This window comes from Onychomys torridus, chromosome 14, assembly GCF_903995425.1.
Source record: "Onychomys torridus chromosome 14, mOncTor1.1, whole genome shotgun sequence".
NCBI classification, from domain to species: domain Eukaryota; kingdom Metazoa; phylum Chordata; class Mammalia; order Rodentia; family Cricetidae; genus Onychomys; species Onychomys torridus.
Window position 1 is genome coordinate 81,125,032 of NC_050456.1, and position 128,156 is coordinate 81,253,187.

At 42.8% G+C, this 128,156-nt stretch overlaps 1 protein-coding gene and 1 long non-coding RNA gene across 8 annotated transcripts; both read right to left on the bottom strand.

The window, feature by feature from the left end:
• Positions 1 to 18,360: 18,360 nt before the first annotated feature.
• LOC118595414 lies at positions 18,361 to 51,741 on the bottom strand. Of its 3 annotated transcripts, XR_004946525.1 has the most exons (5): positions 49,234 to 51,741; positions 47,338 to 47,479; positions 20,920 to 21,090; positions 19,259 to 19,357; positions 18,361 to 19,174 (listed from the first exon to the last, which is right to left on the bottom strand). It is a non-coding gene; the product is annotated as an uncharacterized LOC118595414 (long non-coding RNA). The 3 variants fall into 3 exon arrangements; XR_004946523.1 differs by lacking the exon at positions 49,234 to 51,741 and having other exon boundaries at positions 47,338 to 47,779; XR_004946524.1 differs by lacking the exon at positions 49,234 to 51,741 and having other exon boundaries at positions 19,259 to 19,403; positions 47,338 to 47,779.
• A 1,129-nt stretch (positions 51,742 to 52,870) lies between these two features.
• On the bottom strand, positions 52,871 to 119,936 carry Dync2i1 (dynein 2 intermediate chain 1). Of its 5 annotated transcripts, none has more exons than XM_036205920.1 (25): positions 119,785 to 119,936; positions 115,558 to 115,611; positions 114,191 to 114,629; positions 112,944 to 113,035; positions 110,080 to 110,388; positions 108,629 to 108,706; positions 107,715 to 107,931; positions 101,781 to 101,883; positions 93,660 to 93,789; positions 92,876 to 92,987; positions 91,921 to 92,009; positions 89,538 to 89,667; positions 86,937 to 87,109; positions 85,653 to 85,815; positions 80,949 to 81,062; positions 80,785 to 80,846; positions 80,308 to 80,359; positions 78,680 to 78,740; positions 75,157 to 75,256; positions 74,844 to 74,975; positions 73,385 to 73,608; positions 67,780 to 68,834; positions 67,627 to 67,690; positions 53,569 to 53,692; positions 52,871 to 53,220 (listed from the first exon to the last, which is right to left on the bottom strand). In XM_036205920.1, exons 1-22 carry the CDS (start codon positions 119,797 to 119,799, stop codon positions 68,666 to 68,668), a joined length of 3,018 nt encoding a protein of 1,005 aa, XP_036061813.1. In that variant the 5' UTR covers positions 119,800 to 119,936; the 3' UTR covers positions 52,871 to 53,220; positions 53,569 to 53,692; positions 67,627 to 67,690; positions 67,780 to 68,665. The 5 variants fall into 5 exon arrangements, with proteins under 5 accessions (XP_036061813.1, XP_036061812.1, XP_036061811.1 ...); XM_036205919.1 differs by having other exon boundaries at positions 67,627 to 67,686; positions 101,781 to 101,925; XM_036205918.1 differs by having other exon boundaries at positions 52,871 to 53,217; positions 101,781 to 101,925.
• Between the last annotated feature and the right edge of the window lie 8,220 nt (positions 119,937 to 128,156).

A 128,156-nucleotide genomic window follows, 5' to 3' on the forward strand; every position in this document is an offset into this window, starting at 1 on the left:
GAGCAGGTCATGGGTAGCAAATGGCCTCGGCCACGCACCCCAAAAACAGATGTTGGCAGTGGCGGTAGGTGGGTGCTACAAGCCCTGGTATGAGCCTTGCCTTTCTTCACCCAGAGTTATCACTGCTTAATACAGCAGTTCTAGGGAAACAAAGTTCTTTCATATCTGAAAGTGTCCTATCCACAACCAGGTATGGTCACCCTGACATGACCCCAAAGAGACACGTAGGACCTGTGAACACAAGCAGCCATCATCCAATAAGCAGTCACTGGTCACACATGGAGCATTCCAATGTGCAGGGACACCATCACCTCAGCCCAGCATGTGCTAACACTAGGCAGAGCTGGGCCTAGGTCTTCTCCCTAGTGAAGAGATGTGCTGGTCACAGACTAGCCACTGCTGGAACTGATCAGTAGCAGAGGTATAGGAACCACATGGTCAGCATGTGATCTTACGTGTTATATGTGGAGTATCTACAAACTGCACCACAGAGTGGAACTCAGCTGTATATATACTGCAATAAACATGATTTCATTCTGTGTGAGTTTGCTATGAACGATGGTGAGGCCCTAGAACCTAGCTGTGTGCTACTACACCTCTTGAGTACCCTGACTCTGGACTATCCTGCCTTACATCCTCATGTAAGAAGGTGGATCTGAAGTACGAAAGGTGTGTAAGTGGCAGCCATGAGGATGTGCCCAGCATACCTGGCTATTCCTACCCTGCAGCCCTAATCCCCTCCCTCAGCCCTACAGAACCTGAGCCTCGTCAACAGAGCAGGCTGAAGTGTGTGTGTGTGTGTGTGTGTGTGTGTGTGTGTGTGTTAGATATGCACACAGTTATTTATATATGTGCTTAGTGTACCTAAAGAACATGTTGTACATGCAAGTGTGTATGCTCATTTGTAGGTGGGTATTCATGAATGTACATGGGGTTCACATATGTGTGCATGTGGATGTGCTCAGGTATATGTCTGTGCATGTGTGTGCTTGTCTGTGGGTACTTGTGTATTCTGACCTTTAGCCCCTAGGCAGATAAAATGTTTCTGCTCCACATTCAGCATGCTGCTGAGTGTGTAGTCACGAACATTATACACTGCTATCAAATTCTCAAGAGCATGAAGACAGAAGTGACCCAGAGAGCTTCTGAGGAATTTCCTCAGAGAAAGCAGCAGGAAGAGAGAAGAGAGCTCTGCAGAGCCCTCTAGGATCACAGTTGTCCTGTCTGATTAGGGATGCTCAGAATGAGATGCCCAAAGCAGGGCATCTCTGTGGATAGCCCCAAGGGAGTCAGCCCACTGGGGCAGCTGGGAAACACAGTGAGAAGCTTCTCTATCTGTGAGAAAACATGAGCTTTCCTTTCTCACCGAATACCAGCCAATTTCAATCAGCTGCTTCAGATTATAGGAACTTTACAAAAGAGATAGGAAACTCCAGCTCTGTGGGCAACTGTTATACAGAAAATGGAATGCTCTGAGACTGGCCTCCAACCCCAGAGGTAGCCCTTGTGAACTGGATGCTGGTCCCAGGCCTTTTTGTGCCACACAGACAATTCCTTTCCTCCCTCCTTCCCCCCTTTCACTCATGGAAAGTAGGTCAAGCTGCATACAGGTTCTCAGCCAGCTTTGTTCAGGCAAGCCAGAGTGGAGGTCTTTCCCTTGCGAACATAGGAAACTTCATTTTTCCTTTATAGGGACAAATCTCATTATGTAGTCCAGGCTGGTTTTCAAGTCTCCATTCTCCTGCCTCAGCCTCCAGAGTATCTGAGATGTGTCCTCCACTGCTGACTCAGAGCTACAGTATTTCAACAACTGTATTTATGTTTCCCTGAGTATTTGTCCACTATGAGTTACAGGTGGAACACAGAATTGAGGACACTCATCTCTGGTCAACTTGAGCCTGGGGCCTGGGGTCTGGGACCTGGGGCCTGGGGCCTGGGATCTAGAACCTGGGGCCTGGACCTAGGGTCTGGGGTCTGGGGCCTGGGACCTAAGGCCTGGGGTCTGGAGCCTGGGGCCTGGGGCTTAGAGCCTGGGGTCTGGGGTCTGGGGCCTGGGGCCTGGAACCTGGGGCCTGGGGCTTGGAGCCTGGGGCCTGGGATCTGGAGCCTGGGTCCTGGGATCTGAAGCTTGGAGCCTGGGGCCTGAGGCCTGGAGCCTGGAGCCTGGGGCCTGGAGCCTGGGGTCTGGAACCTGGAGCCTGGGACCTGGGACCTGGAGTCTGGGGCCTGGGGCCTGGAGTCTGGGGCCTGGGGCCTGGGATCTGGAGCTTGGAGCCTGGGGTCTGGGGTCTGGAGCCTGGAGCCTGGGGTCTGGAGCCTGGGGTCTGGAGCCTGGAGCCTGGGGTCTGGAGCCTGGGGCCTGGGGCCTGGGGTGTGGAGCCTGGGGCCTAGGATCTGGAGCCTGGGTTGGCAGAAGGCTGCCGCCTGCCACACTTAGAGGTAAAGTCAGCCCTGTTGGTATTTCCTTCCTCCCTAGGGCTGCTTGGACAATGTTCACTACAACATTCATGTCTCCAGTAGAAAGAGTCACTGAGTGTTCTCTACAGACTTCTCCTCCAACTCTGATTTAAAGTAGAACCTTAGCCTGCTTGAGTGGGCAGCCTCCCTCTACTCCAGCTATTTACAGACGACAAATTAACTCTTCTATTATGGGGCAATAGGGACAAGGACAGGCGAGGCAACAGGGGGGAGGTCACAGCTCTTCACGCTGTCACTGTCCCTGCCAGCAGTGTGCTACGTGGGGACTCAGACCACACAAAGGATTTGGGACATCTTTTATGTAGAAGTGTGTTCTTTTTGGATGAAAAGAGGCACACCCTTCCTTTGTGTTCTCTGGAGAATTAGCAAGGGAGCCGAGCAAGCGGCCATGTCAGCAGGTGGTCACCTGGCTGCTGAAGACAATCTCTCTTGGGGGCCTGCAGCGGGGACACTTGCCCCGCAAGGCTGTTTCGGACCTTTTCAAAGGCTGCTTCTATTGAACAGCTGGAGCTGAAGATGGCTCACTGGAGGATAATTACAAAGCAGGGGCCAGACAGCTCTCCATTTAAAAGTCAAGGTTTTCATCATCCTCACATGTGATGTTTTATGTAAAATCTTAAAAAGGCACAGAAATGCAATGCCCCTTCAAAATCCTAGCTATTGTGGTTCAAATAATGTAGTTATAAGTAAAATACGTAAACTGTGAATTTTTTAATCATAAAAAAATTATTACCCTCCTTTCAGCTTTAAAGACACAGTATGATAAAGCCCCCGTGCTGCGGCTTGTTATGTGCTGATTTTTCTATTGCAGGAGTAGGACACCATAGTAAGTGTTCTTACATCTACAGGAGCTGAAGGTTCATCTAGGTCCAGTGTATGAGAGTTGCTACATGTAGATTCTGAACTCATGTACCTGACTCCTGGTGAGGCCTGTTCATCCTAGAGCCTTCAATTCATTATCCCCTGGCCCTCACCCCTGCATCTGCCTCTTCCCTCTCTCCACAGCTCTGCTTTGTCAGGGAGATGCATGAGCTGTGGGAGTGAGAGTCCTGCAGGGAGGGAGCAGCAGAAATGGGCAGGGCTGGAGGGCAGCAGTCCTGGTGACACTGAGTGGTTAGAGCTGATGGTCCATGTGGGGCTGTGAGGAAGAGGCAATAAGGAGAGCGACCCGAAAGGTTAAGTCATTGCCAGAAGGGCCGAGCAATAGTGAAGCATACCACAAGATACCGGCAGTCAAGGGATTAAGGGCCCAAGGGCAAAAGAGAAAGTAGACACAGTCCCAAACAGCAAACAGGACCTCTACAGCACAGCACCAAGCATGGGGTGGTGGGTGTGTCAGGAGTTCAATCTCAAACCAGCCCTGGTTTCAAGGCTCCATCCAGGTTCAACATGAGACCCTTGTGGCTGCAATAACCCTGGAGCAAAGCAGCCACACAAGAATGTGGAAGCAGCTAGATTTCGGGGAGCCCACAGTGAGTCAGGGCTGCCCTTGCAGGACAGTATGGCAGCTAGACAAGTCACTGGAGCCAATGAAGGTCATCAGGAATGGCACAGACTCCACAAGATGCTCCAGTAACAGAGACTCCCCGGCCTCCCTACGGGAGCTCATTCTGATAACTCCTGCACAGAGGCAAAGGTGACTTACATTTCAGAACAGATGAGAAACCTTCACCCAGGCATTTGGAAATGCACCCTACACTTGGTCACTGTGAGGACCTGTCTGGCTGATCTAGAGCCACCATGTGTCCTAGAATGGAGTTGCTGATAACCATTTTACCAAAAACTGGAAAGGGAAGGAAGAATAAGGAAAATGATGCACACTCCAAATAAGTAAAAGAAAATTAAACCTAGATGCTCTGATAGCATATAGAAATGATGTGTACACAGTGGCAGTGACATTAAGTTCAAGTATGATGAAAAACAACTTGGTGATTTTTGTACAATGAATTATCATAATATAATGTAATACCCATTGTAACTCTCAATGTATTAGTTCCCAAGTTTATTTACTCTAAATTTTTAAAATAAACTTCAAAGTGTACATTACATTTAACCCAGTAATTTTATTTCTGGAAACCTTTCCTAATTTAATACTCCAATTTAAACATAGTCATTGCAGTGATATTTAAAAACTGAAAATAATCTAATATTCAATCATTAAAGAATGAATAAATAGTTACTGAGAATACAGAATAAAGAGCCTGGCATTGGAACCCACATGAAGACAATGATTCCAAGGACTATATCCTATGTGCCACCTCTGACAACCACATGCCCTCAGCAGTGTGTACTGCTGTACCCTCAGAAATGAGGTCAGGACCATGGGAAGAGCCATCCATACACAGAAGTACCAGCTTGCTGTACTGTCACCTGAGAGCATCTACCAGCACGGAAACTGCTTGCTCAGCCTGAAGCCTGAGACTTCCAGCACTGCATTCCTCACAGTAATTAACTCTGCTAAGTAAACCATGAATAATTGACACAAATTACATGATCTACTTACTCACCTAGCAATGATATTACATAATGTAATGAAGGACAGCCACTTTTGATCAGATAAACTGCAGAAATGGAGAGCATGGCTTATTCCACACAGAGGTTGTAGTCTTCGTGCCTGTAGACCACACCACTAACCAGCATAGCATCTCTTTGCAGCATAGACACCTTCCCAGTACTGGCACCCCTTCCTGAGCTTGGCATCTTCTCCTGCCCAGAAAGATAAACGGCCAGTTCATCAAGAAATATAACGCTAAGTGTGTGTGTGCCCAGAACTTACATATACATGATCAGGGTATGGTCTGTCTTATCTTTCACTTTCCTCATTGTAACTTATGAATTTCCTTAGCATCAAGGGAACTACACCATGAGGGAGCAATGGTTAGAAAAGGGCATGCTCTTTGTTTACTTCTGAAAATAAATATCTACATATTTTAGGTCTTTATGAACCTGCATTTAGGGGTTGGGGATTTAGCTCAGTGGTATTTAGCCCTGGATTCAGTCCTCAGCTCCGGAAAAAAAAAAGAAAAAAAAAAGACTCCCTTCACCTTAAGAACCTGCATTTAAACTAAGAGCCAATAATTGCTTTGGCCATCTTGTGCACCAAGAACTTGTACAATGAGTCCTTGCCCAGGATGCAGAATGAAGCTGTGTTTAGAGAGGGATTTTACAGAAGTCACTGAGTTACAATATGCTCAGTATGGTCCAGCATCATTCTTTTGCATATGGACACCCAGTTTTTCCTGCACCAAGCTGAGGAGGCTGTTCTTTCTCATTGGATGGTCTTGGCATCCTGTCTGAGGAGCACATGACCACAACTAGTCATGTCTGCAGGGTTTGGTTCTGGCACTGGTCAAAGTGTCTATCCATATGTCAGAACTGCACTGCTGGTTATTGATTCTTGAGATGCATTTGAAGCTCAGCTTCCTTCTTTTTCAAGATCTCTCTGTCTCACTAGGGTCCCTTGGTATTCCATATAAATTTTAGAATGAATTTGAGTAAGGCGTTGAGATCTCCAGGTATTATTGTATGGTTATCTGTGTCTTCAATTCTGTGAAGATTTCTATTGTATCATAAATGTGTGCAATTGTTTTGTATGTTTTATACTGAATCTTTAATGAGTTTATATTTTGTCTCTGTATATTTTTCTGACTTAAAGTCTACCATCTTTCATCCACATACTGTTCTTGGCTTCCTATTGGTATAGCACAGCTTTTCTATCTTTTTCCTTCTGGACCCATCTGTGTCTCTTGACCTAAAGCAAGTATCCTATGAAGATTCCATAGCTGGATCATACGTTTTTTTCTGTGTAGCCTTTGGCTGTCCTGAAACTCCCTCTGGCCTTGAACTCACAGAGATCCACCTGCCTCTGCCTTCCAAGTGCTGGAATTAAAGGCGTGCACCACCTCCCTGCCATTTTTGTGGTTCATAGGTGTCACAGTTGGGTAGGACTCAACAGTTTCCTTCCCTTGACAAATTGCATAGTATTTTCTGATACCATGAAAGCTAGACCACAGAAAGAAGGCTTTCAGGTTAGATCCAGCTCAGATAATTGAAGTCCTATATCCTAAACTCAGTGTCTTCAGCAATAGGGGTTTGCCTCTGAAGTAGCCAAGGGCAACAGACATAGTCTTTATTATTTTTAGAGTCACTTGGGCTACACTGGTCAACCATTCTCAAACCTGGTACTGGGGCTTTTGTTAGTATATGGTTCTTGTGGGGAACATTGTCACAATGAACCCCAATGGCGTAGCTTCCTTTAAGACATATATATATATATATATATATATATATATATATATATATATATATATATATATATATATATGTCGGGCGGTGGTGGCGCACGCCTTTAATCGCAGCACTAGGGAGGCAGAGGCAGGCGGATCTCTGTGAGTTCAAGGCCAGCCTGGTCTACCAAGTGAGTTCCAGGAAAAAGGCGCAAAGCTACACAGAGAAACCCTGTCTCAAAAAAACCAAAATATAAATAAATAAATATATAAATATATAGATATAGATAGATATATGTAGATGACTATATATATATGGATATAGATATATGCATACATTTATATGTATCATGTATGGTTTTAGGTAAACAGAAAATAGTAAGTTTCCTAAAGGTTTTATCAAGCAACCTTGGTGTTGTTTGTACCTCCTCTCTCTTCTGTATCGACCTCCTCCCTCCACAGGTGGAGGCCCCTCTCCATTTTTCCATAGCTCCACTTCATATCACCTGTATCATAGATCCCTTCTCAAGCCCCATCCACCACAGTCTTCTTCTACATTCCTGGTTTCTTCAGTTGCTCCATGTTGCATACTCATATCTGAAGATTTTGGAGCTTAGAACCATCTATGAGAGGGAACATGTACCATTTGTCTTTCTGAGTCCGTGTTACCTCACTTTGTTTTATTTTCTAGATCTATCCATTTGCCTGCAAATTTTAAGATTCCATTTTTCTCTACAGTATGGTGATGAATAGTATGCCATTGTGTATATGACCACATTTTCATCTTTCACTCATCTATTGTTGGACATTTAGGTTGTTTCAATTCTCTGGCTATTGTGACTATAACAGTAATGAACATGGCTAAGCAACTATCTATGGAGTAGGATGCTGAGTCCTTTGTGCACATGCCAAGGAGTAATATAGCTGGGTCATATGGTAGGTTTGTTTTTAGTTTTTTGAGGATTCTTAATACTGATTTCCAGAGTGCTACATCAGTTTTCATTCCCATGAATGAAGGTTGCTTAAATTTGCCCAGCAGAGTCCAATGGGACACTGAGGAAGGCAGGTGTCCAAGGCTAACTTTTAGGGTGACTGTTCAGACACGATGTGAATGAGTGTGAGCTAGGTTGCCACCACTCAGAAAAGTAGACTTTCAGGAAACTCTAAGAGCAAACAACAAAGTGAGCTGTTGCAGGCCACCTCTGATTTCAGGTCTCAGAAGGTGGCCCAGCCATGGAGGCTACCTTCCATGGAGTCCTGTTTCTCACTTTGCAGGAATCTGGTCAGTAGTTCTCCAACTCTCTTTTTTATCTTTAATTTAATTAACTTTTTGCAGTGCTGAGGATCAAGTCCTTGTGAACCCTAGGTAAGTGGCCTACTGCCAGACCACAGTCCTGCCCTCTGTCTTACCTTGTTTGCACTCTCTTCTCTGTGAGGGCCTTGGGCTGTGTGGTACCCTATAGCCAAACAGTCACATGTGCTAGCTCAGCCTTCTCTTCTTCTTCTCATAAAGCTTTAATGTCACCCTCTGGTCCTTCTCTAACTCAGTCACCTTCCAAAGACCCTAACTCCAAACATCATCAACCTGACTTTGGGAGATGAATCTCTAAGACATGAACTTTGGAAGACATATGCAAATGGCCCCAAGAAAGCCCCAGAGGGAAGCTGTCTGGTCTAAGAAATATCTGGGGATGTGGCATGAGGGCTCACCTGGCGGTTTGTCAGGCTTCTTGGAGTTTCTTTAAGCAACTCTTTCAAGGAAAATCTGTAATAATATGAAATCACTAAAGCAGAAGTACTGGCTTGCTGTAGATTATGCTCATTGTTAATAAAACAAAACTGATTGGCTGATAACAGGAAAAGAACAGATTGGGTTAGACAGCCTGACACAGAGAGAATGATGGGAGAAGGAAGGGCAGAGTCAGGAGAGATGCCAGCTAGCTACCGAGCAAGCAGGACATGTTTAAAAACAAGAGATAACAAGCCAGGAGTCACGTGGAAAAGCACAAATAGAAATATGGGTTAATTTAAATGTAAGAGTTAGCGAGGAACAAGACTGAGCTATTGGCCAAGCATTTATAATTCATATTCACCACTGAGTTAGTTATTTGGGACCAGGTGGTTGGGATAGGAAATGTCCAATTACACTGGTTCTTTCCAGCCAGTCTTGCCTCAGCCTGTTGAGACTCCTGTGCTCAGGTTCCCTACCCTATGTAGAGTTCACTGGGCAAGTCAGGCCCTGACTGAAGCCTCCAGGACTGAGTGAGAGAGCAAAGTGACCTCTCACTCAGTCGAGTGGAATGATGCAAACAAGCAAGTGAAGGATCCAGCCAAGCTACAGGTAAGAGACACAAAAAGAACATTGGGAGTGTGGCCAGCAGGTCCTGCCAGAAACAGAAATAAGTCAGGAAATCCCTTATGTTTGTAGTACCTTGGGAATGTGGCACCTCTGAGACAGGACATATGCTCCCAGACACATGCTGCTGTTGTCACATGACACATCAATACAAGCTGGCACCAGCTTACCAGAAGTCAGCAAACTCGTATGAATAAGCAATAATAACCATTTTAGGCTTCATGAGCACAAGGTTTGTAAGAGCCATAGGAGTAGGGATGCTGCGGCTGGGCTGGTCCTGCTATCTAACCCCTCATCACAAAGTGATGTCCTTAGTAGGCCTCATAGTTTCCACCTTCACCTAGTGGGTCTAATTAAAACCAAATCTCTCTTTGGAGAAAATGGGAGAGCATTCAATGGTACCTGTTGAAAGTCAAGACTGAGTGGGAGAGTCTTGCCTTACAAGTCCTGGGCAAGTCTAGCCTGGCCTAACTCCCCCTCCATCCCCAGAATTAAACCTGCCTCACCCAAACACAAACTTTACATAGGACCTGGTCTGAGTTCTGAGATCCCCTGGTACAGGTTCTTAGTATTGAGCTATACCTGGCATTGGGGGAGTCATGAACCCTGTATAGTTCCTAGGCACCAAGTCCTAGAGAGAGTTCTAAGACATGCACCCTCTGAGTCTCCTTCCTAGAGTGCTAAGAACTGGTACGCTGTGACTGGGGAATGTCTTTCTATATACTGTGAATATGTGTTTCTCTGACTGGTTGATAAATAAAGCCATTTGGCCTATGGCAAGGCAGCTTAGAGGCAGGCAGGAAATTCAAAGGGAGAGACAGGAAGAAGTCAGGAGGTATGGGGGAGAGACACCAGCCCACCATTCAGGGAGCAGCATGTAATGAGATGCAGGTAAAGCCATGGAACATGTGGCGATACATAGGTTAATAGTTATGGGCTAATTTGAGATATAAGAGCTAGCTAGCAAAAGGCTTGAGCCATGGACAAGCAGTTTTAATTAATATAAGCTTCTGAGTGATTATTTTATAAAAGGCTGCAGGACTGTGGGCAGGCAACTGTCTCTGTCTTTCTAGATTTTTGGAAGTTGCTTACAGTGCTCTTCCTGTTTACTTAGATAATATTGTATCCTTCTGAGGTCTTTGATGTAGTTAAAGACTAGATAGTTATAATCATAATTTTCCTTGGTTAAGATAAAAGATAAATTAGATGTGAAATCTTAAACTCACAAATATAGAATAAATAAAAAATTTTCTTTAATTTTATACAATACAAATAGACTAGATATTATTACTGTAATTCTTGCTTGATAACTGTTTGGTTGTATGTAATTTTAATAGATTAAAGTTAAAACCTTCCTTTTATTTAGACAGAAAAGGAAAAGTGGTGGGGAAATGTCTTTCTGTATACTGCGAATATGTGTTTCTCTGACTGGTTGATAAATAAAGCCATTTGGCCTATGGCAAGGCAGCTTAGAGGCAGGCAGGAAATTCAAAGGGAGAGACAGGAAGAAGGCAGGAATGGGGAGAGACACACCAGCCTGCTTTCCAGGGAGCAGCATGTCATGGCACACAGGTAAAGCCACAGAACACATAGCAACATATAGTTTAACAGAAATGGGCTGAGTTTAAGTGTAAGAGCTAGTCAACAATTAGCTTGAGCTAATGGCCAAGCAGTTTTAATTAATATAAGCCTCTGTGTGTTTACTTGGGTCTGAGTGGCTGCAGACCAGGTGGGATAACTTTCAGCTACAACCCTGAGCCTCTATGGGCAAGGAAGTTGAGTCAGCCAAATCCCCTACCCTGTACTACATGACCTGGATCTTTCATGGATAACTCCTCCCACACTTGGTCCTTTATTCCTGGCAACATAAATCCCAGCTGGGACAACTAATAAAGACTATAGTAAGACCCAGAGCTGCGTAGGGCGATTAGAGAGAACAGATGCTAATGCACAAGAGGCTGTTTTTCTGCAGCGCTGACCTACTTCCTGGGATGACAGTGTAAAGCATGGCCAATCCCTGCAGACTGGTGGCTGGGAAGTGTGTCTGAGTGGAGGCCTGATTAATTGGTACTTTGCTTTTCCACTTAAGCATCTCATGAATTATTAATCTTCATTGGAAATATATAAATTTCAACTTCTCTTACAGCTGGAGAACCAAGGACTTTGTCTAAAGGTGAGAGCAGTGAGAACTTTGAAAAGTGAGCAGTCATCAGTAGGGAGATGATGACTTCCCCCATGGGACAGTTCCAAGTGTCTCTGAGGAGGCAGAAGGAAGCACAGTAAAGGCCAGCAGGGTGAGCGGGGTGGGATAAAAGAACAACATTCATGCCTAATCCAAGTGTCTGGTGGGTGAATTATTGTAAACAGCAGCATGTGACTGCTCTAGCCAGCACAGGGAGATTAATCTGGTCCTGGTCAATGACTCTATAGGGTAACTACAATACAGGTTCCCCTCCTTGGGGTGTTCCATGTGCCCCCCAAAGACTCCTCAAACAAAACAAGCCTATCTTCTGAATGTGGCTCCCTTGGGATGGTTCCAGAAAAGAGAATTGCAGTAAGTCATTCTTTAAGGACTAAGACCCCATACATCAGAAAGCCTGTGCCCTTAAGGTCATGAAAGGCTCTGAAAAATCTCCCAAAGGGTACCAACACCACAAACTGGTGGAGAATAAAGTACAGTGGTATGTGAAGATTCCTTCACAGGACTAACAAAAGAGTTTCTCCAAAGTTGAGTTGATAGAGTTTACACCAGTCAACAAAAGAAGAACAAAAAGGGAAAAGTTAAGTTTACTTTAAAGCAACTCTGCTCATGATCTTACAATGAAGCTGACACACAAAACAGGTGTCTCTGTTTGCCCACCACTGTGTGAGTTCTGTGAGAGCTAGACTATGGTTGTCCTGGTTTTATGAGTGCCTGGCAGATGGTAAACATCCCCCTCCCCCCTGCCATATTTGTTTAACTATATATTTAAAGATCTGAAGCCCAGAAGAGAAAAGAGGCATCTGAACATTGGAGTAAAAGTAACAGCCAACTGTGGCCTGCTTTGAAAGAAAGTGTTAGATATGGAGGAAGATAATGGGAACCTCCCCCTACATCTGTTCTGCTGGGAATCCACTCAGCCCCCCTGGCTCCTACCCTGGCTCCAGCTCTTTACTCTGTGCTTGGGGGTGATCTCTCTGAGGTAAAAGGTAACGTCATTTTCTACAACACTAAAGAGTGTTGCCACTGGGCAAGTCTTGTGTGTCCTATTTCCAGAACAGAATCTACAAGTGGAATCCAGGGAACTAGGCCTAAAGGAAACTGATTCCCTGAACCAATCCACTGGACCAAGGGGTCCCTGATCCATTGGACCTGCAGCCAAGTAGAAATTGGGAGGCCCTGATAAGACTTCTGCTTCTGGCCTGAAGAAACTACACTAGGCATCATGCAGCTCTGCCACGGCTGCCCAGCCCTGGCACCCTTGCCTATCTCATCTTGCAGTTTACTGGGAGATTTGTGGCTGGTAGAAGGAAGGCAAACAGGCAAAGGAAGGTTAACCTAGCTCCAGTCAGCAGCCTTTCGGGGTGAGACTCAAAGACTGCTGTGCCATGGCCTACAGGACCAGTTGCCAGGTCCAAACTCACCATTCACATAGCACACTATACAATTTCATAAGCAGAATGTTAATTTAGTATTTCACAGGTCCTGTAGAGAACATTCTTCTAATTCCATTATCTACAGTCAATATCTTAGCTTAGCTCTTCACTTTTAGAACAGTTTGTCAACTTTATCTGATATGTCTGTAATATCATTAGCAGCAATAGGAGCTGAGAATACAAGAGAATTGGTCTTGAATTTTTTTTTTTTTTTTTTTTTTTTTTGGTTTTTTGAGACAGGGTTTTTCTGTGTAGCTTTGTGCCTTTTCCTGGAACTCACTTGGTAGCCCAGGCCGGCCTCGAACTCACAGAGATCCTCCTGGCTCTGCCTCCCAAGTGCTGGGATTAAAGGCATGCGCCACCACTGCCTGGCTGGTCTTGACTTTTTTAAAGATGGGTCCTTGGGCACATCCACACAACCCTCATTTTACCAAGGGGGAAACTGAGACAGTCACCCACATCAAAAGCTCAGTTGCCACACATGAGCCAATAGCTATAGCTCAGCCTGCTGAGAGCTCACCTCAAACAGAGACAGCTCAAGGACATCAAACACCACCATGAGTGAATGCTCTGGGAACCATGTAATAGGGGGCTAATAATAATAGAGGGTTAGGGGGAAAGGAGCCCTGAACCATCCTAGCAAAGACCACTTTTTTTGTCATATGGCATTTTGGTCTTAGAAGCAAATGTTTCCTATTCTGTTCAAATATTATTTGACTACTTTCCCAGAGTTTTGTGGTGTGGATTTTTGGATTAGTATGTCCTATTTTGAGGATTGTAAATCACTTTCGAACATACATAAGCTGTTTATAAAATAATTTACTAAAGTGGAACTTAGCCTGTATTAACAGCTGGAAAATCACTCAACACAGACATCTCTACAAAGCCAATGCCAGAGGCCCAGCTAATAAGCAGTGTGGTCCTTCCCACAACTGCCTCCTTTGTGTCTACAGAATGCATGTTTGGCAACATGATGGGGCTGGCTCACTCCCACAGATCATGTTTATCTATGGTGTATCTGCAGAATACCTCCCAGTTGGGGCCAGGTCAGAGGAGGCTGGTGCTCACGGTTGGAGCAATGGCAGTCAGTGGCACAATGCTGAGCAGAGAGAACCCTAGCCCCAAACATAGGCTTTGGATCCCCCAGAAGCAGCTGTTCCATAGCCATTGGCCTCAAAAATGTACAGAGATCTCTGAGTTTGGGCTGTATAGAGCAAGGCAAAGCAACAAGATGTGTGTAATCCTTCAGCATCAGCCACAGAATTCAAACCAACAAACAGACATAATCCTTCCTACTTACTTACCTACTACCTACAAGATTTTATATTAATTCATTTTCATAACCACTGTGAATCAGTCAACTACAGAGATTGTGATTCAGGACTGACTTCAGATTAACTGGCTTCTGCAGTTGCCATCCTGAGGCTGGCCAGTAGGACAGACCAGTAGGTGGAGTCTTTATGTTCTAGACAACAACAATTTCTTCATGGAAAGCCCAGTGTGCTCTTTTGAGATTTTTCCATGGGGTAATCAAGGCTCTGTGTTTCCTGAGACTATATAATTCACTAAAGTCAACCTGCAGGAGAACATGTCACATCTACAAATGCCTTCATAGCATCATCTGGATGTGGCTTTGAGGGACATGAGTATACATGGGCCATGTGGCCCCAAAGCAAACCTACCCTCACTGTGACACATGCAGAACAAAAATTAACCCCTTTCTGCATCTTTGCTCTCACAGCTCATGGTTTGGAGCCCCAGAGAACTCAATGGCCCATTTCTGCAGGCTCTTTCCTACAAGGACAAAGTCTGTGGGAACACATGAAGGCTTTGAGGCTTCCACAAGGCATTCTGCTCTTAGTGATGAGAGCTTTTTGGCTGTGGCGTTTTAGCTTCACTCTTGATCCATCCAGGCATTCCCATTTGAATTTCTTATGTTTGTGTTTCTCACCATACAAATCAGAAAGCAACGTGAAAAGCCCAAGCCCAAGAGAAATTATAAGGAATCCATCAAACCTGGGAAGTACAGCATTGCTAAGACCCAATTTCTCCTTTGATGAGAGTCCATAACTTATTTAGGTCACAGCAAGATGCCATGGTCTTGGTAGAAAGGAGCTTGCCTCAATCCTGCCAGGTAATCATCACTGTCTATTGGCTTCACTGTGGTTTTTCTGCAGTTTTTTTAATATTTTTTGAGATTATAGTATAATTACATCATTTCCCCTTCCCTTTCAACCCTCCAATATAAGTCTCCTTTAAAATTTATGGCCTCTTTTTTTCATTAATTGTGCTTTTGTTTGTGTGTGTGTGTGTGTGTGTGTGTGTGTGTATGTGTGTGTGTGTGTGCATGCGTGTGTGTGTGTGTGTGTGTGTGTGTGTGTGTGTATACTAAATACCTAAACATAACCTGCTCAGTCTGTATAATGTTACTTGTATGTATATGTTTTCAGGGCTGAGGATTTGGTATTAAATAACCAATCAGTGTGTTCTTCCCAGAGGAAGACTATTCTCCTTCTTTCAGCATTCCCTAGTTACCTGTAGTTTTTTGGGTAAGGGTCCAGGACTCAGGATCTCCCCCGTTAACTTAGCATACATATTGATATAGCCCTTTTCACATCATGTTTAGCCAGTCATTTGGAAAGACTCTATGGGTGTAGCGTCTGACATTCTGAGACACAGTCTCACAGCAGACTTCTTATTACTCTGGCTCTTACAATCTGTCTGCTCCCTCTTCCATGGTGATCTCTGAGCTTTAGATCAAGAGTTGTATTGTACATGTGTCTTTTTGGACTTGGCTCAACAATTCTGGATTTTGATTGGTTATGGTTTATCTAAAAGTCTCCATCTGTTTCAAAGAGAAGTTTCTTTGATGAGGGGTAAAAACTACACTTACCTGTGGCTTTAGAAGAACAATTATTTAGAATGTAGATACAGATTGTGCCGGTTCAATAAAGTGGCCACTGTAGATTCTACCCCAAGATCTGTAAATTCACTAGTTCTGGGTGGTTGGCTGGGTTTCCTGCACCAGGCATGACTTTCCTCTTGTTGAGTGAGTCTTAAGTCAAATTAGAGAGCTTTTGGTTACCAAAAAAGCATGTGTGCCCCTGCCACACCCTTATGGTTATCATGCCATGCTGGTCATTGTGGTGGTTCATAGGCATCATAGCTGCATAGGACCTTGTAAGGCACCTGGTCCATGAAAGCTAGTCCTCAGGGAAGAAGCTTTCAGGTCACTTCTAGCTCAGGGAGCTGTGGGCCATGTATTTGAAGTGTTGCATTCATCTGCAATAGCGACTTACCTTCCAACCCTAGAAGACAAGGGCAAAGGCAACAGCCTATAATGTTTTGGGAGTCTCCTGGACAACCCTGACCAACTACTCCAAAGAAGGATTCTTATGCCTGATGTTGGGGTTTTGTTAGATGGTCTATGGCTCTTGAAGGAAACATGTTCATACAGAACATGAAATGTGTCCCCTCATTAAAACACCAATCAATAGGAAGGGTCATAACACAGAAGAGACTAACCTTGCTGACTCAGCCCACAAGCACAGGCCTTTGTCACATACCCACAATAGCCTTAAAACATGATTGTGTATGGATATTAACCCTTCCATTAAACTCTATCACAGCCATGTTTTAGACACCTTACAGACCCCTTTTTTTTTATTCCCAGGAGCACCTAAGTTCTCAGTTTGCTCTGGCACTCATTCGGATCATTGCCTTGTCTTTGTCCAGAAATATAATGAGTGACATTATTCCTCAAACTCATGATTCTCTCTTTTTGATTTACAGTCTTGTTTTTCTTGGGTATTTCCTCAAGCAATTTTTCTACAGCATCAGGGTACCTCTGAGAAAATGTTACCTGAGATTACAAATATATAAAATGACTTGTGTGTATGAACATTTTATATGTACATGTGTGTGTATGTTTGTGTGTATGTATGTTTGCATGTTCATGCGAAGGGGTACACAGTGGGGTTTTGTACATATAGGTATGTGAAAGCAGAGGTCAACCTTGAATTTCATTCCTTAGGAATCATCCATTTTGTTTTGTTGAGACAGGTCTGTCAATTGATCTGGAGCTCATTAATTCATCTAGCCTGGGTGACAGCTGGCTAGTAAACAGTAGGAAGCCATTATTATCATTTCTGGCTTTTACACATGAGTTCTGGGAATCCAACTCATGTCCTCACAGTGGCATGGCAAACACTTCACCAACTGAGCCATCTCCTGAGCCATATAATGACTTTAATCTACAGTTGAACCTTGATAATTGATCATTTGTCTTGTTTTCCTCCCCCAGACCCTGAAGATTGTCTTTTTGCCTTGGTGTTTTGTGTCCTTTCCTGGGACCTTTTCATTCAACTCTTGGGCCTTTGGTGAGTTGATGAAGTAGGAGACTTCTGTCCTTCAATTCTGGAAATTTTCTTACAATTCTTTGGTAACTCCCCCCACCCTCATTTTCTCTTTTTGATTCCCATGATTCCCAAAAGTCGGGCATTGGAACTGTGAATTTTCTTTTTAAACTTTTGTCCCTTAGTTCTGCGTTTCAGGGTTTTCCTGGTGTTATTTCCCAATTTAATACTGAATTTTTCACTTTGTAGGTTATGGGTTTTTTTTTCCCCAGAGTCCTTTCCAGCTCCACTGGTCCTTTGTGGGAACTTGCTCATGTTGTCCCTGGACCATTCTCTCAAACTATCCTTCCTCTTTCCTCTTTGCTCCTGGTGTCACAGCTGCACTGGTATGTTGGCTTTCTCATGTCAGGGGCTTTCTTTACACACTTGCTACCAAAAGCTGAGCATAGTGGTACATGCCTTCAATCTCAGCACTATGGAGGCAGAGGCAGGAGACTCTCTGTGAGTTCAAGGCTATCCTGGTCTACATACTGAATTCCAAAGCTACATAGTGAGACACTGTCTCAACAAAACAAAACAGCAACAACAAAAACCTACATAATTTGACACCAATGTCCATCACACAGATGTCCCTCTCTAAACTTTGCTTTCCATGTAAAAAATCTCCTACTCTCCTGGCAGCAGCCAGATGCCTGAGGATAAGTGTTCTATGCCAAAAGGCATAGGCACCAAAGCCTTATTACACAAAATTGCAATGAGTTTGTATGCTGCTAACAACTCCTAAAGAACAAGCCTCTTAAACGAGAAAAGAGTTGGGACAATTTTCAATGCTACAGAGTTTGCAATTTTATCTGAAGGAAGTTTGAGCTCCTTACAAACTCAGAGAAGTAGGTAGCCTTATAGAGTTGGGCGGGACCAAGTGGTCTCTATAAAAACATCCTTTTAATACTCTAGTGACATTTGTACTCAGAGGAGACTGCTTTTGTGGAGTTGGTCTAGATTTTCTCCTTCAAAATATCAGCTTCTCATACCTGGATATAAACCCTAGTTCTCTACAGGACCTCTCACGTACTCCATCACCACCCAAACTCTTCCCCCCATTGTGTGTCCTGTTTTCTTACACTCTAGCACTCAGATGGCCACAGAGGACAGAAATTCTCAGTAAGTGGAGAGCAGCAGTGTGTGACCTTCCCTGTGTAATAGAGACTTGTGAGGGTTTGGGGACTCATGAGGGAACAGCAGGAAGGAATGTAAGTGTGAAATAAAATTCAACCACACACATCTGGAAGGAGTTTAAATGTGCCATTTTCCTACTGAAGCAATGGCCCTTCTTGTCTTCAATACATCACAACTCACCCCAGATAAAAATGGTTCAGGGCTTGCTCCAGCTGGAGGGTTTGACTGTAAGAAGAGAAGATCTTTTTATGTCAGAAACATATGAATACTTGTGTGTCTTTTGACAACGTCAGAATTTACTGAATAATCAGTAAGTTCACAAGCTATCTGCTTTGTGGCCTATGATTTGCCATGTTGTCTTGATTTCCCTTGATAGCTGGATGCTAGGTAAACATAAGTCTCTGGTCCTGGCATTAGGATCAACAACCCTTCCCAAGCAGGTAACTTCCCACATGTAACCCCAGGACCCAGGGATACATCTTCCATGACCTTTTCACCAAAAACATGCACCCAAAGAACAGCGTGTCTTGTCCAGCACTATATCCAGGACTCTAGAACAATCTGGTCTTTGTTCCAAAGAGCTTGAATCTAGGAAGGGAGATGAAAAGGCCTCATCATCGAGCAGCCGTGAGACTCACAAAATGCTGATTGCCAGGAATTCGGAGAGGGAGAGTGCATGCTGATACTCTGTACCTGAGCTGGCAATGCAGTCACCTAAGCCACAGCAAACTTGAGAATCCCTCTGAAACCAGAGGCTTCCCCACCTTAGAGGACGCCGACACAGGGTGCGGATGCTGATGTATTCCAGGCTGGCATCCAGACACCCTCTGAAGTAGGTGTGTCCGAGATGTACCTGTGCTTCTAATCACAGCTCCTGCTTCCTCTGCTTTGTTCAGTCTCTGCTGATTCCCAGCACCATCATCCAGTCTTCAGACAGACACCCAAGCCTGAAGGGCAGTAACTGGAACAAGTTATTTCTGAAACTTCTCAAGAGAAAGGAAATATGTAAAACGAGCTTCTCTCTTACAAACCTGGGTGTCTCCCCAACTCCCTGTCAGGATGGCGCCATAGCAGCTCAGCCTGGTTCCCTTGGTTCTCCTCATGGCAGAAGCCAGGCACCATCTCAGACACTGTAGAGCCAAAATTGTTCTCATGATTTTCAAAGATTGAAGGCATCTATAATTACATCAGAAAGTCAATTTTTCATTCACCAGAAGTGACTGGAAACTAGAAACTCCATGCCAAAATTTTAAAAATTCAAAATCATTTAAAATAAAATTTTAAAAATATCTTCATAATATTTGAGCTGTGTCATGGGCCAAACAAGAAAAGTAGGAGAATGTAAATGTATCAGTCCTGACTGCCTGTACCCAGATAGGGTAGTGAGTACTAGTCTTCAGGATACTATGGCTCGCCCTATAAATTGTAGCCTCTTGAGATAAGAAATAGACACACAGGCACACCACCACCACCACCTCCACCACCTCCACCACCTCCACCACCACCATCATCACCACCATCACCACCACCTCCACCACCACCACCATCATCACCACCACCACCACCTCCACCACCTCCACCACCACCACCACCACCACCACCACCACCACCACCACCACCACCACCACCTCCACCACCACCATCACCACCACCACCTCCACCACCTCCACCACCACCACCACCTCCACCACCTCCACCACCACCACCACCACCACCACCACCACCACCACCACCACCACCAATCAAGCATATTCAGCCAGCCAGCTTTACTGACCCTAGTCTAGTTAGTATTCATGTCTCCTGTCCACGAGGCCATCATTGACCAAGGACTGAGAGTAAGGAGGGCAGATCTCTGAGAACTCACTTCCAGACATACCAAACATGCAGACGGGAAGAGAAGCACAAGCTGCTATTTGTGGAAGACAAAGAGGCTACAGTTGGTGTGAGTGGCAGAAAGAGGCAAGGAAGGTCTAGGACAGGCTGCTGCTTAATGTGACTCCTCAGCAGCCAGAGAACTGGTGAGGTGCCAGATCTCTGCCAGCCTCATGCCACCTTTAAGAAATGATAAAGATGCCAGGTGGGGGTGGCACACGCCTTTAATCCCAGCACTTGGGAGACAGAGGCAGGCGGATCTCTGTGAGTTCGAGGCCAGCCTGGGCTACAGAGTGAGATCCAGGAATAGGGCAAAGCTACACACACACACACACACAAAAAAAAAAAAAAAAAAGAAAAGAAAAGAAAGAAAGAAATGATAAATATTTAAAATGTCACAAGAATGAAGTCACAGACTCTGCAGTTCTAGGAAACTACAGAATACTGTGGGTCTCTGCAGATGCTCCAGTACCATAACAACAGAAAATGGCCCAGCAGAAGCGTTTCCCTGCTTCTCACTATTCCTGCTTGTATTGAAAACACAGAGAACTAGCTAGTCAAGGTTCTGTGAAGCCCAGTTTGCTGAACTCCCTTCCTGTCTTCGCTTTTTGGTTGTTGTTATTGGTTGGATGGCCTTTGGTATGTATGGTGTATGTGTGTGTGTTATATGTGTGGTGCAAGAATACTCCCAAGAGGCTGAGGCAGGAGGGTTGTGATGAGTTCAAGCCTGCCTGGACTACAAAGTAATATTCTGTCTCAAAACACACACACACACACACACACACACACACACACACACACACACAGCACCCAGAAATACCTTGATTGGCTAGTTTTAGCAGGAGACCAACAGCAGAGACTCTGCCACTCACAGCTCATGGTGGGGAGGTAGCAGGGACACCTGTTTCATGATGCACATCCATGGAAGTAAACCAATTCATTCCAGATGCCTCCAGCTCACTGACAAGAGAAGCCCTCATGAACTCGTCTCCTGGAAAGATATTCACACAATTCTAATAACCTGTCAGACCACCTATAGTATGAGACTGAAACCCAGACAATGATGGGTCAGTGGTGAGAAGGGGCCACACCTTGACTGGGACTGTTTAGATGTGCACATCTCCAGGTCCTCTATTGAAACTTAATCTCACTTCAGATCCTGAAGATAGATTTGAGGGGTTCAATGTGTCTCTTTGTTCCTCTCCCCAATGTGACCACAATGAATAAATCTTTTCCACTTTCCACTATTAACTTGACTATAAAATTGGCTTATTGAGGACTAGTGGTGAAACCTGGCTTGGGGCACAGGCTGTGACTCTCCAAATTCAATAACACACCCAGGAGCTCCCACTGATGTGACATTTTAGCACTTATTTCCTCCTGAGACACTGAGGCAGAAGTTAAGGATTGTTAGAGCATGTTTAAATCATCTTCAATCACAATGTTAATGATTTCTTTACCATAAATACCGTTTTTCATGTTTATTTCCTAACTGACAGCTGTTAGACCTTTCCCTGGTATCCTCCTGGCTTTCAGTGCTGGGAGGCACAATGTGGGCTGCTGGAAGTTCTGCTAGACATGAACCCTAAAGGTATGTGCCCACTGGAATAACAGTGGCATGAGTGTAATCACTACAACCACCTGCTTTCCAATCGAATTTAGGGCTGGCTCAAGACAAGGGAACTCACATCTGGTACTATAAGCCAGGGTAAGAGCCCATGGCTGGTGAGGTCATAGGATCCATTGGAAAAGTCCACAAGGGTTGTTTTGTTAGATAGATGTGATGTGCTTGTCAAATTGCCTTCTGAACACTGTGCTCCTGCACATAGATTACTGCTGGTGTCAGCATTATGGAAGGAAATTTCTTTTTGCAATGGGAGTTGTACTGTAGAATCTCAATGTGTAAAGCTCCTAAGACTAAATGATTGATGCTGGGGCATGGTGGCCCTATGCTTAACCATGAATGGAAGAAAATAATCAGATATATGTCTCACTTCCCACCCCCTAAGGCTCAAGGTACAGCACAGGATGGAGCAAAAGGAATCTAAGAGCCAGAGGCAAGAGTGCTGTGCAGCAAGCAGTTTACTGGAGAAAGGCAGGCATCTCATGAGGATCAGGAGGTAAAGAGAATACTTCACCTGAATTCCATCTCCATGCTTCTCTTTGCCGACCCTGAGAGGAAGCTTTATTACTTAACAAGGTTGATGAGACAAAGTTTTTCTGTAAGAAGTAAACCAGAAGCTGTCTTCTCAACTTTCTGAGTATGTCACTTTATACAATACACCATTTACACTATCAAAGAAGACCATCCAGAGACCTTAGTAGGACAGGAGCCAACACCTGTGGTCACTGATGAATCAGAAAGCTTGGCAAGGAAACAAATGGCCTCTTTAGAAAGAATAGAAATGAATAAAAAACACAGAAAAGTTGCTAGGCAGAGGCTGTCTGTCAGGACCTGCAGAGAAAGGGTCTAGCAGAGACAGTGGGGTGCGTCTCTTCATTATGGGCCACCTCTCTCAGAAAGTCTCCCTCATGTAAGAGATAATCAAATCCAGACAGCATAGGCTCTGAAACTGAGTGTAGTCAGCCCAGAGGAGCAGGTGTCTCAGGAACTCTCTCCATGTGTGGTTTATGAAATAGATTTCCATGGTGGTTTAGGAATAGCCCCATAGCTCATATATTTAAATGCTTTGTCATTAGGGAATAGCACTACTTGACAAGAATTAGGAAGTGTGGACTTTTTAGAGGAAGTATGTCATTGGGGGTGGGCTTTGAGGTTTTAAGTGCTCAAGCAGGGCCCAATGTCTCTCTCTTCCTTCTGGCTGCTGACCCAAATGTAGAACTCCTGCCTCCTTCTCCAGCACCATGTCCCGCCACAGTGATAATGGACTAAACCTCTGAACTGTAGGCTGCCCAATTAATGTTTTCTTTCATAAGAGTTGCTGTGGTCATGGTGTCTCTTTACGGCAATAGAAAACCTAATTAACACTCTTTCCAACCTTCCTCCTACCCACTGGTGCCTGCCCACCCAGCGGTGTGTGCTTAGATAGAGATTCAGACAGCATCCTTGTTATCATGGGCCTTGTAGCTTGGAAAATTCTGACTAAACACAACATAATTATCAATCCTTTGTTCACTTCCCTGGAAGTATGGTGGGGTAAAGGAAATGACAAGCTCCCGAGAGCAGGCTTCCCTGCCAGCAGGTTTTCTTGTACTTCAGAGGTCCGAACCAGGAGTGAGCTGATATCTTGCTGAAAGTCAAACATGCCCTACATGGTGGAAAGAAGCTGCACGGCCAAGGCCTGGCCATGGCTACCCAGTGAAGTCAGAAGTAAGATCACACAACTACATGTACATAGAGGAATAAGGGGTCCTGGGACTCACACATGCAATAGTCTAGGCCCCATAAAACCATTTGCTACTGGATAGTCACGTCCACAAGCCAATGCTGAGAACAGGGCACTCCCTGGGTAAAACAGCTGTGACAACACCCACTTGGAAGTCAGAAAGCTTGATGAGGCACAGAGACACCAGTGGCATGAGGGTGCACAGTCACTGGCAAGCCTGCTCATGAAAACTGGTGTCTGGATGTAGCCACTCTCCAGGGAGGCACCTCTTACCGTCATGGGTAGGCCAACCTTCCCCCTCACAACACATCGTAAAAGTGCTCATTTTCCCCACTGAAAATATATCTGTTCCAAAACAGAAACACAGCAATTTCAGAAATGAAGCAGGTGGTGTGGAAAGAATGGAAACATATCTTATTTGGCTATGATAAGATATACAGTCTCATCAGGAGCATGCCAGAAAGTCTGTGCCAAAAAGGGAGCTATGTTTGTTGAGTGCTGAACCTGGTCAGGATGTCCAAAAGCAGACATCCTCACCTCTCAGGACAGAACCCAGCATTCCACTCCACACACCAGAAAGCAACCTGAGTGTTTCATGGATTTTCTTACAACCACAGCCAGCAGACAGCAGAGCCAGGCTTCCCAGACCTACTGCCAACCTGGAGAGAGTCCATGCTGCAGGACCAAAGCTTTTCTTGCTCTGTTGTATGGAAGACTAAAGGAAAAGCTTTGATGAGCTTTGGCTTTCATGACTTGTAAGAAGATGGTCCCCTCTAGTACTCTGAGCAAGTCAGGGGATTGTGTGGGTCATCAGCTTGCCATGGCTCCATCCTTTCTTATCAGTTTATTTGGAAACTTTTCAAAGGAAATATACAAGTATTTTAGTGGCTTTCTACTAGATTGATTCTGAATCCAGTCCTATTGCAATATGAAAGCCAGCAGGGAGCCTTCCCAATCTTGACTCTCTCCAGGCAGTAATCTTAAATCTATAAGACTAGCTCACAACAAGTCTGAAATCACTAGGCCTCAACCTATGATGAAGGGTCAAAGACAGGTGGAGAAAACCTGCACCAGACAGGCAGATTCTGGGCCCTGGGTTCATCTACAATGTGGACAGAGTTGTCTCAGCCTCAGGGAAAGGAGGTGGAAACCCTCCACCCTCCACAGCTGTGCACTTAGTCTCCATTGCTCGAGTCAGTTTTTCCAGGACATTCTTCTTTTTTAATGTAATTATTTACTGGAAGAGAGGTTGTGCCACCGGGTGTGTGTGTGTGTGTGTGTGTGTGTGTGTGTGTGTGTAGTTCAGACGATATATAGGAGTCAGTTCTCTCCTTCCACCACACAGGTTCCAGGAATTAAACTCATATCACCATGTTTCTGCAGCAAGAGTCTTTGCCCACTGAATCATCTTGTCCTCATAATAATTTCCAATCTTTGGTTTTTTGTTTTTTTTTTTTAATTGGGGTGTGGGTGTGTGCATGTGCATGTGTGTGTCTGTGTGTGAGTGTGCGTGTGTATGTGTGTATGAGCGTGCGAGTGTATGTGTGTGTATGTGTGTGTGTTACATATAAGTGGCACACACATGCCATGTGGAGGCCAGAGGACAACATTGTGGAGTCAGCTCTCTCCCTGCCCCTTTACGTAGACCCCAGAGATCAGGCTTGCATAGCAAGTGCTTTTACTTACTGAACCATCTCACCAGCCTGGGGCCCATTTTAAAAAGCCCAAGCCTAGATCCATGGTGGTCACCAGACTTCTGTTCTTTCACCCCTGTAGACACTTGCAGTTCAGTTTCACTTCTCTGCTTTTGAGCTCGGTGTCTACCATAAAACAACTGCTCAACAAGCGTGTGTAAAATACAGGAACGGACCACATAAAGGAGAGATGCAGAAGCTGTCCCTGCCCATAGCTGAAGCCTGAGCAGCAGGAATGCAAGTGTGACATTTGAGACCAGGAGGAAACATTCTTGGGAGTTCTGTTCCTCCCAGAATCCATTTGAAAATGTGATTTCTGAAGTTGTCAAGCAAGGAAAGGAGATTTGTAAAATATCATCAGAACGTGAGGTAAAGGGAAATCTGCAACAAGAAGTCCATCTTGGGTCTGAATCTGAACAACGGAAGTTTTGGTGGTAGTGATATATTCAGGGGGTATATACAACTCTTGGCATTCTGGCGTCATTTAAGAAAGCCCAGTTCATGGCCAGCATGGCAAGATATCCCTAAAGGTGGCACTCATATCTTTCTGGTAACCAACAGCTCCCTAATTAAACTCAAGGATCACTTAGGAGGGGAGGAAATCATACCTGGTCCTGGAAACCAACCCAAATACCCAGGGATACTGAGTGCATGGATCTTAAAGAAGAACCTGCTACCACCACATTACCAAATCAACGTAATTCCTGGCTGCATTCTAAATAGGTATCCTTCTACCCACAGGTAAGTATAGCTCTCACACCTCATCAGAGCGAGACCATACAGAAAACACAACTGGTCGAAATGCAGAGAACAACCAACAATGGGCGCATGATCAGTGCCCATCATAAATGGGATGAATATACAACACAACTTACGCTAAGGATCTGGAAAAATCTCAGACCGGAGTGGTGGGAGGGTTGTAAGAGCCAGAGGACTAAGGTGTCTGCTGTGAAGCTTTTCTTCTATAAATGACAGGAAAACCACACCCATGATACCTTAGCAATATGGCTAACAAGACTGGAGCAATAACACCACCAACAGACAAGCGGATATGGAAGGAAGGAGTCTCACTGAACTCCACCCCACACAAAGAATTACTGTCAACTAAGGACTTCTGAGGGAGGGAGAGTTACTCATCTCCAGGTATGAACCCCTAAATGATTATCCGATTCCAAGTGGTTAGCCCTGAAACCATGTATCAATAATACTAAATGGTGTAGACTGTATTTCTATATTTGTGCATTCATACATGTATGTAACACTAACAATGAAAGAAAAAGAGACCATAGCCAAAAAAAGAAAGCCAGTTCTGGAAGCTAAAGAGATGGCTCAGTGGTTAAGAGCACTGGCTTCTCTTCCAGCAGACCTAGTTTTAATTCCCAGCACCAAAACAAATAGCTTGCAACCATTCCAATCCCAGGGTATCTAACACCCTCTTCTGGCCTCTGCAGGCATCAGGCATGTTCCTATGCACCCATATGTAGACAAAACACTGGTAACATGAATGAAATTTTAAAAATGAAAGCTGGTTTGGGGTAGCCGGCTAAAATTTGACTTTGTGGTCTCACAGGCCACCCCCAGAGTGATGCCAAAGGCGGGAGGGTGTGGGTACCAGCCTGGCTCCTGAGGTCACTCAGGTCTCACATCTGGATGGTGTGGTTCCAGAAGACTTCATTCTTGGGATTTTCAGCTCCTTCTTTTCCCCAACAATGAGTGGAAACAGGTTATAGACTCCTCAAAAACATACTGCTCCATTAAGGGCCTCCAGACTTTCCAGGCACACAATGCCGTGAAAGAAGCATGGAAGAGAACTCATAAATAATGCAAATCATGAGACAGAGGGGGCAGATGCAGACATCTCATGCTCCACTGGCTATCAAGATGCCAGCTAGCTTAACTGCACGGAGATTCTAGGGCCTCGAATCTAGGTCAACAAACACTTTTCTTTTCATGTATGTGTTTTGAAAATATTTCAGGCTAACAAGCAAGCAACTTTGTCTCTCTCTTAAGATATCCAGGGAATTTGTTCTTTTAGCCATCATCAGAAAGTAAGTTTTAAGTCTTAAATTTTTAATGAATATTTGCAAAATATGAGGAGTAATAAATACCTTCTGGAGTCAAGGAAATACTGAATGTTGCCTATGGAGTAAGGTCTTGAGAGTATTTCATAAGTGGGGCTCAGCAGAGAGTCCTGGTGGGACAGGAATTGACCCCTGAGGTAGAGAGGCATCTGCTGCATTGTAGATGACCTAGAAGCAGGAGTAGGAAAAGATGCAGGAGCCCAGGAAACATGGCAAATGTTGGTATGAGCCTCAGGAGAACCAGGGCTTGAGAAGAGGCACAATTCTCTCTGAAAGCCATTCCCGAGCTGGCAGCACATCCCTGAGAGGACGCAGAAGGGAAGCACATGGGCACACACCATTCATTCAGCTTCCAAACCAAGAGCTACAAACTGGAATCTGCATACCAAAGCTCTTGCCAGCGGGCTGTGCCCTTCCAGTAAAGTTGGGAATCAAAACTCCAAACACTGATCACTCACTACACTGATTCTTTAACTGATGGCAGGCAGCACGCTCCCTCACGCAGCTCACCCTCTGATGCAAAGTAGGTAACCAAAGAGATTCACCCAAAATCAGCTAGGAGACAAACCTCTGGCCATCTCTGTGAGGGAGCTGCTAGACTGGGTTGACTGAGGTGAGAAACCTGTCCTTAAATGCGGGCATCACCACTCTGTGGGTTGGGGTCCTGGACTGAATAAAAAGAAAGATATAAAGGACCAGTGTTTGTCTCTCTTGTTTCCTGACTACGCACACAGTGTGACCAGCTGCCTCATGACCCTTCTGCCAAGACCTCTTCACCCTCCCTACCTCACTTCACTTACCCATTTCCTCAAAACCAGAGCCAGAAGAAACCGTCTAAGTTTTCTCTGCCAGGTGTTTTGCCATAGTAATGAGAAAAGCAGCTGACAGACTGAAACCCAGATGGAGTCATTAGCCAGGGAGTGCTCGACACTTGACTTCTGGGGCCACTGGCAACAGTGGCTTGCTAAACCCTCCTGAAGGATCTTCTGGGTCCGAGCACCAGAAACCAAGCTGTACAAAGCAGGGAGACAGTGCAAAGCACTGGGGACTTCTTTCTTTGGGCCTCCACTGCTGGGCTCTGACCTTCCCCCAGGACAGGTGCTTCACGTGGTTAATCTAGTTACAGCCAATTCTCCACCAGAGGGCATTCTGCCTTTAGGCTTCTTTGCTCTGATCCAAACAGGTTTCCTCTTAAAGCTCAGGGGCCAGCAAGCCTCCCAGGAGAAGCTTTGCACCAAATGGAGGTGATAAATGTAAACTCAGAATGGGACAATCTGATAGACCTTCAGATGCCCACAGTAACTGCCAATCCCCTACACAGGAAGGAGATGTGACAGTGGCAGGAAAGACATTCTGAGCTCCTGCAGAGAGAGCTGCATGGGAATCCGTTCCAGGTTGGCCACATGCAGAACACCCATAAGAGTGACAGGAAATTCCTGTTGTTCCACCTGAACTGTGGCCTTCTGAGGGTAGGTTAGGCCTGTGCAGCTAAAGACTCATCAAAAAAGTGCATGGATCACAAATACAAGGCAAACTGTGAAGATGGAAGCCACAGACATGCATGTCAGGATCAGCTCATGCAGCTGGAGGAACATGCCTAAGAATCTGGACTTTTACGGGATTTTAAGAAAAGTGAGTAATAATAAACTGTTGACGCCACCAGGCCTATAGAGAGAGGTCCAGACTCAGACATGTTTGTGAAGATGGATGTGGGTGTGAAGAACTGGAAGAAGGATGAGAGAAGTCTGGAGGCTCTTCCCTTTCGGGTGGGCTCATGAGTAGACAGTAGTTCACCTATCATGTCCTGGAGAAGACCGCGGGTTACTTTGGGGGAAGCTGGGTTAGGAAAATCTTCAGAATATCTAGGGAAACTGTTCTGCAGGCCTCAGAATGCAGGTCTGGCACCTGAGAGATAAATGTCAGAAAGGAAGCACAGAGATGGGAGACAAAAGGACTCCTGGCATTGGTTGTAGGGGCAGAAATCTATAAGCCAGGGGACGGCACCTCACACCAGATCCGTTCAAAAAAAGTGTGGCTACAGTTCTCATCTTCATGGGTGTGTGGTAATATCCAAGGGGATGATCAGGTGCTAGGAACAGAGAAGCAGACAATGGGTCCTGCATATCCTCATGTGGCACTCCTCTGGAGTTGGGTCTTAGAAACCACAACCAGCCAAGAGACTCATGGAACCACAGCTATGGCTCTGGAGGTGCCATTCTGCCCCAGCCCAGTATGGAACCCTAACTAGTGTCCATCCACATGTCAGCAATGAGGTCAAGACAAATCTGCATCACCCAGCAGAACACAGCTCCTGCCCAGGTATCTTACCTCATTATTCCACCAAAGGAATAAGAATGTTTGCTGTGTTTTATGTGCAGCTGAGGCCCATATTTACACACACACACACACACACACACACACACACACACACACACACACATCCCCGGGCCCTGAGGCCTAGCAAGGCACTGGCTGAAGGTCTGGCTCTTTTGTAACAAACAACTCTGATTAAATAGTTGCTAATGAACACCATTCATTCTATCCTGGTAAATCTGTTTATTGTAAAAGTTGTTCCTGAAACACTGTATCTGTTTAGTGACCCCACACACACACACTTTACCAGTTTTATCCATGATCCAGAAATTCCAGCCAACTACTTAACTGTGTAAAATATTTTTTCTTCCCTGGCATTTCCTGGGGCTAAGGCACTGGTGGTACTCCAGGCCTCTTTTATTATTTCTTGGGAAGAATCAGAAGTTGAGAAAAGGTAGCTCAGACAGGGCAGAGTGTGAGATGCCTCAGAACAGACCCAAGTCAGGCAGAAAGGCTGGGGGGGGCCCTTCACCTGGGAAGAGCAGTGGCTGCCAACACATGGTACATTAGTTACTTTTCTAGTGTTCTTATACAGTGAGTAAAGAGACTTCTAGAAGGAGGGTTTATTTTGGCTCACAGTTTGAGGGCACTTAGTCCTGCAGCAGTCTAGCAGCAGGAGCTAGAGCTGTACAGCTAGCTACTTTGTACCCAGTCAGGAAGCAGAGGGGGATGGGCCATCTGCTCAGCTCCCTTTCTTATTGGTTTAGTAGTTGGGGGCATGTCAATTAACCCAGTCTGGGGAATCCCTCACAGACACACCCAGAGGCTTGTCTTCTAGGTGAATCTAGATCCTATCAAGTTGACAATCGGTGTTAACAATCACAGACAGGGTCTGGACACTAGAAAACCAAACAACTAAAGACAGCATTGTCCTTGAGCATGAAGGACATGTGAATTCCAGAAATACGTACTTTAAATACAGTACACTTTAAATGTAAATGCCCTTGGCATTCACAGAAAATAAATTTTGTTACAATTCAAATCCCCATTTAAAGTATTTATGAGGATTTTTAACTTTCACACTTATTTATTTATGTTGGTAGTGTATGTGTGGGTATGTTCATGTGTCCTGGGACATGTGTGGGGTCAGAGGACAACACAGAGTAGGTTCTTTCCTTCAATCAAGTGGATTCTGGGGATCAAATTCAGTGCATAAGGCTTTGTGGTAAGCACCTTTATCTTCTGAGCCATTAAGGAACTTTTAAAATAGTAACATGAAGTAGAATCTTGCTGGGAAAAAATGCTTTGGAGGCTCCTGAAGGAGTCTGTTCAACCTAGGACACCATTTATTGAAAAGGATGCCTCAAAATAGAACAAATTATAGCTAACTAAACTATGGTAAGTCTTGGGATCCTCGGACCTGTCATGACCAGAAAAGAATAAAGATGCTCAAATGCTCATCTTAGCCTATTGAAATGTGTAAGCCCAGTATGTGTCAGTTACACATTGCAGCAAAACACTGTGCAAAAACAAGCGAACAAAACAATTGCTTTATTGCTCATAACTCTGTGGTCCATCTGGGTTGGACTCAGCTGGTGGCCCCTGTGGTCTCCAGCCAGACCATTCTCACAGCTGTAGACACACACAGCTTGAGGGGACAGCTGGTCAAAGATGTTTCTCCTGTAGGGTGAGTGAGCCCTGGCTGGCTCTGGTAGACTCCACATGGCTCTCTCCATGGGCAAGCTCACAACAGTTTACACCATGCTCTCAGAGCCCAAACAGAACAAAAGAAGAAAACTATGGATCACCGGTGTTTTCCAGCTCTGTTTTACTAACATCATGTCTGCTAACAACAAATTTAAAGGCGGAAGGGTGGCAGAGCTACTGAAGGGGCAGTTTGCAGATTCCCACTATTCTCTTCCCACATGTGACCCTAGCTGTATTTCATGAATACTGTTTAACATGCCATGATTTTAGTTCAGACAATCCTAGAAGAACAAGCCCATAGTCTTAGAGACACAGGGGTCTGGTGGGTGTTTGGAGTGCAGCAGGTGCTGTCAGTCTACCAGTGAGGATGCTCAGGCCTCTTCTCCCACTCGCTGCAAGCTAACTACCAGCCATTTACTTCCCTTGGAGAGTCCTGGGTCAGCAAAGAAGGGCTGGGTCACCCCCGGCAGGGCAAAGCAGCGGGAGTACTAAGTGGACACCACATCTGCAGAGGCATGAGCTGGGAGAGCCTTGTGAGCATACACGGAACTGTCCTCTGCAGATGTCACGTCTGGACATGCACCTTCCCTGCAAACACAGCCCCCCAAATGGTCAAGGGAACATCACCCAGAGCAGAGTCCTTCACACCCAACACAATAGCACAGAGTCATGCCATCATCCCAGGGTGTAAGGATCATGCTTTGTAGTCTATTTCCCCAGAAGCAGGGTGAGAGGAGGGCTAGGCCATCCTTTTATGCATCTTCTGGCTAGGGGACCATCATATGACTTGGTTTGGCCAGGCTGGGGAGGCATAGCACGTTTCCATGTTCACAGCTGGTCTGCAGAGTCCAGGGCCCTGGAAGTGACCAGTGTTGAGAGGCAGAAATGTCATATTACAACGAGTTGTTGGCTGCAATGTACTGATCAAATTGTCTCTGACACCAGGCTCTCAAGGCTCCTGCCCATGTTTACCCACAATTTGTACTGCAGTATTTTCACTGACTGGATAAATCACCCATTCCTCATTATGAATATGATTCTGCTTAGATTGTTATTTGGAATTAAGAAAAAGTTTCAATAAGTATTTGACATTTTTGCTACAATAGTATTAATGAGTGTGCAATCACATGCACACATATGTGTAAGTACACATGTGCTTGGAGGCCAAAGGTCAACATCAGGTGTGTTGAACTATAAGAGTGGGTAGCCAATTCTATAATTACTCTCCATCTCGTTTTTTGGGGACAGGGTCTCTCACTGAACCTCTAAGTCGCTGATTTGGCTAGGCTGGCTGGCCAGAAAACTCCAGAAATCTGCATGTCTCTGTCTTCTCAGCACTGGAACTCTGACGTCCTTGCCATCAGGCTCTCAGCTTCCACACTTGCACTGCCTGCCACCATGCTTGGCTTATTATGTGATAACATACAGCCATCTTCTTACATGTGCACTCTACTTCCTGCTCAGTGGTAATTACGCTTATTCCTCTTACACAGACTTGCACATGTGGATGGATATGCACACGCAAGTGTGTGTAAGTACTTTGTGTCAGAAAAGACTGGATCTTAAGTTCATTGTGACAAGTTTTTCTTCTCATTTAGCTAAATCCAGGACTTTGATGCTTAATTTCTTGATTCTTTCTTTCTAGAGTCTAATTGAAGGTGACCAACTGGTCTAGTTTTCATTCCTCAAAGACAAAACTGACTTTCCTCTCTACTGGAATCTGAAAAGAACCCAAGAGTCAATGAGATTACCCATTCTGGCTTTTTTTTTCTCTCTCTTGTTCCAAATCCCATTGTTCTAGAGATGATGGGTGTTAAGGGGTATTTAAAGGTTCAGGGATAAGTAAGACACAGTGGGAATCTGATCTCCACCCTGGTTGAGTCTCTAACTACTCTGGGATGTCTTCCTCTATGCCTAGGTCCTTCAGCACTGTCAGGTAGTTTAAACACTGACACCATTCCCAGCACTGGGGAGAACTAGATAAATGAAAGCTTTACTCCATGTATCCTGAAGGACAGTTAAGTTTGTGATTACATGTGGTTATTTAACTTAATTTTTAAAAAATCCACTAATGTGCTTGGCTCACAGTCATGCACAAGAAATCTACTTACTAGTAAAAAAAAAAAAAAAAAAGAAGCCAGGGTTTGCTGATTCCAACAAAACAACAAACACTGGCCCAGAAATAGGGAAATGGCTTAAAAAAAGATTGCCCTGTAAGAGCTTTCTTGGTGGTTTTCTCCAGAGAAGAAGCAGAGTGCCCAGCCCCAGTGGGTGGGGGTGGGGCTGAGAAGGGATCATGCCATTTCTGTCTGCCCCTCAGTCCCTCAGGTACTCTGTGGTCTTCTATACATTGTAGCTCACTATTTCCTACTGATAGTTTTGGCTTGCAAGTTCTGGTTTATTTTCTATTACCCTCCAGCAGTCAGAGTTTGGCTACAACCTTGGTACTGCCCTGTCCCGGCGCAGCTGATAGGCTCAAGTGGCATCCAATGTGAGCACAGTAAACCAAGGGGAAATGAGAAAAAACGCAAGACCTGGCTTCATACCTGCACCATAACAGGGCAGGTCTCCAGAGGCCGCCCGGCAGAGAGGAATAACCAAGCCTAAGTAGGAAACTTACTTCTCCTGAGGGGTATGGTCAATGGGCAAATTGGTACTAGCAGGAAGTGAAATTCAGAGCATCTAGCCAATTGACCACCCCCATCCCCACCTCATGCCACAGCAGTTATCAAGGGTCACTGAAGTCTGGTGACAGCATTAAGAAGCTGTTTAGGACAAAAGGAAACAAACAGGACCTGGGAACTTAGGACCTGCTGACGTCTCTTGGGACTCACTCTTTATTCTCTGTCCTTCTCCAGTCTGTGTGTTTCAGGCTGTTATTGCACATGAGTCCATAAGCAGAAGCTAAGGAAATGCAAGAGCCTGTGCTCTCCCATGGCAAACAGACCTGCAACTCATCCTGGAAAAGCAAAAGTCAATGGGAAGTATGGAAACGCAGTGGCCCCAAGAAAACAAAGAAAAGAGGCTTTCCGGCAGGGAGCTGCCCAGTCTTCTGCCTACCGACATCCTGTAGCTTAAGCCCAAACTCCCTTCTCTCGTTGAGACCCCTTCTCCACCTCCTATAGGCATTTCCCAACCGGGAATTCCGCCAAGAGCTGGTGAATATTTCATTCCTCACACAGCCTGATGCAATGCGGCTGTCTGTCAGAGATAAGCCCCATTTTAGTGTTGAAGAAATAGACCTGAAATCCCAGCTGAAGGAAGTTTGGATTACACCCGCTCACAAAGCCAGGCGCATACTGGTCAACCAGGAAAACAGATGGAAGTAACTAGAGATACAAACTAATGCCAGACTCTATTACCAGTGTCTCTGCAAGTGGTGGCAACAGGGCTCCACCTCAGTACTCTCCTTACCGCTCCCTGTTAAGTTTTAACAACCACCATCATTAATCAGTCTTGCAGAGTTTATGAAGAAATAAGATCACAATCAATTCAATGGTAACCACTTTACATATGAATGAGAATCATGATAAATACAAGGGATTCAGTCTGCTATGATGGTGGAGGAACAGTTCATAAAGCATGTACTGGTCAAGGCACTCCCTTCAAACTCACAGGCCACTCCTAGCAGGGAGGCAAGAACACTAACTGCAAACCTTCAGCTCTCCTTTTGCCCCTCCAAATCAAATCCTCCAGCCTCAGGCCCAGCTCTGCAACACAACACCCGCTGCAGCCTCCCTTCCTTTCCCACACCCATCTTCAGTGGCTTACACAGATCATCCCTTTCCAGACTTCCTTCCACCTACCCATTGCTTTGTCCCAGTACCTAACTCCAGCAGGAGGCACTCCCTGGAAATCCACAGGGCACTCTGATGCGGGAAGCAGGTAGGCTAACTGCAGATCTTCACCTCTCCCTCCACTCCTCCAAGTCCAATCCCCCAGTCTCATGCCTAGCTCTGTAGCAGACTTTCTGGGGTAGCCCCTCCTTGCTCTCTGCACCCATGCCCAAGGACTAATTAAGCAAATCCTGGTGGAACATCCTGAAATCACCCGCCTCTTGTGAAGCCACTCCACCAACCCCAGCACATCTTCAGTCCTAAGTGTCAGGTCCCAAGACCCAGAAACACAGTTTACCTAAATCCCCAAGGCGCACACTTATCAGAACCACAGAAGATTTTTCTACCAGGCAACACAGCCACTATACTCTCCTAAGAACCAGAAAAGAAACAGAAACTAAGGAACAAAACACCCACCTAACAAAGACCAGATATCAGCACCTAGAATTACAATCCTCTCAATCCCAGATGCCTGGGCACCAGCATAAAAACATAATCAATAATAGCCAGGACAATGTGTCTCCACTAGAGTCTAGCAACCCTGCCACAGAAGGCCCTGAATATTTCAATGTATCTCAAGCAAAGAAAAAGACCTTAAAACAGCCTTTATGAATAGGATAGAGGTCTTTAAATAGGAAATAAATAAATCCCTTGGAGAAATCTATGAAAATACAAAGAGTAGAAGGAAATGAATAAAAGAGTTAAAGACCTGAAAGTGGAAACAGAATAAATAAAACCCAAACTGAGGTAAATCTGGAAATGAAGTATTTAGGAACTCAAACAGGAACCACAAGGACAAGCTTCACCAACAGAATACAAGAGATGGAAGAGATAATCTCAGACACTGAAGACAAAATAGAAGAAATGAATACATAAGTCAAAGAAAAATTTAAATCTAAAATACTCCTGGCACAAAACATCTAGAAAACCTGGGACACCATTAAAAAACCAAACATAAGAATAACAGGAATAGAGGAAGGAGAAGAAACACAGGTCAGACATGCACACACACAAAAAAAAAATTTTCAACAAAATCATAGAAGAAAATTTCCTTACCTAAAGGAGATGTCTATCAAGATATAAGAATCTTAGAGAATACTAAATAGACTGATCCAGAAAAGGAAGTCCCTTCCACACATAATGATCAAAACAATAAATGCACAGAACAAAAAAAAAATATATTAAAAGCTTTGAGGGGAAAAGACCAAGTAACATATAAAGGTGGACCTATGAGAATTACACCAGACTTCTCAATGGAGACTCTAAAAGCCAGAAGGACCTGGATAGATGTAATGCAGATGCTAAGAGACCAGCTCAGACTACTATACTCACAAACACATCTCAACATCAAGGATAGACATCACCAAAGTGTGAAGGGTTGGGAAGAGATATTCCAAGTAAATGGACCTAAGAAACAAGCTAGTGTAGCTGTTTTAATATCTCACCAAATAGACATCAAACCAAAACTAATCAGAAGAAATAGGGAAGGACTCAACATACTCGAAGGAAAAATTAACCAAGGGGACATTGCAATTCTAAATACCTGTGCCCCAAACACAAGGGCACCCACATTTACAAAAGAAACATACTATAACTTAAATGACATGTTAACCCTCACACACTGATAGTGGAACACTTTTAATACCCTGCTCTCACCAATAGACAGGCCATCCAGACAAAAACTAAACAGGGAAATGCTGGAGCTAACTGACGTCATCAACCAAATGGACCTAACAGATATTTACAGAACATTTCATCCAGACACAAAAGAATATACCTTCTTCTCAGCACATCATAGAACTTTCTCCAAAAATGGCCACATACTCAGAAACAAAGCAAGTCTCAACAGATACAAGAAAAATCAAAATAACACCTGCATCCTGTCAGACCACCACAGATTAAAGTGGGACATCAACAACAACAGAAAGCTTACAAGCTATGGAACCTGAACAACTAACTCTCTACTGAATGAAAAATGGGTCAAAACAAAAATTAAAGACTTTCTAGAATTGAATGAAAATTAATATACAACATACCCAAACTTATGGGACACAGTGAAGGCTGTTCTAAGAAGCAAGTTCACAGCACTAAGTGTCTACTTTAAATAACTGGAGAAATCTCATACTAGCAACTTAACTTCACATCTAAAAGTTCTACAACAAACATAAGAAATCACACACAAAAGGAACAGACCACAAGAAATAATCAAACTCAGGCTGAAATCAATAAAATAGAAATAAACAAAAAATACAAAGGATCAATGAAACACTGAGTTGGTTCTTGAAGAAAATAAGATTGACAAACCCTATCTATGTTAACTAAAAGGTAAAGAGAGAATAACCAAATTAAAAATGAAAAGTGGGTTGTAACAACAGACACAGGAAATCCAGAGACTCATAAGGACTTCAAAGCCTGCATTCCCTAAAAGAAAGGGACAATTTTCTATACACACACCACAGTGAAATCTAGATCAGATAAGCAAACAGAACTATAGTCCCCAGTGAAACAGAAGCAGTCATTAAAAGTCTCACAAGCAAAAAAAGTCCAAGGCCAGATGGTTTTAGTACAGACTTTCAAAGAAGAGTTAATGCCAATACTTCTCAAATTATTCCACAAAATAGAAACAGAAGGAACATTGCTCAATTCATTTTATGAGGCCACAGTTCCCCACATAACCAAACCACATAAAGACTCAGAAAAGAAAGAGAATTACAAACCAATTTCCCTTATACTCAATAAAATACTTGCAAACTAAATCCAAGAACACATCAAAAAGATCATCCACCATGGTCAATTAGGCTTCATCTCAGAGATGCAGCATTGTTCAATATAAGAAAATCTGTCAATGTAATCTACCATATAAACAAACTGAAAGAAAAAAAACACAGGATAATCTCATTAGATGCTGAAAAGGCCTATGACAAAAGTCAACACTTCTTCACGATAAAAGTCCTGGAGATAGGAAAGACACAGGGATCGCCCAATGACAGAGAAATGGATGAGATCTACATGAACAACCTGGACGACAGAGGGAGTAATGAAGGGCAAGGTTTGAGGGAAAGAGAGCTTAGGGGAGCAGGAGATCCCAGCTGGACCAAGAATAGAAAGGGAGAACAAGGAATAACAGACCATGATAAATGATGACCACATGAAAACAGGAATAGGCAGAGTGCTGGAGAGGTCCCCAGAAATCCACAATGATACATCCTCTGTAGACTGCTGGCAATGGTCGAGAGAAAGCCTGATCTGACCTGGTCTGGTGATCAGATGACCAAACACCCTAACGGTCATGCTGGAACTCTCATCCAATAACTGATGGAAGTGGATGCAGAGATCCTCAGCCAGGCCCCAGGTGGAGCTCCAGGAGTCCAATTGTCGAGAAAGAAGAGGGACTGTAAGAGTGTGAATTGTTGAGACCAAGATTGGAGAGGCACAGGGACAAATAGCCAAAAGAATGGAAGCACATGAATTATGAACCAAAGGCAGTGGAGCCCCCAGCTAGATCAGGCCCTCTGAAAAGTGAGACAATTAAACAACTTGAACTGTTTGGGAGGTATCCATTCTGTGGGACCGGGATCTGTCCTTAGTGAATGAGCTGGCTGTTTGGAACCTTGGGCTTACACAGGGACACTTTGCTCAGCCTGAAAAGAGGGGACTGGACCTGCCTGTACTGAATCCACCAGGTTTAAATGAATCCTCAGGGAAGTCTTGGCCCTGGAGGAGACGGGAATGGAGGGGTTGGAGGGAAGGTAGGGGCAGGGGAGGGAGGGGGGAGGACAGGGGAACCCATGGCTAATGTGTAAAATTAAAACACAAATATAATAAAAAGATTTTTAAAAAGTCCTGGAGAGATTAAATATATAATCTCTCTAGGGCAATAGTTCTCAACCTTCCTAATACTGCAACCCTTTAATACACTTCCTCATGTTGTGGTGACCCACAACCATAAAATAATTTCTTTGCTATTTCATAACTGTTGTAGTTTTGCTACTGTTAAGAATCGTAATGTAAATATCTGATATGCAGGATATTTGATATGAGACCCCTCAAGGGTTTGTGACCCACAGGTTGAGAACCACTGTTCAAAGGACATCCATGAACATACTAAAGGCAGTTTACAGCAAGCCCATATCCAATATCAACTTAAATGGAAACTCAAAGAAATTCCAATAAAATCCAGAACAAGACAATGTTGTCCACTCTCTTCAAATCTACTCAGTATAGTACTTGAAGTTCTAGCTAGAGTGATAAGACAACTGAATGAGATCAAAGAGATAAAAATTGGAAAAAAAAATGACTTCTTTCAAAGAAGTATGTTTATTTGCAGATGATATGATAGTATACATAATTTACCCTAAAATTCCACTGGGAACTCCTACAGCTGATCAACACTTTCAACAAAGTAGTTGGATACAAAATTAACTCACAAAATTCAGTAGCCCTCCTATATACAAATGACAAAGGGTCTAAGAAAGAAATTGGGGAAATGGTATCTTTCACAGTAGCCTCAAGTAATATAAAATATATCTTGGGGCAACTCTAACCCAGCAAGTGAAAATCTTGTATGATTAAAAACATCAAGTCTTTGAGAAGAAATCAGAAGATGGAAATATCGTCCATGCTCATAAAATGGTAGGATTAGCATAGTAAAAATGGTCACCCTACCAAAAGCAATCTACAGACTCAATTCAATCTCCATCAAAATTTCAACACAATTATTCCCTGGTCTTACAAAAACCCAGTACAGCTAAAAAACAATCCTGAATAATAAAGGAACTGCTATAGAACCATCCTTGAATTCAAGTTGAACTAAAAAGTAATAATTAAAAAAAAAAAAAAACATGGTATTGGCACAAAAATAGACATGTTGACCTGTAATTGTTTATTGGTTTGTTTTTTACTCTCTAGGGGCCCACCACCCAGCTCCCAAATAAACACACAGAAACTTGTTCTTACTTATAAACACCTGGCCTTAGCTTGTCTTATTTCTATCCAGCTTTTCTTAACTTAAATTATCCCATCTACCTTCTGCCTCTGGGCTTTTTCCTTTCTCTATTCTATACACCTCCCTTCCCTTCTTTCTCCGTGTCTGGTTGTGTGGCTGGCAGCTGGCCTCTGGCATCCTCCTCTCCTTCTCCCTTTCATGTTCCTCCCTCTTCATGTTTTTCTCCTATTTATTTTCTCTGCCTGGCAGCCCCGCCTATCCCTCTCCTAACTTGCTATTGGCTGCTCAGCTCTTTATTAGACCATCAGGTACTTTAGACAGGCAAAGTAACACAGCTTTACAGGGTTAAACAAATGCAACATAAAAGAATGCAACACATTCTCGCATCATTAAATACTCCACAACATAAACGAATGTAACACATCTTAAACTAATATTCTACAGCATTTCCCCTTTTTGTATAAATAAAAATGAAAGGTTTTAACTTTAACATAATAAAACTACATACAACAAAAATAGTTATTAAATAAGAATTACATTTACAATATTCAGTCCATTTGTATTTGGCAAGTTCAGGAAAATATTCCATTATATATCTTATCTTAATGATTCCAAAGGTTTATATGTAATCTACTTTCTATCATAACTAAGGAAAACTATAACTCTTAACTATTTAGTCTAACTCCATCGAAGACCCCAGAGGATATAATATTACAACAGGGAGATCTGGCTGCCTGGACAGCTACCCAAAGTTCCTGCAACATTGGGCATCCATCTTCAGCCTACAGGCCTAGAATATCTGGCAGACTTTTTAGTAAAGCAGGAAATTTGAAGGACTGCCCCCTCTTGTATTGGTAAAGTTCATCAGTCACTTTGCTCTGTGTCCTGCAGAATGTCTGGCAGACTCTTCTGTGAAGCAGGAATCTGGAAGGACTGGCCTGCTTTGACAAAATTCCACAGTCTTTCTCCCATGCTCACTTCTGCAGTCTGCACAGCACAGTCTGCAGTCAAGGCCCAAATAGCTAGCTTTTGCCACAGTGAAAGCAAACTCCATATGGAGTTTCTTCAATGCTCATCATCTTCTCTGAAGTAAATTGTTGCTGCCAGAAGCAGATGTGTCTCATTGTCTTGAAAAACCTTAGGTTATTAAACATCTTGAAAGCCATATTCTGAAGGTCTTTGAAGTGTTTGAAAATAATGTCTAAACTACACCTGTTTAGCCTTAAAAACATACTTTGTGGGACTAGAAGTTTGATTATTATAGATTAACTACTAACAACATTTCATAATTATATATTGCATTTTAAAATCAACTGCATAAGCACAATACCCCAAACAAGAGTAGAAACATATGTATAGTATAACAAAAATAACTTTAAATTTGTAATAATATACCAAAATACATGCCAATGCCAAATATCTGAGATTAATAGGTATCTTTTTATCCTATATTCCCATATTTCCCTAAATGATAACAAATATCCATAATCCACCAAATAACCAGCAACCACTCACCCCACCTCTTAGGGATGTGGGCATCATCTTCTCGAGACTGATTCCTGAGGTTGGTGGGCAAAGGCATTTTAGGGGTCCCTGAGAAAATTGAGATAATGGCCAAGTCCTGTGAAGACCAGCTATAAACTTTGTTGATATATATCACCTATTAAGATTCAGGAAGTCTCCCTGATCAAATTTCATCCATATTAACCCTGAAGGAACCCACAGCAAAACCTCTTCTCCAAAGTAATGCAATTTTAGTTCCATTTTAAAGTTAAGGCATTCTTAAAATATCCAGGCTGGTTTATTTCAGCAGTCCCTCTTTCAATCCCATGTCTCTCAGCAGCTGTCATTTGCTTACCAGCAATCAAAATATTCAAAATCAACACAATACTATATAGGATCCAGACTCCCTGTATATTTTCTATTGTTATGCAGCTTTTTTCTTTTATATTACTTTTACTCTCTCTTTAAAGACTTTATTATTAGTTTACTATCTATTTCTTTCTATGATTATCTATAACCTTTTTTTTCTTTCTTTCTTAAGCCTCAAGCATTTTTAAACACACTGGAACCTGTTTAGAGGTTTTTTTCCATATGGACCTCTTTACTGTGTATCTTTAGTCTTTTTTGACTGTGTGATCCTTTAAATTGTTGAGCAGCACAGCTAGGAGGCTAGGACCTCTGCTGTGGCTTTGGCAGCTGGCTCTTCCCACTCTTCAGGTCTGCAAAAGCCAAGCCTAAAGCTTGCAGGCCAGTCAGAGGTGTGATTGACCAGAAACTGCCTTCAGCCCCCCAGCTCTGTAATGCTAGTACCCTGCACTGTGGGAGGCAAATTTTACTTAGTTTTTTGTTTCTACTCAGCATGAAAAAGGCTTTTTAAGTGCTCTGCTATACAGCAGAATTTCTTAAAGGAGCTGTACCTTTTTTTTAAGCTGTCTCAGGCCCTATATGGGAATCTGAACCAACATTGGAGCACCAAAATGTAGTTGTCTTCCACTCTTTGGGGTCCCAACACCCAGCTCCCAAATACATACATGAAGACTTGTTCTTACTAATGAATTCCTGGCCTTAGCTTGGCTTATTTCTACCCAGATTTTCTTAACTTAAATTATCCCATCTACCTTTTGCCTCTAGGCCTTTACCTTTCTTTATTCTATATACCTCTTCTTTCCTTCTTACTCTGTATCTGGCTATGTGGCTGGTGGCTGGCCTCTGGTATCCTCCGCTTTTTCTCCTTTTTCTTGCTCCTCCTTCTTCTCTTTCTTCTCCTTCGATTTATTCTCTCTGCCTAGTAGCCCCTGCCTAGTTATTGGCCATTCAGCTCTTTATTAGACCAATCAGGTGTTTTAGGAAGGCAAACACAGCTTCACAGAGTTAAACAAATGTAACATAAAAGAATGCAACATATCTTTGCATCTTTAAACAAATATTCCACAGCATAAACAATGTAACTATAAACAAACTAATGTGTCACAAAACTGACCAATGGAATCCAATTGAACACTCAGACATTGTAGACTGATGTTTCTTGGTCCCGCTTGGTCCCACCTGGTCCCACCTGAGTAGCAGCCATTTTTATAAAATAATCATGCAGAGGCTTAATATTAATTATAAACTGTTTATAATTAATAAATAGTTTATAAATATAAATATAAACTATGGCTCAGGCTTATTGCTATCTGGTTATTACATCTTAAATGAACCCATTTCTATTCATCTACGCATCCCCATGTGTCTCCTGGCTTTACCTGTGTTCTATTACATCTTGCTCCCCTGGCAGCTCGCAGCGTCTCCCCGACTCTGCCTTTCTTCTCCCTGTGTCTCTCTTGGATTTTCCTTCTGGCTGTATCCTGTGTTGCCATAGGTCAAAACAGCTTCTTTATTAACCAATAGTAGCAACACATATTCAAAGCATACAGAAAGACCATCCCACAGCAAGACATAAATCCACACACCTATGGACACCTGATTTTTGACAAGGAAGCTAGAAGTACACACTAGAAAAAAAGACAGCATCTTCAACAAATGGTGCTGGTCAAACTGGATGGCTGCATGTAGAAGAATCCAAATTGATCCATACTTATCACCCTGCACAAAATTCAATTCCAAATGGATCAAAGACTGCTGTAAGTATCTGTATGCTGTGAATGTGTTCCTCTGATTGGTTAATAAATAAAGTGCTGATTGGTCAGTAGCCAGGCAGGAAGTATAAGCAGGACAAAGAGAGAGGAGAATTCTGGGAATGGGGAGGCTGAGTCAGGAGATGTTGCCAGCTGCCACCACCATGAGAAGTAGGATATAAAGTACCAGTAAGCCACAAGCCACATGGCAACTTATAGATTAATAGAAATGGGTTAATTTAAGATGTAAGAACTAGATAGCAAGAAACCTGCCATAGTCATGCAGTTTATAAGTAATATAAGCCTCTGTGTGTTTCCTTGGGGGACGCTAGTGGGAGAGATTTGTCCCGACTGCTAGCAGGCTGGGACACAGGAAAACTTCAGCTACAAAAAACCTCAACATAAAACCAGATACACTGAACCTGATGAAAGAAAAGTAGGCAATACCCTTGAACTCATCAGCGCAGGAGAAAACTTTCTGAACAAATCACCATTAGCATAAGCACTAAAACCAAAATTAATAAGTGGGACCTCATGAAACTGAGATGCTTCTGCATGGAAAAGAACTCTGTCATTTGGACAAAGTGACAGGCTACAGAATGGGAAAAGATTTTTACCAACTCCACATCTGATAGATAACTAATATCCAAAATATATAAAGAACTCAACAAAGTCCGTATCAAGAAATCAAATAGCCCAGTTAAAATCTGGGATATAGATCTAAATAGAGAATTCTCAACAGAGGAAACTCAAATGGCCAAGAAACACAGAAAAGTTCAGCATCCTTAGCCAACAGGGAAATGCAAACCCAAACTACTTTGAGATTTCATCTTACACCTGCCAGAATGGCTAAGATCAACAACACAAGTGACAGCTCATGCTGTTGAGGATGTGGAATAAGTGGAACACTCCTCTATTGTTGGTGCGAGTGCAAACTTGGACAGCCACTAGGGAAATCAGTGGTGGTAGTTCCTCAGGAAGATGAGAACTGATATACCTCAAGATACAGCTATTTCACTCTTGGGCACATACCCAAAGGATGCTTCACCCAAGTGTCATTGCTCAACCATTTCTTTGATGCTCTATTCATAGTAATCAGACATTGGAAACAACAGAAGATTGGGTAAAGAAAATGTGGTACATTTATACCAATGGAGTATTTATAACAATGGATTATTACTGTGCCATTTAAAAAATGCCATTGTGAAATTTGCAGGCAAATAAATGGAACTAGAAAAAAAGCATCCTGAGTGAGGTATCCCAAACCCAGAAATACAAATATGGTATGTATGCAGATATTAGCTGTTAAGTCAATGATAACCAAGCTATAGTTCATAGTACCACAGAGGATAGGTATAGAGTACAGGACTAAAGGGAACAGTTAGGGGAGGAAAATGGAAAAGATAATATGGATGGGGGCAGAGGTAGAATGTGAGGATCAAGTGGTGTGGGGGAGATGAAACTGTGGGAGGGAATATGGGGAGATACAACTAAAATTAAGGGGCATTTGAGGAGTAGTATGGAAAACTAATACAATAGAAATTTCCTAAAATATACATATATGAAGACCATCTAAATGAGATCACCAAACAATGGAGGAAGACAGTCCCAACTGGCCATCTATTGTCACCAAACAAAACTTCCAGTACCAGAACTAGGTTACAACTAATTGAGTTGTTGGCCAAAGAGGCTCCACTGAAATTCCCGAAACAACATATACTGTTGCCAAGACTATAGGTTGTTCTCCACAAACAAACAGCAAGGTCCGATTGCTGAAGACACCTACACAGCTCATTGAGCATGGAAATGTCCAGCTGGTGCCTGCACAGAGTCTCCACTCCAATGCTCTAGCATCTTTGGTATAGGAAGGTACTCAATGCTACCACAAGACAAACACACACACCAAGCCAGCCACAAACTCTTTATCTACAATGGTGCACTGTCTGCAAGACAACTAGTGCAATGGTGGTACAAAGCTTGTGGGAAGAACCAACCAATAACTAGTTGATTTAGGCCCACTCCACAAGATGGAACCCACACCTAACACTGCTTGGGTGATCAAGAACCTGAGACTAGATAGCCCAAGGAACATGTGTAAAATCAAATATTATTGGCCTAAAAAAAGAAAAACAATGTAGTGATAAAATAACTCCTAATGATATTCTGCTATACTTATAGATCAGTGCCTTGTTTAGCCGTCATCAGTAAGGCTTCCTCCTGCAGCAGATGAGCAAATACAGAGACCCACAGCCAGACATTATTCGGGAGTGAGATACTTTGGAGTACTCAGCCCTCAATGGGATGTCTCCACTAAATCCCTCCCCTCGGAGCTCAGGGACCACTGCTGAGGAGGAGGCAGAAAGAGTATAAGAGTCAAAGGGGATGAGGGGCACCAAGGAAACCAGGCCTTCTGCGAAGACATGAGCAAAGCTCATGAACTCAGAGACAGAGCATGTAGAGCTTTCAGGAGTCTGCCCCAGGTCTTCAGCACATGTACTATGGCTTCCAGGTTTTTGTTTTTGTTTTTGTTTTTTTTTGGGGGGGTAGGGTGGGATTCCTTGAGTGTGTAAATAAGTGAGTCTCTGATTTTTGTGCCTTCTCTTGGACTCTTTCCTTCTGTTGCTAACTTCAATGTGGCAGTTTTTGTTTTATCTTATATTTTATTTTGTTGTATCTAAAAAATGAGTGAAATGAAGGAATGAATGAAAAGCTAGCCACTAGGGCAAAGGTTTAACAACTGAACTGTCACTTATACCTCCTGGGAGACAGAAAAATCACTGGGTAGGTATATCAACCACTCCAGGAGAAGCTTCATGTTCAGGGGTAGTTGAACAACATAGGATGGACTCCACAGTTATTTTGTGTGCTTTTATGTGGTTACAGTTTGGTGTTTTGTTTTGTTTTGTTTTGTTTTCTGTTTGAGTGGTTTTTTTATTGTTGTTGTTGTTGTTTTTAATTTGTTTTCTTGGTTGGGGGTTGTTGTTGTATTGGTTTTTTTTAAGATTTATTTATTTTGTATATAGTATTCTGCCTGCAGACTAGAAGGGCGCCAGTTCTCATCACAGATGGTTGGAAGCCACTATGTAGTTGCTGGGAAATGAACTCAGGACCTCTGTAAGAACAGCCAGTGCTCTTAACTGCTGAGCCATCTCTCCAGACCATGTATTGGGTTTTTGTTTATTGAGAACAAAACTTAAAGTTGGGAGGGAGGGAGGGGTGGAGGGAGGGAGGGAGGGAGAGAGGGAGGAGGGGAATCTGGAAGGACTTGGAGGAAGAGTATGATCAAAAAAATATTTAAATTTAAAAATTAAAAAGAATATACCTGTCACATTTCTACCATGGTTTTTTGCTGTTGTTGTTTGGTTTGGTTTTTCAAGACAGTGTTTCTCTGTATAGCCCTAGTTGTCCTGAATCTCAAGCTGCAGACCAGGCTGGTCTCAAACTCACAGAGATCTGCCTGCTTCTGCCACCCGAGTGCTGGGATTAAAGGTGTGTCTCACTACCACCTGGCTCTACCACATCTTTTTCTCTTCCACTTTCTTTTCCTTTCTTTCTAGAGCCTTCTACCCAGGTGTTCATTAATAGTCCATGAACTTAAGGTCTTTGAGGATATCTCCAAGGTTAGACCTGGGTTCCACTCATGTCTCCAGTATTATCAAGAATAAGGTGATCAGTTCTCTGTGGAATCATCTCACCTGGGTATGACCAGAGGAACCCCGATCAGCACATCTGTTTCCGAAGGGCAGTGAGCACTGGCAACATCTTCAGCCTTGAATGGAAGAAAGCCCTGCTGCTCTTAGCACTCATTGCACACAGACATTTCATTCGGAGAAGAGCCTACAACCAAAATCTGCATGAGCTAAGCACAAGTAATGTTTGTCTTTGTCACTTATTTATATGAGGTAGGGAGATCTGAGAGACACACCTAGCTAATTGTGCTTACCAGTAGTAGTCATCTCAAAGGAGGGAACCTCAATTGGGAAAATGCCTCCATAAGATCCACTGTAAGGGATTGTCTTAATTAGCGGTCAATGGAGGAGGCCAGGCCCAGCCCATTGTAGGAGGGACCATCCCTGGGCTAGTGAGCCTGAGTTCTATTAAGAAAGTAGGCTAAATAAGTCATGATGAGCAAGCCAATAAGCAGTATCCCCTCTATGCCCTGCATCAGCTCCTGCCTCCAGGTTCTTGCCCTGCTTGAGTGCCTTCCCTCACTGCTTTTGATGAACTGATATACAGAACTGTAAGTGCCTTTCCTCCCCAACTTGCTTTTGGTCATGATGTTTCATCTCAGCAATAGTAATCCTAACTAAAACAAGCTGCTAGGGGGCTCATTAATAGACATCTCTTTTCTCTATAATGGGGAGGGGAAAAGCCACTTCCTACAGTAATAAAATGATCCAGTAGGTGCCACCATGGGCTTTCATGCATCACTGGAAAGAAATCATTGCCATTCTGAGGCCAGAGGAGAATTCAGAGAACCCTAATCATCTGCTTATTTTCATCTGTATCCAATGCTCTCTGTCTTTGCTGGTGAGCAGACTGCAGAGCTTTTGCATGCTCCTGGGCTTGCTTTGTCCTAGATTATGCACTGCTGGAGGACAAGGGAGCTGTGATGTCACCACACATAAAGCAGATACATGTTGGGGCCTCCATGCACAGTTCCACAGCACATGATAAAGTGCTGAGCACAAGGATGAACCCAACGGAGGGAGTGAGCCTGCCCTTGTTGGCAAGATTGAATTCTGAAAGCATTTTCAGGAATTTAGTTTTTGAAAACTTACAGAAAAAAGCAAGGGTAGGTAGTAGCCCCCTCTACTTAATTCCTGCACATTTGGAAAGTTGGGTGTATTTAAACATCCCAGGCACTTGCGCTATCTAGCATGTGAAGTTTAGATGCAGACAAAAGCAGAATACACTGCACACCACAGACTCCGGGACAGCACTAGACATGCCATGGTCCAGGGCCAGCAGTCCTTAGCCAGCAGGCAGGGATGCACAGAATGGAATTTTAACCAGGAATCACCAAACTATAAGAAACAAACACATTTTGAGCTGTCAGTCAGCAAGAGGCTGGGACCCAAGACTCCAGGTAAGACAACACAAAGTAACATGGTGCCAGTACTGATGTCCTGACACTTCGGGAACTGAGGTACAGCTTGGGATCAAAACAGCAGAAATCATGCGGGGGTGTGGTACTCATGGACAGGCATGTGGGACACAGCAGAAGAAACAAAGGAGGCTTGGGGTGGGCCCCCTGATGGGCGAAGCTTGGGTCCTCTGCATTTGGGCGGCCACACAGGGAAGCACTGTTACTGAACAGTCTGAAAGCATCTTCAGTCTGAAGCACTAAGTTAAAGGCAGGTTTCATGCAAATGATTTGTTGTCTGGGTACACAGCATACCTACAGAGAGTAGACACTTCTTGATTTCTCAACAAATCTCGAAATATGCCAAAAACATTTAGAATGAAAAGGGCTGTATGACAAGTTAATATGAGAGACAATGTCTTTGCCATGGAAGAGCTGCGAGAGCTGCTGGCTACCCAAGATGCTTCATTCCCTAGTAACTACAGAAACCACTACTTGTAAGTACCTGTACCAACAACTCCTGGGGCTGATGATGCTTGCCCTGGTGCTCTGTTCTATGGATGCCAAGGTCAGGATTTTCAGGAACAACCTCCAGAAGGCATTAAGACAGAAAAATGTTCTCTGAAAACAAGAACTCAGAATCCCTACCAGGACAAGCCGAGATCTTGGGGGGGGAGGGGATGTGGAGGCCTGGTCTGGGGTGGCTGTGGATATCAGGTTTGGGGAAAGGAGGACAAAAGGAATCATTCACCTCTGACAGCACAAGGCAAGGTGCTGATGGAATACACTGAGGAGAGCCATGAACAACCCAGGACATCATTAGAATCACTAGATACCTGAGAGAGGTAGACTGCCGCGGGGCATGCAGATGGGGCAAACGAGCTACAGCTCACGGCTTAGCATCCAGCAAGCCACACACAGAAAGGAGAACTAGAAGCTGAGATGTGTGTAGTAGGGTGTGAATGTCTTACATGCAACATCTGGATGGGGAGGTGTCCCCACATCTGGGCTCCTCATGTCATGGAAAGTAATGTTTTGAAAATATTGCTACAGTGCTGCTCTTCCTGGAAAAGCCAATATGAAATTAGTGATGGATTCAGAGGGCAGGGTAGAGGAAATCTCTTCATCCATGGGATGCTGGGTAACAAGAGATTCCAATTGGAGGGATGGCAGCACAGGCTGGTTCTGAAGTAGCATGTCTGAGTCTGACAGCATGAGAACATAAACCGATGGACACACATACTGGACATGGGCTAAAGTGGTTGTACTAGGACCCGTGCATACCGGCGACGGCGAGGCCTTCTCTGTGGGCAGCGGGGCTCCACCCTCCTAACGCCGCAGCCCTCTAACTCAGTTCCTCCTGGTATGGTGCCCCACCATACAATTATTCTCACTGCTACTTCATAACTATAGTTTTGCTACTGTTATGAATTGTATCTGATATGCAGGACATCTGATATGTGGCCCCTGAGACAGGGTGGCTCAACCCCCACAGAGTTTGTAACCCACACGTCAAGAACTGCTGCTGCGCCTGTTTCTGGTTTTCAGGTTTTGTTTGGGAACTACCTGGAAGATTTTGTTAGTTAATCTTCAATAAATGAAAGTTCTATATCCCTGATATATGAGAACCAAAACAAAACAAAAAGTTGCATATACCCAGTATTTATCTCAGAATGTAGGACATATACTTCTTGTAACAGGAGGCAGGCACACTGTGTGCAGAGTCCTATCAACCATCAAGAACCACTGACAAAGGGTCACTTAGGAATCTCACAGCACAGGCCAAATTTGACAAGCTGAGTATGAATGTGGTCTATTCCAACTTCACTAAAATATTCCCAAGAAGGTTTGGTGGTAACACTCACCATGCCTGCTGAAGCCTCCCAAGGCCCCTAGGCGACACTAGACTTAGGACCTTCCATGCATGTTTATTTCCATGTCTGACCTTCAACCTCCAGTGAGCCAGCCCTCTGCTTGTGGCGTCTCAGGGGATAGTGTTTAGACTGCAATCACAGCAGACTTCATAGGTCACCAGCTCCAGCGGGATTCGGGCAGGGTGTGGGAGACCTGTGGGGAACTCAAGGCTGTGTCCCATGGAAACTATTCAAACGTTTATAAAACATTGCAAAGGTCAAACAAAATACTTCTGTAGGCAGGTCCTCTGATTTATGCTGGAGTTGGCTTACCCACCCACACCACAAGGCCAGCATAATTCTTACCCGTCTTTGGTTCCCCAACTCTCAGCTCAGTACCTGCTCATAACAGATTCAAGAAAAATGTTTATCACACAAGGCAGAGAAAGAAGTGGGCTATTATGGCACAGCTGAGAATACAATGTTCATTCCTGCAGCGCTCGGTGAACACCCTTCTGTGTCGGGGCCAACCAACCCAACTGGATGTGGGTATGAATGAAGTACTAGCCAGGCTGAACAGTGAGGCTGGGACAGGGTAGGTAAATCCACACAAACTCATTACTGCTGGGGAGCCACTTGAAGTCCCACTGCTTCAAGAGAGACTGAGTGTGGGACACAGTGTGGGCAGTTGTGCCAGGGAGTTTAAGGGGGAAGAAAAAAGATTCATCAGGACATAAGCAATGAGGTCCCTGATAATATTTAATGGCCTTTTCCCCCCACAAAAATGAAAGAAGCTACATTCCAAATCACTTTTTCCAAAGTGTATGCTCTAAATAGGACCCCACAAAACAACTCTTGAGTCTTATCCTCGGTTCTTATCCAGTTTTCAAAGATAAACCCCCAAATATCAGCCAATCCAGCACTTACTGTTCCTTTAGAATGAAGACCTTAGTGTCTGAAACTCAGACTACCCAGCATTATCTGAGGAAAGAGATGACTTTCAGAAAATGTGATGCAGGCATGGGCAGAGCTCTCTTCAGACCATGTAAAGAAGGGACCGATATCCCAAAAAGATCAGAATGTCTTAACAATAGCAAATTGAACAAATCTATCAACAGATTTGCTATACAAATACACTACACTGATTTTATTTTTATAGATGTATATATGTTTATATATTTAAAAATACTAAAATGTAATAATATGAAGCATATTTCTCCTCTATGGTAAGATTGTATTTTTCTTTCATTTTTTTATTATCTACAATGATCCAATTATCTCCATTGTGCAACTATTATGCTTACAATTTGAAAAAATAAGCATAACTTAAAAGAATATTATAGTGTCCTGATTTTAATAAGCTCTTAATGCATAAGAGTTTATACTTAAGTTCAAGTAAGAATATGAGCATGTTTATTTATTTTATAGCTTTAGATAATGCTATCATGTTGGGGAAAATGCTTATTGTAACCACCATGAGAAAGTAATTCGGATAAGCAGAGGAGGGGTCAATTCAGCTTATCAGTGAAGCATTTCCTGAGGACTGAGCCAGGCGAGGTCAGACACAGGGGTGCTCAGCACCGCCCCAGTTGACCCAGACCTGGAGGTATGTCCCACATCCCACCTGATGAAGGAGGGCCCTGTGGGGTCAGCAGCAGTGGGAACACTGAAGGTGATGGCCTTCTGGGTTCAGGGTCCAGTCTCAGCCTGGGAGTCCTGAGAGAGGAGCTGGAAGAGGCCAGAACGTGCCGCTGGTTCAAACACTGCAGAGGAAGATCCTGCTAGCAGATGGCAACAACTTAGCAGTACACAGGTGTAAACTGCTTCTTCAGAATAAGGCTCAGGGCTTACAAATCTTGTTTTAGCTATTTTAAGGCCCCCCTCTCATCCCCGTGGGAAAAAATTTAAGGCAGCTAAGAAAAATCAACTTACATGGATTAAAGACTTAAATGTAAGATCTGAAACTATGAAGCCAATAGGAAAGGACACTGGGGAAATGTTTCAGGTCGATGGAGTGGGCACAGATTTTCTGGATAAGAGCCCAGGAAACAAGAGCAGAAATAGACACAGGATTACATCAAACCAAAAAGCTTCTTTACTGCAAAACAAACAATCAACAGAGCGAAGAGGCAGCCTGCAGGGTGGGAAGAAACTTATAAACTAGTCACCCAACAAGGAATTAACTTCCACAGTATATCCAGAGCTCAAATGGTGCTTGCACAACAGCATTAAAACAGTGATGATGACCCTATTTAAAAAAAAACAGCAACAGACTTAAGTAGACATTTCTCAAAAGAAAACACAGGGACAGCCAATGGATATATTTAAAAATGTATAATCCGGTTTTCTAGATGGCACCGCAGTGAACGAATAGCTTTTGAAATCAAACACATCACCTTAGGAAACAATCCACAAATGGGCTCAAATGTACACAGTGGTTGGGCAGGGTGAGTAAATGACTTCTGCGCACATGGAGTTTACAAAGCTGGTAAGAAAGAATGTGCCCTCGATCGATCATCGATTAGGTGTAGACAGAATAACCAGGGATACCACACAGTCTGGGCAGGAAGATGGAGTGCGTAGATTTTGACTGGATGAAGGAAACGTCACACAGGCACAACACTCTATCTGTCCATCTGCTGAGAAAGATACAAAAGGCCGCTTGCAAAAGCCCTCCAGAGGCCAGAGGCCTCACTCTGAGGTCAGACTCAAGGCTGTGTTCTCGGGCTACATGCTGCCTCAGACTCCTGAGAGGACCGATGTTTTACATTTCCAAAGTCACAGCGTGATTACTTTGTGCTATTTTATTGTTCCCCAAATATCTGTTAAATTTTTTAAATAGAAAATCACAAGTAGTTAGATATAGAAACTAAATTATGTTTAAACAACTCAGTCTATTAAAAGAGAGAGAGAGAGACAAAGAGAGAGACAGAGAGAGAGACAGAGAGATTTGGAAAGTCAAACACAGAAAAGAAAAAAATTCTTACCAGAGCAGCACTGTGATCGAAGTCAGGACCTATTCACACACTAGAGACACACTCCCAAGTACAGGCTCCTCACATGCTGCACCAGGCTAAGGCTGAGGGTCAGTCCCCAGAAATTTCTCACTCTCTGAAGCTCAAATAAATAATATATGAGAGATAGAGTAACAGATACATAACTAAGTGATATAGATAATTGACAAGTGACAAGCACTTAGTCGTGATAGATGGATATGCACAGGACAGACAATGGATAAGGCTACGCGATGATCATTATGGACAGACAGAAGGCAGTTAGATGATAATAGTAGATGGACAGATAAAAACAGAGCCTGAAGCTTTTTGTCCTGGCTACAACTGAGAACCCTCATGACATTCTGAAAACAGACTGAGGAAGTGGTGTGGGTGACAGATAACATCAGTACTTTAATTTGCAGCCTAGGGTTGGAAATCAGGCTCTAAGCATATACATAACATTAAAATATATGTGTGACCAGAAAAGGCTTGGTCCCTGGTGACACTTGTCAAGGGCTGGAAGCATTCTAAACAGATCATTTCTTATCTTGAACCTGACATTGCCCAGGGTCTCCCTCGAGTTTTCCCACAGACCATGGGTGAGCTTTTAGGAGGAGCTGAACAGGCAAAGCATGGCCTGTCAAGGGTGGCCTCCAAGAGCAGAGTATATAGTCCACATCTCTCTGCAGTGCACAGCAAACTGCTCTGGAGCTACTGTTGCCATTGCCCAGGATGCCTTCCTGAAGTTGAGTTCAAAAGCTAGCGAGCTGGGGGAGTGCTAGCTAAAAGCCCCACTTCTCCAGCAGCTTCATTAGTCATTAGCCCCAAATGACCTTCGATGTGCGCCTGTTGGGCTCCTGGACTGAGCAGGTGATTATGGTGTGCATCCTTCATAGCAGAGAACAGGGCTATGGACCCTGCAGAGCATCCATGGGCTTCCTCCTGGTCCTTTGACAGAGACACTTTCCTGAGCTGCACAGCAGTGCTGCTAGGCAATTGGTGTGATGAGGATCCTGCTGGAGACTTCACACAAAAACTGGTGTCTATAAAAGCTTGCTCCAGTGGTGATCTTGATGGTTTATAAAAAACAGAAATGGGACCAGCAAGATGGCTAGGTGAGTGAAGGCACTTGCTGCCAACACTGACAACTTAAGTTTGATGCCCAAAATCTACACAGGGAAGGGAGGGCTGACTCTTGCAACTGCCTTCCATGTATGTGCTATGGCATGCACACTTGCACATACTTGGATGTACACACACACACACACACACACACACACACACACACACACAACCTACACAAATAGATGCAAAATTAGTTTCAATTATAAAAGATTTCTTTCTCACTCCTGGACGTGTGAAGTTCAAGTTGAATGCTAGCAGACGTGGTATCTGGTGAAGATTGTCCTCATGTCCTCTGAGCCTAATTAATGCTGCCCACACGCACATAAGTGTGGGGCCAGCCACTGGTGCATGGTGTACCTACCAGGTGCCATACCCTTAATGAAGACTGACTTCCCCTCTCCTAGCAGTCACCAACTGTCAACAGCTCCTCAGCTAGGATTCGGGGCTTGTGAGTCCCTCCACTCTCAACGCTCAGATGTTTAGTGGCTTGATACTGTGCAAGTGTTGTGGAGGTAACCGCAGCCTTTGTGAGTCCATGAGTGGAGTGGTCTCATCATCTCCCAGTCCTCTCCAACCTCAGGCTCTTGCAGTCTTTCTGCCTCTCCTTCTGTAATGTTTCTTGAGCCTTGGGGGAAGGAGGTGTAGTGTAGGTGTCCCATTTATGGGTGAGTAAGGACTGGAGCTTTCTAAAGAGACATTTGTGCTCCCCTTCAGCTGTCCAGCCAGAGGAGGAACTTGTCTCCAAAGAAGAGATTTCACAAAGTTCTGACAACTTGTCACGCCATCACTTGCAGGAGATTTGGGACCTGAGACCACGATGGGTCAGTGACGGGTGAAACCACACTGTGTGTGTGTGTGTGTATGTGTGTGTGTGTGTGTGTGTGTGTGTGTGTAAAATTTATTTATCTTGCTATTTAAGACCTCATGTAGGACCACAAAGATGAATTTGGACCTCTTTTCTTGGTTCCTTTTCTCAGTGTGGCACCATTGAATAAATTTCCTTTTCATTATCACATTAATTGAGATCTACCAAAGACAGGTAGCCACTTGTTGGGGCTGCTAGGGCCCAGGCTCTGACCCTAACAATGCTGATAACAAGCACAGCTCTCCGAAATGTGGAGGTTCCTTTTGGAAGTTCCTTTTAGGGGTTTCTTTGGGACTGCCTAGGACTCATTTCTGCTACGATACATTGGTCCAGGTGCATGCCTCCCCATTCTCACAGCTCTTCTCCTGGAAGAAGCAGCACACAGGGTGAGTCCTGCTCACTGCCCACTTCGTCACAGTCTCACTTTCCTTAAAGCCCCATGGTGGCCGCTTGTGGTGTGTCTCTCCTTGTCCAGTGGGTGTTCATTGTGACTCAGTGAATCTCAGTGGCCTTCGGACATGCAGTGTTGCTAGAACAGTTTCCCGGGGGTTGGGGGGAAGCTGTGCCAAGAAGTAGGCATTTCAGCTATGACTTTGATGCATATTAAAAAAAATAAACTTTTAAAAAATAAAAATGACTTATCCTCTTTGATAAATTGCAGAATCCTCTCCTTGGATATATGCAGGATTGTATTACTGTGAGAGTTTTTATGTCCATTGCTTCTTGTTGTGTTTGGAATCAATCATCCAGGCTTGCACTGTGGGGAAGTGGACCTGAGGTGGAGCTAGCCAGAGCTCAGATTGATACTGCTGCCCCCATGTGACTGATGTGCCATACTGCATGCTGCTTCTACAAATGCATTACCCAGCTGTTCGCTGGTTTCTTCATTATGAACACAGAGGGAACTTCTGGGTGTGGAGCTACCTCTAAGTTCCCTTAGGATAAGCTCACTGAGGCCCAGGGACACATGTGCCTTGAGTCATCAGTGTGCTGAGACCACCCAGGCCAAAGCCTTGGAGAGAAAGAGCATCTGCAGACTGGGTGCCCTGCTGGATGTCTCTTTAGATCTGAGGTGTCCACAGAAGCTAGTGAGAACAGGAGCTGCTGGGCAGGGGAAGGCACTGTACCAGGATCTTCAGTCCATCTCCTCAGGACATTAGTGATACCATGCAGCTGGCAAGGTGGGAGGAATTAGTATCGGAAGGGGAAGGGGTCCAGAGATTGTTCCTCTGAGACTGGCCTGACCAAACAATAAAGCCCCAGCCCCACCAAGAAGCCTGTGCTTCAAACAAGTACCTGTTCCTTGAGGCAGGGCTCACCAAGGTGCTAAGCAGAATGTTGAAAGCAAAGGCCTCACAAACCAACACCCTGAACCCTAGATGTCATGGGAAGAATCTGAAGCAAGTCCCAGCCAGACCTGACAAGACCCCTTCAATGGAGCCTCTCCCCTCCAGGAAAGCTCAGCGAGAAGAAAGGCACAACTGTGTTGGGAGGAGGGATAATGAAAAAAAATGATACTGTAAACCCCAGGAAATCCACTAAAAACTTTTAAGAGCAGTGAGTGGCACGTCAACATAACACACAAAGTGGAATTACAATAAACACAACTTACTCAAGGGGGAAAAATTACACCAATTCTGAAATATTCTTTTATTCTTATCTCTCCCCTAGCATTTAGTGTTCCATCAGGCTCCTGGGGATCCTGACCCTTCTTCCAGAAACTTAGCCCTCTCCTAACAGGGCCTCACGGCCTGCTTTCTCCTTAGGCTACTTCAGCATCCTCCAAGGCTGACTCTGTTAACCTGTTTTAACATTGCAATGACCAGAATACTACACAGACACTAGGAGCAGAACCACTTCAGAAGAGGCTGACTTTGCCATCATCTCCGAGGGCTCAGGCCATGGTGTCAGGGGGAGTGTGCGACCCAGCAGAGCAGTCCCCACCGTGGAGGAGGGACAGGAAGCCGAGAGGAGACAATGCTGACCCTCATCTGCTTCTAGGGTCTCAACCATGGGGACAATGTGGCCCATATTCCAGGGTGAGTCTTCCCCTCAGTTAATCCTCTCTGAACTGCACCCACAAACACAATCAGGGGTGCTCTTCCATTCCCAAGGTGACTCTAAATCCAGCCACGTTCATAGTGAGGATTGAACATGGCAAAGCCCTCCATGTTGAGTCGACCCCATGCTTGGGTTTGCCACTCCCTCAAATTGTCATCTTTCCACTCTAAAGAAGGAGCCTGTACACTTCCAGCCAGGGGGAGACTTTCTGATAGGGAACCCCAGGCTAGAGTGGTTACCTTCACTCCCTCACTGTCCCTGTTACTGAGGCCAAGAGAGGCCACTGCAAAGAAGTATAGAGGGAAAAACACACCATGTCTGTCTTCCCTAGAGGACAGAAGGGGGACCAACAGCTTGGCCCATTTTTCCTTCCTTTCTCTGTGATTACTGCATTTCTGTATAACTCACAGAATATCCAGCTGTGAAGCTTGAAAAGGAAACACTCTGTGAGACTGTGGAGTGGAGGCCACACAGACTGAGTGACAGGGAAAAGCACACTATCAAGGAACAACACCAGGCAAGGGACAGTCTCCCAACCCTGTCTGTACTCAACACATGACTCTGGTCACACATAATGTGCCACCTCAAAGGCAGTACCTCAAATACACACAATCTTCCAGAGGGGCACACAGCCACTAGAGTGCTGGCCCTCCTTCTCGTTGTCTTTTCTGTTCATCATACCTTCTCCTGTGATACAAGCCAGCCTGAACAGCCCTGAAGGACAAAACAACAATAACAACAGCAACAACAGCCCTAAAGGTTGATCTTCATCTATCCACATGGTTTTGCATTAAGAATAATTTTCACACACTGCTATGCCACACAACTCAAAAGCACAGCAACCACGAAGCAATCCTGATGCAGCAGAGAGTCAGCGAAGGATGGCGGTGACTGTCAACCACTGCCATTATCTAAGACTTGTAGTGGATAGCCATCCCAGCATTGGCCTGGAAGTTCCAACCCCCATTGAGGCTTCAGTAATGGTCACGCCCACAAGGCAGGGCAGAGGAGGAAGTGGAAGACCAAGGATCAGGAGGAGGTCTCTCTCTTGGTTCCCTGACCCTGGACGCTGGAGGTAGACTGAGCAGAGTTCTCCAGAGAACACTGCTGGACTGCACTATACCTTTGCCAGACCCTGCAACCTACCCCTTCATTTGTAAGTTAGCCCACAAAATAAACCTCCCTTTTAACTACGTGGAGTGGCCTTAATAATTTCACCAATATCTGGCACTCACGTGGGGCAAATTCCAAAGGCCTAGGCGGCTCCCTCCCTCAGCCTCCTCCCCTGCTGGCGGCGGTACATAAACCCGCCTGCAAAGTTCCATTTAACCAGGGGATGCCTACACGGTTCCATTCCCGAAAAAGGGAGCAGCTAGGCCGGTCTCAGTTCCCTAGCTTATCCCCCAGACCAGCGAAAACCGCTGTGAGTAAGGCGTTCCCACTCCTCCCTGAGTGCCGGCTCCCCGCCATCTTGGATCCTGCCTTCAGCTGCCTCCAGCCAAGGTCACCAGCAGGCCTTGCTTTGGAGGTATACCAATGCCTCCTGCTGGCTGAAAAGTGCTACTGCACCCCCCAAAACCATGGAAAGGTAAGCTTCTTTCAAGTAAAAGTACTTGATAATTTTACACCTTAAAACTGACTAACAAATTTTGAGTAATTCTTGTAATATGGCTGACAACATTACCTCACAAGAATTTAATAACCTTTTTGCCTGTATGATGAATGACATTTTCCTGGAAATATACGACCTCCCTAAGACATATCTGGCCTGTACCATTTTGACATTCATTGTAATAATTCACACAGTGTTCAAACACTGGTTTAATAATAAGAACAAAGATGAGTCATTATTGGGACTAATACAGGCTTTAAAAGATAACAATGAAGGCTTACAGAAAAGGATTCTCTTTCTGGAATCTGCTAACCAGGATTTACAGGCTTTAAAAGTTAGCAATGAAGGCTTACAGAAAAAGATTCTGTCTATGGAATCTGCTGACCAGGACTTACATAAAAAGATTCTCTTTCTGGAATCTGCTAACCAGGATTTACAGGCTTTTAAAGGTTAGCAATGAAGGCTTACAGAAAAAGATTCTGTCTATGGAATCTGCTGACCAGGACTTACATAAAAAGATTCTCTTTCTGGAATCTGCTAACCAGGATTTACAGGCTTTAAAAGATAGCAATGAAGGCTTACAGAAAAAGATTCTCTCTCTGGAATCTGCTAACCAGAATTTACAAAACAAGCTTGTACCCAAAATTGCTTTTATTGATAATAAATATGAGTATTTAATGGATAGAACACTAACTCTCCAGAGTGAAGTTGTAGCTACTCGGACAATATATAAGGAAGAAAAATTATCATTACTTGATAAGATAAGGTCCATGGAGTCATGTGTTTCAGAAGAACATAAAAACTTCCATGATTCCATGAAAAATCTGGAATCCCTTAAAAGAGAAGAGGTTTACTCCCTGGAACAGACCCTAGGTGCTCGTTTACAAGCCCTGGAGGAAACTCTAAATAAACATGACAAGGGACCTAATAAGCAGAAGTGCAAGACCATACAGGTTGTAACATCTCCAAATGGCTCTCATACAATGGCTTATCCTGTTATCATCCATGAGAAGCCAGCAGATGACACACACCCCGAGCCATATACGACATATACATTACAAACAATTTCAACAAGGGACTTTAAAAATATAAAGGAAGCAGTAGTTACATATGGGATACACTCCACATATGTAAAACAGATGTTAAATTCGTGATCTACCTCACATAGAATCATTCCAGATGACTGGCATCAGTTAATTTCAGCTGTTCTAGAATATAGCCAGCAGTTACAGTGGAAAAGCTAGTTCAGAGAAGAGGCAAGAAATTTAGAACAACAAGGTAAACTCAGAGGTTTTGAGATCTCCCAAGATCAAATACTTGGTGAGGGATGTTTCACTGACAGGAATGTACAAGCCATTTATGATGAGCATACAATATCCCTATGCTGTACAGCAGCTCTAAATGCTTGGGAAAAAATTCCAGAACCTGGAAAAGCAACTGAGGTATACACAAAGATATTTCAGGGACCACATGAACCCTTCACTGATTTTTTACAAAGGCTGAACACAGCTATAACAAAAGCTGTATCAGATAAAGAATTAAGAAAAATATTAACTGAGTCCTTGGCATTCGACAATGCTAATGCAGAATGCAAAAGAATACTTACACCATTAAAGATCAGATCAGCTCCTTTGGAAGAATGGATTCAGTATACTAATAGTGTTGAATCTCTTAACTACAGTAATGAGGCTTGGATAGGAGAGACAAATCCCAGAGGTGAAAGAAGACCCCGTGGTACTAAATGTTTTAAATGTGGTACACCAGGTCATATAAGTAAAAACTGTACATGGGGTAATGCTAGAAGTAATACTCCTTCTAGGAATAGCCTAAACAGAAGACCCCAACCACTTCCTGGATTATGTAGAAGATGTGGCAAAGGCCGACATTGGACCAGTGAGTGCAGATCAAAAATAGATATACGAGGCAACCCTTTACTGGCGGGAAACGCCTCAGGGGGCCTCCTGCAGGGCCCCAAATCAAATGTGGTAAGAACATTCCCAGCCACTGTGGAAGACATTCCTCTCCAGGACACCTGAATAAACCAATGCCTAATGTAAAAACCAATACTGCAATGGATGATAAAACAGCTCTGATAGATGAATCACAGTTTACAAAGAACACAATAAAACAAATATTTTGGCAGACTTCCATAAATGAACAAAGACCAAAGCTTAGAATTCGAATTAATGGCTTGGTTCTGGAGGGCCTGGTAGGCACAGGTGCGGATGTGACTGTAATTACACCAAAATCATGGCATCCAAATTGGCCTCTTCAAGAGGTAGATGTCCAACTTTTAGGAATTGCCACCCTATCTCAGATAAAACAGAGTTTGAGATGGGTTGAATGTATAGGGCCAGAAGGACAGAGAGGAAGGCTGAAGCCATATGTAGCAAATGTAGCAGTAAATCTATGGGGCCGAGATCTGTTACAACAGTGGAATACCCAGATTAAAATTCCTACACTCTCAGAAAAGGAATCAGGACAATGCATGTTTCTAGGAATAATATCATAACATGCTATAAAAAACAGTCACCAACCATTCAGGCTGTACACAAACAGAGCACAACTGCTGTTGAACTCTCAGAAGTACCAACTGCCTTACCTTTAAAATGGCTAACTAATACACCTGTCTGGGTTGGACAGTAGCCTTTGACAAAAGAGAAGCTACAAGATTTAGAACAGCTGGTTCAAGAGCAGTTAAATGCTCAACACATTGAAGAATCTACCAGCCCTTGGAATTCTCCTGTATTTGTTATTTAAAAAAAGTCTGGTAATTGGAGAATGCTGACAGATCTGAGAGCTATTAATAAAGTAATTCAGCCAATGGGCTCCCTACAGACTGGGATGCCCTTGCCCTCTCTGCTACCCAAAGAATGGCCTATAATAGTTATTGACTTAAAAGACTGTTTCTTTACCATACCCTTACAAGAAAATGACAGAGAAAAATTTGCCTTCACAGTTCCTAATTATAACAATTCTCAGCCAGTCAAGAGATATCAATGGAAGGTCCTCCCACAGGGAATGTTAAAGAGCCCTACCTTATGCCAATACTTTGTGCAAAAACCATTGGAGATAATTCGTGTAAAGTTTCCACAATCCATAATTTATCACTATATGGATGATATCCTATTATCTGATCCAAAGTTAGACACATTAGAAAGCATGTTTGAAGAAGTAAAAAAAGTTTTGCCTCACTGGGGACTGCAAATTGCTCCTGAAAAAATACAAAGAGGAGATTCTATTAATTACTTAGGATATAAGATAGAGTTACAAAAACTTAGACCCCAAAAGGTACAACTGAGGAGAGATCGATTAAAGACTCTTAATGATTTTCAAAAGTTGTTAGGAAGCATTTCCAACTTATTGGGTGTCATGGGAATACCCAAAGATGGACTACAAAATTTGGCTACTACTCTAGAAGGGGACAAAGAATTAAATAGTCCAAGAGAATTATCAGCCGAAGCTGAGAAGGAATTGGCTCTAGTAGAAAAGACAATTCGAGAAGCACATGTGGATCGTGTGAATCCAGAACTTAAATACATTCTTGTCATATTCCCCTCCAGACATTCCCCCACAGGTATTTTGATGCAGAGGGAAGATATTATATTGGAGTGGATATTCCTACCACGTAAACCAAATAAGAAATTAAAGACTTATATAGAAAAGACCTCTGATTTGATTCAAAAAGGTAAATTAAGACTTCGTCAGTTGACAGGAATGGACCCAGCAGAAATTGTAGTACCTTTAACTAATGAGGAAATTTTGTCACTATGGAAAGATAATGAATACTGGCAGAGAGCCTGCAGTAACTTTTTGGGAGAGATTAACAACCATTATCCCAAAAGCAAGAGAATAGAATTCATAAAGAAGACTGAATGGGTCCTTCCTCACATTGTACGACACAAGTCAATTTCTGGAGTCCTCACATTCTATACTGATGCAAATAAATCATGGAAAGCAGGATACAAATCAGGAGACTTAAGTAAAGTGGTACAAAGTCCATACAGCTCTGTACAAAAGGCAGAACTGTATGCTGTTCTTATGGTACTGATGGACTTCACAGAACCCCTCAATATAGTCACTGATTCTCAATATGCAGAGAGAGTTGTTTTACACATTGAAACTGCTGAATTTATTCCTGATAATACAGAATTAACTTCATTATTCATACAATTGCAGGAAATCATCAGAAAAAGGGAACATTCTATATATATAACACATACCAGATCCCATACAGGTCTGCCAGGACCTCTAGCACAAGGTAATGATGAGATTGATCAGTTACTAATAGGTAATGTGCTAGAAGCCTCAGAATTTCATAAGGAACACCATGTAAATAGCAAAGGTTTGAAGAAGGATTTCTCCATTACTTGGCAACAAGCTAAGGATATTGTGGAAAAATGTCCTACTTGTTCCTTCTATAACCAAACTCCATTACCTGCAGGAAACAATCCAAAGGGTATACAAAGAAATGAAATTTGGCAGATGGATGTGTTTCATTTTGCAGAATTCGGAAGATTAAAGTATGTACACCATACCATTGACACCTATTCAGGATTTCAGTAGGCAACTCCTATGAATTCTGAAAAGGCTGATTCTCTGATTACACACCTATTAGAAGTTATGGCCATTATGGGAATACCTGTACAAATTAAGACAGACAATGCCCCAGCATATGTCTCCAATAAAATGAGACAGTTCTTTGCTTATTACAATATAAAGCATGTTACAGGTATATCACACAATCCCACAGGCCAAGCAGTCATAGAAAGATCCAATCGAACTTTAAAGGATATGCTAAATAAACAGCAACAGGTAACAATGACTCCTAGAAATAGATTGCATAGTGCTTTATTAACCTTGAATTTTCTCAATGCTGATGAGAAAGGAACAACAGCTGCGGAGAGATATTGGATGACAGACAAAACTCCTGAGCTAAACCAACCGGTTTATTTCAAAGATGTGTTGACCTCAGAATGGAAACCTGGATATGTCCTACGTTGGGGAAGGAGTTTTGCTTTTGTTTCCACAGCAGAAGAAAAGCTATAGATACCAACAAAATTAATAAAAATTCGATTCGAACAGGAGAAACCCCTTGATGAGGAGAAGTAAAAGATCATCCACCAATGTAACATCTCTTCAGGTTGTAAGAAAAATTTAACAATCAAAGGTTGGGGTAGGGTTCTGTTTTTGTCTTTCCAGGATAATGGAAATACCCATCTTCCAGAAATCATAAGGCCTTGGATATCCGGATGTTTACAGCAGAAAGAAAGAATCTATCGGTACCAATCTACACAGGGTAAGATATCACTGTCTAACATCTATATCTCTATCAATCTAGAATAGTTGTGGTTCCAATTTAATTATAAACCAAGCTGGCTTTGGAGATGGAATTGGCTCACTCCTTCTCTAAACCCAAGCATATTGATAAAAGAAAAGGTTGAGAGATTCTTCAGTCCCATATCAGAAGAGCACTCTGGTGTGAGACAGAAGGAAACCAATTATAAGGGACCATTATCTTCAAGATTCTAATTCTCTCCATGCTTACTCTTGATTTCTTGGAATCCTTTCTTACATGTCATGACATCTTTAAATCCAAACCCTCCATTCTGATAAAAAATAAGTTTTTTCCAATAGCAATCTCTGAAGTCTCCAGAAGGAAGATGGGGCCCCAACGACAACAACTCTACCCAATCCAGAATGATGCAATGGTAATCATCATCATACTACACTTCTTGCCAGAATTTCAGACAATCTTACCCATTACTCTGAGAGTTGCTGCAGAATCTACAGTTAGTCTAACTGAGATTTAACTATCTGATCACAATACCCAACAGAGATACCATTGCCCCCTAAACAGCAGGAAGCAATTCTAAGAAAACGACGCCCCTTATCCCTAAGGTTTCATATTTCTCAGGGTTATGGATAATAGTTCTAGGGTTGGGAGTGGAAGAAACTGTTAAACTCAGTACTCTCCTTAAGGAAAGAAATTATGTCTCAAAAAAAGGGGGTGGGGGAATGAAGAAATGGAATGGATAGGTATAAGATATTATGGTAGACTATCATATACATTAGTAAACAAATTTAGTAATATAGTAGCCTTTGCACTGTTATGAATTCTTATATGTCGATACAAATATAAACCCTTTATATTCCTATTTAAGATAATTTGTATATTGATACAAATACAGAACTGTTTGTCATATTGTACACATATTTTTACTCTTATTTGAAATATTTGTATATTGATACAAATGTGAATTTATATCTGTCATACTGTATGTATGTTCTACTTCTGTTTAAGATATTCTGTATACTGATATATACTTAGGATTATTATCATATTGCATATTGCACTATACATTCCTACCTCTGTTAAAGATATTTTGTGTATTGTCACAATTTAAAGTCATTGTCCTTTTACTGTACATTTGCTTACAGACTGTTTGCCTTATTTATAGGAAGCTTAGTCCTTAGGTTGTTTAGGTAGATAAGACTTACAGAGTTATTGTCACCTATGCTTGTCATCTCTATAATTATGTTAGTTAGGTTATCCAGATTTATAAATACATAGGTCAGATGGACAGGGAATCTTCAAACACTTCATGGACCTAGAGAACATGGCATTTAAATAACTTAGAATTCTGTTGACGTGAGACACAATTGCTCCTGGCAGCACCAATTTGATCCCGAGAGAATGTTGGGCTTCTAAGACATTTCCATTTGGAAGTTTGTCTTCTTGGCACAAAATGGCCTACTGGGCAAAGAACTGCCCTTGCCTCAACTGCTGACAGTACAAATGCTGTCCTTTCTGGACAAGCGGGACACAAGGAAAGCGACCACTATACTTTGCCAAGACAGGGTAAGATGGTCTTTCAGAATTCCTGCTTCTGAAAATGGTCTGTCAGATACTCTAGGCCTGTAGCCAATTTGAATGCACCAACGATGCTGAGAAATATTAGGTGACTGTCCAGGCTGCTAGCTGTCTCTGTCTACTCTTGCAAGACTCCCGAAAGTTGCTTGCGTCCTTCTCCCATTTCTCAGGTATTATTATATTCCTTCTCAGGTCTTTGATGAGGTTGAAGATTAGCAGTTATAGTTACAACTTAGTATATATACATATATAATATCTTAGATAGAATATATTAAGTATGAGACTCAGGTTCTTTAGGATAGGACACCTTTTGGAATGATCTTTGTAACTTGCCACCTACCCATGCCCTAGACTTCCCTGGATTTTACTATGTGTTTTTTGCTTGATATTGTTTGCACTTATTGTAATTCCAACTTATCTAGGTCATTATCTCTCATTACTCCTGGACAATATTTGATAACCATCTCTTTGTATATAGTCTTATATTAGATTAGAACTTTCTTATTTAGACAAAAGGGGGAGATGTAGTGGATAGCCATCCCAGCATTGGCCTGGAAGTTCCAACCCCCATTGAGGCTTCAGTAATGGTCACGCCCACAAGGCAGGGCGAAGGAGGAAGTGGAAGACCAAGGATCAGGAGGAGGTCTCTCTCTTGGTTCCCTGACCCTGGACGCTGGAGATAGACTGAGCAGAGTTCTCCAGAGAACACCGCTGGACTGCACTATACCTTTGCCAGACCCTGCAACCTACCCCTTCATTTGTAAGTTAGCCCACAAAATAAACTTCCCTTTTAACTACGTGGAGTGGCCTTAATAATTTCACAAATAAAGACTCACAGACACTGAGATACGGATGAGATCCAAAGAAAGGAATACTGATTCTAACTTTAAGAAAGAAACCTATAAACAGCATCTATCTTAAACATTCTAGACAAATCACTGAGCCCAGTGTCTCACCTCATCTCTCATCTGTAACTGAGTCATGAGTTTTACAAAGCTGCAGGAAGGAGATTCTAGCCCTTTGTTTAACACAGCTTGGCTACGCACACACGTACACAGTGGCGCTGTGCCAATCACATAAACACATCCTCTATCACACATTCTTGATTCCTGCCAAGCAGTGGCTGCCACTGTGTTCCTCCATCTCTGCAGTTCCCATTGCTTCCTGTGACTCAGTGACCAGTATGACAGAGGACCAGCCAACTACAGCAGTACCTGACTGGGTCAGCATGTGCAAGCTACATGTGTGTGTACCTGTGTATGCCAGCATGTGTGTCTTGTTGTGCATCACCTGTCCAAGTACACACTGAGACAGATCTGAACTTCTTACAGCTGACAGGTGGGACAGACTAGTCTGAACTATTCTTTCATTTTCATGACAAACAAGTGGGCTGTGAGTCAACACAATGAAAAAGGAGGCAAGGACAAATGACGGGCTGCTGGGGGGGTCACACAGACACGGAAGGTCAGACGTACGGCTGCACTGACCAGGCAAGTAAGGGTCTGTCCTCACCAGCTCAGATGCAGGCAGCACAGTTGTCCAGCCGCCTTCCGGGCCCAAAGCACTCCGGTTCTGGCTGGGAAAGTGCAGAAAGAGTTTAAATGTGGTGCCTGCATTCCCTACCGATCTGTTGGCAAGATGCAGGGGGTTTTCCCATGAGCTCACCCTCAGACTCTCCTCCTGTGTGGTTTTGACATGTGTGGCCTTCCAATCCACAAGCTGGGATTTGGACCTAAAGGCAATGGTGCCTGTAGGGAGGATGAGCTCTCCTGAGTGGATAGTGCAGCTGTAGGAGAAGGGAAGGGAACAGACTAGCACTCTCTCTGTCCTTTGCCTTCTACCAAGTAAAGACATGGCTGCACGGTGATATCTTGGAGGCAGAACTTTAAATTTCTACCTCTCCAACTGTGAGAAACCACTTTCTGGGATTTTCAAATTCTTACAACAGCACAAATAAATTCATGTGTCTCCTACCACTCCATGTTCAAGACAATGTATTCACTTGTATTATTTCTATATGAAAAATGTTTTCATGCTAAAGCACGCTATAAAACATGTCTGACTCAATTCTATGAGTGTCATTCAAATCACACCAAAAGCTGGTGTTCAAAAAAACTTGTAAAAACAGAAGGCTAGTGGAGGTCATCTCCAAAGTGAGCAAATTTTTTTAACTTTAGATACATGTTCATCATTTTATGCATGGCTAAGAAAATAGTCCATAAAAGTACATTTTCATGGTGGGCTGTTTAAAATCCAGTAATAAATGTGACAGTATTTTTAAAGTGTTCCAAAAATAACTGGAAATACTCTTAGAAGAGCCTTTTGGACATCACTTGGTATTTCCTTTGAAGTTTAGTATATACTAAAATGTTCACTGTTTCCATTAAAAATAGTGATTTATTTCCTGAGAATACCAAAGTACCGTTCTTCTAAAACAAATTATGTACAGAATATACATATTCTATGTACACAAATGCACATGAACACAGAGTCAAGGGATCCATCTTGTAATCAAGTCTTATGTACTCATCATTCTCCTGACACTAAATCTTCATTTCTGAAGAAGTACATGCAGCTGGCTGTGCTCATCTGCCGCTGGGATGGTCCACTGCCTCTTCAGGTACTGGATGTCGACTGTGCCAGAGGCCCTGGCCAACACCAGGGCCACAAAGCTACCACTGACCTTCTCTGGATCCCCCATGATGGTCATGGCCACAAGCCTGCAGGTGAGAGAGAACATGAGCTGGGAGGTCAGTACACAGTGCATGACTTTCTGTTGCCCAAGTCTTCCAAAATGTCTATATTCAAAGGAAGTGTGAAATAGAAGAGGAACTAAAAAATGTTAAAACAAAATACTAGAACAAAAATAAATAGAGAAAATCTGTTGAAAAACAATTTCCGCATCTCAGGGATCTGTTGACTGGCAGATCCATGAACACAGCTCAAAGGATGCCTATCTGTGGACACCTCCCACCACCCCACAGAAGGGTGACAGTCCCCATCTGACGTTCCTCCCTGCTTCAGGAGTCAATATCTTCCAAGAGTGGGGCCTTCAAACTGCCTCGCAGGCCCTCCCAACCACAAAGGCAGTGGGATGATCTCCAATGTGGGGGTTTCCCGGTATGTCAAGCCTCCAATCTCAACCACAGTTGAATAACTGCCAAGGCCCACAATCCACTCTCCAGCTGAGGCCTATCCCTGAACTGCAGACCCTCCACCTCCTGTGAGCAGCACTGTGGTAATATATTGTGTACCCCACTAAAACATATCTGGGGATCAGAGGACAGAGCCAGCCAGTAGATTAAACATAGAGGCCAGGCAGTGATGGCACACATCCTTAATCCTATCACTCAGGAGTGATAGGATCTCTGTGAGTTCAAGGACACACTGGGAACAGAGCCAATTGTGGTGGCACACACCTTTAATCCCAGCACTTGAGATCTCCTGCCTTTGCTACCAAGGATTTGGGAGGCACATATGCCTTTAATCCCAGCACTTGGAAGGAAGGAAGAGGAAAGGTATATAAGGCATGAATAAACAGGATGAGACTGAGGATTTTGTAGAGGTAAGAACTTGTGGCTGGCTTGCTCTGCTTCTCTGATCTTTCAGCTTCACCCCAATGTCTGGCTCCTGGTTTTCTATTTATAAGACTGTAGTGGTATTTGCTCCGCCCATGACCTTGGGCTATATGGCTCAAAGGAGGCGGTGCTTCCTGCAGTTGTACTGACATCTTGGGTGGTTCAAATACCACTACATAAGACCTTTTAGCAACTTGTGTTACACAGCACCCATCCCATCATGTGTTCTAATAAGAAGCTGGGGCCTTCTTGACACCCTGGGTGCCCTCTCCATGCCACTGTCCCTACCATGCTGAGGGCACGTCTCCAATTCTACCCGTACCTCCTCCAGCAGAGGATCTCAGAAATACAATCTGAAGGTAACCTTGTCCCCACTAGATCCTTCCCATTACCAGCAATCCTTCTGCCATGGCCTCCCTAGGGCTCCTCTTGGAAGACTTTAAAATGTACTTGCATGTGAACCCAGGCTGGAGTGATTGACTGATTTTTACGTTTCTTTTCAGGGTGTCACTATGATGCACTGACTGCTCTCTAATCCCTGAGTTTAGTGAGCCTCCTCCTGCCTCCTCAGTCTCCCGTGTACTGGGATGATGGACACGAGCCACTATGCTCAGTCTCAATATATTTTCTGTTTCCTTTTCTTTTAAGACAAGATCAGGCTATGTAAACCAAGTTGGTCAGGAATTTCCCATGATCCCAAGCTGGCCTCAAACATGTAATCTCGCTGCCTCAGGCTCTCAAGTGCTAGGATGACATACATACATGCCACTACAGCCAGTTCTCTTGATGGATATTTAATTAGAGTAATACCAATCTACCTACCACTTTTATCAAATCTTGTCAATATATCTCTTATAGTCCATCAAAATGTTATCTGGGTCACTTTTATACTCCTTCCTTTTCAAATAGCAATATAATTTCTTCCTCACTGTCCGAAACTTCAGTTGAACCAATCAACAAAGAAGGGAAGAGGGGATAAGGAAGGAAATATGGGGAAGGACAGCTAAAACTAAGGGCCATTGTGGTGTCATATGAAAATCTAATACAGTAGACACTTCTTAAAATATATACATATGTGAAAGAAATATAAATTGCAATCACCAAATAAAGGAGACTAGACATCTCTGGACACCAAAATAAACCTCCAGTGTCAGGAATGGGTACATCTAATTGAGTTGTTGGCCAAAGGGGCCCCACGAGAACCCCAAACAATCCAGGCTATTGCTAAGGCCATGGATTGCTCCCCACAAACTGACAGCAAGGCCCCATTGCTGAAGACAGTACCTACATAACTCACTGAACATGGAGAAGTCAAGCTGATGCCTACCCAGAGCCTTGATCCCTATTGACTTAGTGTTCACAGTACTGGAAGGTACTCTGCACTCTACCAGGGAGAGACATAACATCAACCCACCTACAAACCTTGCAGTCTACCATGGCGGCCTGCCTGCAAGATACACTGGTGCATTAGCAGCACAAAAGTTGTAGGAGTGACCAAGAACCTGAAACTGGATAGGCCAGGTACTAGGGAAAAACCAAATACTGCTGTTCTGCTAAAGGAATGTAGCAATAAAAAATACTCCTAACAACATTCTGCTACATCCACAGGTCAGGGTCTTGATCAGCCATCATCACAGAAGCCTCCTTCTACAGCATATGGGAACAAATACAGACTCGTATCTGCACAATGTGCAAAGAGGGAGACACTGTGGAACAGTCAGTCCTAAATGGGAGGTCTCCATCAGACCCCTCCCCTCAGGGCTCAGGGAGCCTGTGGAAGAGGAGGCTGAACTGGAAGAACCAGTGGGGATGGAGGACACCAAGGAAACGAGGCCTTTAGGGCACAACGGGACTGAAGCACAAATGACCTCTAAGCCCGGTGGGGTTCCAGTGCTGCAAGGGGAAGCAGGCACAAATCCACAGCCCTAAGCCAGAAGCTATCTCGGTCGATAACCACTCTCAAAGGAGTCTGGGAACACAGACCACACCCAAGGCCTGGATCCACTCCCAGCAGCAGATGGCCAACACAAAACAAACTCAATGACCTGTGTGGAGTTCTCTTGTCTAGACTGTTTTTTAACCTTGCAGATCTTTTGCTTATACATTATGTCTTACGGATTCTCTGGATGTGTGAACATGCCCCAGCATATTTGCTTCTGGTGCTTTCTCTTTGGCTTTTTCCTTTTGTTTGTTTTGTTCTATTCTGGTTTGCTTTTATCTTATTCATTGTTGTTGCTATTATCATTATCATTATCATCATTATTATTGCCTATTTGTATTCTAATGAGAGAGAAAAAAGAAGGGGTATGGATTCGGGTGAATCTGGAAGTGGGTCAGATCTGGGAGGAGCTGGGGAAGAGGAAATTGTAATCTGAATAGATTGTATAAAAAAATCTATTTTCAATAAAAAAATTAAAAAAAAAAAAACAAGACTCTGGCATACACACACACACACACACACACACACACACACACACACACACAATATATATATATATACACATATATTCCAAGAACAAAATATAGGAGACTAAACAAATTGAGGTTAAGAGAGAACTCTGCTAAATGAAATATTCTATAAATACTGATACTTTGAACAATGGAACAAAGGCAAAGAATTATTTCAATGGGCCAGCAAGATGGCTCAGCCAGTAAAGGCACTTGCTACCATGCCTGATAACCTAAATTCTATTCCTGGATCCTATGTGGTGAAAGGAAAGAACTAAGTCTCACAAGTTGTCTCTGAACGCCACATGAGCACCACAGCATATACACTTGTGTGTACACACACACACACACACACACACACACACACACACACACACAAAGTAAATAAATAATAAATACTAAAAAAATTTTAGACAAAGTAGTATCAATGACAATTCACATCAGCAGGTTTCTTCCACATGCAAGTGGAAAGGATGCTTGGGGACTGGTGTGACTCAGGTGCAGAGAGCTGAAGGGTCTGACAAGAACATAGATTCCATGACTTGGGTTTCATATGTCCTGTCCTCTTTGAGAAACTAGAGGGAGTAAGTTGTAGTTCATTCAAACATATATTGAATCTGTAAGGCACTCACAGAAAATGTTTCTTCCTGAATAATAATGATGGTGGACTATTACACTACTCTCCTATCCACTGTGCTTTTTAAGACTATAAGACAACTGCATTTTTTTTTTTTTTTTTTTTTTTTTTTTGGTTTTTCAAGACAGGGTTTCTCTGTGTAGCTTTGCACCTTTCCTGGAACTCGCTTTGGAGACCAGGCTGACCTCGAACTCACAAAGATCTGCCTGCCTCTGCCTCCTGAGTGCTGAGATTAAAGATGTGCACCACCAATGAGATGGCTCAGCCGTTAAAGGCTAGGCTCACAACCAAAAATATAAGACAACTGCATTTTAAAGAGACTTTCACAGTATTGCTTAACTGAACACTTAGAATGAAGCTGATATAAAGTAGAATAGGATGGCCATGCTGTGTCAATCATTGCAGGGACACTTGGATGGAGGAACTGGAAGTAAAGTGGGTGCACAGGGGGTCAGAGGGCATATAGGAGCTCTGTGTTATATTTGGCTGCAAACTAAAACTTTAAAAAGTAGTTTGGCTGTATAGTATATAAGTGTAGTATTTAATTCAAACTTAAACTTGTGGTTTAAGAAAGACCAGAGATGAGGGTGATGGGCCTTGTACTCACCTGTCTGGAGAGATGGGCTGCTGAGCCACAGGACCCAGGTCATTCTCAAGAAGGTCCCAGACATAGATCCTGGATGCATCATCCTGGACCAAGAACACAGCAGGCCTTGTTGGGGACCACTGCAGGTTAGTAACAGAGCGGCCCCTGGTACTGTTGTCCCACTGCATGACAGGCCTCTCAGACGTCAGGTGGTGCAGTCTGATGCTTCCATCTGAGCAGCCAGCCTACAGTTGGGGTATGGAAACAGTTTTTCTTTCTTTCCCAACTAAATCACAATACCCAGAAAATTTTCTTGGAGTGTTCATTAGCTTGCCTTGCTTGTAAAATAACATTTTTACTTGCTTTTGTTTTCTGAATATAAAGGCATCAAACCTCTCCTTACAAACAGCGAGTGAGTGCTCACCCTGGAAACTGACACCAGCCATCACTGCGTTCACTGAAAACATAAATGAGTGTGTGTCGAGTGCCATCAACTCAGCACAGGATACTAACCAGGGCAGGCTCCACAGGTGGAATGTCTCCTTTTAAACAGTTATATTTGTACTGACAGTATGGTTATGTGTTCCTTTTAGATTGAAATTTTCATAAAACAAAACTCAGCTGGTTTAGAGAAAGACCAAATTATTAGCCTATAACGAGAAGATTAATTCTTCCTTACTCTTTAATCCTTTCCAATATTCAAAAAAGATGTTCTTGTATAAAATTCTATAATAATAAATTACATATTTTGACTAGAATATCAACAAGAGAAATCAAATTCTAAAATTAAATACAAACAGAAACACATTTAAACCCTAATTTCACATAAGTAACACAATTGTATGGGATATAGGAGCAAGAACTAAGCCACATAATCTCTAAGCACAATGTCCGGGTGTACAACTTCTGACTCAGATACAAAGAATCTCGAGTATTGAAAACTGGCTTCTCTGTATGATGTATTAAAGCTCTGTATCTTCTGGGATTGCACATGTAACCAGGCAGATGGTAAACCATTGCTATGGTCTGAATGAAGTTCGTTCCCACTGATTGCTGTGCTAGAGACTTAAGTCCTCAAAATAACAGTGTTGAGAGGCAGTGTGACATTTAAGGGATGGAATCCAGCAGGAGGTAATTAAGTGAGGAGCTTGTGGCCTTAGAAGGGATTGATGACTGTTTTGTAGGAGAGGGTTAACTCTCAGGACTGATTACTTCTGCTGGTTGACCATAGGCATCTTTCTGTTAAATTCTAAGTACTTTGCAACTGAACAAAGTATTTCTTGAGAGAGTTAATTTCTGAGTCAATTTGATTCAGTTTCCTGCTAATAATAGTCCATGTCTCCTTTTTAGATCTCTGAAGCCCAATAAATGATAAATTTGTAGACTACTAAGAGACCAAAACTTTCTAAGTTTTCTATTGGATTGCAATATTATGATGCCCCGACAGGCAAATAATATCAATGAAAAGTGACTTTCTTACCAAGAATACTGTTTCTTCAAATGGTGAAAATTCAATCACGTTAACTTTTATTGGTCTGACACCATGTTGCTGAGGTTTGAACACCTTAGGAGATACTTTCCAATCTTGTCTGGTACTGTGGCTTATAAGTCCCTGATTATTACAAGAATGCCAAGAATGGCCAAAGAAAAGTATTAGGACACAAGACTGGACAAAAGCATATTGCTGAAACAATTCAGACATTATAACAAAGGCAAACAGTAAGTTAATTTGATATACAGATATTCATCAGGTAAGGGCATGTGGAAAGGATGAAATGTAAAACACTACTAACCATGTCAGTGCCAACAACAAAGTGATTTGGATCTGAAGGCAGAAATTTGACACTTAGTGTTTGTGTGGATCCCCAGAATTCACTATCTTTATGGGAAAGACTGAAAAATAAAGAGCAGAGATAAACATGTGGCTTTTGCAAAACCTGGATGATGACAGTAACTTACACTCACCTAGCACGGCCATATATCATCCAATGAGGAGCAGGTATATCACACTTCTTCCATGATTTCAGCTACTCTGCTTCCTATTTCTTTTTCAAGTATTGCATGCTTGATCATTTCTGTAGATCCATCATCCTGTTTATTTTACTGATTCTTTTATTGACTATGTTGAATCTACTATTTAACTACCAGCTGGTTGAAATTTTGGAAATTACCGCATTGCTTCTAAAAGTGTATTGTACAGCTGCCAGTAGGTCTGACGCTGAGAGAGAGGGTAAATTAGTAGTTGATTCTGATGAATTCCACTGTGATGACAGTTCCTAGTGTGCTGATTAATCCTATGTGTGCACCAAGGTGCACTGTTTTCTCATGCTTCTGGTTTGTAAAGTCATCTTTTGCAGAAGGCCTGTGGAAATCCCATAACTCCCAGTTTCCCACAAGGCAGTTGTCCTTATGTCTCAAGGCCCCTGGGACTCTGATGTTCACATCCCAGCTTATAGGTTCCCATACACATCTAGCTTGAGGTCTCAGGTTCTTTCGAGTATCCATTTTCCCTTACCTAGGGGTGAAACTCTTTAAATTTCCTTCACATTAAAGGAGCAATGAATTTCAGAGTCCTCTACAGGGGTCTCAATTCTAGGTCTCTAACTCAGGCAAGCCCAGTGCATCTATGATTACACAAGGCTTGAGCCACAGGTTTATGGTAAAGGCCTAATAACCTGGCCTCCTGGTTGTCACCACTAACTCAAAACCTTATTATCTAACTTAACTTCTTTCTTTGTTCCTACAATTAAGAGATTTTTTCTTTTCTTAAAAAACAAAACAAACAAACAAAAACAATTATATTTGGAGCTGGAGAAATAACTCAGCAAATAAGAGCATTTGCTGCTCTTAAATTGGATTCTGTTCCCAAAACTCATATAGCAGCTTACAACTGTGAGTAACTCCAGTTCCAGGAGATCTGATACTCTCTTCTAGCCTATGCTGGCACCAGATATACATGTAGTGTACATACATGTAGGCTGGCAAAACACTCATACACATGATGTACAAATAACCCTTCTTCTTCTCATCTGTACTACCCAGTAGTCAAACTATGGTAGAAGGCAGGGCCGACTGAAGCCCCTCCCTCCCACTGCATCTATCAACTGCCCACCGGATTTCCACTTCTACTCTCTAACGCACACCTAGTTCTCCACGCCCATGCTGTTTTCCATAGAGGCCACTATACTGGCCTCCTAACTGGTGTCCTTCACTCCACTTGCCAGAACTTTTTGTACTGCAAACTCATACTTTTTCCAAGTTGATTATCCTACATCTCAAAAATGACATTCCACTTCTTCAGAATAAGACCCTGTCACCTCCAAGACACTGTCTAGACTGTCAGCACAGAAGCAAGCATGTCAAGGTCAACCACCAACTCATCCCATCATTTTCAATAGCAGACTTGCTGGCATTTCTAAGTATAAGTATCTTTTGCCTTAGCGCCATGACGTTTCTTTGTCAAATTTTCAAGGGTCAATCCAGTATGATGTCTTAGTCAGTGTTCTATTGCTGTGAGGAGAAACCATAACCAAGGCAAAGAAAGCATTTAATTGGAGACTGAGTTTTAAAGGGTTAGTGCATGGTCATGGTAGGAGGCAGACAGGCCTGATACTGGAGCAGTAGCTGAGATCTTTACATCCTGATCCACAGAGAGCAGGCAGAGAGGAAGAGACTGGGCCTGGCATGGGCTTTTGTAATCTCAGAGCCCTTCCCCAGTGATGCACTTCCTTCAACAAAGCCACACCTCCTAATCCTTCTTAAACAGTTCTACTACCTGGTGACCAAGCATTCAAGTATATGAGCCTATTGGGACCATTCTTACTCAAAGAACCACATATCACTTTCCCAGATAAGCTCCCATCTCACTCTGGACCCAACCCTTCCCTTCTTCAGGCTCTTACATGCCTATGCTCATGCTAACAACACATCATACTCTTATAACCATGCCAACAAGGAATGTTCAACTTCCCTGGCATGCTTGCTGGGATCACTGAGGGCAAGATGGCTACTACATCCAGAGTGACATTTTTCCAGGACATCCACACTCCACACGCGGCAGAAAGGGGACAAAGGCCTGGTGTATCAGTCTGGCCAACCACCCCAGTTTACCCAAGGTTGGGGAGGCTTCCTGGAGGAAGTTACAGCTAAAATTAATACAATGCATGGTGTGAAGTGAGAGAGTCTTGAGAAGAGTCCCACAGTAGCTCGGCAGACGTATGCAGTACATGAAGTCAGGGAATGGCCGGAGAGCATGTGCATGCCTGGCTCTGCAACACATCTGATAACTTCGGCTGATCGGCCTTCATAGTTCTTTCAATCAGGTAAGTTGATCTGAAATCTCTAAGCATGACTGTATTCACTGTATTTTGTGTGATGAAGAAGATGCAGGCTCAAAGATTTTTCAAGGGTAATTCACATACTAACAGTTAGCCTCATTGAGTAAATGACAGGAATATATATATGTCATTGGGAACCAATAAGGAATATATAAATACTATTAATACCAGAACATTCACTGAGAATCTGTACTTCATATTAAATTCTATGAATAAAAGCAGAAATATACTTTTTTATTTGTTTGTTGTTTGTAGTATTTATTTATTTGAGACATGTTCTCATATATCAGGCTGTATAGTCCTGAATCCTCCAGGATGTAGCTGTGCACTCCTCTAAGGGAATGGCTGATGTATTTGTTACCATACTTCTTCTCAAAACTCATAGCTGTTTTTCTCCAAGATCCATGGGAAAGAAGGGGTGGAGCAGACTGGGTTATAAAGGAAGCCCTAACTCTGTAGCCTCCCCAACCTTGGGTAAACTGGGGTGGTTGGCCAGACTGATACACCAGGCCTTTGTCCCCTTTCTGCCACCTGTGGAGTGTGGATGTCCTGGGAAAATGTCACTGTATAGTCAAGAATAGCTTTGAACTCTTAATCCTCCTGCTTCTATCTACCAAATGCTAGGATGACAGGTGTATGCTATGCCTAACTAGAAATAAAAATTTATGAATAAAATTTACTTCAATATTTCCAGTTCCCAAAACTTGATTTAATCAAGTTTAACTAACTTTAAGTCTAAATTAAAATTGGATGAAAAACAAATAGTATTTAATTATAAGCTAAGAAACATTTTATGAATGTATATTATTAGCATTATATCTGAAAAATATATTTGTTACATTGGCTTATTATTGATAATTCACACAGCAAAAACTGAATGTGAGAAAATGTGTCCTCGTTGCAAAAACGGAACATGAATTTAACAGGAAGCAGTCTTCCTGGGATGAGGGGCACATTCAGTCCCCAGTGGGAGTCTCACCTGTCGCCCAGCTGGATCACAGTGCTGTGCACCAATTTGATCCTTCCTCCAGGTATCAGACCTGAATCAGACAAACCAGAAACACAAACACCTCTTAATGGAAGCTAAACCAAAACCCACCTACAGTTGTCTGATTCACTTCCTTATCTAAGTATTTATAACCAGAAGGAATGCCAAAATATAAATACAGACAGGACTCCCTCTAAATCTTGTGGAGGTGCCTGTGCCTTGCTAAAGAGGAGAGTCAAGATTGCAGGTCATTATCAGAATCCCATGGGGCCATGATCCAGATACCCACACCTTTTCAGACTGATGAGAACAATGGGCATCATATGTACTGAATACTTAGTTCAAAATGCCAAATCCTGTGCTGTAAATATCCAAGGCACCTGTCATTCAAAGCCATCATCAGAAACCTCGAGGTTTCCAGAGTGTGGAATGGCCACTGGTGTCCTGAATTCCTCCTCTAATCTGATCAGCTCCTCTAACTTCCAGTCAAACACCACAGAACTGTGACTTCCAGGCCTGGCTTTATTTTCCATTCCCTCCTTGTTCTCCTCAGACATGGACCCTTCAGTTGTCTCAGCCGAATGCCTGTCTTAAAGCTATTCTCCCTTTTGCACATTCCTGCAGAGGGCAGAATAAGAGATGTATATACAGTGAAACAAAGTTCTAGGCAAGGTGCTCTCCGGAACCTTGAGCGCAGCTGAACTAAAAGCCTGCAGAAATATATTCAACTCACTGCTAGGAAGGGTAATTGCAAGTGCATTGCATGACTTGTCTCTTACATTCACTGTACAACAATAATGATGCCATCAGAGAGGTGGCAGATCTACGGATCAGGCCTGCTGCCAGCGGTCTCAACCACAACCACAGTAAAACTGGTTTGAATAGCACTTCAACACGACGTGATCAACACCCGGTTAGTAAAGAGCCTGCTTCGGAATTTGAGAACCTGGAGCAAGGCCAGTGTCAATCCTGGATTTTTTTCCTTTTTTTTTTTTTCAGATCTATCTGGGGATACACTCTTGAAACAGGCAAGATGAGAGGAGACTTTGTCATTATAAAATTAGCAACTGGAATTCAGGGTAAGATAGCTGAGTTTAAAATGCAAACAAACTAGACCACAGGATTCAACAGAACTGAATTGTTTGCGGCCTCTTAGAACTGAAAGGCACACCAAGTGGCATTGGAAACAGCAAACCATGGGGACCCTAGTGTGTTTCCCCACCTCTCCTACTCTATATGGGACACTTCCAAGTGGCCTGAGGAGAGCCACACTTAGTTAGTGACTCATGTGCACTGGGTAAATCCAAAACCACAGAGGAAAGCCCCAAACTAGGAGGACTTAGGACATGGACACCTGAAGTGTACTGAAAAAGAAGAGAGTCGCTTAAGTTATGTCACAAGGCAGAATGAATGCCAGCTATGAGCAGAACTTACGACACCTCCAGAAGGAAACACCCATTAGACATCACTCAATCACCCTAGCTAATGAGATGCCCATACAACCCTGATGTCCATTTTTCAGGTTGCTAATTACTTGTTTTTCAAAACAGATTGTGATATCTTTAATCTCTATTAATTTTAGCAAACAATAATTAATTAATTTTTACTTCAATAGTTACCTAAATCACTCATTGAACCTGAGATATCTGCCTTTGGTAATTCAACAACCACCTAAAAACAGAATATTGAAAAAATGAATACTGATACATTTTGTAACTATGAGACAATCTAAACAAAGAATAGCTCTAATAAAATAACATGCTACACTAGATCCTAAAAATATAATTGCTCCATAAAAAGACTAATCATTTGCTTCAGAACTGACTTAAATTATTCATTATTTTATCTTACTATTCTCCTCTCTCAGTAACCTCATTAGTAGCTCCCTATAAAAGTCCTAACACATCCTTTCACACTAATGCCATGCTATGCATTCCCAAAGGCCAAAGGCCAGGCATACAATTCCACACCCCTTCACAGAACAGAAGGTCTTACTGTCTTGTTCTGTTCTATCCCTGACCCATTCCCCAAGCCAGGTGCCAATCTCCTCCCAGACGGTTTCACTCAGCTGTAAGTGGCCCCACACTTCTACTTACCCACACATTGAGAATACCGCTCTCGTCCAGGGAAGCGATATGAAATGACAAGCCTGCCATTTCTAATGAACAGAAACAAAAATGAAGGCAAGTAGCTTTAAGTAAGCATAATGCTCTGCACAACTATTACTTGCAGGATTTTATGGGTGCGAGGGCTCTTATACCTTCTTGAGTAGAAAAGGGTGAAAGCACCAAGCTCTGCTTTTTGTAGGCAGATGTGGCCACCGGCTCTATGGCATGAAGAGGACTTTGGTGGTTCACTGATGTGAGGACTCCATCTAGAGAGTAAAGGCCCATAGTACCCACTGTGAGTCATACAGCTGAGCAATGAAATTAGCATTATATGTTAAGAAATATGCAGAAGCTTCTGGGTCTAAAGACCTGAATCTCTCCATAAACCTCTCTCCTAAAGCCACATGTCAAGGTCCATGATCTTGATTTTCAGCATCTATAGCAAATAGAGACTACAACATTGAAACACTTGTAAGAGAAATGAAGACCCAAGCTTGTGCCATTACTAAGCTGTTTCATCACTGAGGCAATAGATGTACAGTAGAAAGGAGGTCAACAAACTCCAAGACCAAGAGTACTATGAAGATAAGGAACTAAGCAGGCGCTCCAGAAGGAGACATGATTCTGAGGTCAGAAGCCTCCAGAACAGGCTGGGGAAAGAGGGGCATACAAGAGGGCCTTAGGGAAGTGCTGTTTACGGGCAAGTTATGAGGGCAGAGAAGAGCACAGACTGGGAACACAGCAGTGCTGGCCAGAGCATAGGACCAATCTGTCTTAAACAGGCACATAGCCACTACCAGAAGTACTGCCACCCACAAATGAATAGAACAGTTGCCTACAGAATATCTGGGAGTCAGAAATTTAAATTCCATGTGCAGGTACTACAGGAAGAAATTAAAATAAAGAAATCAAAGAATTATCAGGTGTGACTATTCTCCTGCCCTGCCCCAACCCCGAAGAAAACACAAAGCAGAGACAAGCAATCTGAGATGAATGAGATCTTTGCAGACCGCTTTAGAAAATGCACTTAAAACAACAAACAAATCACACCCAAAATCAAAACCCCACATAGAAACAGAAAAAAAATGGGAGTGTTGGATTGAACTTAAGAAAAAGCTAATGAACAATGAAGAGGCATTATAGGCCTCCGAAGGGGGAGATTCACACGGGACGTGTAGGAGCCACACGTGACAACAGCCAGCTCTCCTTTAGAAGCTCCACAGTTCACACTCCTGAGCTCTGCGGATGATATTTACATGGCAAAAGGAAACAGAGGAAGCCCTTTCACAGAGCAGCTTATTAGTCATCACTCTGTACGCATCTGTGGATTCAACAACCATGACTGGAAATGTGTGGAAGAATAACTGTCCTGTACTCAACATGTGCAGACTTTTCTTGTCGTTGTTCACTCAGCACTGGGGCACAACAGCTACTCACACATCATATACACAGTCATCTAGAGATAACATCAAGTACAAGGAGAACGTGCCCGAGTTATAGCAAATGCTGTGTCACTTATACAAGGAGGCATCTGAAGGGAGGGAAGTCACACTAGTGCCCTGCCAATACCATGCACAGCTTAGGAATTTCGTGCTTTGAAAACAATGCTGGATTCATGTTTATTATATAAGCAGTTAAAAAACATCATGTTTTAAAAGGCATCTTCTGGATTGTGTGATAGTTTTAATTGTCTAGCTTAACACAATCTAGAATCACGTGTGATTCTCAATGAGGATGGTCAAAGTCAAGCTGGACTGTGGGTATCCCTGTGAGTAGGCACCATTCCCTGGGCTGAGCACTAAACTTAGAAAAGGAGAGATTAAGCTGAGCTGTGGCATGTGGCATCCCATTGCTCTCTGCTTCTGACTGGGGACACAATGTGACCAACTCCCACCACTGCAACTTCTCTGCTGTGATGAAACATAACCTGGATTGTGAGCCGACTAAATACCTTTGCCTTTAAGGTGCCTTTTTGGGGTAGTTTATTATAGCATCAGGAAAGAAAACTTAAGAGTCTGAGTCATATAATAAATGTTTATGTTCTCTTCTGTTTGAAGAAAAGATACTTTTTATAATAGCATCAAAATCCATATGGTACCTATCATTGCAAACACTCTCCATAGCAACAAGATCTCCCGAAAAGGGCAAAAATTGGTTAGTATAGAATAAAATGGCTTGCTCCCTTTCCATGTAAAGCACAGATAAAAATACAGCACACAGAGAGGAGACATTACCTGTGACGTTCAGAGTGCTTGGAGAGGGGCACAAATAAACCAATTTAAAGCCTTACTTAGTTAAAAGGATGAAAAGAATCACAGAATAGGAGAAAATACTTGCAAAACCCTTCCCTCATAAGTGTTTTATCAAAATATATAAAATTCAACTACCAGAAAACAAGCAATTTTAAAATAGGGAAAGACCTTAACAGGTACTTTACCAAAAGAACTCGCAGATGGTATATGAGCATAAGGAAAGACAGGACTGGTCCGCCTGTCACAGGAAAATGTGACCATGCAGACTGACCCAAATCTACAGCAATGGTCATGCTGAGTGCTGATGAGGGTGTGGAGCAGCAGCAGGGCCTCACTGCCCGCCTGTGGGAATGCAGATGGCAAGCTCTCACTATGCAACCCGGGAATCGAGTTCTTTAGTCGACAAACTGTCTGACAAGATCAGCTTAAGAACAGGTTAACTCCGGCACACCCTTCCAGGACACAGTCCATCGCATCAGGGAAGCATGGCAGCAGGGCCTTACGATGGTTGGAGCATTACCTCTACAGTCAGGGAGCAGAGAGAGATCCGTGGTCAAATTCCATCAGAGTTAAAATATTCTGTCTTTGAGGGAAAATTTTATAAAAAGGAATGTGGAGTATGACTAAAAACAGGTAAAACATATCCAGAATATATAAAACTTCAAAACTTAATAGGTGGGGATAGAGCTCAGACTATAAAGTGCTGGCCCAGCAAATGCCAGGTCCTGGGTCCAAGCTCTAGCACCACAGCAATAACATAAAATAAATTTTGCCAGAAATGAATCATGCTGCAATCTCAGCACCTGAGAGGCTGAGGTAAGAGGATTGTTGCAAGCTTGAGATAGCCAGTACTCCATAACATAACTTCTCTCCAAAAACAAACGAACTTAAGAAAACAATCCAACAAAAAAAATGAGCAAAGACTTGAACAGGCATAATCAACAAAAATATTTAGTTGATAAAAAAGCACATGAAGATAAATTTAGGATCATTAGTTATCCAGTGAAAGTCAAAACCCACAAAATTAAAACTGCATGATTACTAAACAACCAGCTAAACACCACCACCCGAGAGGACCAGTGCTGGTGAGGTACGGAGCAACAGCTGGCACACTGCAACAGAGCTCCAGGGAGCTGAGGGAGTGCACTCTGCAACTCTGCAGTGAAGAACCCCAAATGACATGTGAGAGTTTAGTCCTCTAGCATCTGGACAAAGAGACTGGGGACAGAATAATGACAGAAAACAGACCGATGGCCTGCGGGTAAAGACAGAACACCGAGCACTCGAGTAATGTCGCATGCTCCTGAGACTGAACAGGGAAGAGACAAGACTGGAGAAGAGAGAGAATGAGAAGGTCTACGCCTGCTCTCTCAGCCAACGGGACATTAGCTCCTATGGGAAGAGGCCAGTCAACAAAGGCCACAGTGCCAAAGCCTAAGCCAGATGGCTCTGGGTTCAGGGTCTGCCTGTGCAGTCAGTGTGGCACAGATGAACATTTCACCCTTCTAAGCAACAGGGACACAGGGCTAGTACAAGAACAGAATGAGGCCGTGTACCTAAAGCACTTAGAAGACCTACAGGTGAGAAATGCTTCCCCTTTGTATATGTATGTGTTTGTGTGTGTACATGTGTGAGTGGGTACATGTACAGGCACGTATAGAGATCAGGGGCTACATCAGGTGTCTTCCATGCTATTTTTTTGTTTTTTGAGACAGGGCCTCTCATTGGGCCTAGAGCAGTGGTTCTCACCCTTGCCAATGTTGTGAACATTTAATACAGTTCCTCATGTGTGGTGACCCCCAATTATAAAATTATTTTCATTGCTACTTCGTAACTGTAATTTTGCAACAGTTATAAATCATAATGTAAGCAGGATGTCTGATATGCAGCCCTGTGAAAGGGTTGCTTGAACCCCAAAGGGGCTGCAACAAACAGGTTGAGGATCACTGGCCTAGAGCTGGCTAGCTGGTGAGACTAGCTAGCCAGTGAGTCCTTCTAACTCCCCAGTGAGATCACAGGTGTGTACCAATACACACAGCCAAAAGGGGTGTGAGTGCTGGGGATCTGAACTCAGGTCTCATATTGCACAACAAACATTTTACCCACTGAATTATCTTCCTAGCCCCAGGAAATGGGTTTTGTTATTATTGTCATGGTGACTGTGGTCTAAAACGGTATGATGCTCATGTAGGTGAAACAAAGGGTCTGCCCCCAAGAGGAAACTCTCTTTACTTCATCACTTCAAGCATTCCCTTGGCTACCTAGGACACTGCAGTTAGGAGCGGGGTGCAGCTCAGTGCATAGCACCTACCTAGGCCTTGAGTTTGGTCCTCGAAACCATGATCAATCAACTAATCAATCTAAAATTGATTTTGCTGGGGATTTTTTAGAATACAAACATTTAACATGAAAGAGCACCCCAAACTTTGCTGGCCACTCAATGAGTACTGCTTGAATGGATTTGGTTTTCTCTGTTTATCAGATTCCTCTTTGTCCAGAGTCAAACCTCATCCTCTGGAAAATCTGAATCAATAAAAGCAGATAAAGTTAAAACCTTAGTCCTCAAAGTCGCCCAGGCTTTTCTAGAGAACAGACAACACTAACCTGTGGAAAACGTTGGGGTCCTGAAGGCCCAGAGACAATTGCTTAGTCTCACATAATGGTGTATCCTGGAGTCTTCTCTTAAGTCCCAAAGGACCACAGAGCCATGTACTGTTCCCGCAAACAGTAAAAATGCTTTTAAAGGGCTAAAGCAGCAACATGTGACCTGAAAAGTAAATCACAGAAAGTTACTGGCTAAAAAATATGATAACCACATTCATAGAAATTAGTTCACTAAGTATGGTATCTGACACAGATTAAGATCCTCACAGGACATGGTTAAATACAACACAGACCTATGCATATAAAATAAATTTCACTTGGCCAAGTATGAGTTTTTTCACATGGATGGTAGAATAAGAAATCCACTCTGTAGGAATATGATCACAAATAAGGCATCTAGCAGACATCTGGATACATAAAATGTGCTTAATGACTCTTTCCATTCAGTGCAACCGTCTGGACCTCAAACGTGGTAAGTCCATTGTTTGACGTTTTATTTATGGTTTATACTGCAAACTTTCAAGACTCTAAAATGGCACCTGAAAAGGTGTTCTTCACATATTTGGAAGAAACCGATGGTTTGGCTGAGTCATAAAGACATAGTACTTCCCAATCAAGAAGGACGTATATATGAAAGGGAAGATGGCAGTGGACCTGTGAGTAACAGGACCAGGGTCACGTAGAAGGCAGAAGAATCTGAGGAAGGGACAAAGATGCTTACTGCAAGCAATATTAAAAATTTACACAATGCATGGTGGGGCACATCTATAATGCATGCACTCAAGAGGTAGAGACAGGAGATCAGAAGTTCAAGGTCATCTTCAGCTGCATGGAGAATTCAAGGCCAGCCTGGGTTACTACATGCTTCCTGTTAGGGGGAAATAAAAGGAAGAAAGAAAAGAAAAAGAAACACAAAGAAATCACAAGACTATTAAGACATCTAGAGAATCAGAACCTAAAAAGCATGACCCAAATATCCTAGCCCTGTGGCCATCCTGACCATGTTTTTATTATAGCCTGTAACTATGTTCATTTGCTAGTTTATAGGTGACCGAGAGCCTCCTGCAGGATAATCCTGGGTTTCTCAGTCAGAAATGTCCTGTTAAACTGTGAATTTCTAGAGTCAGGACAAATGTGTCTTGTCACCTATGTAGAGGCAAGGGCACCAAAAACAGGACATGACTTGGGCCTCATTCTGCCTGTTGTCTCGGCACCCTCTCCTCGTTATGTTTGCTGTCAGCCACCACCCTCCTGGAAACAAGCACAGACTCCTCCTGAGTATACCTTTGACTCACATATCAGGACCTTCTGGGGCCCTGAGGGCTGCCAAATATCCCACACACAGAGGAGGTGCCTGCTATCCAGAGATGGGGCAAATGCCTTTTCAGGTAAGTCATGAACAGAAACGACAGTCTGCCTCTGAACTCGAGAGGCATGCAAACAGGATACTTTCCTCCCTAAAGATAAGAAAAATATTTTCACTTTAGCATTTTAAACATTTCAAAATTACTCACATAAAATATAATTCAATGAAGAAACAAACATGGTCTGTTCAAAGCTGAACAAAAAATCTAGCGTGTTGTTGTTGTTGTTGTTAAGTTCCCACACATCTCTAGTTTCCCTCAACTCATTCCATAACTGAGGATGACCTTGAATTTCTGATCCTCCTGCCTCCACTCCTCAGATATGCACCACCACATTCTGCAGTGCTGAGGACTGAACTCCAGGCTTCATGCATGCCAGGAAGCACCGCACCTAATAAGTGAGATCCTCACCCCAAACCTGGGCTGTGATCAGTGCCTACAGCGTAAACCTAAATTCTGTGTCCACATTGTGGCTTCAGTAAAGGAAATTCTTTCTCTGTAAAGAAGTGTAAGCCAGGACAGCACACTTCCTCTCATCTACCAGCCCCTCACACAAAGTGCATGGGACTTGGAAACTCAGCACCACACTGGAAATGACTGGAATGGCCTGCCTTCCATGGCATGCTGCTAGGACACTATTGTTAGGAACCTCAGTTCTCTTTAAAACAGTCCTCAGAACTCCATACAGAAACTACTCTGACCCAAAGCCAGGTGTAGCATTCTGAGAATGGATTCCACGACTTCTGAGGCAGCGTTGCTTTCCCCACAGTTCCCAGCAGCAGGGCTATTAACGAAGTGAAGAAACAGGGGGATGTCAGGCCACAGTCTAGTAAGAATTTTGTAGGACTAGCTATTTAAAACTATACATGATGACCTGACACCTACTGCCCATGCCTAGTAGCTTCTCAATTCACAGGCCACACCATCCATACCTGGGATCGAACTTGTCCTCCCGAATCCCCCACCACTCCTAGCCATCCCTCAGGACTTCCTCCTCAAGCAGCCTGAAGTCCTCCTCCAGGAAAGGGGTGACACTGGTTATATGTGCTCTTTCACAATTCATGAGCAAAACTCTGCCAGCACTGCCTCTGGATTTCCTGTGTGTGTGTGTGTGTGTGTGTGTGTGTGTGTGTGTGTGTGTGCGTGTGCGTGCGCGTGCGCGTGCGCGTGCGCGCGCGTGCGCGTGTGCGTGTGCGTGTTAGCATGTGAACATGATGGGAGAGGGCAAGCACGTGTCCAGATCAGTGGACAGCTTTACGGAGTCCGTTCTCTCGATCACCAGTCTTATGCATCAACCGCCTTTACCCGTCATTCACAGGCCCGGTTTCTAGTTTTTAGTGACACCAATAAGGTGTCTTTTCTCTTTTTTTACATTTATTTATTGTGTATGTGAGTCAGCTTCTTTATTAAACCAATCACGGTGACATATATTCACACATTGTAGAGGCATCTTCCACCTTTTCCCCTTTTTGTCTAAATAAAAAGAAAGGCTTTAACTTTAACACAGTAAAACTATATAGAACAAAAACAGTTGTCAAATCTAAAGACAACACAGTAACATACAGAATCCAGACCATGTACTTCCCATCTTTACGTGGCTTATTATATTTTGTATTTCTTTACTTTAAAGACCTTATTATTTTCAAACTATTTTTGTTTTTATGACCGTCTGTCTATACCACTTCTCTTTTCTCTCCCAAGCCTATGTGCATTTTTAAACACACTGTAACTTAATTAGAGGTTTTTTCCATCTGAATCTGTCTTTACTGTGTATCTGTAATCTTTTCTGTCTGCCTGAGCAAAACTGAAACCCGCCATGCAGCTTAGCTCATGGCATGCTGGCAGGGCTCACTCTGTCAGCGACAGCACTGTCGGCTCAAGCCCGCAGGCTGCAGCTAGGAGACGTGTCTCTGTACTACAGCAGGCATGAGAGACGCGAGACTAGGAAGCTGTATTTGGCCGTTTTTGTGTGTTTATAATCCAGGGAGACCAAGGCAGGAGGCTCAAGAGTTCAAAGCCCGCCTAACAACTGAGACAGTGTATCAAAATAGATAGATTGATAGATAGGTGATAGATAGATAGATGATAAATGAGATAAAAATTCAAATTTGCCCTTGCAAATACAGTTTGTTTAAACTAGTTTAAATATTCTGAATCATATGTTTTATCTGTTTACCAGTTCCATCGGTGTGCACTATCTGAGTAACTGCTTGAAAAGAATTACAAGACTTAAAACAAACACAGACAATGTCATTTTCCATTTACTAAATAATTTCATGAATTTAAATTGCTGTCAGACTTCTTCTAATTAACTCATGAAAATTAAATTATAAATTTAACATATACATTTAAGAAAAGAATCCTCACCATTCATTTGCAATTCTGTAGCCACGGAGTCTTTCTCTATTTTATATACAATAAACCCCATCAACTTAAAAAAAAATGTAACATTAATGATCATTATTTCAACATAAATATTCATGTTTGCCTATAACTCGACATCAGGAAAGGCCTCTCTTACCCTGAAGGAATGGCAGGTTTGTGTTAAGTTGGGAGGAGTTGTCGCTGATGTTCAGAGCTTTGTCTTGTGCCTGGGGATTCCAGCTGGGTCCAGCTGCCAAACGGTCCTCTTCAAGCAAAACAGCAACCACCTTTGAAAGACAAGTAAGCAGAGCAGGCCCTGGAGAGATGGCTCTCTTGCAGGGAACCTGGGTTTAATTCCCAGCACCTACATGGTAGCCCACAACTACCTGTGACCCCAGTCCAGGGACTCTTTTGGCCTCTTCAGGACCACAGTGCACACATATGATGCACAGATAGACAGGAAGATGAAACACCCATACACAATAAAATAAAAAAATGATTTTTAAGGGCAGGCAGCTGTGGTGCATGCCTTTAATCCCAGCTCTCGGGAGGCAGAGCCAGGCCGATCTCTAAGAGTTCGAGGCCAGCCTGGTCTACAGAGCGAGATCCAGGACAGGCTCCAAAACTACACAGAGAAACCTTGTCTCAAAAAAAAAAAAAAAAAAAAAAACTATATAAAAATAATTTTTAAAAATTTATAAAGAAAAACCATCTCAAAGCTGAACCATCTTTCTTAAAATGCTAGCAGCATGCTATCTTTTCTCTAGAAATTACCTTTTGTAGATTCCATTTCTGCAAATAAATGCTTGGCTCTATCATATCATAACATAAAAAATATATATCCTTTTTGCATAATAATAGTACACTAATATAAAGCCACAGGATGCCATTATTTCATCTTTCATGTTGTTTCCTTCACTAAATGAAGTTAAAATTTCGAGGGGGGAGGAAGCCTGACTATCTAACACCCTCAAACGAAAGGCACTAAGGAGATACAGGCAGCCTTCACTCACTGCATCCTAAGTAGCAGTAAATGTCTTCAGCAGATCTAACCAGGTCATCGCTAATTTAGAAATGAGCGGAAATGGTGAAGTGAGGACTGACAGGTCAGAGATGGGGTGTGCACATAAGAGGACGTAAGATGCAGGCTGGACCCGGTCCCCACCCGTCACCACCTGTCCTCCTCCTCACTGCAATGTACCCGAGGACTCTCTCCTTACTAGTCCCAAAACTTCATACTAACACAGAATCTAATAATAGTAACAAATATGTCCAGCCTAATCCTATTTATAAGCCACAAATCCCTCTGTAACTGGGACATTGAGGCAAAGTAGTTGGCAGGTAATCATAACAGAATCTGATGAACAGGCTTGATCCAAATCAACCTGTCAGAGTTTAACACTATTAGGCTGTTTCTTCTGCTCCATATTTAAATTCTAAGTTTATATAAAAAGTTAGAGACAACATAGAGATTAGGATATCAACTTCATATCTTAATATATTTGAAATCACCAATGTTTGTAGGTCACACTTGTGGTAAAGAATTTTGTAGTGGTAGAGAGGTGGGATATTACAAGTCCACAGTCAAATTACCTCATGTCATCTCTTTAGCCTTCCTGACAGCCTTTCATTGCCCACCTCTGTGCCTGACCTTATGATCTTAGGTCTACTAACTCAAAGAATGTCACCAGACAGTGTCTGAGGCCTACAGCACAGACTTCTTCCCATTGCTGTGGCCCTCCTACCTGTGGATCTCACAATGTATCTGAAAAGTGCTTTGATTTAGGATTTTCTTCTGTTCTGTAACTATAAAAACTTCATGGCGCAAGGTCCTGGGTTCAGTCCTCAGCTCTGGGGGGCGGAAGGGGGGAGGGGGGGAAAACGACTTCATGAAACTGTTACATGGTATTTAGGGTAACCTAAATCTGTGTGCCCAGGCCAAGGTCACTCAAGGCTCTAAAATAAACTTTCTTATTCCCTTTGAGGTAAAAGCTGTGTTTTTACATCAACAAAAGTCCTTTCTCTTTTAGAGATCTACACTTAAATATATGTAGAATAAAAGTTGGAGGGTTAGTTTCAAAATAATCAGGTGAATGATGGGAAAAGGGAACAATACGGAAGAAGGAGCCAGGTGAGGCAACATCTGCTGCAGTATGTGGAGCCTCACAATTGTGTACTTTGAAATTTTCCACAGCCAGTTGTTAAAATCTTGAGGTTATTATTTACAAATTCTGTATAGATTTACACTAGTTTTGCCAGCTTAACGTGTTTGGCTTAAGAGTCTATAATTATTTCCAACTGTAGGAAATTATTAAAGTAGAACCACAAAACACAGGATTTTCAGTAATATATATTTACCTAGTGTCATTTTGCATACAAGGACTTAATGAAAGTATTACTGATAATCTGTAAGAAAATCATACTTGAAAATGAAGAACTTATTCCAAGCCACAAAGCTCTAAGATTTCAGTAGCACTATTTCTGAAAATAATGAACCCTTAAGCACTAACATAGAAGAGGACATGCGACACAGAATGTACCTGGCATGCTGCCCGGAGAAAACTAGACAACCGTGGAGTGTCAATCTTTGGTACAACTATGACATCAGAGAAGTCTTTTTCTTCACTACCTACAATAAAATGTAGGTTTATTAAGTTTATAATAAAGTCAACTCCAAAACAGTTATGCTTTATAAATCACAGCACTCAAAGCGGTGTTGCAAACACTGAGACCCCTAGGAAGTCAGAGCACTGCGTTACATTCTCTATTTGAAGGTGTTTCCAATCTCGCATTGTCCTATAGTAAGTTCATGAGCTGAATCCGATTCAAATGTCTTAAGAAATACAGTAAAAGGAGCCAGTGTGTTCGGTGCTGGTTTTAGGTTACAGGTCAAGCATCTACAGAGGATAAATCTGCAACACTTATTGTCTGAGGTGCTTGAAATAAGAGATACAATACCTAGAGCTTTCTTATGGTGAGGTCTACCTGAGGATATATTCCTTGCTGTACAGAGACAATTCCTTAAGAAAAAAAAAAATCAACCAGTAATGTATAATCCATCTGGATAGCTACACATCTGTGTTCTAGAAACCTCTGGTCTGCACTAATGGAACACATCTTCAAATTGCACTTAAAAAGTGAAAATTCTATACTGATGAGAACAAACTATCCCAGTCTCAGAACAGAGTTTGTCATACAGTCATATGGTGAGTATTTAGAATATGGTATCTTCCCCACCTCATTACAAATCCAAGTCAGGGGTCAGACCATGGTTCTAGGTCAATTTAATGATTTCCAGTGGTTCAACAGCTCTAATCTCATTCATTAACATGAGCTAATTTGTTTTTTCAAAGGAATACTGAAAAGGTGCTTCCACAGTCATGTACTAACAACCACATCAAAAAGAAACACACAAGAAAAAGGAATTAAGTAAAAACAAAACAAAACCTACTGTAAAGAGAGTAGACATTCAACACTCAAGAGTACCAAGGTTACCTCCAGATACAACAGTGCCTTCTCCTGGGTGCTGGGTCCACACTTCCCTGGTTTCTATCTCTTCAGTCTGAACATCTCTCTCAACATTATCTTCATTGTACTGAACATATGCCTTAGAGGAAAAAAGGGGGGTTAGAATTAACATCTAGCTTCAATTTCAGAGCAATTTGCCATTACTGAAGATAAAAGCAACTTCATTTAAAAAAAAAAAAAAAAAGCTAACTTAAACATTTTTTAAAGGTGAGCATTCTTGAGGTTGGGATAGGTTGGCCTATGTGGGACTTTCTTGAACACTAATTGATGTGGGAAGATCCCACCTAGAAGTAAGTGACACAGTTCCCTGGGCTTGGGATCTGGACGCCATAAAAAGGGAGAAACAAGCTGAGCACAACTAGGTATGCATCTGTCATCTACTCTTCTGAGTGCAGATGTAACTAACTCTCTCAGGCTGCTGCTGCTGCTGCGACCTCCCTGCTATGGTGGGCGGTAACCTGGATTGGGAGCTAAAATAAAGTCTTTGTCCCCTAAGTTGCTTTTGCCAGGGTATTTTATCATAGTGACCAGAAAAGAAACTGAGATACTGTCCTCTGTACCAGTCATTCATCATGCCCGCCGGGCTATCTTTAGATTTTCCATTCTTTGAGTTTATGAGTACCAAGTTATAGAGGATACTCTTTCTCTCAACTACAATCTTCAGAGACCATTTCCAATTCTAATATTCTAGAATAGACACAAGGCACACACACATACTATACTTCCATTAGATAACACAGCCTTTACTAACCTGCTTGGTATTTTTTTTCCCGAAGTTCCTAATATACATGTCATACTCATTGACTGGTGGTAGGTCCAAGAGAGAAAAGGTGAAGGAAAAGTCTAAATCAATAAGCCGGAGCAGTTTTGTACTTCGTGTCCTTTAAAACAGATTGGAAACAGAAATTAAATTGAATGATACACTCAGGGACATGCAGGAGGGCATATCTTAGGGTCACATATAAGTAATAAGAGTGAGTCTCAAGTACTCAATAATTATTTTAAATAATTAAATAGAAGCTGAGGGTGTAACTCAGTGGCCAAATATTTCCCTAACTTATAGGAGACCCTACATTAGAGCCCTAGCAGAAAGGGGGGGGGGGGGGGGGCTAAATAAAAACAGTCACAAAGTAATGGCGTGAATATATCATGAACAAATGTGCAATTGGTCCACTGCAGTACACGAAGGTGGATAAAGTTACAATATATGTATACCAGAAGTTTCCTGACTGATAATTCACTTTTTTCAGGATTTAGTGTGGTTGGCTAGTACAATGACATTTCTGATTGCAGCCTACATCCTCCTGCAGGGTACAGCAGCCTATTCCCACAGGAAACAGCATCTGACAGCAGTAAGCCCAGACACCGGACTCCCCACACCCAACACTTGGTCGTCCCCCACCCCCCCGCTGCCTCAGTCTTCTTTCCCAACTATTTATACTGGTTTCTTTTTTTTCTCCCAGACATCCTAATGGTGATGGGCGCTGGACTCAGCCCTTAGTTATCCACTGTCCCCTCCCCCAGGCTAAAGCAAGCTGAGCACGAAGAGCTTTTATTTCTTCCACACACCAGCACTCCCACACTGCTGGTGTCCGATACACTATGGATGAGTGAATGGTCCTCCCAGCATCAGGGTATCTCAACAGCTACTTGTTCTCACTTCTCTCCTCACCTGTCCTTCTCCACTCACAGCAGCTCTCACTTCCCCACCATCTTATTCTCTGGACACCACCATGTAACTTTCTACTTACTACCTTCAATTCTGTCTCCCAAATTCCTTCAGCTATTTTCCCCAGCCACAGAAGAACATCCCACGTTCCCCGGCTGTTCACATCTTCCCTGTGTGGGTGGCTCAAGACGGGGCTCAGCTTGCTGTTTCCATGCACTTATCTAGCTATTCCAGCATCAGCCACAGAAAATCATCCTTGCTCTGCTACTGCACAGCAACCACACACAATCGGTGACAGTGTGTCATGGCTGATGCTCCCCGCCCTGTACTTAATCAGACTGATTTCTTGTGCTAAGAATACAGCACAATCACTGGGTTTTGTAATTAACTTTGGCATCTGAGTTCAAAGCCTCTAATCTTTTCTCCTTCAATAATGTCTTCACTACTCTTGACTCTTAGTATTTCTATATAATTTTCAGAATCAGCATCCTGAAAGGTATGAATTCACACACAGCCTTACTGGGATTTATAATAGAACACTTTTTTTTTTTTTTTTAATTTCCTGGGTCTTCATAGTAAGTGCTACTCTTTGTAATGTTGGATGCTGCTGTTGTCTGTCTGTATTTGTTGAAATGACTAGTTTTCTGTTCTAGGAAGGTGATAATGACATGAGTTGATGTTACTCAACCCTGTATTCCTAATTCTGAAATATTACATATTTTGGTTGTCATTGTGTGACAGATGACAAGATTTAGGGATACTAAGGTGGCTATTCAGAAGCATGAGTCTGCCTCTTTGCTGAAACAGACATCCAGATGAGTCAGCATTTGACTGGGGTAGCTGGGCTGTCCCAAAGTGTCTGTGAGGGTATCTGAAGCATTGACATCTGAGTTGCTGGGATGACTGAAAAGCACCTGTCCACAGTAAGTTTGTGTAACTCAATAGGCTGGTAGTTCTGGGGGTACAAAAGGCACAGGAAGTATGAAATCTTGCTTTCCATTCAGGAGTCAGCATCCTCTTCTGCCTTTGAGCATCAGAACTCCAGGCTCTTGAGCATTTGGATTCCAGGACTTAGATCAGTAGTCTACCAGCTCTCAGATGTTGTCTCATCTAAGAATTGGAGCACCCACTTGCTTTGATATGAGACTTTCTGCTTATTCGTCATTTGGATACCTTTTGGGTTTTTTGGTTTGGTTTGTTTTTTTTGTTTGTTTGTTCTGTTTTTTGAGACAGAGTTACTCTGTGTAGTCTTGGCTGTCCTGTAACTCAATCCGTAGATCAGGCTGGCCTTGAACTCACAGAGTTCTCTACCTCTTGAGTGCTGAGATTAAAGGAATGTGCCATCATTGCTCAGCTTTGGATAGCCTTTTGAGATATTTGTCATACATAGTCAAGTGAGACAAAGGCCCTAATAAATCATGTCCCCACTACACACACACACACACACACACACACACACACACACACACACACACACACCTTTTCACTTTCATAGTCATAAAATTTTAAGTCAAAGTCTGGCTAAGCCTCAGAAAAAAAAATTCAGAAGTTAAAAATATGGCCTATTTTCCTATTCTCTGGAATCTGTGAAAATGGTAGTTATTTCCACAGATATTTAGAAGACTATAGGCCAACTTTGTACTTTAATTTGTAGGAAAGTGGTTTACATATTAAATACTTTTAACAAACATAGGGATGCCTAAATTTTCTACTGCATTTTGGATCTATGGTGATGTGTCTTTCTAAGGTTTACTCATTTCACCTAAATTGTTATTGGTAGTTATTCATATAATCTTATTTAATCTGAGTAAGATCTGCAGTAATGTTCTCTTTTCCATTCTTACTGATTTTGTTTTCTTCCTTTATCATACTTAATCAAGATCTACCATGGAGTTTATACATTTTAAGAAAAATTTCCAAGAATAATTTTGGCTTTACTAAGTTTATTCAAATGCTTTCAGTTTTACAGATCTTTGCTCTTACATTTTATTCCTTTGCATTTATATTTAATTGCTGCTTTTCCCAGGCTCCTGGCATGGCTGCTTGAACCACTGATACCAAGCCTTTTCCATTCTCCCTCCAATGCATGTCTGTAGTTCAGCACCCCACAGACAGAGGCTTCACTGTCTCTGTTAAAAAGCAGTCGCTCTGTGGGCCTGGGTGTCACTCTGTGGGCCTGGGCGTGGCTCTGTGCATCTATCTAGTATGGAGGGGGCCTCAGTCTGACCACCAGCACCAAAGAGTCTCCTAATGTCTTCTTTTACTTATGTTCACCAAGAACTACAATGTTTATTTTCTAACTTCTAGAAATTTTCTACTTGACTTTTTATTGATCTGGAGCTTAATTCCATTATGTTCAGTGATACTCTATGTCACTTTGGTCCATTGTCTGTTTAAATATTATAAAACTCCACCATATTTTTGTTTGCACTAAATTTCTATCTCCAAAAAGACAAGTGTGTTTAAAAAAAAAAAAATCTGACTGTGTGGGCTGGAGAGATGGCTCAGCAATTATGAAAATGCTGCTCTTGCGGAGGATCCAGATTCAATTCCCAGCACTAATGTGGTAGTTAACAATTGCCCATAATTCCAATACTTTCTCCTGACTTCTATGGGCACCAGGCATGTATGTGATGCATAGACACATATATGAGCAATACACTCATACACATAAAAAATAAAATATATAAATCTAGAAAGATTATTTTTAAAAAATCATTTACTGTATTTGTGGACATTATTTCTCCTTTGGGTTCTGCTGGATTTTTGGTGTGTGTGTGCTATGTAACACTGCTGTTGGATACATAGGTGCAGAGTATCAGGCTTTGCTAAGCCTACCCTCTACCTTTATGAAGTAATAGTAACCTCCTCATTCTTAAGTTTTCCTGACATGGGTGACATCATATTGTTTTAGTTAGTGTTTGCTTGACACATCTTTCCCCATCCATGTATTTTCAGCCTTTCTGTGTCTGGCATGCAAAGTTTCTTTCCTAAATGTGGTGGTTTGAAAGAAAATGGTCCCCAAAGGGAGTGGCACTACTAGGAGGTGTGGTCATGTTGGAGTAGGTGTGATCTTATTAGAGGACGTGCCTCACTGTGGGGGCGGGCTTCAAGGCTTCAAGATCTCCTATGCTCAAGATACACACACACACACACACACACACACACACACACACACACACACACACACACCGGCGGGCTTCAAGATCTCCTATGCTCAAGATACACACACACACACACACACACACACACACACACACACACACCGCCCCCACCAGTGTCTCAGACCACTTCCTGTTGCTTGTGAGTCAAGATGTAAGAACTATCAGTTCCTTCTCCAGAACCATCTCTGCCTGTATGCTATCATGCTTCCTGCCATGATGATTATCGACTAAACCTCTGAACTATAAACGAGCCACCCCAATTAAATGTTTTCCTTTATAAGAGTTGCTGTAGTCATGGTGTCTCTTCACAGCAATAGAAACCCTAAGTAAGACACTAAAATATACTTACTTTTCCAGTTGTGAAATCTATGTCTTAAAATTGAATTTTAAAGTGCACAAGCATTTAATATCATTATTGATATGCTTTAGGTTATTTTACCATCTTTCTATTTCCATATATTCTCTATTCTTTTGTTTTTGCTTTTCTTGCCTAACATTGGATTGATCATGTGCTTTAATTATTCTGCTTATTCATTTGTTATAATTTATTCTTATCACCTTTGAATGGGTACTATAAATATTACAACAAGTACCCTTGCCCTACTAAAATTTAAATTAAGTGTTTCTTATCTCTGTTTGCCAGGACCTTACAATAAATTTATTTCCCCAGTTCTTGGGCTAAACTGTTAAGAAGTTAATTCTGTATGTTTAATTTCACAAGATACTACAGTCTTTTATTCAGTCAGTGTTGATTTCTATTTGTTCATAAACTTACCCTTCCTTTTTCAGTCCTCTCTTTAGGAGTCCATGTTTTTATCTGGCATCAATTGCTTCTGCCTGAAACAATGCCCATTTCTTTTAGTAGAGGTCTGTGAACAAGGAGTTCTCGTGGTTTTTGTAGGTCTGAAAATGTGTAGCTTTTACTTTAATTTTTAAAGGACATTATTCACTTTCAGCTTGTTTACTTGGAGCATGTCTGTCACCGTGGCCTGTATTTTCCTTTGCAAACCTCCCACGGAAGCTGCCTGCTCCAACTTTCAAGCTACAGCTTCCCCAACCCCTTGGCATCTGGTGCTCATTAGCCTGACTGAATTCTCTCTACTGCGATTACGTTCACTCTTCTTTATGATCTACATTTATCTTCTTGAACCTTTTAAGCCTTAACTTGTTTACATTCATAGTTTTGAAAGTCTGCAGATAGTATGTCTTAAAATACAGCTTCTACCCTGGTCCTTCTCTTTGTCCTTCCTGGGGTCCGATTATATGCATCACATGAGTCTCACTCTGTGTCACAACTGTGTAGTCTCTTTATCGGCCCCCTTCCATAGCTTCACTTCAAGTTGGAAACTTCCCATTGTCCTCTCTCCAACCCACTAACCTGCCTCCTCTGATAACTTGCTATTAAACTAATCAACTTTTAATTTCAATTATTGTATTTTTGAAGAAGAGTCCAAAGTTTGATTGTCTCATTAATTTCAATGTTCTGATCAAATATATTGCTTGTCAATTTACTTAAACACACATTAATCACATGCTATTACAATCTTATTTTAAAAATCCAGATCAAATTAATTACTCTCAGGATCGTCCATGGACCTACTACTACTCTCTGGTTTCACTCTTCGTTTAGTTACACTGTGGAGGTACTGTGTTCCCCAAAATGTTGTGACCCTAATAAACTTCTCTGGGGTCAGAGGCAGACAGCCACTAGAACAGAGGCCAGCAAATGGTGGCACACGCCTTTAATCCTACCATTCCAGAGGCAGAGATCTGCCGGGATCTCTGTGAGTTCAAGGCCACACTGGAAACAGCCAGGCGTGGTAACAAGAACCTTTAATCCCAGGAAGTGATGGCAGGAAGCAGAAAGGTATTTAAGGCGTGAGGATGAGGAACTAGAGCCTTGTTAAGCTTTTAGACTTTGAGCAACAGTTCAGCTGAGATTCATTTGGATGAGGACTCAGAAACTTCCAGTCTGAGGAAACAGGGTCAGCTAAGGAACTGGCGAGGTGAGGTAGCTGTGGCTGGTTCTGCTTCTCTGATCTTCCAGCATTCACCCCAATACCTGGCTCCAGGTTTGTTTTTATTAATAAGACCTTTTAAGATTCCTGCTACATCATATGATCCCAATTTCTGATGTGTCTAGTAATTTACTGGATAACAGACATTGAGTGGAAAATTCTGTAGGAATTTTGAATATTTTCTTTTTAATTTCTTCCTGGCAAGGAGAATCCAAGTAGGTCACACTAAACAGGTCCTATTGGGATGATCAGAGAGGCTCAGTGTCATGCGTCACGATGTCAGATCTATTTCAGCCTTGCCTTTATTCCTAGCATGGAGGCTTAGGAGCTTCATTCAACCAAAGTCAGCAGTGTTTAGCAAGGGCTCTCCTACTTCAAAGTCCTAAACATTTTCTACCTCCCCAGTCCTAAGTGAATGCCAAAGTTCCTACTCTTGCTTTCTGCCTGACTTGACCACCTTGAGAAACACATACAGCCCCTGGAATGGCACTCTACACTTGTCTTGCAGAGCTTAGTTCTTTGGGCCCTGGTGGTCCTGGCTATTACTAGTTCATGCAGCCATCTCAGAATTTTTGCATACTACTGTTGTTTTAGATCCAACTTTCACAGTTGGTTTTAGCTAAGGAGTTTCTTTGATACAAACTGTTCATCATAGAAAGAGGTCGGAGTCCTGTCCACATCCTGTGAAACTCCTGGTTCATAAATGAATATTGCTCTGACAACCGTACACTGCTCAATAGCATCTGTCACTGGGTAGATGCATTTCATACATCATAGAAAACTGCCTCCTCAAAGGTCTTGTCAGGTTGTTACAGCCAAGATTTTATCCTATGCTTGCACTAGACACTGAGACACTGTCATTGTTTTAACATTCCATCTACTCCCCATGGAAATATTCATCTCTGTGAATGAATACATGTTTTACATGTTTATAACCTACTAATAGAATACATTCCATTCATGCACTGGCAGCATAACTTTTTTCTATTGATTCACTGGTCATTCAAGGCCCACCTGGTGGACGACTAAGGAAAAAAGGCAGGAGAAAAAAGGTTTTCTTCTTCCCCAACCCTCTCACCCTGCTTGTAACATTTCTCTGTGGCTCCAGACCTTGCTCTGTAGCCACTATGGTTCAATGTCCCTGATCACAACTATCACAGACTTTGTGGGAGGCCAAAATTAAAAGTTATGGTCACCCAGCCACTGCAGGACCAATGTTATAAATTTATTTAACTCATTTGAAAGACTGTGCTTTGAGATGAGTATTCTAGGGTTCTCACACAGAACTGCCTAGAGAATATTTCCCCACATTCAGCCATCCAGGCACTCAGAGGCTAACTAAAGCCATGCTTCAAAGGGGTCTAATTGATTCTTGAACTGGTGGCAGATCTTGGTATCATTTACATGGTGATAGTTTTACAGGCATACAAGAATACAAAAATCATTAGGTCATGGAGGCTTCTACCTATATTTCAAAAGATCAGTGCCACAGAGCTGTAATACAGCATGAGCCAAGCTCTATCTGCCTTAGCAAGATTCTGTCCACCAGATCTAAAATGTATAGTTGTGATTCTGTTGGAGTCAAAACAGACCATGGACTCCTGGGCTGAGTCCACAACAGTAAGCCATGAATTTACTACAGACATTAGATAGCAAGAACCTAGTATATAGAACAGTACACAGTAACCAGAATAAGAGATGAACACAAAGAGAATTGTAATACTAATTAAAGAACTGACCAGGCTAGGAATATAGCTTAGAGGTAGAGTGCTTGCCTAATAAACAAAATACTGGGTTCAATATCCAGACAATTCACCTACACAGTCAACAATGAAACATGGGAAACTCTAGCTTCAAAACCATGCTGAGGAAAGGGACATTAAAATGCACTAACACAAAACTACAGCTGAGGTCAGCTCAAAGGGAGAACATTGGCCTAGAGTGCACAAGAACCTGGATTTCATTCACAGCAGGACATGTACGCACACAAACACCTGTGTTGAATTCCTCAGTATACCTACTTCTGCTTGAGAGCCTGACTCCGGCTCTTCTGGCGATGTGAGGCTGTTGCAAAATCCACAAAAATTCCACACACAGGGGTTCTGGAAATGGAATCATTTGCATCTGCACAGGGGAAAAGGCTGTTTTGTGACAATGAAACAGTTCCTTCAAGTAAAAAAGTAAAACAATAATAGTCATATATAAAATCACACCAATAAGAGTTCTAGAAATATTTACAAAGGTATGTATAAAATATAGTTTTCTGTTTCTATCCTACGTAGTCTGAAAATAAGATATACAGTAAACTCTCAATTGTGGTTTCACTTTCTAAGACTCCATTTACCTACAGTCAATGTGGTCTCAACATTATTAACTGAGTAATTCCCAAACCAGCAGTTGTAAGCATTCCCTTGCATGTTGTTCTGGGTAGCTTGACGAACTCTCACAATACGTTGTCTAGAATGTGAACAGTCCTTCAGTTCGTTATAGGCAGGCTGTAGGTGCTCCCTGCCCCCAACTCAGGCACAGTTACCAGATCAGCTCCCTTGGCATCACACTGCTAACACTCAGGGAACCCTGAAAGATGCCCTAAAAGGACAAGAATAGCAATATGGATTCACCAAAAAGGAATCACTAAGACCTTCCTCAAGGGCAACCATAGGCATAGCAAATAAAGTCACTTACCAACTGACAACCTGAGTTGATCCTCAGAACCCACAAGATGGAAAAAGAGAACCAACTCTAGAAAGCTGTCCTCTGACCCCACCATAAACACCATCACAAACACATGCTCTCTCACACATACATACACACAAGCAAATAAATTTTCAAAAGAGCTTCCTTAAAATAAAAAGGTGAATGTCCTCAATTTAAGGAAAGAAAAAAACCCTGAGGCTGCTGAGTTCAATAGTAAAATCAAATCCTCCATCCTTGAAAACATGAATAAGAAATTCATGCTACATGTGCTGCAGCATCTTAACCTGCAGAAGTTTCCACACCAGTACATGTTACCACCCTCTAATTAAGAGGGGCAAAGCACTAGACTTGTGTTGGAGAACATGGACAGAAATTGTGCTCAAGCTGATGACAAACTGTTGCATCAGAAAGCACTTGAGGACTAGAGATCATTCAGTGCTCCAGCCCTTGCTGCTCTTGGTGAGGACCTGGGTTTGGGTCCCAGCTCTCAACTGTCCATAAGCCCAGTTTCAGAGGATCTGATACCCTCTTCGGACCTCCGCAAGTACTAGGCGCATATGTGATGTGTATGCATATATGTAGGACACTCATAAAATAAAAACAAACCAACCTTTCAGAAAGTACTTAGTCTATGAAGGCCTCAGCAAGGGTCCCCTCGCCTGCAGGTAAAGAAGCTGGTTAGGAGGAAGGACACCACCTGAAGCAAATCTTCAACTGCACTGAAACCAGGCTCTTCTGAAAGATGCTAGGTGGAAACTACATTCACAAAACTGTGAAGATGCAGACATATATATGCCTGCAACCCTAGCACTCAGAAGGCTGATGCAGGAAAATTAAGAGTTGAAGATAAGCCTGGGCTATACAAGGAGAATACCAAAGAAACAAAGGCCAACAAAAACATGCAAAAGAAGGAAGCAGGGCTTAAAACATGAAGGCACGGGTCAATCTGGCACTGCACGGATTGCCTGAACAGGCACATGACAAAGTCAGGTACAGTGTACACAGCCAGGAGTTCACATTCATGAGAGCAAGGCACTTGCACATGTTCTGGCAACTTAGTCAAAGAGTGTTGGTGACAGCCACTTTGTTTATGGAATGATTCCACCAATGCTTTACCTCAGAAGTGCGGGAAAAACTTGGAAGGAAAAGTGTTGGTATTTAAAGCCCTGCTAACAATAACAGCACACCTGACCACCAGAATCTGTCAACAAAATGAAAACCTCAAGGTTGTATTTTTATACCAAATACACCACACTGCTTCAGTCCCTTGAGATGATGGCTCTGTGCTTGACAAGACCACACATATATGCCTGTCCTACATATGATCGTAACCGGCATAGGTCCTGATGGGGACACAGTGTGTGCTGGGAATCATTAAACTGACGCAACAGCATACAACACTGCAATCAGTTAAAACCAGAGACTGCTAGAAGGACTGATGGAGTGGCACTAACAGCCACTGTGAAGGCATAGACATCATTCAGGACAAGCCAAGCTGAGGAACAGGATTTTAAGCTCTCAGCGAAAAGGTAGAAGAAAATACTGAAGGCCATCGAAGAATACAGCAAATGAGGTCCTTGAAGAACTTGTGAACCACCTGCAGAGCATGGAAAGATGATGATGAAATACAACCAGCAAGGTAGACATTACCCAAACTGATCAACATTGTTGTAACATTTTCAATTGCATAGATACTAAAACACAAAATTGTGGACTATGACTCACATAAAACCCAGCATGAAAATCACCCTCGGGATCACCAAAGGATAACCTCAGCAGCAACATTCTAATGTGGTAGAAGGAAATCTACTTCCCATTAAAATGTTCTTCCAAAAATGTTTACACAACAACTGAGATTCCTCGCCATTGACACTGTTGGCTCCTGATCCACAACCATTGGTCATCAAGACCCAACGATCTGGAGTCACCCAAAGACAATCCTCCTTCTGACATACTATTGTCAGGTAAGTAGTAGTCTAGATATATCCCGGTATATCTATGTCACTCATCTCAATTTAGATAATCACTCCATCAACTCCTATCAACACAAGATGGGTAAGTAGAGGATCATAAAATATTTTGACTGAGAGATGCCCACATTCACCTGGCTTTGTTTATAACAGACTGCTGTACTATTCTGCTACCGTTCACCTCTCACTATATCTAATTCACAAACTAAACTCAATCATAAGGATGTATGGAGAAGAGAAAATACAGTATCTACTGCGCTTAGAATAGCTGCAGTGATAAGACTGTTTGGGGGAACGCGTGTGTGTGTGTGTGTGTGTGTGTGTGTGTGTGTGTGTGTGTTCACAGATGACAAAAATGATATGTTAAAATTAAGAGTAAGAACACTGAACATCAGAATACTGAAATTTCAAAAGACACGATGTCCACATTATTGGGCTGACAGAAAAGGCTCATACTGTTAAAAACAATCCCTTAGTCTATCTTTTGTGATGGGAACAATCACCCACAATCCACCACTTTCTTCTAAGGGTTCCTATAGCTCTCTGCTATCAACATGTTTATTTTAATTGTATATTAATCTGCCTCCTTAATCCTCTTGGATATGTATTTGCACTTAACAAGAGTTTAAGACACAGACCCATCTTATGGTTTTATATACCTTCAGAGGCCTTTTGTGCACATAATCTCACTAATCCTCAAAGCATAGGGCCAGTGAAATAGAGGGTGTGGTTCTGAAGGAGACCATGTATCTGGTCCACACCAAAGTACAAGGTTTGGCACTACTGAGGTAGGTCATGCTGTGAACATCAATATACCAACTACAACCAAACCTTGAGAGAATAGCTGTCCCAGCTTTTAAAATGGCTTTTAAGTCACAGATGCAAACACTGGGCACAGCTGCCACCTTTGGACCCTTCAGCATTAGGCACTCATTTACCAACAGATGGAGATATGCCTTTTGGAGCTGTAAAAACTCTTTTAGACACTATGGTTGACTTCGGTGCACTGCAAAAAAGTATTTATCAGTCTCCTATAGCCACAAAAAAAAAAAAAAAAAAAAAAAAAAAACTGGTAAGATGAGAGGTTTATAACCAAATAAACCCCAGGAGGCAGCAGATTATTCTCCTAAAACAACTCTGACAGCTGTGGTTAGCCAAACGGGTACAGTTTGCTACCACAAACTGTACATTATATGTTATTAACTTATTTAATTATCAAACTAGAGGAGGTCTTACCCTTACAGAAACTGAAAAGCCGAGATGTTAACGATCTATCCTAGCTAGCATTTACTGTCAACATGACACAGCCTAGAATCACCTAAAAAAAAATCATAATTGAGTAATTGTATCAGGCTGGTCTGTGGACATGTCTGTAAAGGCTGGCTTGACTATGCTAACCTATGTAGAAGAGCTCTGTCCACTATGGATGACACCATCCCCAAGCCAGTAGTCCTGGGCTGGCTAAGCATGAGCTGGTGAATAAGTCAGACAGCAAACCAGCAAGCAACATTCTTCCAGGTTTTCTGCTTCAAGCTCCTGCTTGGGTTCCTGCCTTGACTTCCTTTAGTGTATACCAAATAAATCACACACACACACCCCCATTGCTTATGGTCTCAGGATCTTATCACAGCCACAGAAAGGAAACTAGAATACTGCTCAAGCTCACACAGCTGGCTGACATTAAAAGTCGAAATTGAAACCCTCAAATAGTACAAGAACAAGCACTGTTAAACCTCTCCTGAGTTGCCACCTAGAGCACAGAACATGCCTTTGTCACTGTAATCACCCTCCATTCTGTCCCCTTGTACCAGCTGGATGCTGAGAGAGCCAAAACCAAAGTTCCCATTTTCTAGGGAGTGATGTGTGAGAGTGAACAATGAATCTTATCAAGTAGGCTACGGAAGAGACCATGCCAAGCAGAAATGTCTGAAATGAAAAGGTTATTCATGGATTTATTACATAGATCTAGGTATACTGCCTCTCCATCATGAGTCCATGGTACCACTACCTGGGCTATAGCCAGTCCACACAGTAAAAAGGCTGGGTCCTTTCTTCTGCCAAGCCCATTCAGCCCTGGCCTTCATGTTTCTAGCTCTCAATTTACAGTGCACAAAGTATCCACTATACTGCCCAACAGTTTGTAGGCACACGATGTGATCACTGATTACTCTTCCAGACTTCTATTTGTATTATTACACTGTAGTAATAACTAATTGCTACTAGCTTTGTCCATTGCAGACTACAAGATTATTTAGTCTGATAAGTCTAATATTTTCCCATTTGTGCTATTTCAAAAGAAAATATTTTATTAAATGTCATAACCCTTCCTTTAAGTGATTTAAATTACTCACTCTCATTCTCATAACTTATCATGCCCAGATGTCAAGAGTTTTCAGAAAATACAATTCAAATTTCATAAAGGAAATTCCTCAGGAAAAAGTTCAGTAGGCAGTACACTTCCTGACATGCTGTGAGTGCCATCCTGAGCCTAATAGCCACTTCATGGGGCTCTCATCTGTTCTGTAGGATGTTCTTGGGCCTCTGTGGGGCTAGCCAGGCCTGTCACCTGCCCCATGGAGCTCTTCTGCTGACACATAGCCCAATCCTCCTGACAATAAAATGTGACCACTGCTTGGTAAGAATTCAAGGAGGACACTGCCAAAAGGAACACATGCCTACAGCCTGCACAAGAGGCTAACAGTGCAGGGCAATATGCATAGTTGTACATGGGGAACAGCAACTTGCTATGGAATAATCCCTTTGTACACTGTGAAGATGTGTCACTGTGAGTGGTTTAATAAACAAGCTGACTGGCCAATAGCTGAAGAGGATAAAGTTAGGTGGGAAAGCCAAACTGAGAATGATGGGATGAGGAAGGGTGGAGTCTGAAGTTGCCAGCCAGATGCAGAAGGTGCAGGGGATGAACTACCATGCTAATAAAGGTCATGTGGCAGAGAGTAATTGAGAAATATGGGTTAACTTAAAATGTAAGAGCTAGTTAGTAATAAGCCCGAGCTACTGGCTGAGCATTTATAATTTATATTAAATCTCTGAGTCAGTTATTTGGGAGCAAGAGGTAGGAACAGGAAAACTTCACCAACAATGACTGACAGTTCATAGTCACCCTTAACACACATGACTTGTGCCATAGGTGGAGCTCAGGGAGGCACAAAGCATAGGATTACTTGATGTACCAAGTATAACATGTGCCCACCTTGTGGGACTTTTCAGCAAATGTCTTCATAGCATCCAGAACATGTTTCCCGGTTTAAGTGTCCCTGTGCATACCTGCCCAGGACTCCTTCTCATACTCCATTCGACCTTGCTTCTGAAACAGTTTCAAAGATAACTCTCCAACCCTTTCATTCTCTGCACTGATTGCCTTTTGAATTTCTTGTATTTCCCTTTTCTGGGCTAGAGGAAGTTCTTCGGCTTTTTCTCTAGAGTCATGCTCATTATTGCTGTCATCATCTCCATCACAAACCTCAAAGTCATCTTCGTAATCCTATAAACAACAATAGGGATTTTGGCACCCTTAAAGCAAATGAGCTAATACTCACATACAACAAAACATCACAATTTATAATTTAAAATAAGCAAAACCCTTATTATGGCTAAGAGAGATTTTACAATGCACTGATTTTAATGTTGCTGGATTGCAAATTTGCAATATACTGCTGCCCTTTGTTCTTCTGAAAACCAACCAAATGATATAGAACCATGTATACTAAGAAATGTTAGTAATGTATAAACCTTGTGCTAAGATTGTAAAGGGTTGTGCATACATACAGTGAGATATGCACACACACGTAAATGTTTGAATGCAGTGCACTTACAATGGGGTTAAACTATAAACTCTTTAATTATCAAACATGATGAGGACAAGCACTAGTGGGAACCTAGTAAGCTTTGCACAGGTAATACCAGATCTACATAAAAACTTAGCAGACATGGGCAAGAGAGATAATGCCTACTAAATTATTACACATGTGCCAGACAGTGATGGTATACACCTTTAATGTAGAGGCAGAGGCAGGTAAACTCTGAGTTCAAGGCCAGCCTGGTCTACAGAGCGAGTTCCAGAACAGCCTGGACTACACAGAGAAACCCTGTCTTGAAAAAAAAAAAAAAAAAAATACTACACATGCACTAATTTTAAGAATACATTGTTAAACTGAGAAAAATTTAAATTTTATACATACTTCAAAATCATCTTCAAAATTGGCCAGATATTCCTCAGTCCCAGTAGCCTCTAAATCAAGGTCTTCCTTTTCAGGTTCCTAGAAGCAAAAGTCAAACATGAAACAAAAAATTCAATCATAAATTTAACTATTGAAAATAGGCTGGAAACCCATGTTTTCTAGGGTTTGTGTGGTGCTGCTGATTTAAAAGTATTTATAAACATAACAACTTAGAGTTATGGTCAGAGATATCCTTGTAAGAACATACTATACACATTAAAAAACTAAAAGGACTTTAAGTTTTCACCATAAACAAATGATGTTTGAAGGATGTTTATTCTACAGTGACTATTATATAATATACATGTGACCAGGTACAGGACAATTGTTTAAGTCCTGTAGAAACAGAGCAGTTCCAAGTATGTATCTGAGAACAAAAGTGGCCAGAGAGGGTCCCAGAAAACGTGGACTAGAATGATGAAGTCAATGTATACGGGAGGAAACTGGAGTCTGTGCAGTCAGCAGCTGTACGGTTCCATTCGTTTTTGAAAGTCGTTTACCTATTCCGATTCAAATTGAACAAGTAACCTGATCACTTTCTCCTTTAAAAGTAATAGCTACCTTTCTAATGTTAAATTTCAAGTTTTAATGATACATTTTTAATTTTCTGTTAAACATACATTAACAGCTGATTGTGATGGCAAACACCAGCAATCTATGCTGATTGGAAGACAGAGGCAGGCCAGGCGGTGGTGGCACACACCTTTAATCCCAGCACTTGGGAGGCAGAGGCAGGCGGATCTCTGTGAGTTCAAGGCCAGCCTGGTCTACAGAGCTGGTTCTAGGACAGGCTCCAAAGCTACACAGAGAAACCCTGTCTTAAAAAGAAAGAAGCAAGAAGACAGGCAGGAGGATAACTTGAGCTCCTGACCAGCCTGCACAATACAGTGAGACCGGGGTGGGGGCAGTACACTCACCACATAACTAAAATTTTGAGTTCATACTTTTTAAAAGATTAGTAATCTCCCTCCATTTATAAAGTATTGACTGAAGCCACACTTTCATGTGTCATAACCATTTTGATGGTTAACTGCGTCAACTTGATTAAATAGAGAAGTTCCTACAATATTTACAAAGCACACCTCTGATTGTGTCAAGAAGATGCGTCCAGAGAGTTAAGCTCAACCAGGGAAAGGCCCACTTAGACGTGGGTGGCAGCGTCGCATACTCTGGGAGCCTAAAGAGCCTGCAGCACAGGCTGTTCTGTCCCCACCACAACGGGATCTCTTAAAACACGAGACAAGTAAACCGGCCCTCCCTTCACTGGTTTGTCACGAGTTTCATTGCGGTGACCGGACCTAACGGTATCAGACAGCAGAGCCTAACACAACCAGGCTACACTGCCCAACTTTGGCTACACGGTGCCCTCGGGACGACCATAAAGGTGGTGGGGGTGCTGGGGAGGACGGTACCTTGGTTTCCCTCTTCTTGTGCTCTTCCTTGGCAGATCTCTCTTTTTTGTCTGAGTGACTTCGGCGCCTCTCCTCGTCATGATGAAGGCCTTCCTTGTGCCGCTTCTCCCGGTGTCGCTCCTCCGCCTCCCTGTCAGAGAGCGAGTTCCCCTTCTCTCTCGAGTGTCTCTCCCTCTTCTCCCTCGTGCTGCTTCTGTCTCGGTGCTTCCTCTCCCGATCTGCATCTTTTGCCTTCCTGTGCTTCTTCTCACTCTCCTCTTTGTACAGCCAGTAGTTGAGAGGATTCTCTTTGCTGTCTCCATACTGCAACTTGGAAACCAACAGTGAAATCACCATGAGCAAAAGGGATCACAAGCACTATGTACATTATGGTGAAAGAAGAAAAGAAAAAATCACATGGATAGCACTGTTCTGTATCCCTAAAATCCTCAATCCACTGTCCTGGAAGGAAAGCAATCCTCATTGACACCAACAACAAGCACTACAAAGCAACATCACCTAAGCCTAGAAGCCTTCTCTGACATTCAGAACATCAAAACTCCCCAGGATGATGGTCTGGGTGCCCCCGTGTTAAGGCTTGGTCTCCAGGGTATCACTGCTGGGAGGTACCGTGGACCTGCAGGAGGTGTAGCCACATGAAAGGCTGAGGGGCTTTGGGCCTCATCTCTTCCTATTCCTCCCTCCTGCTCTCTGTTCCCTGACTCGGGATGTGAGTAGCTTTGCCCCACCATGCCGTGGCACCACCCCACAATAGTCATGGGTTCCAATACTATGAACCTTTCTTTTTTATATATTGATTTCCTTGAATATACTACTATAGCAAGAAAACTAATGCAGACACACAGCAAAGCAAACAGAATCTGCCTTCTTTCTTGCTGCACCACATTCTTAATTTGTCCTTCACCTTTAGCTCCACAGTCCTGTAGTCCCTGCTGCAAAGTCTCCATGACTTCTGTAGAAAGGCAGTCCCTGTGGAGAACACCCGCAGCATGCTGCTGCTGTCTCCATGCGCTGACACGGTATGCCACCTTCCCCTAACTGTCCCTCATTCCCATCCAGACAAGGAGCTATCATTTAGTCATGTCTTTATCCCACCACCACCACCAAAGTTCAGCGAGTCACTCCTGATGGCAGTTATTACGACGGTATCCTAACTCCGATTCCATCTCTGAGCCTTCAAGGCAGACCCTGAGCAAGCCTGACTCATCCAGCCCAGCCAAGGGTCACTACGCTCACTCACTCCTACATCACGCCTTGGTTCTCTATGTTCCTTTCACCAACCACGGGACACTCAAGAGTCTCTGTAAGCTCCTTCTTCAGTTCTCCTCAGCTCTAGTCACCCTGTTTATCTGTACTAGGACAGTATTTCTAGAGAAATTAGGCTGCTCTGACTGAGTTCCTCAGCCTTAAAGGCAGGTCAGTACCTGAGATCACTTGTCAAAATAAACTATGGCAATTAAAAAGCTAAGTCTAAAGGACCCCATAACAAAATCCAGACAACTATTTACATCACTGTGGAGTAGGAAAACAGTTTGTGAAGCACTCTGTCTGCCAAAGGACAGACTTGTCTATGTCATAATTTGCAGTTACTTATAAGACTCCTCAAATCAATTTTTTTTAAAAAGTAGCATCTTAAGTGCACAGCAAAGAGTTAAGCTCTTAAAGTATACCCAGGACTTGCCACTAGAAAGTGTTACACAAGTAGTGTGGTTAACTTCCACAAGAAAACACCCACACAGGGCACATGAGGAATGTGATTTTATTTGTATGTTAATAAATAAAGTTGCCTGGAGATCAGAGGTCAAATAGCCTTAAGCAGAATCAGGCGGTGGTAGCACACACCCTTAATCTGGTCACATGGCAGAGCCTGTGTGTGGTCAAGGACAAGCGTGGTGACAGGAACCTCAGACCAACCATAGAGACCTGGAGGTCTGTATAGACAGGCAGTGATGAGGAAGTCATATGGTTGGATTCAGAGCCAATGAGAAGGCAGAACAGAAAGGCAATAAAAACACAAGTCAGACATTAGAAGGTCTCTCTTGGGGGAAGCTTCTGCTGGTGGTAAGCTAAAGCTACTCTTGCTCTTGCTCTGATCTCTTTGGCTATTAACTCTGTATTGGGCTCTGAGTTTCTTATTTAATAAGACTGTTTAGAATTTTGTCTACACCCTTCTAATGTTCTTCAGCCTAGGATTAAAAAAAAAAAAAAGTGGTATTCTGGCTAGTTTTATATCCACTTGACACAAGGTGGAGTCATCTGAAAAGAGGGAATCTCAATTGAGAAAATGTCTCCATAAGATCTGACTATAAGGTATTTTTTTCTTAGTGATTGATGGAGGAGGGCCCAGCCCATTGTGGGTGGTGACATCCCTGCACTGGTGGTCCTGGGTTCTATAAGAAAGCAGGTTAAGCAAGCCATGAGTAGTAAGCCAGTAAGCAACACCCCTCCAATGCCTTTGCATCAAGATCCTGCCTCCAGGTTCCAGGCCTGTGGAGTTCCTGTCCTGACTTCCCTTGAGACGGACTACATGTGGAAGTGTGAGCCAGATAAACCCTTCCCTCCCCACGGTGCTTTTGGCCGTGGTGTTTCATCACAGCAACAGTCACCCTAACCAGGACAACATATCTTAGGTGACAGACATGCCAATCACCCTATTATGTAGATTAAGCACTATATGTACATATTGAAATGTCACATGTCCCCTATAGATATGTACAATTATTACATGTCAATTAGAAGTTGAAATGTATTCTAAAAAAGAAAGTGACAGAAGTTTCATTCCCTTCTTAATCGGATTACCACAACGTTCCCAATGGAAACGTTGGCCTGATGGAAAGCCTGCGCTCGGACTCCGCCCTGTGTACCTTTCTTTCTCGGTATCTTCTTTCTCTGTCTTCATCTCCTCGTTCAGAATCTTCATCTCTCTTTTCTCTCTCCTCAGTTCGTACTTTACTTGCTAAAAAAATACAACAGCGTATTTTTAATATTCCCAAACTTTACCTTATCAAAAAGGCCACCTGATAATGCTGCTGTACACTTCACGATTGTACATATGTTCATTAGTTTGCATTTTAACATTCTTCAACTAAGACATGTTCTCAAACTCAAGAGTAACAAGTGCTAATATCTAAATGTAAAGTAGAAGCTGAATATGGCAGGCTAGGAACAGACACAATTCCTCTCCTCCCCTGATTTGTTACTGAGAGGAGCTGGTTCCCCTGGAAGTGGGGAGGAGCCTCACAAACAGCACAGGGAAGGAAGCTGAAGTATTAGGCACTGCAAGGGGGGAAACAGAGCTCCGCACCACCTGCAGGCAAAGCCATGGGTGAGGCTCACAAATCGCTCAGGTATTGCTAATGTCCAGAGGACTACCCAAAACAGAAAAACCAGCTATCACTGAGAAGCAACATTAGCTTACAATTAAGAAAATCCAATGGACAGGGCTTTAGCTCAGTGGTACAGTCCTTGCCTACCACATACAACAGCCCTTGGTTTGATCCCCAAATTCCCAACACTGCAATAAAACTAACATTTTGGTGGAATACTTTTATTAAAGTACTTTATTTTTGCTTATCCACAGAGACTAAGATTTATTGAGATAATAGATCAAGAAAAGAGTTTCAAAGTAAAAACACTAGTAAATACTACGAAAATGACTCCCTGCTGACTAAATTTAAAAAAAAAAAAGTTATAGTAACGAACAGAGAACAGGAACTGGCAACTTCAGGTCTAAAGATAAGCACTCATGAAAACCTGACAGAAAATCAACGATGAACTGAAAGGGGAAATGCTTCAAACAGTGAAAACCTTTAAACAAAATATAGGCCAAGAAAGGGGCTTAGTGAGTAAAAACACTAGCCAATCAAGTCTGAAGAACCCCAGAACCCATGTAAAAGCTGGATGCAGTTGCACACAGCTGTAATCCCAGAATTCCTATAGCAGGATGGGAGGTGGAGAGAGGAGAACTAGCCTAAAGTACATAATGTGCAGAAAGAGACCCCGTCTCAGCAATGTGAAAGGCATGCACACAATCAGTCAATAAATCAATGGAGCGAAATAAATATAGATAACTTACAAGCACCTAGGGTGAACCCCTAATGCAGAGACGCACCTGTGTGGACCTTCTTTTCCACTCTCTCCAGCATCTGCCGGCCACGTGTCTCTCGCCCCAGGAGGTCATGGTAGGCAACAGTCTGCCTGAGCTCTTCTTTCCTGGCTCTTCTCTCTTTCTCTCTCTCTCTCTCTCTGTCTTTGCCTCGACTATGAGGCTTCTCTGCATCTTGTTCTCGATGTCTCTCTCTCAGCTTGTCTTTCTCACGGTCTTTCACCTCCTTCCTCCTCTCCTTGTGCCTCTCCCGGTCTCTCTCCCCACGAAGATGTTCTGTGGAGGTGTGAAGGTCTCTCTCCGCAATCTTTTCCTTGTGTCGGGCCTCTCGCTCTGGGTCCCTGCTCTTGTGTTCTCTGTATTCCAAAAGGCCCAGTTCCGACTCCTTGTGCAACTTCTTTTCTCTGAGTTTCTTTTCTTCCTTGGGACTACTTGATTGTACAGCCTAAAACAACACAAGGAAGCTCTTCCGTGACCATGAAAGTACATGTGCATTGACTTCCACTGTCTGGACAGAAAGACTCATCTAAAACACTTCTTAAAAATCACTTGCTGCAGCTGTTTTCTGAGTCCAGCAAGATGGCAGGTGGAGCTGAATGAATACTCTTAAAATACCACCTAGAGTCCTACTTAACACTTCTACAACATGCTAGCCAGCAGTCACACTGTGTATCAGAGATGTTCATGTTTATTGACAAATTAAACATGAATGCCATCAGTAAAATACAACCTGTAGTAGAAAGAGATAATTAAGTTGTGTTTCAAAGCTGTTGAGGCAAGAACCACTTGGTTACTACATAAAGAATAGAGCCAGCTGGGCATGGTGCACACGCCTTTAATCGCAGCACTCAAGAGGCAGAAGCAAGTGGATCTCTGGGAATTCGAGGCCAGTCTGGTTTGTATAAGTTCCTGGCCAAGCAGGGCTACAAAGTGAGACCCTGTGTCAACAACAACAATAACAACAAAGCAGACATGGGCGGCACATGTAACCCCAACACTCAGGAGAATGGGACAGGAAGATCACAGCCACTTCTATTCAAAGCCAGCCTGGACTACAGAGTGAGACCTTTTTAAAATTAATTAATTAGTTAATTAAGCCTTTATTATAAAACTTTCAGAAGGTCTAAATCTCAATCACAAAACTCAAGCTGGTGGGGCTAACAAACTGGGCTAACAAACAGAACACTTTAGCAAGACCATAACCTATAATAGTTCCAGAAGTATTAAACACCTGGCTTCATCTCTGAGTCAAAAAGGCCTCTGAAATGAACTCCTTGTAACCAAAGATATACAAGGTTGTAAGCCTGATCACACTGTCTAGAAACCCATGAAAGTTCCATGTGAATCCCAAATGAGTCTTTAAAATATATTACCTTAAGGTGTCTTCTGAGGTCATCTGCTTTCCAAGTATCATCTTTGGTTCTTCTCTAAAAAGCAAAGCACAAAGTTGGAATTATCAAGTCAGGCATGGTGCACATAGCCACATCCTAGCACTCAGGAAGCTGAGGCAGGAAGAGTCTAAGTTCCAATCCATCTTAGGCTATATAAGGAGATTCTAGGTGAAAATAAAATAAAATAACAATTTTTTAGTTTTCATTATGCTATTTGTATCAAAAATAATTAACTAGAAAATACTTGCTCTCCTACTGAAATGAAAGATGATCCAATAGAAGCCAAGAATGGGGCCACACCTGGAACCGCAGAACCTACATGGCCAAGGCAGGAGGATGGAGAGTTTGAGACCAGTCTCAGATACATAAGGATACTCTGTCTCAAAAGAAAACAACAAAGATACAAATATAGATTTGTTTAAATTATTCACTAGTCTAAAGTGATCCATAATTATTACAGGACACATTCATTTAGCTGCTTCAAAAAATACTAAATCGTATCAAATAAAAGAGGAAACATTAAGATGGCAGTTAGAGATCAGATCTAGAAAGCACTTTGTGAACACATGTCAGACATGGACTAGGAAGATGGCTCAGCAGTTAAGAGCACTGGCTGCTTTCTAGAGAACCTGTGCTCAAGCCCCAGCACCCACACAGCAGCTCACAACTGTCTGTAACTCCAGTTCCAGGTGATCTCACTCCATCTTCTGGCCTCCTCAGAAAACAGGCAAGTTTATGGACATACAGGCAGGCAAAACATCCATACATATAATTTCTTAATTTAAAAAAAATGCCAGAAAACATTTTTCTGATAGGCCACAATAAACTCATCCCAAATACTGAGCACAGGGCTGAGTCAGGGATTTCTGCTCCTTCTACTGTGGTTGGCCCATCATAGGCCAGAAGGATGGGGTGTGACTACCAAGGAATGTGGCTCCCACTTGGCCTTCCTTGGGCTACCTAGTATAGGAGCTCAGCTGTAAAGAAGGAAAGTGGCATTATAGAAGAAAGGCCACATGTAGATATTCCAATTTAGGCATAGCAGAGGCCCCACAGCATCAGCTCAGAGGCCAGAATGTGAGAGGATCCATCCAATGAGTCACCATGTACAAGCCCCAAACCTGCATTTGCCTATTTGAGACCCCAGACGTTAGAGGAGCAGAATTAAGCCATCAGAGTTGTGTGTGTTCTCCAGTTCCAAATCCACAGAATTTAGGAGCCAAATAAAAAAAGATCACTGATGTTCTAACAATTACATTTAAGGTAATTTTGTGTGTGTGTGTGTCTACAAAAATAGAAAACAGTAGGTAAGAACAGATAGACAAAATTTTCATTTGTCATTTAACGTGCTATGCTGAGTCAAAGACACTATTTGAATCACATAAACCTGTCAAGAAAAGTAATGGGGACTAGAGAAGTGGTTCAACTGGTAAAGAATTTGCCTCAAAAGTGGGAGGAACTGCCAGGCATGGTGGCACAAGCCTTTAATCCCAGTACTAGGGAGGCAGAGGCAAGAGGATCTCTGAGTTGAGGCCAGCCTGGTCTAAAGAGCAAGTTCCAGGTCAGCCAAGGCTACATAGAAAAACCTTGTCTCAAGCAAAACAAAACAAAAGTATAAGGAACTAAGCCCTTATTCTCAGAACTAATGTTTAAAAGCCTGATAGAGCCCTCTTCACAACTTACCTCCATTCCCTAGGGCTTCAGCCTCTTGGTGAAGAACCACTGTCCCCTTAGATCTTCCCAAAAAAGGAAACTGCCCATAACACATAATAATCAAAACACTAAATGTACAGAACAAAGAACGAATATTAAATGTGACCAGGGAAAAAGACCAAGTCACATATAAAGACGGGCCCATGGGAGTAACACCTGACTTTCTTTTTTTTTTTTTTTTTTTTTTTGAGACAGGGTTTCTCTGTGTAGCTTTGAAAGCGCCTTTTCCTGGAACTCACTTGGTAGCCCAGGCTGGCCTCAAACTCACAGAGATCCGCCTGCCTCTGCCTCCCAAGTGCTGGGATTAAAGGCGTGCACCACCACCACCCAGCCCAATGGAGATTTTAAAAGACAGGAAGGACCGAGGCAGGCTCTGAGAGACCACAGATGTTAGCCCAAACTACTCTACTCATCAAAACTATCAATCACAATCCATTGAGAAAGAAAAACATGTCATGATGCAAAACAATTAGCTGTCCACCAACCCAGCTCTCCAGAAGGCACTAAAGGAAAACTAGAAACTGAAGAGAAGGTTTGATGACACCAGAGGTCCCCAACCTTCCTAACACTGCAACCCTTTAATACCTCATGTTGTGGTGACCCCCAGCCATGAAATTATTTAGTTGCTACTTCATAACTGTAATTTTTCTACTGTTATGAATTATGATGTAAATATCTGACATACAGGATATCTGATGTGCAACCCCCAAAGAGGTTGCAACTCACAGGTTGAGAATTGCTGGAGTACACACAAGACAACACAATAATTAAACAATCCCAGTACAGTAAATCAAAAAGTGGGGGTAGGCGGACACCCCACGACAACAACACAGAAATAACAGGAATAAACACTGTTCACTAATAACTCCCCAGATCAATAGTCTCAATCCCCCAATAAAAAGACACAGACTAGCAGACTGGACTAGAAAACAGGGTACATATTTCTGCTGCATCCAAGAAATATACCTCACCCTGAAGGACAGGTATCACCTTAGAGTAAAAGGATGGAAAAGGGTATTCCAAGCAAATGAACCCAAGAAACAAGCTGGTGTAGCCACTTTAATATGTGACAAAACAGACTTCAAAATTTCAGAAGAGATGGGGAAGGAGAGACCGCATACTCATCAAAGGAAAACTCCAAGAGGATATTAGAATTCTAAACATTTATGCACCAAACACAAGGGCACCCAAATTCATAAAAGAAACACTATCACGGCTAAAATCACATATTGTCCTTCACACAGTAATAGTGGGTGACCTCAATACTCCACTCCCATCAACAGACAGCTCCTCCAGACACAAACTAAACAGAGATGTGCTGGAGTTAAACAACAGTCACAAGTCAATGGACATAACAGACATAAATAGAACAGCCCACCCAAACACTAAAGAATATACTTTCTTCTTAGCAGCTCATGGAACTTTCTCCAAAACTGACCACATATTAGAACACAAAGCAAGTCTCAACACATACAAGAAAACTGAAATAACACCCTGCATCCTGCCTGACCACCATGGATTAAAGCTGGACATCGACAACAGGATTAACAGAAAGCACACAAACTTCATGGACACTGCATAGCTCACTCCTGAATGAAAATTCAGTCAAAAGGAAATTGAAAACTTTTTAGAATTGAATGCAAATGAAAATACAACACACCCAAACCTAAGGGACGCAATGAACATAGTTCTCAGAGGCAAGTTCATAGCACCAAGTGCTTCTTCCATCAAAAAACTGCAGCGCTCTTATATTGGTAACTTCATGGTAGACCTGACGGCTCTAGGAAAACAAGAAAAAATAATACCCCCAAAAGAGCAGATGACAAGAAATAACCAAACTCAGGACTGGAATCCATGAAACAGTAACAACAAAAAACAATATAAAGAATCAATAAAACTTAGAGCTGGTTCTTTGATTTACAAAAAAAAAAAAAAAAAAAAAAAAATGGACAAACTTTTTTCCAGCAAGTCAAAACATGGAAAGAGAAGATCCAAACTCATTAAAGCAGACATGAAAGGGAATCCATAAGATTTATCATAAGTAATTAATAGGATCATACGTATATACTTTAAAAATCTGTATTCCACCAAACCAGAAAACCTAAAGACAAGGATTTCTTAATACAAATGACCTACAAAAGTTAAAAATCAACAACCGTATCTACTGTAGACTCAAATATTGCACCTTTCAGCTTGTTTTGTTCTGTTTTAAACTATCTATAAAGATGACCAGTCCCCATAAAGGGTGCCTCAAGCCCAGGAGTCTTTTGCCTTCCTTAAGTTGATTCTCAGCCATGCCTCTGGATGAGTTCAGAAACTCCTCCATAAACCGCACCTGGAGCAAACAAGGGAGAAGCGTCTGCAAAGCTAAGACCTGGACCCAAACTCCGCCTCCAGCTCTCTCCTCAGTTCAGGCCAAGGAAGAAACCAGGTCTACCCAGTGCTGCAGAAGAGTGGGGGAACACCGGCGCGGGCCGGAGCCCGCGGCACACCGACCTTCCCAGGCTCCATGGCTCCTCGTGGCCGGAGCAGCCGCGTGTCTTCGGCCCAGCAAGCGCGGGGCACCCAGGGAAGACAAACCCGCGGTAGCTCAACTCCACTGGCCAGCTAGGGCCTACAGCGACGCGGCTCCCTAGCAGGCAGGCGTCCCCGCCTCCTAGCAACCGGCCGAGGTCGCAGGCCCAGCATGCCCCGCGGCCGTTCCCAGTACGCCTGCGCAAACCTTCTCGCAAACAGGCGGGACAGCGGTAAACTAATAGATCTCTGATTTCCTGAGTTCTGAGATTAAAAGCAGGCTGCCTCACCTAGCTTTTGTTTGGGTGTTGGGGATCTGAACCCTGGTCCTCATGTTTGTATGGCAAGTGCTTTATCTACTGAGCCATGTCACCAGCCCCAGTAGCTACAATTTTAGAGTTGAAAAGATTAATTCAAATTTATGAATATATTTTACCAAAGAGACAGACACAAATTGTTATCACCTTATCATGGAGTATATTGAAATATTAAATTGTCTTAAAATTTTGTACAGTCTTCCCATACTTGCAGCATATCTCAAATTAAGACTAGCCACATCCCCAGTACCCCAAACTGTGATTAGTAGCTCCTGTAAGGAGCAGAGCAAACCTACAGTAAAGGGTCTGTGTTGTGTGACTGTGGAGGTGGTTAGAGATGGAAAGGGAGGTGTGTGCAATCTGTAAAGGGTATTGAATGTCATGACACAAAACTTTTAAACGTGAAGCTATAAAACAGTGCATTCAAATGGGAGAAAGGGTGCTGTATTGTATGTCAGGATGGGTTTGTGGAAAAAGAATAGAAGCCAAGCTATGGAAGGGAAGGCCAAGTGAGGAGTGCCCCTATCTGCTCTACAGCACAAGCCTCACTGTTGCTGCCTTAATCTCCACACTCTGTCCAGATGCATGGCTTTTATGTAAGTTGCTTGTCTGGGAGATGGATGCCTTCACTCTGTCCATTCACAGCTAGTTCCTAAACATTCTTGTGTTGATCCAGCACTACTTCCACTGTAAATTTAATTTAAAGTTCATAGCTTGTTACTATCCTGTGTCCTCTTTTGTATGATTTTAATTTTTAATTTCCATGTCCCTAGTTAGGCTATATGCTAGTTTATAATTTCATGTTATGATAGATACAAACAAAATTATTTTATTTATGTATTTCATGTATATGAGTGTTCTATTTGTATGTATGCCTGCATGACAGAAGAGGGCATCAGACAGAAGAGGGCAACAGATCCCATTATAGATATCTGTGAGCCATCATGTGGTTGCTGGGAATTGAACTCATGACCTCTGGAAGAGCAGCCACTGTTCTTACTCACTGAGCCAGCCAAACAAAATCTTTTTGTTTCACAATGAAAACCAACTTTGTTACAAAAGTCAGTACCTTCCTCTCACATCTCTCTAGGCTTTATAGTTGCATGTGGCATTGGCAGAATGTCTTTGTATATAGATGTTCCATAAAGACTACCTCCATTGGTAACATAAGCTAGATATTTATACAAAGTGGCAATGAGACAGAATAGTATCCCACCCTTCCCCAAGGTATACACTTTGTTTTCTTCCTTTTCATCTTTGGTAGTTGAAGCTACGTGGGATAGGGTGGCCTGACTCTCCTTTCCTCAAGGCTTAGCTACTAGGGCTGGCTGCTAGATATGCCTTCCAGCTATACCAGAAGACTGTTCAAGACCTTGGCTACGTCTGATGCCCTGTGACTGGTTCAGGAGACTTCACCATGGCTGCAGCAGCTCCAGATGCCCTGAAACTTTCCCAAATGACACCCTCCCCTACCTTTATAGCCACTCTGCATGCTCCCGCTCTGGTACTCATAACAAACAGCACCAGCGCCGGGCCCAGAATGCCTATGAAGACTGGCAACCCTATGCTGGGAGATTCCCTCCAGCAGCTGGAAGGGAACTTCATGCATACCCATGGCTTCCCTTGTTGTCTGCACAGGCAACTCTCTTCTCTCTCTCTTCAGCCAGTCTGGATAAACCTCCATCCAGTGTCCTGCCCCCTGTTATGAAGCGTAAGTTCTAATAGCACCTCCTTCTGGTGGTCTTACTTTACTAACTTATTACAAAATTCTAGTGAACAGGCTGAGTGAATTATGCCAAGAGCTGGTAACAATAAAGGCTGCTACCTCCTGAGAACAGCAAACAGCCAGAGAGCTGTCAAGTTCTCTAAGAAAAGCCACTGAGAAGGGTGCTAACCCTTAGCTGCTGTGAGAGCTTTAGAGAGAGCTAACACTAAGAGCCCAGACTGTTAACACCAGTGTAGCTGCACTTGGCCTGGTCATGATTTTTATCAAAATTGAACAAAAGAACTCTCAGGCAGTAAGTTAGGCTGGCTGTGGGGCCCAAATACCTGTTCCATGATGTATCATCGGGGTCATAGCTCCACACTGCCACCCTCAGCAGCCTAAGGAGTGCCAGACTTTTAGAAATCCTCAACTCTGGCCAAACTGAAATCCAAGGCTTTGATGCTGAAAATACTTCAGAATTAGCTAGTAAAACAGAGAAATTTTAAACATATTTTAATATAGGCTTAAGCCCAAGGGTGAAGATGAAGAGAGGTGCTCAGAAGAAAGACACACCCAAGTGTAGGTGTGGGCTCCTCAAGGGAGACTAAGCAATTGACTGTCTTAGCATCCAGCATATATACCACTTCAGTGGCTATCAAGTTATACTCAAAGGGTTGCTAATAAAGTTTTCCCCTTTCTCATTTGGGATGTAAGATAAATGAGGTAACTCTGAAGATGTCTGGGACAGGAGTATACTGTAATAAGGTAAAAAGTTACCAGGCACCTCTAGGGTTGCACAAGAGATCTGGTACAGGTGTTTTTCCTGCCAATGGTGTTTGAGGTGAGGTTCCAGGAAATTTTTTCATGGAAAGGGAGAAAGCCCTTATGCAGTTACTGAGCTGGAACACTGTGTATGTAAGATGCTGAAGCCAGATTCCTGTGAGGAACCACTTTCTCTTGTCCTGCCTCCCAGATTCTCTCTGCCTGTCTACCCTGCCTCAGTCTTGATCAGCTCTCATTAGCTATCTTAGACCCGGTGCTTCAATTTCTTATCCTGCAAACCAGGATTGCACTAGAAATATAAAGCAATTTATGTATTAAAGACAAAATAACCAAAACTACAAGCAGAAATTCCCACTTTAGCAATCAGACCCTGTTGCTTAGAGTTGACCCCAGTGACTTGGGATGTCTTATACAAACATTTAGAACCTAGCTCCAAATGATCCGCAACATCTTACTCCAAATGGTTAGTCTCAAGAAAGACAACCGGCGCTATGAACTATATACTACTTACCAAGATAAGGAGATGTTAACTTACCTGTCCAGATGAGCAGCACGCCAGCTTCCCTGAACTGTTATAACAGAACCCCCATTCCGTCAGGGGACAATCATCTCTCTGAGAATTCAGTGGCTGTGGCACTATATCTACAGTGAACTTTAATTAATAAAAATTTTATGTCTGTTCTAGTCTGATAAATATTTTTACTCTTTCACCTTTGGCTTGCTACATCATTCCCAGCATAATATTTTAGTGTCCTGGATGGAGACCTCTCTCCTTGCCTCCCTATTGGTGAAATTATTAAGGCCACTCCACATAGTTAAAAGGGAGGTTTATTTTGTGGGCTAACTTACAAATGAAGGGGTAGGTAGGTTGTAGGGTCTGGCAAAGGTATGGCACAGTCCGGCGGTGTTCTCTGGAGAACTCTGCTCAGTCTACCTCCAGCGTCCAGGGTCCGGGCACTAAGAGATCCCTCTCATTTGGGTCCTGGGTCTTCAGTGTCCTCTCTCAGCCCTGCCTTGTAGGCATGACTGTTACCGAAGCCTCAATGGGGGTTGGGACTTCCAGGCCAAGGCTGGGATGGCTACCTACTACATCTCCCCCTTTTGTCTAAATAAGAAGGTTCTAACCTAATACAAGACTATATACAAAGAAATGGTTATCAAATATTGTCCAGGAGTAATGAGGGATAATGACCTAGATAAGATGGAACTACAATCAATGCAAACAATATCAAGCAAAAAACACATACTAAAATCCAGGGAAGTCTAGAGCATGGGTAGGTGGCATATTACAAAGATCATTCCAAAAGGTGTCCTATCCTAAAGAACCTGAGTCTAATACTTAATGTATTTTATCTAAGATATTATATATGTATATATACTAAGTTGTAACTATAACTGTTAATCTCCAACCTCATCAAAGACCTGAGAAGGAATATAATAATACCTGAGAAATGGGAGAAGGACGCAAGCAACTTTCGGGAGTCTTGCAAGAGTAGACAGAGACAGCTAGCAGCCTGGACAGTCACCTAATGTTTTTCAGCATCGTTGGTGCATTCAAATTGGCTACAGGCCTAGAGTTTACACCTCCCCTGGTTTTTCTTCACTCTGCTGTTTGTGATGATCAGCTGACCAGCCTGTGGGCTGGCTAGAGCTGCTCTCCAGCTGTGGCTCTGGATTGCTGTCACCCAGCAGGTAGCATGCTAAGAAATTGCTTCCAGGCTTTTACAGAAAGACTGTTTCCATTTGTGATGGGAGGATCCTGGCTACGGTCACTCTTTAGTGAGACCCAAAGGCAGCAGAAAAATGAAGACCACTGTAAGTCCTAAGGGTAAAGGGCCGCCCTGAATTCCTTCTGGGAGCCCCTTTACTCTCAATATGTGCGGGTGTGGCCGCCAACAGTAGCTCATCCAGGATGGACCAACAAATACTGTGAGAGCTCCATATTCTCCTCTTCTATTCGTCTTCCCGGTCCTAGCATTTGCCACCACTTTCCGGGTCAGTGAGGAGAAAATCCGGTGGTTGATGTTTGTTGTCTGGCGGCTATTTCTCCCTCCAGCTGGGCTGATCCCAGACCTGTGGGTACCTAGGATTTTCCTCTCTCCAGAATGGTGTCACTACTCTACCCTATGGCCAGTTCCTCATGACTAATCCACAGCCAATTTCACTTTGTATTTTTTCTTCAAGGTCAGTCAAGCCTGACCAACCAGGTAGGTTTGTCTCTGCGGTGAAATCAGGTTTCATCTTCTCAAACTGAGAGGCTCTCTATTCTCAGGAGAGCCCCTAGTTTAGAGCAGGTCTCACCCCTGACAGCAGGGGGCTCTGTTGCCTTCAAAGAACATCTGGGGAATATTATACATGAAAGGTTTCATCCCTGCTATTCCTTCTAACTCAATCCTAGATATGCTCTCAAAACTCAGAATATATTTTATCCTTATATTTTCAGGTTTTTTAAAAAACAGTTTTCCCTTGTAACAAAATGTAGTACTTATAACTGCCCCAGATTAGAATTCAAGTGGCCCTATAACACACTCAGCTATAAATGCATCCTAAAATTGTATCTCCTTTGTCATAATTTAGGAAAGAACTGTCAGTTGTCTGTATCCAAGTCTGGCCATTTGATAGGACAGTCTCAGGCAGTAGCCTGCTTTCCCTGAACTAACCCCAGGTGACGTCCTTAGGCACACTCCAGCCCGCTCCACCCCGGCTTCTGTGCTGTCTGCCTCCCCTCCCTCTACCAGCTCTGTTCCCATTACACCCTCTTTTCCTGCTTCTCACCTACACAGTTCTCTATAGCCTCTCTTCCTTACCCAGACACACATGCTCGCTCTCTCTCTCTCTCTCTCTCTCTCTCTCTCTCTCTCTCTCTCTCCCTCTCATGCATGCTGGCTTAGGAACTCCATACAGGGAACTCAGAATAATCAGAAGCCATCTCCTCTCACTCAGAGAACATTCTTCCCATTTATTAGGAGCTTAACGGGATCTCAGCACCATCTGAGTACATGTCCCCTTTCCAATGTCTGCCCTCTGCCCAGTATAATACAAATGTTGGTTATTTAGCCAGAACTTCATCTTCATTTAGGAATTCAAAGAGATCACTGTCATTATCAGTCTAACCTAGAAATGCATCTATATGCTAACCACTGGCTTTACACATGAGGTCAATTCAATCTCGTCTTCAGTCTTTACCACATATTTGAGCTGATGAGACTCATGCTCACAATCCAGTTACAGACAGGCCAAAGTCTGTTGATTTGCCCAAATCAGAACTTCTCTACTCATATAAGCCACCAATATAGGGCATTATGAGGAAGGACCCATTGGAATTGCCTGGTTATTTGTCTATTAGAGGGACTGGGAAAGGTCATTATTAAACTATTAACTATAATAAGTTGTGGGAATTGCACAGGGAACTTCCAAGACCCCTGCTCTATTTCAACCCAGGCTAGCTGAAAACATAAACAAGTATCCTGATCTAGATTCCAAGTGTCAGGAAGGCCAAAACATACTGTTTGTACATTTTATAAGCCAACCCACTCCAGAAATTAGACTTAAACTTCAAAAATATGCCAGAGACCCTAGACTCCTTTTCATGGTTATTTAACATGAACCTGAAAGCCTTTAATAACCCAGAGGACACCCCAAAAGCCAGAAGTGTCAAACTGCAAAAGCCAAAAGACAAATTGAAACTTTAACATGGGTTTATTCTCTTCCCAACTCTAGAACTCCTAGTACTTCAAGTTGCAGCCATCAGGTTCAGTCTAAGGGAACGAACCTAGCTTTTGCATGAATGCCTCCTATTACTGTTGTGTTAAGTCAGGAAGATTCAGCCAAGAGTTTGGAAAGCCATCAGGCTATATATCTCTACTAGAGCCACGCTTAATCTGTAAAGTAGAAGTCTCTACAAGCAAGAATGTGTCTCTCTACCTCATGAAGAAAGGCCAGCCTCTACCCAGGCAGCCCAGGCTCAAATCATACCTGAAAATGGGAACCTACCCCAACTTTGTTCCTGGACTATGAGTTGCTCAACATAAAGAGGTCCCTCTTCCTCTGAGAAGTGATAAGACCATGACCCAAATTATATTCCTTGTCAGCCCTGAAGCAACTTTCTCTATCCTAACCACATTCTCTGGTTCAGCCTCCTCAGGAGAATTAATGGCAAGCCTTGACTAGCCCATGTTACACTCCTTTTAACCTGTGTGATAGACAAACATATTTTCACTCATTCTGTCTTAGTTACTGTTCTTTTACTGTGAAGAGACACCATAACCAAGGCAACTATTATAAAAGGAAGCATTTAATTGGGGGATTGCTTACAGTTTCAGAGGTTTAGTCCTTTATCATCATGGTGGGGAGCAGGGTGGCAGGCAGACATGGTGCTGGAGAAGTCGCTGAAAGCTACATCCTGATCTGTATGTAGGCAGAGAGGGGGAAATGACGCTGAGCCAGGCATGGGCTTTTGAAACCTCAAAGCCCACCTCCAGTGACACAGTTCCTCCAAAAGGCCACTCCTACTCCAATGAAGCCACACCTTTTTGTAATTCTTTCAAACAGTTCCATCGCCTAGTGACTAAGGATTCAAATGTGTGAGCTTACGAGGGCCATTCTTATTCAGATCACATTTGTTGTTCTTGCTACCTAGCAGCACCATCTTGTCTAAATGTTTAGATTCATTTATTACTTTTTAGAAACTCCAGAGGCTCTTATAGCATATTAACATCAACTTCCCTGCCCTATAAGGACCTAGGAATGTCTAGGGTCTCAGTGTTCTTCCATTGGGGGGGAGGGGCTCTTCTATAGGCCTAACTATCTCACCCATAGTCTGGGATACCTACATTCCTGGAAGCTCATAGCCACTCCTGTCACAGTTGCCCTTATGGACCTAACAACTTTCCTCAAAGGCCCCAATATTACTTTAAATCAGGAAACATGGAATGGTTCATAGCCTTTCACTGATAAAATTTTGGTTACTAGTCTACTACACAGATGTAGCTCTCCACAAAACAATCCTATCTTGGCAATAAAGAAGTCACATGTGATAATAGTTATTTTTCCTGTTGCTGTGAAAATACCTGACCAAAGCACTTAAGGAAGAAGGGATTTATTTTGACTCACAGTTTGAGGGTGGAGCTTGAGGCCATTGGTCACACTGTGTCTACTGAGTGTAATGGACACTTGTTCTCAGCTTCCTTTCTCTCCAGTCTGGGATTCCAGTCCATAAAACAGCACCACCCACATTTAGGGTGGGCCTTCCAAACTCAATTACTCTAATCTGGATAAATTCCTCACAGATGTGTCCAGAGATTTATTTCCATGGTGATTCAAAAATCATCAAGTTGACAATCAAGATTAACCATCATAGATGGACCCAATAACATACAGATATCTTCCAATACCACCTGGTTCCTGGGATTAGACTTTAAGAATGTTTTCTTTTTATTCTCTTAGACTCTCAGTTCCTATTGTCTCTGAATTACAGGACCTCACTCCATTACTCAGAGGCTTAATAGGATTATCTCAGATCAGTGTCTTCAGGACACTGGACTTATACT

What these genes read in the sequence shown, in the direction of transcription:
- Dync2i1 (XM_036205919.1), bottom strand. An exon ending in AGGCACTGTTGTATCTGGAG is followed by an intron (nt 92,010 to 92,875) that starts GTAACCTTGGTA and finishes ATTTTATTGTAG; the next exon opens with GTAGTGAAGAAAAAGACTTC. An exon ending in GCGGTATTCTCAATGTGTGG is followed by an intron (nt 80,360 to 80,784) that starts GTAAGTAGAAGT and finishes TTCTGTTTTTAG; the next exon opens with GTGGTTGTTGAATTACCAAA.